Genomic DNA, 132,786 nt, shown 5'->3' with positions numbered 1-132,786 from the left:
AATACAAGTCCATGAGAATATGTAGAGAGCTAGGAATCAAATTTTAATTTTCCAAAAACAGTAACAATTTCTTGGGTTGCACAATTGCATTATTTTTTTTTTTTTAATTCAGATTTCACTTGTCCAAATAATGCAAACTGCTTCTCCTGTGGTTCTTGTGATAAAAAGGCATTGAAAAGCCACTTATTTTACAAAAAGATAAACAATCATAGATCTCAAATGACTTCCTAAACAATCTCTCAGTGTTGCAGTCTAATTTTGAATAAAAGGTGTATTTCGTTTTATACCACAGAAAGCTTGTGCACACAGCTGCGTTCTTCATCAGATATTCACTGATATTTTCATATGAAGACATCTGCTGAATGCTTGGCTATTTTTAGCTTGTTCACTCTGTTTTGATATGAATCTCACATCAAAACTCACAGATTTTTTTTTTCCTACTTCAGAAACCTGCATTTTTTTTTTTTTTTTTTTTTGTCAGTTTGTAGCATCTTGCTTTTCTGTGTAATCCCAAGCTTGGGTTACTGTTTCAGTATTTACTTTTTTCCTAATATTATTTTTTGTTCTTTGGTTTGCACCTTTGCTCAGCAGCGCAGTTCCCTGCTCTCCCCAGGTGTATCTCATCAGCTCATTAACTCACATGTCTGACATTGTAGCAATCAGCTGCAGCTTAAATAGTCTTCGTCAGTCTTGGTGTCAGACTCTCTGTTGTTGCTATAGGCCTGTGTTGTTGGTTCCCTGAGTTTATTTACCATTAAAATCAGCTCTCATCGGTACCGCTGGTCCTGTTCCCTGATTTATGTGGACATCACTGAAAATGAAAAGTGAAAGCTGCAGCAGCCAAAACTATCCTTTTTTTTGTTGTTGAAAATCCCTCACAGTACTTTGGATTAAATCTATACATGCTACTATCATATTTGCATTTAAGGCCTTTAATGTTAACAAACTTCTTAAGGTTTCTTTCTTCTTATTTTACCACAGGAACCTCGTGTTAAGTTTTGCAGCACAAAACATAGTCTCATCTAAAAATGGCTTGTGTTACATTACCTCTTTGTTTAGCATATGAGGCAATGGTCTGGAAAATGATGCAATATTCAAAGTTTAGTTTTTTTTTTCATCTTTTGAAGTAAAACAATAAATATAATAAAATATTATACTGACTAACTTCAGTTTCAGCAGTATGTGGGTAAACTGAAAGAAACTTCTGGCATGCTAAAGCATTGCTTTGTTGAAAAAGATAGATAACCAAGGCATGTGAGCGAAGTGATCACCTCAATAGAAGCACTGAGGCAAAGTGAAGACGAGGAAAGAGATCCGTGTCTTTTTCATCAGGACCCTGGTGAGGGGGCTTCAGATGACCAGAATTGCAAACACTCATGCAGACGCACACACTAGCACACATCCATCATGTCTCACAACTCAATAAAAGTGTCTACCCTATAAGCTATACTTTGTCACTTCCAAACACCTCCATAATTCATGGGCCAGTGACAGCACTATTGAACTGAGGACAAAGATGTCTGCCCTGTAGGCTACAGGCACACAGAGTCAAAAAGAGGGCAAAGAATAAAAAATAAAAAAATAAGGCTGGGGAGGATTTGCATGGACTTCAAACACAAAAACCAGAATGTATTTCTACTGAGAAAGCTTCTCAGTAGGTTGTGTTAGGCCTATTACTTACAGTGTGGTTTTGTGGTTGCATAAACCAAGACTTGTATATGGATTCCCTGTTTATTGTCAAAGTATGTCTAATATATTAAGGCTTGGCCTTCATGGGAGCACTGGAGATATGATGAAATCTCCATTGCATGCTGTCAGTAGCAAATCTTTTTACTCTGGTTCGTCAGTTCTGATGATCAACTGATATTCGGGTTTGATAGTAGACAAATCTGTGTACGTACTTCACAACCAGAGACGATTGTGGAGTGTCTGGTATTTTGCAACAAGATGTCAAAAATGCAATAATCTCCACCTTAGTCAAGATGAATGAAGAACACTATCCTCACTTACTCCTAATGCCAGAGATATTTTATCAATGAGACGGTGTTTCCATACAACCCTGGACATGTCATATCGAAATGTTGAAGCTGATCTTATTACCCATCACATAAAAATGTCACTTTGCTTATCTTTCCTAAGCAATATTCAAATATGTCGGGTTTATTTTGAATGCTTACATTATTTGAAGTTGTAACAGAAATTGAATTGTTTCAGAAAATCCCAAGAAACCACCTCAACAAAACTGACACTTAGCTATTTATGTATCCTTTCGTATCATGAATCCCTTCTTGCTGGATAACAGCCTACGGTACATTTTGCTTTGCAGGCAAATCTTTCAAGATCTTTCAGATTTAATGGTCCTTTGCTATCAAATCTCTCCACCAAAACTGATATCTGTGGTTCACTCTATAAGGACATCATATGGTAGAGGAGCTGGAAGAAGTGGCCTGGGAGAGGGAAGTCTGGGCCTCCCTTCTTAGGCTGCTACCCCCACGACCCGACCCTGGATAAGCAGAAGAAGATGGATGGATGGATGGATGGATGGATAGTTTCTTTTGATGTTGGAAGACAAAGCTGGCTGCTTTAGATTTCCCTTCAAACTTTTCACATCCTTCTTTCTACATAATTATTTCTGTCCCGACAAGATTCCTAGTTCCATATGCAATGAAGTATACAAAATATACAGTGGAGAAGATATTCATTGAGATTATGCATCTCTCCCCTCTTTATCCAAGCATTGGCAAGCACTTGAGTCTGCTTATCGTGTTGCAGTTTTTATTTCTGTCACCAATTGATGTACTTGTGTTTTATTTGTGACATCTAAGTGCTTGTTACATTCAGGAGCTCTAAGTTTGGGGATGACAGAGTGATGGTAAACACTGGTAGACAATCTCCTCATAGTTAAAGTCTTACCCGAATAATTGATTTCCCTCAAATAATGGGGAAAATTGATGACCTCTTGGAATATTTCATATGAAAGAAATTATGAGGTATTTGACACACAACACAAATGTAAGTTGGGTTTCAGAAATCGGGGAACCTCTTGAATTTCATTACTCTTGAGACTGCAGCTAATCAGCTGTTAAAAAAGCTAATTAGCTTTTACATAAGGACTCTTGCTCCCTGGAGTGAAGCATTGGTAATGAAAACCGGAAATATGGCATAATATGCCTTAACACGTCATTGCCCTGATAGCTTAATCTTGAGAGAGTACACATTTGAACATTTTTTACACTGTCAGCTGGTACACATGGACTGGCACATCCAGAAATACAGGGACTGTGTCTGAGCATGGATTCTCTTTCATTCAACCATGCAGGGAGTTATTTCCTTATAACAAGAAAAACTGAAATAAGCTCTTATGTGTTGGGGGTTACATTAGCGTGGCAGTGTAGCACGAACCAGGTATGACTAATTAGAACAGTTTAGGGCTCACTAACAACTATTGAAGAAACTAACAAATCAAAAATATATAATTTAAAATAAATTTGAGGTGTTCGGTTAAAGTAATAAAAATAAAACGAGGAGGGCAGCTACATTTCCATTGTCAGTTTACGCTACACTGAAAACAAATTCATTCATTTAAAGGTTTTACAAACATTTGTACCTGTCAGCGCTGAAGAAGGATGGGGTATTTCTGTGGGGCAGCTGTAGTGTAAATGTTCAGCTATGAGTTTGTAATTTTTACTTATAAGTTTTGTAATTAGGAAATTATATTAGAAAGTCATATTTTATTGAACTGGTGTTTGAAAATCCACAGTGGAAGCAATAAACGGAAGACATGTTATGGATTTGTTCCACATCTTGTGTGCAGTCTAATGGTGAGCTTGATGTCCTCTGAAATGATAGCTGTGTGTGTGTAGGTGTGTGTGTGTGTGTGTGTGTGTGTGTGTGTGTGTGTGTGTGTGTGTGTGTGTGTGTGTGTGTGTGTGTGTGTGTGTGTGTGTGTGTATGCTGCATCATGACTAATTGTTGTGCTTTTGCACTCCCTTCTTTCTGTCACTTATAGTTGCTTCTCTTTTTTTTTGTTTTTTTGTATCCTTGTCCTGCCCCACAGCGTGACTAAATACAATCTGTCTCACACATATTCACATGCACACTTTCACACACACGCAGCAGGACGTTGTGACTGTCCCGCAGACATATTTCAGCCAGAAGGCTGTCACTTCTGCTCCCAGGCCACATGTCATCAACCAACTGCTCCCATTCTAAAAATAATTTTTAAAAAAAAGACAGAGACAAATACATCTCTGTCCTGGTGTTGACATCACCCTCTTTCCCCTACAAAGTTAGATCCAGAAATACACAGCAGACTCTTTCCCATTTTTCATTGCACCGATGTTTATCTTGCCAGATTTTGAATGTAGAGCGGAAGAGCACGACAGGCGGGAATGCTTCGTTTATATGTGTGACACATATATGGCGTCTCAGTTTCATCGAGGTGAAAGTGAAATTTGCATCAAAAGACAAACTGATGCAAAAAGGTTGTTTCTCATATAGACTAATGAGGTCCTGTTCTGCCATTTACGTGACTGTGTTCAATAAATAACTGCTACAGATTAAGCCAACTCACTTCTGTACAACTGAACTGCCTTGTGAAACGATTTATACATACCGGTAGTAATCAAATCTATACACATAATGTACAGCAATTAATTACATATTTCTAGGTTTAAGTGCAAAAGGTTCCAGAACAGAAAATTAAAAAAATTGTCTTGTGGTGTAAACGTTTATTATGTTAATATACGTTATGACTTTGTTAGTCTGATGTCCATGTCATTCTGTGATGCTATGTCTTTGTCAGAAAGGAAATTGTTTGAGCCAACACACTGAATGCTTTCGCTGGAGAAATAGCCTTCAGTGGAGCAAAGATCCAAACAGTCACATTCTTTTCCATGCTGTTATTTGTTTTCTCCTTCTGCTATAAAATTGTGTTTTCTGCCTGCTTTTACTCTGACCTGTTCATGAGCGTTTGCTCTTGTGATTTTCACATCACGCACATTGAATTAATAAACCTGACTTAGTGATTTTCACCTAACAGTGCTTGGTAATGAAATCCATCCATCCATCCATCCATCCAGCTATCCAGCCATCCATCCATCCAGCTATCCAGCCATCCATCCATCTCTTTTGGCTTCCCTCATCCAGCTGTAATCCTTCCTGTAAGTAAACTACTCTTATTATTCATGCAACTTCCTTGCACTTGTTGCCTGCACCAGAGTCTAAGTCGTGCTGTCTATCATGACAGTTGTTTTTATTACTATATCAACTGGGCAATGCATTTTGCCCAAGAGAAAATGATCAGTTTTTGTATTTTGTTGGAAGAACTAAGAAAATCAGCTGAGGTTGACCTTTGTTTTATCATTATGCTCAGAAACAAACACCAACTCTACAATATCTGTGCTCTGCTTTGTCCGAATGAACAGTTTTTATAAACTGTGCGGAGCCATTATGACTGTGTTAGCTTGCTTTATATAAACAGCCATAATCTTTATAGGTAAATGGTTTCCACTGCCACAGGTCATTACTCAATTGAGCATCTGGCCTTTTTCAAAGAGCATAGTTTGTTTCCGGTAACAACAGCTGAGGATATTAACATATTTACTGTGATTGTTTTTTTTTTTTTTGCTACAGTGCAAATGCCAGGGTCTCATTGCAGCTCAAAGCAGGAAAATTACTCCGTCCAACAGTCATGTGAATGATTGCGGCCCACTAAGATCTACCCGCAGTTGCCACACAAAGGCAAACTTCAAACGCAGAAGCCTGGTCTTAGTCTTCGCCTTATCTTACAACGGAGTCAGTGCTCTGTATCACACTGTCAAGTTCACATCTACAAGGGCAGATGACTCATAGGCGTTTAATTCCTGAGATTGTCAGCCGCCCCTGCTCATGTTGCTCATGTATATTAAAGTATATATATATATATATATATATATATATATATATATATATATATATATATATATATATATATATATATATATATAAAATGTAACACATGGGCTTATTTCTATTATGTGCTCTTCATAATGGGAAAGATTAAATCAAGGCATTTAATTAAAGTGTTTATCTCCAAATGCCAGGAAATGTCAACAAGAAAGTATCTTCCAGCCTCTGCTTTCCGGTATCTAGATTCGGTTTGCACACAGCAGGATGAAAAACGTGCATTTACAGTCGGGAGGATATATAGGAAGGTGAAAGAAATAAACTCTCCAAAGTTTAGACAGCTCCAGCTGGGAGTGGCATTTTAGGGTCCACAGAGTCTCAATAAAAAGTGTTTATATCAAGGGGTTCGTTCACATCTTTGACAGGACTGATTTATTTTATCAAACTTTTACCAGGATACATACAGATGCTTCTGCTTGGACCGGTAAGTATGACTCCTTAGTCAGTAAGAGAAACAGACATCCTCAGTCATTACTCCGATTTCATGCAGCAAATTACATGATGATCAGTGTCAAAGGCAAACAATAAAATCATGCAGTTGTGTTTTCTTACAAAACCAAAAACAAAACGATACACATACACGGTCAAGCGTAATGTAGCCAAGCTTCCTGTGCAGCAAGGGTCGTTTGTTTCTTCCAAATCAGCTCTGAAACCTTCCATTCCCAAAGAAAAGCCACAGCAACACCAGAGTTAGTTAGTGTTAGAGGCTGCGACAGGAGCATTACTCTGTTACCATTGACCTGTCGGCCACGTCAGAACCATTTATCTCTGTGGCTCATGCATTAAGCTGGACAAATACATGGAGCAATTCATTCCTTATGTGTGTCTTCATCATATGGGAACTGCAAGGTTATACTCTCTGTTCATAGCAAAGCCTCAGTTTGGGTTGAAAATCATGTTGTTTTTCATATGTGAAAGTCAAACAATGGAACAGTCATAAATGTCAGAGTAACTTGAAAGGAAGCCAATCAAGATGAGCCTGTAATGAGGTAGTAAATGAGTCCGATCCACACTCTGGTTTGCACACAGACACAAGGCAGCTATGCGGAACTTTCTAGTTCCATCCATCAACTCACAAATACTTATACCTCTTTAAAATACCAACAGTTACTGTTACAACATAGACTGTGTACCGTTTGTGTTGGTTACAATTCCCCCTTTACTTTTATGTTTTCCCTTTTTCGGCTCCCAGCTTTATTTTTTTCTTTTCTCTTTGCCATTCTCGTTGCCTGCTCTCTTCCCTGGCTCCCATTTGCTCTTCTCTGATTTTGTTGATACTCAAGCTGACTCAAAGTCCTTCACATCTTCTTCCCTGGCCTTTTGCTGTGTTCCTCAGTCTTCATAATGCTGATTTTCATTAATGCTCACGAATACACATCTGAGGCCTTCAGGGAACAGATGTATTTATCCTGAGATTTAACAACATACACATAGACCCTTTTACTAATTAGATACCTTCTGAAGGCACCTGATTGCACTGGATTGTATTTTAGGGTGTCCGAGTAAGTGGTCTAAATATGCATAATGAACTTTTCACATTTCTACTTGTAAAACTCCAGAAAACCATATGTAATTTTCCATCTACTTCAGATTTATGCACCATTTTGTTTTGGTCTGTCTCCTAAAATCCCGAAATGATGCAGTAATGCTTGTGTTGTTAACATGACAAACGCAAAAAAGGGAACTGAAGCTTCCTTCCACACCCTCTCAATGCTCCTCCCTTTTCTCTAAACTAAAGTGACCTTCAGTGGCGAATCAACATGCCAGAAAAATCCAACGGCACGCAGAGTGACAGAGAGCGACCAGATAGAGGGGAAGAAGATGTGGCGAATGAACAGAAGGAGGAGTGCTAGGAGAGATGAGATGGAATGAAATTACATGAGAGCCACAAATGAAGAAACAAAAGCCGAACGGAATGAAGAATTGAGACAAAAGAAGAGTGGCGCAGTGTGATGAATCGAGGTGTGCTCTCATTAAACCTAGGTTCTTGTTGCACGCTTATGGACTCAGAAGCCCTGCTGATCCGTCTTCAGTTCAGATGCATTAGCTTGGATTCACTCAGATATCTGTGGGCGGCAACTTAATGGGACGTTTATGATAAAACGCATTTTGCAAACAAAGGCAGCTTGAGGAGGAGCAGGATCTCGTGCAGCTGGGATGCCAGAAATTAGATTAACTGCATCCATGTGTGTTTGACCTCTTTAACCTAGTTTAGCTTGATTCACTGCAATGGTGATGAACAGAAAAGAGGAGGAGGAGGAGAGAGACCCTGGAAAAAAAAAAGTGGAAAGTGTGTCCCTGCAGTGCTGCAGACTTCACTGCCTAAATGCTTTTTTTCTTCTCTGACTCATCGCATAGTCATGAAACACTAAAGCTGGTAAAGGGAGATTAATTAAAAGCCATCCTATGCATTCAGTATCAATCCTCGACTGTGAAACCCTGCGAAACACCCACAAAGATATAAAAAATCTCTTCCTCTGACTTACCGTTTCTATCTCAGCCTTTTATTCTCTATCTTGCTCTTCCGCTCTGTATAATCTCCGACTCATTAGCATTTCAAAATTCATATCCTTATGAGTCACGCATTGCAGGCATTCTGGTGAGTTTGTCATTAGTTGGTTATAAAACCGAGGCAACTCAGCCTCCCCATGCAAGTCCCAGTTGAAGGTTGTCGGAGGGCTCTTTGCACGCCACAGAATCACAGAAACTGACAGAGACGTGCTGCGGAGTGAACGTTGAAGGATGCGTGCAAGAAAATAAGAGGTTTGAAAAAAAAATGCATTAATCTTTAGGGAGAAACTGGGTCACTGCTGCAGGATTTGGCTGGAAATAAAGAAGTAAAAATAAAATAGATGACATATTTAGAGTGAAGAGCAGCAGTGTCAAAATGTCAAGAAGATTTTGCATCAACAGGTAATGAACTATGACTGAGCAAAACGCAGGCAGTTGAAGCTAAGCAAATGGAGTGGAGGAGAGATGGGGAGAGGAAATTTCACAGAATAATGCAGAAACTTGATGAAGCTAAATGGTTTTAGTGCTTCACCCCAGTCAAGCACATTTATTATGGATGCTACTCTGCAAGAATTATCCCAAACTGTATTTTCTTTCAATTATTTCATGTTATCATAGTGAATTATTTAGCAAATCAGGATGGGGGTATTTCAAAAAATAAAGAAAAGCTAGTGTTTATCTGACCAACCGCATTAGTACAGTCTTCAGTGATTACACCTCATCCTCCTCAACTCCTCTGCAAAACTGGTAAACACATTGAAGGTTTTCTCTCCTCCTTCTCTTTTCTCTCCTCTGCCTTAGGAAGAGGATTTAAAGTATTCCGGTGTCCAGGTGACAAGTTTCTCCAGGAAGCGGCAAGAGAGTCAAAGCTTCTGATCTGCCAGATCATTTGCAATGTGGAAAGAAAAGCTTGGCAGAGCGAAATAGCAGTCATGGAAGAATTTTTGATGCAAGACTTAACCAAGTGTGTTCACGTGTTCTCTGACCAATTTGCAAAATGTTTTTGGAAACAAAAAAATTCAAATAAAAACTGGGACCCCAGGCTTTCTAATGCATTGGGATCCCCCAGAAGGGGGTGGAATTTGCCTCTGGTGTAGAGCGAAGTCTGGATGCGTGGGTGGATGGATGAAGCGGAGGTGTGAGCGTGTTCTCCTCGCGGCTGTGTGGGCTCTTTCCAAACGGCTCTCCCAGTGTTCAAAGACGAGCATGTTAATCTGCCCTAAATACAGTACATCCTATTCTAAATTGTTAGTGGGAGTGCATGTCTCTCTGCTCTGTATAATGATGAATATAGACCAGAGAAAATGTTGCCTGGCTCTTCAGATAAGCTCCATCTTCTCATCCTTATTGTGTGCAGCTGTTTTGCTCTATATTGGTATTCTCCCTCTCGCAGATTTTGTCTGTTTTTGGTTGTTTGATGCACTAAAAGGTTTCAGATCACACAAACACGAGCCGAGACAATACAAGATTTCCTTTTAAATAATGTTTTCATTTATTAAGGAGGAAAAAACTGCATAAACTAACCCGGACCTGTGTGAAAAAAAAAATAAAAATAATTCTGCCTAATTGTCCCTTTCTTTGCCACAGCAACTGCTATCAAGCTGGCAAAGAGTCATCAGCACAGTTGAGGAATTCTGGCACACTTTTCTCACACAATTGGTTGAATTTAGCCACATTTGAAGGATTTTAAAAATAAACTGACAGTGGCACAGTGTCCTTCACAATTTTCTTGTAACAAGCAGAATTTATGATTAATTGAGTTGTCCGAGTCCTGAACTAGCAAAATAGCCCAGAACCATCAATCTGCCACCACCATGTTTGAATGTTTGGTTTATGTCAACTACAACAGGATGCCAGCCTAACAAAAAGTTGCACTTTTTTCTAACCACTCCACCAGAAATTACTTTTTTGGAAAGACTTTTGTAAAGATGTCCTTTTTTTTTCAGTGGTTTTCTGCTTTGAACTCTGTTAGAGAAGACATCTATACTCAATCTCCGTCTGGTTGTTAAGTTATGACAATTAGGCATAACTTGATTGTCTAATTAACTTAGACAATTAACTTAATTAACTGACTGAGGTCAGTGAGGCCTGTAGAGCATTAAATATTGTTTTAGGTTCTTCTGTAACCTACTGGATGAGCTTTTGAAGTGCTGATGGAGTAATGTTGGTATGCTGCTCACTTCTGGGTAGTATCAACTCAGTCTCATGTTTTCTGTATTTGTAGATAATGGCCCTCACTGTGGTTCACTTAAGACCCAAAGGCTTAGAAATGGTGCAAAACAAACTTGGTATTCCCAAAGGAAAATTTATGCTTTTAGAACTCATATTTTCCAAGTTTCTTCCTCATACATTTTATTTATTTGGGCTTTTCTTGGCACTTAGTGTCACTAAAAATAAAAACAGACACAATATCAAGACACAATAGCAATAAATACAAAAATAGAGTTTAAATAGGAGAGTGCAGTTGTGTAGTAGTCTGTCTTCAATGGATCTGAATGAGTCTCCAACTGAAGATATTCAGTTGTTTTACGACAGTCTTTCTTTCTATGATTTGTGAGCTTGTTGCTGAACTGAATCTTGCTTTTGGGTGACTATTCAAAAGTCAAGATAGAAGTCAGGGACTTTTTTGCTCATCTGTTCTTGAATGTCTTTAGATTTGTGGGGGATGCGTCGCTTTTCCAGACAGAAAAAAAAGCAGCGAGGGTCTATTTAAGTGATTTCCCAATTCTTCATGTCTGTGTGTAATCAGGCCTGGTTGTGGCTTTAGAAATCGTCTGGGAAAAGCTGTCCAAAAATTGTGTTAAACAAGGAGCTATTTTGTGATTTCACTAGGAGAGTTTTATAGCTTTTTCCATTGATACTTGAAATTATCTCTTCAAAACTGTATTTTCCCTTGACTACATCTGCCTGGTATTAAAATGTGCTTAATGATCTGAAACATTTAAATGTGACAAAAAATGCAGAAACAGAAGAAATCCATAAATGGGGGGGAAAGGCTGTTTCACAGCATTGTGTATGTTGTGTTGAGTAAATTCGTAGCTGTTTGCATATCTGTCTGATTCAAGCTGAAAACCCACAGAGCTCTCAAACAGCAAAAGCTAAAATGACATTAGTAGTGGATTAACTATGCATACAAAAACATTTCATCTCTTGCACCAGTTTGCCTCACACATTTTAAAACATCAGTGTGTAAAGCATTCTGGTGGCTCGCGCAGCTATAATCCAGCGCCGGCAGACTGCCTGGAAATTATGAATGCAACAGAACTTGAAAGGTTTATTTTTCTGCCACATTTAAATTTCCCCAAATCAGGTTCTTCTCAACTGCAGAATTTGAAACAGCACTATGAGACTCCGTCTACTGCGCTACAGAGCTAAAGGTAGTAAGATTCATGCTGGGAATTTTAGTTTTGGATTGCAGCAATTTCTTTAAGGTCATAATAATAACAGCAGGTTTTTGTACTGTGTTTCAAAAACCCCTAAAGTCAAGTTCAGGGCGGATTTACCTGTTGTCTTTAGAGAGTACAGAAAGCACACCCCCTTTGAGTTCTGCAGTTTTATAAATTCTGTATACATGCAAGATTTAGTTGTGAGTCACATCTTAAAACACACTACAAAGTTTTTCTTTCCCTCAATTGGTATACTCTTTTTTTAAATAAATGTCGACTTAGAGAGTTCTGTGGTTTAAATTAGAAGCTACACCTGGTCTGGCCTTTTGCTTACCAATGATAACTTCCTGGTGAAGGGCATCGACTGGCATATTGCTGCCAACGACTAAACATTCTCCCTCTTCTGCTTTTAACAATGTATTTTTCATTAAAATAGAAAGTTCTTCTATATCAGTACTGATGTTTCAGTTGTGGCAGATGCCCCGCCATACCGAGCCAGGTTCTGGTTCTGATGCAGGTCTCTATGTGTTAAAGGTGAGTTGTTCTTTTCCACTGTCGCTCCTTGCATGTCAAGTATGAGGGATTGCTGTAAAGTCAACGACATGCCACCAGTGATTGTCTACTGTCACTACTTGCCCATCCAGGAAGCGTGAATGACGCAAGTAAGACTGTATTCCTTGGACAGAATACTTTTTAAGTTAATTTGAGTAACAGACTGAGCTTAATTCACAGTTTCACTTGGATCAATTGGAATGCAAGTTTGTTGTGAAATGACAAAAATAAAAATAAAGAGAATTGAATTATTTCTACATTAAAACTTTTATTCTCAGAGGGTTTACTTTCCTTTCACGGTGCTGTACTTGAAATATGCCTGTTTGTACAGAGTTCAACAGTTATATTCTCCTAACAAAGCAATGACAGCGATGCTTTCCCAGGACAGATTAGAAGGTAACGTAATGGAGCAGAAAATTATTATTTTCTGCGCGTACTCTTATGTCTGCAATCAGCACATTTTCCCAGAGGCTTTATCAAAAATAATGAAAAAGGAGGAACTAGCTTTGAACTCACATCTTAAACTTGCAAATCTACCCCTGAGATTGCAAATTGACTAAAAATGTTCCCACAGATAATGTCCTTTTAGACATGATCTCCGTAATTTACCTCGTTTTTGGCGCTCGAAGCCCCTGAGATGCCCATGAAAGCTGAGGAGTGCTTCATGATTGTATGCTGAACATTATGCAGCATTTCTGCTTTCAAAAGCAGAAACATATTATTTCTGAGTTACACGGAGAGAAATATAACTTTATGCACTGTGCCACTAAGGCAAACTTTTCCGATTTTAAAAAAGCATCACTCTGTTCAGTGTTCCCGCTGCAGACATCCTGTGAATTTTCACATTTATGCATGTGCGTGCATGTAATGATAAGCAGAACATAATATTTTAAGGTCATTTTTTTCCACTTTATCTCAAGGTTGCGTCCTTCTCAACCACCTCTCTTAACTCGTCATTGGCAGTCTTGGCTGAATGCTAAAATTTTGCTTGTTTAAAATTATGCAATAGTGATGCCTGTGCTGCTTGATATCAAATATTGATGCTTTTAATGGAGACATTTTGGAGATATAGAACAAAAAGAATATATCCTGAACTCTGAGAAAGTGCAAATTCTCATGTTTTCTCTATAAAGAGTGTTCAATAACACATAAAGCAAACAGAAAAAGTATCAGGAATAAAAATTTGAATGATTTTCAATCAATTATACAATGGGAAAACTCAAAACAATTATTGCCTTAGCTGGCCTAAAATTGACAGATTATTTTTCTCAATAACCCCTAAAGCTAGTTGAGCTGATCAAATATGCATGCTTCTATTTTTGTGGAGAGCGAATATAAAAAAAAAAACAAAAAAAAAACATGAACACTGCTGTCTATATTGAGACATTGCAGATTTGTTGTGATATCAAAGACTGTTCTTAAAAATGACTTTCCCCAGTAAGAATTCATTGGAAATCTCCCTAGAAGTAAGAAATGAGGCATCAAAACAGTTTGAGGCCGTGAATAACACCCAGCAGAAAAATGAGGACTAGATTAATATCAGCAGTTTAACATCAACAGCCAGACATTCTCTAAATGTGTCCCTCAGAAACATGATGCCATTCGTTCTGGATTCAGACAGTGATCATTATGTGTGTGAATCCCACTGCTCCACTATGTCTCGTACAGTAAATGCAATAGTTCAAGAAATAGAACGACTCCAAGATTCTACAGACCAATATTCTTATTCTACTAACCCTAACCCTAGTAAAATAAAATTACACTTATTTTACACTTCTTAAACTTTGCTGTGTTTTACTGTGAACAGATCAAACCAAAGTAGTGAATATAGAGTCATTAATTTGACAATTGTTTTTATATTTCTATAGTCATTTTAACTTATTTTTTTCATTTTATTTAGATTATTGTTGCATTCCATTTCTCTCAATGAAACACGTAGAATAATGCCCTTATCACATTATCTTTGTTTTACCTGAAACTCTTATTTTTAAAGATTGAGACAATGAAATAGCATGTATAGAAAAGATTGAATAAAAAAAAAAACTGAAATAAAAAATGCCAAAACAACAGAAAATCTGCAGTGATTGCATTTTAGGACAAAAGCCCTGATACATAGATACATGTATGTTCAAACCAATCTTTTTGTGATGGGCCATTTTGCCTCCCACCTTTGTCGTACCTATGACAAAAGTGATGTCGCATACCTATGATGTCGCAGGTATTATACCTACATCATATGCTTTCCAACTCAAAGTAAAGAAGAACCCACTTGTTGTCGCCCTCCGTCTCCGTGCTGCCGCCAGCTCACCACCAGGGGGCCCCCTCAGTCCCCCTCCTGACGCTCCACCTTGCGGGGGTGGCCTGCACACACCTGCAGATCATCTGATCAGTTCCGGGACTATAAGAGGAGCCTCCAGCCGACACGTCTACGCCAGAGTGTTGACCCTTGTGGTAATCAAGAGCCATCCGAAAGTCTAGAATTATTATATGTGCCAGTTCTAACCTCTCGTCTCCTCGCCTCAGGTTCGATCGAGCCCTGGACCCTGACAGATCCGGACCCAGTCGAACCCGCTGAAAGGGATCTGGATCTCCTTACCCTGAAGGACCCCGCACCGCGACCCGCACCGAGTCGCTCTCCTCTCCCTCACTTTCCCTGAGCAGGAGCTCATTGGACCCCGAACCCAGCCCCGGCGTTCCCGACCTGTCTGCAGTTCCAAGCCTTTTCCGCTCACATCACCTTTTTCCGTCGCTGAATAAAATCCTTAAAGCTTCAGTTTTCTCCTGAGTGTCTGCTGCATGTGGGTACGGAATATTCCTAAAATCATGACACCACTAAAGTAGAGAAAACATCCTCAGCCTCCACCTGTCATTCCCAATCACGTGTCGTCTGGTTTCTTTGTTTATTCTATTACCAGCTGTCCCATTTAATGGCGTTATGGTCCAGAACACGTTGTACGGCCGCACATCGACCGCAGGCCATTTGCATTGATCCCCTCCTCAATGTCTAAACAGGTCAGAGTTATTTTAACAGACAAGCAGGGTCTCCACACAATGCCTCAGCTAGTTTAACAATGTGGCTGATTGGCTAATCCACCTATTGTTTGGTGTTTTATTTTTTTTAGAAAAGCTTTGACCAGATGTATTGAAGGCACATGGTATTTTTCTTCATTAGTGCTCTGACCCGGCCTATAGGGACAGGATGTTCACACCGCCACCTTCCTCAAACACCATCATCACTGAGCAGTGCCAACACATTTGATGAAACACATTTTATGAAGATCACAGTGAGCCATGGGCCAGAGAGGCTGAGGAGATGAAACACATGAGAGATGAGGAGCTGACCTTGTAAAAGGCATCATCATCACATCTCTTTTGTGTCCAATTTTTGTTGCTGACTTTGACATAATATTTCTACATTTTTGTCCAAGATGTTCAAAGGAATGTGCTTTTGATGAGAAGAGCTGAGAGGTTTGCTCTCAGTTTCCCTCATGAGGGTTTAATTCGGACTGGGGATGTGAGAAAACTCCATCCGGTGCTCAGAGAGGCTCCCGTCTCTCGCTTTCCCGTAATCGTGTCCAGATATGAACCTGCAGTGCAAGCAGACACACACAAACACACACCCACACACACACACACACACACACACACATGCACACGCACCGTGCACGCACATGGACAAAACCGTGTGTATAAAATGTGAAGAGCTTTTCCCCAGAAAACCCATCTGATATCTGTTATTACCATAATATTTGGTGCTCCACTGCACAGAGTAAAACTCTGGTGTACTTGGATAGAATAATAACTCATGTAGCAAGGCAAAGCATCATAAAAAGTCTAATATTTAGAGGAGATGACTCCCTTTGCTCTTACTCTGGAAATTTGATTATGCTGTGAAATTCTGATTTATACGTATTAGTCAAGAACAGATGCCTGAAGATGAGTGTTAGGAAAACCTGCTTCCACTTATAAATACAGCTTTCATTTTCCAGTGTGGCTCCAGAGAGTATCTGTGAGCGACAAACCAGTTCATGGTGTTTGTGCTCCTGGTTTCCTGCCTGACATCCATACAAAATCTGTGTCTAATGGAGATTTCTTTCACTGCCATATGTAATAAAACGTCATACAACATAACACCGGTTTCCTCCGCTTGTTTCCACAGAACAAACCAAAGGATAGCTTTGCTGTCTCTTTCTGTTTCCTGCAATTGCCTTTGCTCAAATGTGCAGAATCTGCCAGGTGCAAGGTGTTTGGAAAATCGGTTTCCTCAGATTATGAAACTGTGAGGGTGGATTTGCAATCCGTTCCCCCGAGTTTGGCTAATCCATGTGAACAGATTTGCAAACATTCAACATTGCCCAAAACCTGCGTGTTTCAAATTTGGTCATTTTAGTAACACTAACAGGAAAAATAAAACAAAGTTCAATGTATTTTGGGATGTACATACTACTACTACTACTAATAATAATAATAATAATAATACAAAACAGAACATAACAAACAAAACAAACTAAAACTGAAACTATATATGCATTCCATCCCCATTTCATACTTATGTAATACTTTGTGTTGATCTATTACATACAATTTCAAATAAAACATTATAAAGTTTGTGGTTGTAAGATCACAGTGAAAATGTTTAAATATGAATAGTTTTGCAAATCATTGAATCATTCAGAAATATTTAATTGTTTACAAAAATTATTCTTAAGTCATCTGATGTCAGGGCAGGTTTTCTCCACATCGTCCACCTTCTTCTTATGTACGTATTTGCCTTTATTTTTCCTCCACTAGTAATTGTGGGAGAATTATAACCCGCTAATTGACTCTAGGTTTATTCAGTTTTCTCATTGGGCTCTCAAAAATCTCATCCTTCTCACTTCTTGTCGCTTCAATTTATCATGACCTTCCCAAAGCTCTGTCTAGCCGGAACGTCTCATTATTGCACAATGGGGGGGGGGGCTGAGACACACTCACCCAGATGGTGAAATATGTACACACACAAATCTCAGATAATTAATGAAAGAATACCCACTGAAACACACGAGCCAATCTGATAGGATAAAAAGACAATGTGCGAATGCCGGGTCTGGCTTCTCCTTGTTACCGTACGCATATCGCACACATACACACCACCTGCAGAGGACGGGTGAGTGACAGGAAAACTCCAGAGAGAAAAGGGAAAAAAGGCCTCAAAAGTGAGAGAGCGTGAAGACTTTACAGATTTATGCAGACACACACTCAAAGGTGTACACGCAGACACACACCAAGACACAAAACCAGGAGAGAAACTATGGTTAAATAAACAGAAAATCTCAGGGCAAACAGTGGGGCTTACGTGGGCTTTCAGAATAGGGTGTTTGTTTGTGGTCATAAACCTCCAGCTGGGGCTTTATTAGGCTTAAAATCATCATCAGACTTTTTGCTCTTCTATTCTGCTTTGTTCTTTCTTTCAGTTTATACGTATAACCAACAAAGAACTGAATTTGAATTTGAATCTGTTTTAAAAACTAAAACCAGATTTTCAAAGTTTTAAGCTTCAACTCTGGACACATCATGAGCATCGTGATGAATTTTGCATGAGCAAAACCCAGACCAAAACAAACTCAGAGATCACTGACATTATTGGACTTTTCGTGTCTAGGGGTGTAAAGTTTTTCTTTGCTGTCTAAGAAAAATTTGAAGACCAGAGTGAAAATTTTCAGAGAGAATGCAGACAAAATACTGTAATAATGCATTTTGGACAAATGAGTCATAATTGTATTAATAGGAGACCAGAACAGTAGAGATGTTGGACATAAACCATAATAAAGAACCAACTATTTAATGAGGTGTCCTATTTTTTGTATGGCTGTATGTAACTAGAAATCAGAAAAAAAACATCAGATATGTAAAAACATTACTAACACCCAATAGCTGAGACTAAAATCCAAAGACGAGTGACGCAAACAACTTGACGGTGTCAAAATGCTGATTGGTTGATAGAAAAGGCAAACTTAGTCTGTTTACTTATGTTTTATCAAAATGTCAGGGGAAAAAATCTAGACCTAAAAAGAAACCATATTTTCCAGAAGCAGACGTAGTCGAATAACTTATCTGCATGCATGCTTGAGGCTGACACTGAGAGGTGAACTGTGTGAGTATGCAAATGTTCTTGACAACTACCTTCTCTGCTCTCATACATAAGCACCTCCAGACATTATCTTCACTTTGCACAGAGAGTTGCAAACATTTGCATACTCACACAGTTCACCTCATGTCAGTTCAAGCCTGCAGCCAATGCAAAAAAAAATAAATAAATATTCACCCGTTTTATTTTTGTAACTGGAAAATATGGTTTCTTTATTGAAGGGAAATCTAGATTTTTACCCCGGACTTTAGTGGGGGCAACCAATTTCTAGTGAGTCTATATGCATTAACAAGTCTTTGGAATTATAATATACATAGGGTAAATCATTGTCAAAGTTTTCTACTTTTACTTTGGGATATGTCTTGCATGATCCAAGTGAAAAATAAACAAAAATAATTTATAAGATGCAACAATCTAGTTGCATAGGTATCCATCTTTCCAATGAAATTTTTTAGAAGCATAGTTTGATTCTGTAGGTTTGTAGTTTGGATGCCAGCAACACTGTAAATACCACAGTGATCAACCAGGAAATGATTCTGTTTCTCGTCCAATGACAGTTGAAGATCGGCTCTGTCTCTCGGAAACTCAGCTTAAACGACTTCCGTTCTAATTTTTATTAACCTTGTTCGTCTTGAACCACAAATAATGTTTCAGACCTTTAGAATAAAAAAGGTGCTTCTGTTAAGTATTTGCCTGTGGTTGTTTTCAATTGGTATACCTCAATAGGCTCAACTTCAATGAAGGACACAAATATCTAGAGACTGTCATTTAAATGCATTGCAAAGACATGAAGTTTAAAAAAGAAAAAAAAAAAACAAAGATGTGAGAATATTAGAAGCAGCAGTCCTGAGGGTGTTTTATCAGTGTGTGTGTGTCCCAGTCAGAGGGAGAGCTCATGTTTACACAATGACAGATTGTCTCTCCAGCCTGCTGTGTGTTCATGCGGTGTCACTCATTTGTCTCCAGCACACTCCTCCTACCACCGCTCACACGCACACGCAAACACAAGCACTTTTAAGATCTCTAGACATCCTTGGTAGTGTTTGATTGTACCACTATAATCTAATGGCTTTATTGACCTGAAGCCCAAGGACTCCAAAGCTCTGTCCTCCCACAAAAAGGGCTGAGTAAATGAAAGTCTTTCTCCTTCTCCTCATCTCATCTTTAGCCTTCGCTTTCCTTCTTCTTCCCGTCTACGTACCACCCACCCCTTCCCTTTGTGGTTGTCTCTCTTCTTCGTCATCTTCTCAGTCTCGCTGCAATCTTGTGCTCCTCTCTGAAAGTCAGCAGGTGAGGTGATCATGTGAGACATAAAGAAACAAGAATGAAAAATAAAAACAGCTGGGGAAAAAATCCCACACAGCTGTATTGTCAGCTCAGGTAACTGTACTGTTTGCATGGACAGCATTTGGTCTAATAAACTAAATTTAAAAAAAAGTTCTTTGAATGGAGGTGTGGATTTGTGTCCTGTCAAATCATTTAAAGGTGTATCTCCTGTTTATTGTAATTGAACAACATTCATCAGTAACTGTTTGATACACAGAATGATGCAGGCAGATTGACAGCAATCTGTACACATGCAATTTAAGAATTTATATATTTCTTGTATACAAGTTAATTAATGTCAGTAATTTAATTTAAAATGATAATATGTATATAACTGATTAATTACTCACAGAGGACCTAACATAGCCATAAGATAACAGGCCTGTAATAAATTATTTCTCTTATGCATTCTGACTTTCATATAACTTTGAATTTTTGGTTTCCATTTGCTGTGGCCTGTAATCGACATACTTAATTGTATTCTGCAGCGTTTCATTACCGTCAGAAAGATATTGGTTACGATACTGTCCAGAAACGTTGACTACTATCTGACAGCTGATCTCTAATTATAACATTAAGATACACACAACTCTAACACTGTCTTGCATCTGTTTGCACTTTTAAGTGCAGAGGTGTTATATTACACCTCTGCACAGCACACAAAAAGTTTCTTCTTTAATTTATTTCTCTTTGTTTCTTGAAAGAAAACTCTGAGGTCTTCTCACTTGTCTAAGCATCACATTACAAAACCACCTAAGGGAAAATAGTTATCCGCTGTCCTTACGAACTGTTAATTAATCTCAGAATGGGGTTTAATCATTTAGGTCTCTTGTGTACATTCACTTGCCTGCACTCTTGCTCAAGTAATAAAACTGTAGTGGAGGTGTGATAAATCTCTGAGGTGTTTTAGGTCCCCTAACAGGTTCCTGTTTGTTTTTTTTTTGTTTTTTTGTGGGATTTTTTTTTGTTTGTTTGTTTGTTTTTTTTGGCTTAAACCAATGTTTTCCAGCAGCACAAATCTAATTTCTGTTATTGGGCTGCATTCAAGAGTCACATTGACAACTTAGCAGCGGAAAGGAGGAAAAATTTCTGATGCACACTTTGGAGGGCATGACAGTCAAGTGATTACAAATTGATTATCTGATTCTGGGTAGGATGTTGAGGAAAGAGATTAATTTAATACAATTTGGGATGACACTGTGGAAGAAATGTAAAGTTGAAAAACTAAACTGTCAATACTTTCCATATATATATATATATATATATATATATATATATATATATATATATATATATATATATATATATATGATTGCTCTTTTTAAACGCTTGACTTTAAATAACCAAATAAATTTGTCTTTACTGCTTTTTGAACCAAATCTCATATTATCATATTATGGCAGGTCTCACTGGAATAAATTGTTCAGATGTGAACTGAGTTTGAATCCTATGTGACTATTATTTCTCTTATAAACTCCCTTCAGGTAATATTAGTTTTTTTTTTAATCAGGAGTATATAAATTAACTCCATTAAAAATGATAAAATCAGGCAATATGACAGGAATTAAAGCTTTCAAATTTACTGAACATTTTTATTTAGCGTGTCTATCGTTTGTTTTATTTTCTGCAGTGCATTTGTCAAATTGCATCTGGTATAACATTCATATTTTCTTAATTTTCTTTGCTCTCTAGGAATTTTCATGAGTTTTTTTTTTTTTTTCAGTTACAACACACCGAGTTCTCCAATGAGCAACACTGCAGACTCTGTTTAGCACAGCTAATTTTGACTATAAAGTGGACCTTGACTTGTTAATGTTTCATTTAAAAGTTGTTTTCAGCATATTACTGACTAGGATTACACTCTGTTGGGATATATCATACAAGCTTGTTTCAGAATAGATGGATTGCCATCTGTGCACACACCCAGAGCGGTTTATGTAATGCGGTGCGTTTCAAGGACATATAGGGCAATAATTTTATTTTTATTTTTTTTACACATAATTTTTCATGACTGAAAAACAAGAAACAGAAAAGAGGATCCACCAACCACCTGAGAGCGGATGTGAGATTGTCATTCAGCAGGCGTCTGATGGCTGTCAGGCATTTCTCCTCTACTGCAGATATGACGCAAACACATTCTCCTCTTTTGCTTTTCTCCGCTGTGTCATCCTTCTCCCCCCTCTGTCCTTTCCTTTTTTCCTTCTTATATCCTCCTTGTTTACATCTCTTACTTTTCTCACATTGCTCTGCATGTTTCCAATTTATCCTTCCTCCCCCCCCCACCCTTTTTTTCAGCACTAGAGATTTTTACCCCCTCTTCCCTCCATCCTCTCAGTGGAGATGAGTGGGTGGAGTGAAGCATTGTGCCCTGGAGATTGTTGTGCCATCCGCTTTTCAGATGTTGTGGCCTTTTTGTGTGCCTATGTAACAAAAACAAGAAAAATTGACTTTCAAAGGGAAAATCTAGGATATTTCCCATTGTCATTGTCTTACAGAGATATTAATCTTATTTAAAAATTGGCAGCTTATTTTCTTTCTTCCAGCTTTCCCTTCTCTCTCTCTGTTTTTTTATTATTTTTTTATTTTTTTATTTTTTGCTTTGATCGTATTTATCATTTCGCTTCCAATTCGCAGGTTTCTGATGATATATCCCCCTCTGCTTTTTCTTTGTGTGGCAGCTGAGAGGGAAAAATGTGGGCATCCTCTCTCAGAATTTTAAAGTATCTTCTCACTTACTTTGCTTCACCCCGCCTGCCCCCTCTTTGGCCATTTTTAGAGAGAAAATCCCATCCTCTCCTACAGAACATCTGAGTGCCTGAGTTTATGCAAGTGTGTAGAAGTGTGTGCAGCAACACGCACACAAAAACACATACCCTCTCAAGGGTATGCGAGGAAAAAAGAAACTGACTAACTGCCCATTACTGCAGATTCCTGAAAACACTGACTGGCACCAGGTGATACTTTGATGTAATAAAACAGCATAGTTAACCAATAGTTTGTGGATTTGACATCTATTTATAAGTTATAGATTAAATTTGTATTATTTTTCTTTTTGTTTTTTTGTCTTCCTGAATTATTATTGACTTAGCCAATTAAGTTGCCATGAAACCAGTTACTGACGTCCTACTAGTGTTTGAAAAGTTCAGTAATTGTTACATTTAACATAGAATAGAAGAATGTCCTCATGACATAAGGATGTTTTCCATAGTTACTTTGCTGCTCATACTGGGCAGCTTCATGTGACGAAGTTCCAAACAAGCAGCTGCTGTAACTAAATCATCCAGGTTGTGCCAGAAATGAATATTTTTACAAATCAGAACCAGTGTAGAAGAGCAAACTACACTCGTGTCCAAGATCTTCATCTGCAAACTTCAAAGTTCCCATTACCAAGGAAAGATTAAAGACGCCCACTAACCAAACTTGAGTCACTGAACCACTCTAAAACGTAAAAAGAGTCCTATCTTTGACATTGTGTCCAAACATGATGTATATGATGCTGAATGCTCTTTCAAAAGCTTCACTTATGGACCCAAACCACATCTGGGTCCATTTACGTCATTACGGTCTTTGGTGCAGGCCCATTACCGACCCAACCTTTGACCTCTTGCGGTGTATTTTAAAGTGTATCTACATTTGTGTCCTTTCGTCCATCAATCTGTCCTGCCATCAGACAAGGTCCATGTTTCATGCAGCCCTGTGCTGTTAGCCTGCATGAGACACTGCTGCCTGGAAGATTAATGTCTGCCTTATTCTCAGCCTAACAGACTACTAATAGGGGAGTCTGCAGATAAAGATGGAGACATCTGTAGTCGAAAGCTCTTTTTGACAGATTCTTTCATATGTTTCATTGTGTTATTCTGAAGTAAGATGTCACATTTATGATTAAAATGCTAATATTTGCCTGTATGTTATCCCTGCATTGTACAAGTATCACCATTCGTTGTATTTGTTCCACACATCAAGTAAAGGTCATTTTCTTTTTTCCCCGCTGAGGAATCTGTTCAGTGCATCTGTTGAACACATCTGTTCAGCACACTGACCTCAGATCTGTGCAAAAAAGACCTTCAGTAAATTATGAGGAGAACATGTCAGGGGGATGGAGGTGAACATTTAAGTGTTGGTAGTTTGTATCTCTATATATACGTTGGAATTACTAAGTCAATGGGGAAAACAGTTTTCTGCTTTGAGGAAGTGAGTAAATGAGCATTATACCTTCTCAGAACCAAAGGGATAACTTTGAGGAGCTCATTTAAGTCCATTTCAATGCAGTCTTGTTTTCAATTAATCTAAATTATGGCCTATGACTTGGTTTGGAAATATCCTCAAGGTTTAATCCCAGGCTTAAAGCTTTTAATTATTACACATTTAGCACAAGATTACCTGATGCAACTTCATCCATTATTAAGCTGGTAACAATTTAGTAGTTCATAATACAACTCTTCACCTTTTCTTTTTGCACTCTCCACACCATTGGTTCATAATTGCTTCACCTAGTTAGGATGTGTAAAAGGCTGTCAAATGAATTAATTGGGTCACTGCAATTGTATAATCTGACATTGAGAAGTAAATGTTGCTACACTTAGTGGTGTCCACAGAAATCAATTTGAAATTAATGTAAAAAAAAGCATCTTCATAATTTCAACCGATCAGATTTTCTGCAGAAACTTGGAATTATAAATTTACGACCTCATGCTTCCTTGGAGTAAAACAACTTGTTCCTTGAGTTGCTCTTCAAGTTTAAAACAAATGGATCTGCAACAAAGAGTCGAGTTTACATGTGTGAGTTTATCTTGAAATAAATATTCAGAGTTTGCAGGAACTTCACCTAAAACCCCATCTTTTGGGCAGGATGAAATAGAAACCAAGCTTTTCTGCAACAAATCTGGATCTGGAACAAAACTATGAAAGAGTACGGGGGAAATCACATCATCACTGTCACGTATGATGCACAGTATTGTTTCTTTTTTAAGCTCCTTAGAAACATATTAAGGTGCATAAAGCAATAGACTGATGAAATACTGAACTTGTATACAAAACAAAGATTAAGTGCACTTTTACAACATAATAGGACATGTACCAATAAGTATGATGGCAGTGATTTGATAAACAGCAATATTTGCTGACCCAGGTTTTTCCATGTTCTCCTTCGGTTTAGAAATCTCCTTTGTTTATTTTGATTGTTCCCACGAATGAAGCTTTCCAAATTTACACTTCAATATCCCATACATTTTCATTATTACATAATGCTTCCCAGATAAAAGATTCAATTTAAGACATTTTTACATGTTGTTACTAGACTGAATAAAGAGTGGGGTGTGCTTCAATGTGTGCTCTCCGTATCATTTACATTAATCGTTTACTGCCTTGTGAGATAATGTCTTCACTTCCCTGTCTTTGTTATCACCTGTGCATGGGTAACTGGATATGAAATGACTTGGTTCTGTTTTCTGTTTCTAACCCAGAGAACCAGGAATGCTCAGTTGCCTCTCTCCATCTCCATAAGAAAACCTCAAACCCCAACATGACTGTTGTTGTTCTGTGCATAAAAAAAATAAACTGAAACAGACTTAACTCTAATATAAGCAATGACGCATCACAAGGCTAGTAATTACATAAAGAAAGGCTTACTCTCCACTTCCCTGTTTGTGATACAGTAAACCGTGGGTTAATTATATAGCCATAAGGATTTCATGCAGAAAGAAACCCAATTTAATGGCTAACTAAGAATTATTAAGCATAATTATGCCACAACAGATTATAATTAATGTTAATCCACAATCTGTCCAAAACACTTTAGCATCAGTTGTGCAGTTATTAATGACGATGCTTGCAATTGTCATTTTTAATCTCATTTCCTTCGCATGTTCTTTTTGAACGAGTTGACACTGCAGTCAGTTAAATGTAGAGAAGCTTTATATTCTTATATTCCTTTGGTGAAAAGTTGCTGTCTTCTTATGCCAATTATGTCAACGAGTGATTGCAACAAGCAGATACACACGCACACACAGGATGCAGCTCTCGTCCTCTGCTTGTTGAATATGCCTTGGTTGAGTTGTCATACATCAGGTTGTTGAGCCTTTTTGGATCCCTAGCTCTGATGCTGCCGCCTCAACATTCATTACTGGGGTAAGGTGTTTATGTTGATATATATTATTTTTATTTCTTTACAAAACAACAACTAAAACCTCCTTAATGGAATAGGTTCCATGGCTGAGCAGCTAAATACTTATATTTAATACTTTTATTGACTTTCTCAACATTTTAAATAAATACGTTTCACTGAATAAGCAAACATATTCAGGTAATTAATTCGATTATGTACAATGACAATCAAATAATGTTCTCCATGCATTTCCAATGCAAACATTTCCTTCACCCACATTGTTAATGGTGCCTATTTTTCCTCCCTGTGAAATCACTGATTCTTGCCTGTGGAAGTGCAAAATGAATCAATATTGAAGATATGAGGTTCTTTGGGTTGATACCCAGCAGACATAACTTCGCATCACTCCCACAATATCCAAAATGGTACCAACTACCAACTACCATCTTTCAGCATCTCTGAAAATTTGGGGCAACTTCAGTGAAACAAGGTGCCGTTACCTTCTGAACATTAAAAGACATATCTGCAGCGTCAAGGCAACATTTGTTTAAATTTCCAGGTGTACTGTACGTTCAAAATAACCACTTATATAGAAATAGTCTGTGTGTTGTCTTAATCGATTGTTTCTGAGCTTTTAGGTATTTTAAATCAGTTATACCAATAAAATTGTTGCTTGAGGAAAGATGTTTATGGCCCAGAGGAGCTATGCCAACCTCTGTCCTACCATCAGCTCTAAACCAGAAAATATTGGCTTGGTCTGAAAATTCATCTTTCATTTTATCCTCATTTGAACAGCTAGGTATGTGTGAGTCATTTATCTAGAGGAAATGGCAGCATGCTGTTTTATAGTAAGAAAAGAACATGGTGGGGTCAGCGTGAGGCTCTCGGCAATATTCCGCTAACCAAATTTAGGTTGTGCCACTTATTCACATCCTTATATGGGAATAAGCCATATTGTAAATTGATGGATAATCTGTTCAAATATCTTTCATGGGCATCAAACTAAGCCAAACCTTTGTCAATGCAGGCTATAATTATATGTGGATTTTCCCCCACATTTTCATAAAATAATAATCTGCAGATAGCATTTTTTTGTTTTTACTATATTTTATACTAGGCTTAAAATAAGACAAATGTAGACAAAATAGGAAATCTATCCAAGGAAATGTTATGTCCTCTGAAATGACGGAAACATGGGGACATACCAGTGTGCGTTTCACGTATGGATCTGAGAATGTCTCCAAAGTTCAGACTTTGCTTGAGGCTGGCAGTCTCATTCTGAGCACATTCAGGCTGACAGATTCTCGATGAGACGGTGCAAAGACATGGAGAGCGAGTGGCACAATGATATGTTTATTGAGAGGCTTTGGATAATAGAAAAAATAGGGGTGGCTGCTGCTGGAATGTTACAACCGTAGACAGGAAACATGGACATCGATTCCCTTAACTAAACAGACACTTACTCACGCATACAGGCGCACGTAACCAAACGGTCTCCATCCCATCGCTCTCGAGAGAAAAAACTTACGGCAATGCACGGGACAAGACGGTATCACAGTTACTACTAGTTCAGTTCTACATGAGAAAATTCACAGTCACATAAGAGGGAGTTCTTTTTTTTTTTCTTAGGCACAGAAAAAGCAATAAGATGTGCATCTCAACAACAGCAAAAATTATGAGAAAAGTAAAACACGTTTTTCTTAAAACCTCAAAGGGCCGAGATGAACTGAGTTTTTACCATGGTTCTGTGGTGGGAGCATTTTTTTTTTTTGTTGAGTCTCAAAAATGCAAGCCTGGACTTAGAACAAGTATAAGGTTTCCATGCTTTAAGTGAACAGGGAAAACAAACATATTTTCTTATACTTTAATTGTCCCAAAGTAAGGACTCAGTTCATCTGGCTCCCCTTTTATACTCAGCTCCTCATATACATATACACATTTAGGATTTTGCAAAACATGGGACTAGAACATTTAATATAAATGTAATCCCAGGTCAGTCAAAGGAATGGCTATTAAAGCGTTTTCAATCTACACACACCTCCTCTGGGCTCCTCCAGCACTTTAAATAATCAAATACAAGTTAACCACGTAGACGAAACCACTGACAACTACTTACTGGAGCCGTTTTAGCTCCTTTCCTAAATTTGCAGTTTAAGTTCGGACAGTTCACTTGCTTGTTCGTGCCTCTGTCAAACGCTCACTCTTTGGATAACCTTGTGCTCAGATGAAAGTCTGAAGCTCTCTTGGTCCCCTCTGTCTCACTTCTCCCTCATTTAAATACACCTAGTTAAGCAGCTGGACTGAGAAAAACTAGATAGCTCTTTGACAGGATGTAGCACACATTTGTAGCCTTGCACTCTATAGAAGAGCAGAGCTGAGTTGTAAGCTGGTGTTTTTTTCCATTTGTGTCACAGGAAGCAAGCACATTTGTTTCAGTGGGAATATGTGTGTTATTTACTCCAGTAGCCTAAGGGAGTCACAATCAAACAAGGAAGCATTGAGGCGAACAGTTTCCGAGTATTGTGTGACAACACTGAGAAATATTGCTGGCATTGAGTAGTCAGTCCTCACACAATTATGAACCTACAAAAAGAAAAAAAGAACAAACATCTAATGATTTGTTTGCTTCAGAATTGAATTACTAATGTAATTGAAGCAATGACACAAAACTGTTGTGACTGGTCAAGGTGGAGATAACTCATTTACTGGACTTCTGGTGCAATTGTATGTCCAAATCAAATTATTAATAAATCATATTTGGACTTGGAGAAATTGCAAAAGCGTCATAACTCAACATTTTGTTGTATTTACAAATAAACCTGACGAACATAGCAAAGCAAAGGGTCTGAAAGTCTGTTCAAGTGTTTTGCAACAGCCTGTTCTCTTAAACTTCTCACAAATATCAAAGCAGGACAAATGTTGTCTTTGATTAAAGTCAACCTTCAAAAATGACAAAACCGGACAGAGGTTACTGACTTAAAAAGGAGTGGTTTTCTGTCTAAATCTGAGAGAAAAAAAAATCATCTTTGTACAGTACTCACCACCAAACTGTTACCTATATAATGACCTTTTCAGACTGTACATTTATAACAATATAAAACCTGCATAAATGAAATGATGATGTGATAGCAACAGCTCAGTCTCATGCTATGCTATGCATGCGCTTGGTATGCACCAAGGAAGTGAAAAACACACCAAGACTGTGTTTTTTTTTTTGTTTGTTTGTTTTTTAACTAACGGAAATATTCTGTGACAAATGTATCTTTCTTGGAAGCAAGTAAAAAATATAACAGAGTTTTCTTTCAGCCAGCTGACCAGCAATTTATTTTCGTGTTTGAGGGAGTCCCTTTGTTCTATTAGTTGAGGGAAAACCCTGGTGCTCCATGATCTGAAACAATATATTTTTAAAAAATGACTGGATAGCAGGGCATACTAACAGTTATTATAATCACTGGACAAATTATACAGACCTCTCTGTGTCTCACAGTGAGGTCCTGATCTTCACAATTAAACATTTCTTTACTACCAATCTAAAACTGAACCCTCCCTTTTTATGACATCTTGTTTTGTAGAAAGCAGACAATTGCTGACAGACAAAGTTGCAGGAGGATACTACAGGTTTAAGTAAAAAATCTGGTAGACTTTTACAAAAACAACAGGCCAGTAAAATGAAGTCCTCCACCTACCTTTAGCTGTCCAAATAAATTAACAGGAAAAGGACAGAGCAGGTTATCTACGCTCTCATTTAGGGAGGAGTAACGGATTCGGTTTGACCTCACAGTTTTCTGGAGGAGACCTTGTGAGCTGCATCCCTAAAAGGATCCAGACATCTACTTAAGAAAAGGCAAAACCTTTAAATGTAGCTACTCTTAAAAAAAAGCATAACACTAAAAATCTCTTCATTAAACATCTTTGTACATGTAGACAGAGAAATTTCAAATTACTCATATATCGGGAACTTCTCTGCTTCTCTGCTGAATGTCTGTGCCAGTAGCTAAATTAGCTACCACAGTGATAGTATTGCTTTATATACAGCAAATAAAGATAAGAGGCTGACTTCTAAATGGCAAAGAATTTAGCCTAAGAATGTCAATTTGAGATAAACATTTGATCTTCAATGCTAAAATGCATTAATCACAGTGGAGAGGGCATTATGGCGCATCTTGTGTGAGGGTGTAGCCCTGCATGAGAGACAGCTGTGTTTGTTTGCTGGATAAGCCTTCGCCTGGATGTGCTGCTTCCAGTGTTTTCCGAGTGAGCGTCTGTATCAGCTCACCAGATAGAGTTTTATTCACATCGTGGAGATTTTTCCATCCCACAATGCACTGGGTGTGGCGCCAAATAAGAAAGTGGCATTAGCTGCAGCTGTGGGGAACCAATCACAGTTTGTGTGCTAGAAAAAAACAAAAAACAAAAAAGTAAAAAGTGCTTTCTCCTTTTCCCCTTCCTCCAAAACCGATTATTGTTTTGTTCCCCATCAACATTTATTGGGTCCAGAAGAGTTCATCTTAGACTTTTCTGTGCATACTGCGCACATATCCCCGATGTACAGATCAAAAAACAAAAACTAATGACCGATTTCTCCTTTTTTGTGTCTGAACTGATGGAGAAAAAGAAACACCTGGAAACCCTGGCTTTGCAATAAATTATTTTTCAGATGTTGAGTCATTCACAGACTGAGGGAAAATTGTTCCAAGTTCAAGTCTGTTTTTGTTAATGCGTACCTTTTCGTCATCACTTAACCCAAATATTTGGATAGTTGAAAAAAATTTGTTTTGCAACTCATAGATTTAGCAATTTTTAGATGGCCAATTATTGATATCCAAGAACAAATTTATTGATTACAGAAATCTGGTTAGTGATTCTGCTGAATGACACAAATGTATGTATGTCTGCATATATTGTTTGCTTAGAAAGAAATATAAATGAAACAACATAATATAAAGAGATATTCTATTCACTTTAGCCCTTCATAAGCAGGTCTGGAACAACAGCTTGCCAAACCCTACGCAACCAATCACAGTTCTATCTGTGCGACCAACACCTTCATGTGAGATTTGGAAAATAATTTTAAAAAGGGTCAGAAATAATGTAAGCCCAAGTTTAAGGTCTTTATGTGATGCTTTCAAATAGATTTAGTCCTCCTAGTCATCTTTAGAGTCCCATGTTACTGTAATCCCAGCAACTGGAGGCTGATTTCCCATAAACTCAATGGAAGCTGAGGGTCAAATGTAGGCGGGGTCGTCATCTCCCTTCGCCCGTTGGCCCAGTAGCCTCCGCCAGAATCCTCATCCAGGGCTGGTGACAAAGTGGCTGACAGTACAGTGGCAGCGCCCTCTGCAGGAGTCTATGGAAAATACATTTACATGCAAAATAGTTTGAGATTCCAAGAAGGTATTCTTACATACATATCTAAAGCAAAAGCATGGACAAAAAACAGGGCAGTAGAAAAAGCATGAACAGTATTTACTGTGCATGAAAGCAGAACGACTGCTGTCACTGCAGGTTAAGATAAGGAAGAAAAGTTTGGCTCAAACAAAGTGTGCGTTTGTTCCAGACGTTAAGTGTTGGATGCAGTGTTGTTGAAATTTTAAGAAAGATTTACTGTCACCATAAACACATTTTAAAATGCCTCCTAAGAGCATGAAAAGTTCTGTAAGCATCATGTGCAAGCCATATCGGATCACAGTATGTACAAAATTAAGTTTCATTTGTTCTTTTGTAGGACTGCATTTGTTCACATCGAGGGCTATGACCACCAACAATAGTTTCTGAGAAGAAATGTAAACCTAAGTACAAACATTATTTAGGTTACACGTAATAAAGTGGAATGGAGCAAGGAATAGGCATTACACATATAAAGGAAGTTGCAACATGGCATAGGAAGACGGACATTAAAGCAATTCTGCTGTCAGTCTATTGATCTATTGGTTTAGTGCTAATTGATGACCTACAAAAAAGGTTTCTTGTTACCATGGTATTGCACAAGCAGCTGGTGATGGGAAAAAGAAGAGAGCTCTCTCAAAACCTTCTTAGCCTGAGTTTTGCAAAACATACTGAGTGCATTGGCTGCATGTGTAAATCTCAGCTTCTGAATCGTCCAGTGTGCAAAGTAGGTGCCATAATGAAGAAGTGGTAAGAACTTTATTCTGCTATTAGTCAGCCACAACCAGGTGCTCCTGACAGGATTTTTAAATAGAGTTATCACTCACTTCACAAAGAGGAGCTACTGGAGTTGGGGTTTTTTGTTCCAATAAAACACAAGCAATGCACAAAATTAAACAATGTCTTTGTTAGGGGTTTGTTTTTCCTCCTTAAAAAAAACATAAATATATATTTTTAGAAAATGTGGAACATTTACCCTGAACAGGATCCGAGCAATTAGACTTTGTGCCAAATGTAGAGGTGTGCAGAGATGCTTATATAGAGCCGTATCCACCATGCCTGGATCCACGGCACATGAAACCACTGGAAAACCTTCTCTCTGCATCTCCTGGTGAAGGTGGGAACTGAACAGCACTTGGGCCAGTTTACTGCCACAGTAAGCAGCATGAGCTGAATAATGTTGGCTGAAGAAACAGAAAACACAACGGTACTTTAGACTTTAATAATGACACTAAATAGTGAGTCCAGCTGTGTGTTATTAAATGAAATCAGAAATCTGAATGATCAACAGTATTCTCTGATTAGTCAGTCTATGTTTTTAGCTTTCCATGTGAAAGCTTAGACTGATTTTATGGTAACTTTTGTGATATGCAGTTGTGATATCATTGACAGTTCACAAAGCAGGAACCCTAAAATAATCCCTTTTGTTCTTTCAAAAGACTTCAAAATTGACACGGTGCCTCCTTTGATCCCCAGCAATAAATCTGTCAGGTTTGATGCAGAGCAGAAAAAAAAAAAAAAAACTGATGAAAAACAAAATAAATGTCAGGCTACCATTTATTTATCAGAAGGATAAAAAGTTCCTCATATCCATGTTTGCAATAACCCCCCCCCCCAACAATTATTCCATATGATGATATCTTTGTATGCCAACGCCACATTAATGATGAAGCAAAACAGAGCGACAGCCTGTTTCTAAACAGATCTGTATCTCACATTCATTACAAGCGCAACACAAAACTACAAGAAAAGACCTGTTAGATCTTTCTTTATGTTACAGATGGTTATCTCTATCACAAGTGCTTTGCCTGGAAGACTTCAGAGCCACGAATGAAAGTTAAAGAACATCAGCTATAACCCATGGACATGCAAATGAGCAAAAAGATTGAAGAATCTAAGCTGCTAATACTTCCTGACAGCAGTGATAAGAGCTGAGACGATAATGAGACACGTGAAACAATTTTCTTCTCATCAATGCCAAAACAAACTGAAACAGCTAATGATAATGCAAACACCAAGACATCGAGTGTAACAACATCTGGTATGAAATTGTTTTCTGAATGAGGAAAAAATACCACAATCATTCCTTAAGCAAAAGATATAAAGTTTTCATGGTCCGTCAAGGCAGATAGACGATAATTGTTATCCAGGACTTGTAAATGTTGTACCATTCAATTAACATTTTCCCTTTTACGATGCTGTTGCTTCTAGAATAGCACTTAAAGCTGCAGTATATAACATTTATAGAATAATGTTTTTTACATATTTGTTGAAACTGTTACCACGACCTGCGTGTAATTCAATCTCGGTATAAATACAGATGTTCTGTGAAGGCATCAGAGGGAAAACAAACACAGTCCGTCACCCAGAATGCAACTCTCCCAATCTTACCGAGTTTGAGCAACTCAGCAAAGAAGAATGGGCACAAATTTAAATCTTTACATGTGTTAAACCCGTAGAGACACACCAAACTGCAATTCCAGAAAAAGGCTGAATAAAAGTGTTTCACTTTTAAGATTTTAGTTTATAAAAAAATCATGAAAAAATGTTCTTCCACTTCGAGATCCTGTACAAAGTTGTGAAGGTCTATCATCAAACCAAATTTTATCTGTAACTTGACAAAATGTGTAGAAATTTCATGAAAGTGGAAGAAGTGTGTACCCACCAGCTGTTTAAGTCATTCAGTCTGATTTCCCCGATGGAATGAGCTGACGACGAAACATTGACCACGCAGGAGACGTGACCGGACTTCCCCGAATCCTTCAGTGCATCCAGGAGGAGCCAGGTCAACAGAAAGTGGCCTAGGTAGTTCACACCAAAGTGCTGCTCAAACCCATCCTCAGTTCGGCCCTCAGGAACCAGCATCACACCGGCTTAAGATAAACAAAAGTCAACATATCTGTTGTTACTAGCTTCGTATGCGAAAAAACTCCCACATCATAATAAACACAGCTTTCAACTTTTTATTAGATTTGGAGGAACGCTTGGACCAAGGAGAATACTCCAGATTTTGCTTGGGGGAACAAATCTGACTGCACACTGCTGTGCTGGTGTTCAATCTAATGGTACAGATTCTTGTTTACTGCATTATAAAGGTTCCTCTCTCACCGTTCATTCAAAGTACGTTAAAAAAGAAAGCTTTGTTAGGACGACGGACCTTCAAAACGACTTGTAAACTTGTAAACCAACTTCCAGCTTTCTCACAAGGAACATCAACCTCAAGTTAATAGGATCTGATAGCGATTTTACAGCTAGAACTTGTCGTGTGTGAGGGCCTGGTGACCAAGCAGGGGTGTACCTCGTGTCTCAGCCATCGAAAATGAACGTGTTGTGAAAAATGTTTCTTGTTTAGGAGCAATCAAAATGACAAACGAGAAGGGACTGCTTGTGACATGTTGATTTAGTCGTTAGCTTTCTGTCCTCACTGCCACCTCTTGTTCCGATCAGAAATTCTTTATGCTATGAGCAATCTCACTTTCTGACCAACCTGACAGTGATTCAAAATGTCAACAGCGCAGACGTCGTGTTGCGCCCGGAAACGACAAGGGTGACAGACATTGGCAACCTTCCCAAAAACCGACTGCTTCCTCGGCATACCAGGAAAGGGCCTTTGGATGCAACAACCATTCAGAGCAAAACTCAAAGAAAGAGAATTGTGTGCTGCTCCCTTGCATATGCTGCACCAATGAACCCTATCTATCACGGGTAAACAACCGCTTAATTTAATATGAGGTCTGTGCGCCATCAGTCACCCAGAGTCTCACATCGTCTCGCCGTCCAATTTCATATGAAAAACTCTTGGGATAAACATGATTTAGAGAAATTGTTGAAATTTATTTCATAGACGCTTGTCTGCATGCCTAAACAGACCATTTTAGTCCTGGCATAGAGAAGCTACCAGCTGCAATCAGTGATTACTTACAGGAAGTTACAAGACCTTGGCAAGTTTGAAATGAGATAATGGGACTTTTAGCATCAATTAATCATTCATTTATGTCAGCGGATTTTCATTTCCAAAGCTATTTGTAATTTTGACCTAAAGACGATCACGGAAATCTCATTTTAAATTAAAACCTATCCACTTTGAGACTTTTTTTTAAAGCTCCTGTACTGCTCACGTTACTCCTAGAAAAGCCCAGCTCAGATTAACGTCTCGAAGTTTAGCGATGACCTTCATGACGAACAGAGGAAGATACAGAAAACACAACAAAACTGAATAATTCAGTAACTTAAACGTTAATATTACGGGTCATATCTGCCTCTAAAGTGGAGTTTAATGAAGAGGAAAGAGGTGCTTGAGTTCAATTTCTATGTATATATGTAAAATGTTTCTCCAAACGGTGCAACTGAGATTTAAATCCTCTGCACAGAATTTAAATTCTGACACTGGTGACAGCATTAAAACTACACTTCAGTGCTGAGGATTTAAAACTTGTGCTGAATACATAAAGTAATGCACTTGCATAGGTATTAATACTGCTTTAACTTTTTCCACACTTCGCCATGTTACAAGCACAAACCTCATTGAATTTTAATGAGATTTTACCTGTCCACAAACAAGCAGTGCAAGATTATGAAGTCGGGAGAAAATTAAATGTATTTCTTTTTTTTGGCTATTACAAATAAATAAAAATCTAAAAAGGACTGGGCCTGCATTTTCAGCTTTGCTGCAATCACAGCAGCGTAGCTTTTGAAATATAGCCAACAGCTTTAAGCCTCGGAGTGAAAGATTTAAATATCTTTGCAAAAAAGTTCAAGCTCTGTCAGATTAGATGGAGAGCATTCATGAGTATCAAGCTTTTGCATCAGACTCTCAGCTTTATTTTTGTCTAGATCATTCTAGCCCATGCATATGCTTTGAACTAATCCAATACATCGTAGTTCTGGCTGAATGTTTTCACAGTTGTTCTCCTTGGAGGAAAACATCCAGCTGTTTCTCCTCCAGAAAACTATCCACCGTGGTTCACCCTGACAGAGAGCATTTTCACATGTTTATCTCTTTCTTTCACTTCATACCCATGAAATACTATGTGAATAATCACATAAAATTTTGTGGCATAAAACCCACAAAATTCAATGTAATGTGACGTAATGTGAAAAAGGTCAAACAGGTATGAATATGTTTGCAAGGAACTTCATGTAAATGACGACTCTACAGATTAAGACTACATGTGTCTTACCTACCATTATTTACCAAAATATTAAGTGGCAGGTTCCTCTTCTTGAAGCTCACAGCAAATTGTTGGATTGACTGCAATGAAGCAAGGTCCAATTTCTCAAACTCCACTGGAATGGACAGAAACACACACACACATACACACACAAGCGATTGTAAATGGATTATTCCTGCAAGCACTTTTGCCAGTAAAACATCAAAGAGAGTATTAATCATCTCTTATAGTGGGCTCTCCCACTGCTATGTCTTAGTCCATCATTTCATATCTTAAATTACTAATTTTGTCAGAACCCATCAAAGCTTAAGACTTTGCTATCTGAGCTTTAGTGCATAAGATAGAGGTAGGAGAGTCCTACAAAGGAGCCAAGATGGCTCTGCGTTTTGGTGATGGTTTATCTTTGAACAGGGTTCCTGCACATTTGTCATGTCAAATTCATTTCTGAAACGGAAGATAGAAAAGTTAACCATGAATTTACTGCCAGTGCTGAGTTCATGTTTTAAGTTCTTAGATACCTCTGAAAACTACGGATAGGTACGGCGAGAGCAAGCAAGAAAGACAGCATGAAAGAAACGAAAGCAAGAAAGTATAGAAAATAAAGCAAATGAGAAAGAAGCAGGCAAAAACAAGTTCTTTCTTTGTTTGGACAGGAGGAAGGAAATTAATGAAGGAAAAGAATAAAGTATAGACTTAATGACTGTAGGAAATTATTTTCATAATTTTTAACACCTAAGGTGTTAAAAAATGAAATGACACCTCTGGATGCAATTTAAATGACTAAAAGTCATCAGTCACAGAAAGTTTCCTGCATAGTTACATTAAATGAATAATTGGTTTAACAATGTAACGTAACCTTAGGTTTGAAGTTTGTTTTTCCCCTCGGAGAATATTAAGCTGCAAAAGATTAAAGGAAACAGACATTTCTGCTTTTGCAAGAAAGCCAAAAAGGTTTCTACGTTCTGAAAGCTTGTCTTTTTGGAGAATTGGAGATTTAAAGTGGGTCACAAAACTACTACTGTTTTTCCAAAATCAAAAGAAGGAAAAAAAGCTGAAATAAAACATTACACCCCCGGAATAATGTAGGCAATAGTATCTTCAAATTTTATTGAGCTCTTGTTTCTGCTTTGTTCTTCATTTACTATTTCAATAAATGAAAACATTGATGGGCAACAGTGTTTTTCCTGCAACGGCTCTGTAGCAGCAAAATGCCCCTTCCGTTGCGGTCATGAATGCAGAGTCATTTCGAATCTCGAGCAGCAAATTGAAAACTCATCTCATGAAGAAATGGTTTAGATTCTCCCTCCACGATCCATCCACCTCTAGATTTATTACAGAGTTAAATTTCAAGCATTACAAGCAGAACAATAAGAACTACACTGTATCTTTTTGGTTCTCGTTTCTAGCTGATAGATTCACACAAACACTTAAAATGCATCATGAAAATATGTCATGTGCTGCCTCTTAAACTGCTTCATAATTTGCATGATAACATGACAGTGAAATCTAATATGTACCTCACAGTACATATTATAAAGAATATTGCCTGATTATAGTAAAAATGTTAAAGAGAGGAACTTACAGTTCATTAGGTTTGGTAAGTATACCTCAAACAACATAAATTCTTCAAAATATTCAAAGAGTAGGAGCAGTTTTATTATCAAGCCCGCTTTAAAGGCTTTAATCCAAACTTTTATGGATAAAAGCACTTCCTTTATTTCCCAAACCTGAATAAATAAAGGTCTTGTTCTAACCTTTTTATTTTATTTTATTTTATTATTTTTTTTGCTTTCTCTCAAACACAACACAAACAGATCAGGACTTTCTAAGAGAAGGCAATAATATATTATTCCACTGTATAACCCCTGTATGTCTGAAGAGGTTCAAATATAATGGACAAAGACAGAAAGAGGACTGAGAGGGAAACAGCGGAGAGGAGATTTGATGGGACTGATAATAAAAAAAAGGCTGCAGAGACGGTGAGAGTGCGGCTGTCCCTGATCAAGATCTGATAGCAGACTTATCTCCAGGCCTTGCCATTCACCTCTTTCTGACTGCACGTGTGAGACAGAGAGATTGAAAGGGCGCGCAGAGAACATAATGAAAAATGAGAGTGTTTGTATTCGAATGGCTGTGAGCATGTATTTGCTTCCTTTATGGGGATGCATTTGCCTCTCCAGAAAAACAGGGAAATTCCTATATCTCTGTGAATGCAGAATTAATCCTGTTTGAATTATATTCTCAGCACATCATGAACTTTAGGAAAAATACAATAGTTTTATAGTATAGTATATTATAGTATAGTATAGTATAAAGTGTAAACAAAGATGTATTTATTCCATGATCTGCCTTCATTCACACACTTCTGTCCACCTGTGGAAAGATACAATAGAGGCTGTCTATAATCTTTTCAGTCTATTGTAAAGAAATCTGTTGTTCAATTAAATCAAATCTACCATTGCTCAGTCGTCTTGTTTTGATAAGCGGCCATAGTTTACCATATTTCATTACATCTAGTCCAGAGATCAGAGATTTGAACAGGTTCATAACTATATGAAACAGCCAAGATTATCTTAACTGACAAATGACATGGTCAGACACTGAAACAGTGACACAGTGAAATAATGGGTGTACCTTTAAAATCAACAACCAATAGCAGTAAAAACTGACCCATCTTTATTTGACTGGTGACAGAGAAGCTGCCAGGGGAGCAAATAAATTTTATTTTAGCAAATAAAATTTTCCATAAGACATTCTTCAGGTAATTTTTGTTTAAGCTCAGAGATTTTTTTTTTACTTCCCCCAGAAAACAATTCCTAAATTTACACAAACAGTCAGCAGATATGTTGTCAAGCTAAACCGACCCGAGCTGAATAAACCAATCAGCGCATAGAAATCTGCACTGATTGGAATTTTGAGACCGATTCCGATCTCGAGTTCTTATAAACCGTTTCCCTGATACCAAAACAACTCAAATTCAACAATCAGAGCTTTAACAAGACATCTAATAAATGATTTACTATCATTTTAAAACAAAGACAAATTGACCACATCGATCTGCACACTTAGTATAGCAGAAACGGCATTCTCCATCTGTACATCCTGTAGAATGTAATAAATGCTCTGGGAAAGAGACTGAAAGCCCAAAAGGATAAAACTGAGTATGTTTACTGAACTCTGATAAGCCTTCCTGCTATCTGCTAAAAGTCTTGATCTCTTGTGATCCAAGAGCCTGAACAAAATGCAAATAGTGTCTCTTTAGAAAACCTTGCTTAGAACGGAAGAAGGTAACTTTTGAGTTTTCTTCTCGCTCTAACAGCTTCCAGCTCAGTTGCATTGTATGGCTTCATGAAAATCACTCAGTTTTTTTTTTTTTTCATTTGAAGTTCTGAAGATGAAAACATTGTTCATAGAACCTTCAGCTGCAAGATGAAATATACTATATTTCAGCATAACTTCCAAAATGTTCTGTACTCTGGGTGTATTTAACATCCAACATCGAATCAAAAATCTGATCTTTTTCAGTTTTTCTTGATCAGTGAACTCATCCAAACCAACAGCCTTGTTTGGAGATCAGCGTTTTCCAACCTTAGCTTAGACCTGTTCAACCATCATGTTTTCATGTCATCTCTGCAACAGAAATGGCTTTGGTTTGAATCCCAATCGGATGCTCTTTGTGTGACATACGGAAGAGAAAACAGTTCCAAGTTGAACCCCTTTTTTTTTTAATTTGGCACACAATATATGTACATAAATAGTTAATCAGAGCACAAAAGCAGTACCTAATCAAACAGAGAAAAATAAAGGCAACTAATAAACCTAACAATATTTTAGTCTCGGTTTAACAATTCAGATATAAAGAGAGAGAAAGAGATTTGATAGAGAAAAGTAGTATATGTCGCTTCAATTTTCAATACAACATTGCACAAATTATGTAGAGGAAGTACCATTCATTTAATCAAATAAAACAATGAATAAACATCCTTTAAAGTGATATCCAACAAAATGATGAACTTGAACGAACACGGAGATACAAAAACAATTAGGTAAGTGCTCATAAAGTCTGCCAGTGTGGAAACATATTTTTCATAATGTTGTAATCATGTTATTTTTTTTATCACTAAAGGCTAGTTTAGTCTGAAAAAATATAACCATTTCTCATCTGTGTTAATCCAGGTTTCCAGCAGTTTGAGAAACAAAAATTGTAAAATGTTACTAAATTTTTCAAGCCTGGTTTCTGGACCTTCCACCATATTTACGGTACTAAGGAAAGTTCTGCTGAACACCTATTTTTGTCATAGAAACCATAAACTACCACCACCATTTTGAAAATGAAGACATTAACACATGGTCAGAATAAGGTGATGATATAATTTGTACAAAGCAGAGTAGTTAGAATAAAGAAATGACAGGAGTGCATCTAGCTTCTCATAAATCCCCGTTTCCACCTGGCTTTAACATGCTAGCGTTCCAACTCAGACCACAGTAGTTGTGATTAAGCAGGATTACACCTAAATCTGATATTAAAATGCATTGCTGTTAAACACATTAAAATCCTCCCCTGGCTACCAAGAGACCAGAGACACTGCATTACTCACTAAAGGTGTCGGTAAATATCCCTGTGAGAACGGGATGATTTAGCTTTATCCTCTGACCTGATTTCGTGATTGATTTTTGGCCTTAAAATAACCCAGTTTGACCCGGACGAAGGCAATAAGATTTGTCATTTAATTACAAATCTGAAAACTACCACTTGATTCAGGAGTAAAAAATGCACAATGAATGAACCGGTACCTCCGAACAAGCTCTCGGAGACAGCAATATAAATAGATTCACTTTGAGCTGTCTGATAAAACAGTGGAATCCAAGAATATTAGCTCTGGGCAGCATGCCAGTGTCAGCTCCTCCACAGATGTTCTTTATTCAGCTGCTGTAAGGGAGAGGAGGCTGGCTGGTGTTCAGTCAACTCCAGTCTGTACCATTCATGTGATGCTGCAACCACCAGAGTAAAGACAGCTGCAAATTCAAACATGTATTTACTTTCTTAATAATAAAAACGTTTAAAAAAAAATAAAAAGACGTGTTTAACACTCAGGCATATATTTTCTCTTCCCCTTCCAGTATGTGTGATCTCAGAGCTCGACGAAAACAAAAAAAAGAGAGAAAAAAAATAAAGTCGACCACTTTGGAGTTAGGTGAAAGATGAAAGAAATTTAATGCGTGTTAACCACACACACTTACACAGCTTGCCTTGCTTCACGCTCTTAATTTAGGTCTATGGTTTGAGGCACATTGTGCTACTTTCAATGCACCGTGACTAAAGTTAGTGGACAGCCAGAACTGCCTGCAGCAAATATACAGAAACGGCCGGTGTGTTTATGTACATGTTCATAATTTAAGGTAAAATGCCCTAACTTCATGGACTAGCACTCAATTGTGGTCTGAAGTCATTATCATACACCCGCAGGATTGTTTTTAGGTTTTCTGGGGACAGAGGCTGTTTTTAAACCAGCCGATACACTGAAAACGGATGCCAGATGGAGCAAAGAGGTTGTACTTCTGCTTTGAAAAATACCTGAAAAAAATAAATATTTAAAGCATTATTTGATTTAATGTGCTTTGGAAAAGTATTAATATTCCTTGACTTTTTTTTTTATATGTATACAGTTTGTCGCTTTCACACCACAAACTTTAAGGTATTTTGCTGGGGTTTTATGTGATAGTCCAATAAAAATCAATCCTCCATGATTCAGCTCCCACGAACCATTACATTCAAGAACAGGGGTCACAAACCTTTTTGCAACTGAGAGCTACTTCATGGGTAACAAGTAACACAAAGGGTTAGCAGTGTGATACACAAAATTTACTTTTAATTACATAACTTATTAATTAATGGTTTATCTATCCTTGGAACAGCTCCAAAGGCAATTCATGTGGCCTTCAGGGGCAGCCTGGAGCCTGAAGGCACCATGTTAGTGAGCCCTGTTCTGGAACAATGTTTAAATGTTGTTACATTTACAAGTCTTTTGGTGTTTACTTCTGCACATTTGAGACATATATATATATTTATTTATTTTTTCCATTCTTCTTCACAAAACAACTCACGTCAGATCAAATGGAGACTGGGAATATCAAGTTTTAGTTTTTGACACAGATTCTCAATTGGAACTAGGTCTGGACTTTGACTGGGCTGTCCAAACAGATAGGCATGCCTGGATCTAAACCAAGATGTTGGTTCAGTAATAAGTGAAGAGGTTTCGTCTGATTTATCTTCAGACAGTGAGAAAAAAAGATGTGTGTGTCTTCTTATTTGGTGTATGTCGACTTCTAGTTTCATCTCCATTTCTAAGTTTGAGACTAAAAGATAAATGATGCGTGAACGAACTCGAACAAATAAAGACATTCAGCACTGAAGTGGATTTTCTTTCCACTGGTGACACCATGAAGTGATCAGATGAAACTACCTCTGAAACCCACATGTCTATTATAAACTGTCGCCAATTTCTCCCAACAGACAAATGTGCACAAACTGGGAAGGGTGCCAAAGGCCTTTTGGACAGAGATGTTTAAGGCTGCTGCTTCACATACTAATGAGAATCCATTACTGTCTCGCTCTACACGCCCAAACACACGCACATCAACACATTCGCATTCAGCGCACAAGCAGCTGGCTGTAGACACCCCCATGTCCCTTCTGTCTCAGTGTCTGCCAATTACAAAAGAAGTAATCAATTCTACCATGGCCGCATCCAGGGAAATCGACTTCAATGACACCGGCTACATGCCTGCTGTCTAAGTACCTGACACCCTCAGCCCTCTGCAGCCTTCCACCACAAGGCCGAAGCACACATGCCAAAGTCGTGCTTAATAAATAGCATTGCTCTATTGAGAACTACTCTACCTAAATAAACAAAATGAGAGGTATTCAACATTTTTTATAAAAAATGTGACTGTAATTTGCAAGGACAGGTGATGCAACGTAGTGGTAATCAGCAAATCCAGAAGTTTTTTAAACATGTTTCTAGCCTTAAATTTAAATCATAACTGTTATCAAAATAAGAAACGTGCAAACAAGAAAAATTTCAGTTTTGCTTTGTTGCGTCTTTGTGCTTTTCTAATCCAGTGGCATGTCTTTAGACAGGCTGATATTTTTTCAGCTACTTTTCATTTCATATGTTCCTTTTTTCAGATTGAAATTTCAGATGGAGAAAATAGTCAGTTAAAGCATTTTGTTGACCACCCATCGATCACTCAATTTAATAGGTCCCCCAAAATATTATTATTATTATTACAATAACATAAAATGAACTTTGAAAACTCCCCACATTGGAAATCATGACAAGAAAGGTAGTGAAACAACATGTTGACTGAAAAAACTGAAGTTGCTGCTTATGGAAGATCCAAACTCGCAAACAAAAACCAAAAAAATAGAAATGTACAATTTGCCAGTAAATAATAATTAAGGATGAACTAAAAATTGACTAAATTAACCTCTAGATTTCCAGGTCAAAACCTTGGAAATCTAGAGACAGGAAATCTATTTCAAAATTCTGATTGGCGCAGCTCCTAATTCAAAGAACCAAAAATCACACACATTTGAACTATTGCTTAATCTAACAGGTGCAAATAAACGTAAAGCCTGCCAGTGATGCGTATTCTGTACTGTTTTACAAAAAAATTACCAATAAATTCAAGCTAAGTATAGTTCGACTTGAAATTCAAGTCAAGCATAACTTCAATTGCGATGGAAATACAGTGTAGTTTAAACTCAAGGCCTCTTCAGCAGAGAAAGGAATAAGTTATGACATCCTTGTCATGACACTGCTGGAATTGATGGTGCTTTGAAGGTCAGCCGATTTAATTTCTCAACACCAGAAAACGAAAAAAAGAGAACCCTTTAAGCTCTAGTCGATGAAGTGATAAATTTCAGTTATCAATTGTCTCTTCTTATCTCCATCACCTCCTCTGCGGCTTCATTTCTTTTCCTGCCTCCTTTCTAGAAACGGTTTTCTTTTTTCTGCCGTGGCGCAGCACATCTTTCACTGGAAAAACATGTCTGTGTTCAAATTCATCAACATGGCAGCACAAATTTGAATGGTTGCCAGGTTCTGGGTTTACAGCTGTTGGTCAGCCTGGGTTTTGAATGTAAAGAACAGGAGCGAGAAAACGACTGATAGTGTAGCGTTTGTGTTGTTTGCACTCCTGCAGTATTTTTATGTCTTTGTTCATCATGGGCACTCCAAGTAGTTAAGAATAGATTAATTAAAGCTTCTGTTTATGTGCCGGCAGGTGTGCAAACAGGTATGTGTGTGTGCTTAGATTCTAAAAACAAAGCTGAGGCTGAGATTTTGCACAAAATGTTTCATTGCTAAATTGAGTCTGCTTTTCTAGAAGTATTTGCGTGAATGCTAACGTGTTTACAGTGCTACCTCTGGCCTCCTTGTCCTCTTCACAAATCCTTTTGATGGCAGCAAGACCCCTCTGCTCATCCCTTCCACCTAAAATAGAGATACACGGAGACACAGATGAATATTATGTCTGACAAGGCCTTCGAGGCGTTTTAAGAGAAATACATGCAGCTTTTCTGTTATGCAAGTCTTCTATTTCTTCATTTTACAAAACCATATTTCCAAGATGGGTCCTTCAAATTAAATGAAGACTGGATGAAAGCTCCCCGGTGTTAAGATCTACCTGTTAAAGATTTTATAAAAGTCTTTTTTTAACTTACTGAACTCTTGATACAGACTGCAACATTGATTTTAAAAAGTTAAGACATGTTAATAAAGACTTTTAAGGCAAAGTGTAATATCACTGTGAATTCCTTTACAATCTGGGCCCAATAAACAGCTCTTTTCATGTAAGTGGACCATTATTAGGATGGTTAGACAAAATTTAGCTAAAGCATGTCATCTCCTCATATTCCTTCAGTTGAAAGATGCCTCAGATAACACAGATTGACAAGCATAAAATAGTGCTTTTGCACCAGTTTAGCAGGTTCCAAGGAGCTATTAGTCAAACACCTGGCATTTCTTGGCATGGTGCACACTGTCCTTAAAAAGATGTGAATGGAGAACACAAGTGGGAAAAGCTTTAGAAAAACAGGATAAAATAACACTGTTCATATGCAAATTTCAGAATTGTACAACCCTAAAAAAATTGGATGAATCCAAAGCACTGGTTCTGAATGATGCATCTGGCTTTTGAAGTAATTCAGCCACTTTACAAGAAAGATGGATCAAACATGTTTTTAATAAAGGCGAGGTACTCACAAGAATCCTTAAAAAGGGTGAAATGACAAACTGGAAATTATAGGGTGCTTTTGCAAAATTAAAACAAACCTAAAATGTTTATGTAATATGTGCTTTTATGACAAGTGAAATGGTTAACTATTTTAGATTTGTCTTAATATGTATAAAATTTAGAAAGATTTAGATTGACAAACAAATGAACAATTCCATATTTTCTATGACATTTATGCAGAATTTATTTCACAGTGTAAAATAAAGTGTAAAATGTAACAAGGTACCCAAACCTCACCAAAATCCCCAAATCATGAGCCTGCAATAAAAAAATGTATCATTTGAAAAATATACAGTACTACTATTTTTTTATGTAGTTGATGAAAAATCTTGCATTTTAAATTTGAAACTAAAAATACATATTTCAATAATTTTGAAAGAACTTTATCAGCCTCTGACTGTAGCGTAATGAAAAACTGGCAGAATTAAAAGTAAAAGCACAAATATGTATATTTCTGTTTTTATCTTTAATTGTGTCAGTTTTGATCCTCTATGTAGCTTAACGTGAAATGGAAGTGGAATATTTTTGGATTAACTAAGAGATCTGACATGTACCTCTTAAATTCATCAAAAAAAAAAAAAAAAAACATCAAAGCAACCCAAAGTAAAATGATGCAGAGCCAAAGACAAAAAGGAGTGAGATGGGTGTCTCTTGCTGGACTACACAGAAGAAAAACGCAATTACTGCACAACTCATCTTAATTTTAGAACTAGAGACATTTGAAACAAAACTAAGTATGAAAAACGTCACGAGTTAGTCTGCCAAACAAATACAACACAAATCAATACAAATTTCAGGAAATGATCATTTAACAAAAAGTGACACCATAAAAATTTCTGCATATTTAATTTGATGTAAGAATTTGCCACATATTGACAAACAAACTCATGAACAAACACACACACTAACAGTTTCACTTAAACCTTTACAAGGCAACACACACATTCACATTTCCTCTCTGACACACTAATCTCGGATTATTACACTTGGCTTTTCAAGGGCACAGCATTATTTGCCCCGATGCACTGTGGTTCAGTCAAGGCTCACGCATGCGGCTTCTCTGCATGAAATGGCACAAGGGTCACACAAACACACAGGTAGCAGGCAGCAGAAGGTTGGAGTCTTTCAGTCCTTTATTTTTATTCCTTTTGACAATCACTTAAAAGGCACATTAATAAACAGATGTTACACTACAGAAAATCTACTGAGCCGATTCCAGACAAAGCTGCTCGATAAACTTCTGTGCAACCAATTTTGTTCAGAAGTTGCATAACAAACAAATCAGTCGACACAGAGACCAAAACAGAACATCTTTGAAGCACAATCACATTGTTTTGTGGATGAATGTTAACACTCAGCTCCCTGAACACACCGTTACAATGGTGTAAAATGGCAGTGGCAGCATCCTGCCACCGGAATGCTGTCCTTCAAGAGTTACCAAAAACAACGATGAAAAGAAATACAAGGAAATCCTATAAATTAGAACTTGCAAAAAAGTTTTAAGACTGAAGGGAAGTTCACTTTCCAGTAGTAATCAACAATTAAATGTTTATTTAAAATATTTGAAAACCATTTATAAATTTCTTACATTACAAAATTACATTATATCTTGATGTGTCCCGTCATATAAAATCCCTGTAGAGTATTTTGAAGTGTGTAGCTGTTCTGTGACAAAATGTGAAAATGTTTAAAGGGTATGAAGTTTATTGGAATCCACTATAGATAAGCTCTGCCATGGCAGAAAAAAAAACGGGTCATTAGAAAGATCATTTTTGTAAACACAACTAATGCATCTCACCTTGTTGCCATTAGAGTTAAGAAAAAAGTGCCAAAAATATCTGAGATGGATTTATGGTAAGTGCTCAGCATATTCTTTACCTAGTTGTCAGAATACAATATCTGTCAGGTTTTATTACTTAGCTGCAATGAAATGTTAATAAATGAGAGGTATGATCTCTGCTCCTTTTGCTGTTGATGATATATTTGCAATATTGACAGAGCTGCCCCGTTTCAGACAGAAACATTTACAAAGGGGAGTTTTAAAACAAATTGTGCAGACGGATTTATGAAGTTCTGACAAGTGCAATCTGCTCGCAGTGACATTATTATCCATCAAAAAAGATGTGAGTCTTACATTTGTGTATCAAATACCTGTGAGAGGCATTACAAGATAAGGAGAATTTATCAAGGACAGGAAAAGAAAGGAACATGTTTATAGGGATTATTTTTGCCTGATAGGAATGCAGGACATCTTTTATAAACTGAGTTCCTTAACCATGAAAAATAACTGCAATCACTCTTGTTTGTTTTATTTTTTTTCTGTTTGAAATCACCACACTATCACTTCTATGTCTGATTTTCTTTTCAGTTATCATCTGCAGGGTCATTGGTCTTTTGAATATTAAAACAAAATTGCCAGTGGGATGAATGCATATATTTACACTAAGAAATTTGGGTATTTTCCAGAATGGGTGGAAATCAAAATAGGGGTTTAAAGATGATGTTAATTTAAATTCATTTTTACTTATTTTTCTATTAATACACAGGGATTTAAGGAAAACACTACCAGACTTTTAAAATGTTTGTCAACAAAAAATAAGTAAGGAGCAAACAAATCATTTACTAACTTCATTTTTTTTCAAAAAGTAAATTAAGTAAACTGTGTATTGTTTCTGGATTAAACAGTATCTTTTTGAAATCCCACACTAATTCATTCATCAAAATAAATCAATATTTTATCTTATCCCCCAAGTTAAAGAGTACAAATATGATCAAGTGTTGTGTGGGTGTAACATGACAAAATGTGGAAAAGTTCAAGGAGATATTTTATTTTAGCGAGGCACTCTGCTAAAATAAAATAACTCTGCTCCATCATGAGGGAGCAGAGGTTCAAAACAAACTCACCTCCTCCTCACACAAGCACTATGCTAACACTCTACCTGAAATATGCATCCACTCCATTATCAGAGCGGGATCCACTTTACCATAAATATTCACACTTCATGAATTCAGTTGGTGGATTTGCAATGGAGATACGTGCGCCGTTATCAGATGTGGGATTAGTCTAAAAATCACAAGGGATTGTCTGAAGCCGGAATAGACACTTGACTGAGTTCTTGTGTGATTTATTTATTCATCCATAGCACACTCTTCTACGTGGCAAATCTCATTATAGTACAACTATAATTCTAGCAAACACTCTGGCTTTCTGCTGTACAGTCGAAGCATAATAGTGAATGCTGCTGATCTTGTTACAGTGATCTGTGACTAAGAAATGTTTGCAAAACAGCAACAATGCTACAAACCTCTGCAGTAAGCCTCATTATTTATTATTTGTTTTAGGAATCGAAACTAAATTCACTGTTTTTACCTATGGCACAAAAATAAAGATTTGCATCTTAACTGCAATCAGTATTTCTTTGTGGGAGTTTTTTTTTTTTGGCCAGTAAAAATGTTTAACTACAAATACAAATTTTGATTGCGTCCATATGTGGGCCTGTTAAGAGGCCAGTTTAACCACTTTGCACCACATTGCTAATTTAAATTTAGACACAAATTGCACCTAATGACACCTAAACTAGGTAATGCAGAATGAGAGATCACACAATACACCAAGCTGAATAGAAAACTATTTCTCTCAGACGCTCATATTTTCCTTGTGTGCAGCACAGCTTTTGAGAGTGGCTCCTGATTCCCCTTTTAGGAGCAATCTTGCTGTGAGTCATAAGTTGAACTGGCTCAGGTTGGGGAGACACCTGAGGACAGATAGGAACTACTAAAGTAGCCAAAAGACGAGCCAGCAGGTGGCAGATGAGTGAAAATCACCTTCGATTTTCACTTTCATGTAGACGCTCATGAAGCCATAGGAGTCCAGTGATTCACCTGTGGCTTGTTTGAGGTTTCTAGTTTTAATAGTATTTGTGATATTTGTTTGATTTTATTTGTGTGGTTCAGTGAGTTGAGCAGTCGTCATGCAATCACAAGATTGAAGGTTCGGTTCCAGCTTCTTCCTGTCACATGTCAATGTAACAGTGCTTTAAGTGGTAAGTTTGAGAGGTCTGTTGGGGGTCATGTGTCTAAAGAAAAAAAATAATATAGCAATATGACAATGGAAATGCTGGTAGAGCAATAGAAAACTAGCTATATTTCAGAATTTTCATTTTCTGCAGTATCTTTTTTTAAATACTATAACTCTTCTTAAAAAATATCTTATTATAAACATAATAAAAGCTACTAAAACTGTTAACTCCTTTACAACCAAATAAATTAACCTATACTCTGGGGATATACCTTTGTATATATGTGTTTGCATCTTCATCTGAGTGATGTGGTGCTTGATACTGTACCTATGATAACATGTGCTCCAAGTCTGGCCAAATGCCGGACCACCTCATAGCCGATTCCCCTGCTTCCTCCTGTCACTATGGCAACCTTGCCATCTTGTCTGGGCATCACTGGCAGAGTCAGAAGAGGACACATATATCAGAGAGAATATAATTTCATGTAAGAATTCCATATAACTAACCTATGCTGTTGACAGTCCACAAAAACCCATTTAGACTTCAAGTATAAAATAACTAAATTATGGTCTATATATATTCTAGCATTTAAAACATTAATTTAATTTATTCTATTGATGCATTGTCAACTCACAATAAACATTATCATAAGACAGCTCTACAGAGCAAATAAGGGACAGATATGCATTAATATAGAATAATTTTCAATCCAACTCCATGAACTCCAGATCAGTTAATCAGTGCCAATCTGTAAATGTAGCTTGGTACCCAGAGCAGGCAAAATTCTCTTTGCAATATCGGTGTGTAAAATATCGCAATCAGAGGAGAGCTTAGATGCAGATTTTTCTGATATCGTGGACGTCTGGCATAATATTGTAATAGGAATAATAGAGTTTTTTTTCCATAGAATAATCACATGACGTGCTGCTTTCGCACATTAAATATGAGCAAATTAAATTAACCAAAGGTAATTGTGGCCAAGCGCTTTCTTTGATGTACATGAGTTTATAGAGGATTTAAATTTATCTAAACCAAACTGCATTTAAAAAAAAATCACTATTTAATCACAAATCCCCCTGTAACAAACAAAAACGCTTCGAATCGCAAATTTTTATAATTAGTGTAATTAGTAGGTCATCCCGGAAAATTCGGCAACATAATCAACCCAAGAAAACAATTTAAAGCAGTGTTTTCAGCCTTTTGTATAACCTAGCTAGCATGGCTACTTTAGCACAACACGGTCATTTCCGTGACGAAATAAAGTTAACGGCTCACTCACTGAATTAGAATGAGCAGAGCAGCTGCTGTATGTACGTGCATCCTCCCGTAAACTAAGAGGACTCTACGTTACTGCTAGGAGTCTAAACAACGCCGAATAGCCAACAACTTGTCTAACATTTGGTCTAACAACTGAAATCGAAATGAACTAACCTGGAAGTTTTAAACGTTTGTTTAGTAGCTGCTCCAGCAGGACCTTAAACCCAAGCAGGTACAGCTTGATAGCAGGCACAAGACGAAACCGAAGGGCAGCCCACATCTTTGGCAGGGTGTGCAAAAGCAGCAGAAATCAGTCAATCTAGACAGGCAAAGCGATGCAAGCCTGTGGGACACATTCCAATACGACGTTTGTGCACCCTCGCCTCCTTGCAATTCTGTATGACACACACAATTTGAACCCTGGTTAACTTTGCCAATATTTTTCCATTGAAGAGTTGTCCCAAAAATATATTATGCCTTCAACTCTTCCACAACTTGGCCAGACACTTTGAAAACTGTGACATACAGAGGAGTCTGTTTGATGCGCCTTCTCTGAGGTTCCTGCATATTGCTTCTTTTAGCTCACTGACTACCTCATTAACTGCTGCCAGAGAGGTCACATACTTCTGAAGCAACAGCCATTTGACACTCCAGTCTGATCCATAATTTCCCCAGGCAGGCTTTAAGAGCGTGTGTCTAGAGCTGAAGAAGCCTCTGTCCGCAGCGCTGTTAGACTTTTGACTGACTGATGGTCTGGCAGTTAGCTTTTCCTCTCCTGGGATCATTTCAGTCTGTCACAACCGTCTGCTCTTACTGGAGACTGCCATGATAACCATTAAATAAAACCTTAAGTAAGAACAGAGCCCAGCAAAATAACTTTTTCAAGTTTTCAACATGTTACAGCTACAAAATTTAATATTAATGGGTTTTAAATTGATCAATCATAAAATGTCGTGCTTCACTAAAAATTAGGGGAAAAATTAGTATTTTTTCTTACAAATAAAAGTTTGAACAATGTAACATATGTATTGCTGCAATTTCCACTAGAATCCATTAGCTTTATGCATCTAATGATTCAAATGTTTGCCAATTATTTGTATTGTAAAATAACCAAAGCTCATACAGATTTGAGAGTTTAGGTAAAAAATCTGAAAAGTGTGGCATGGATGTGTATTTTGTGAATTCTTCCCTTCAAAGTAGCCCAACCTGAATCTGATTGAATGGAGAACATATTTGAACTGGAAAAATTCAACTCTTCACACATATTTAGGCATTTTGCCTAAAGCCATTATGTGTAAATCAATAAATGTTGAGTGTCTGAAAAAAATCTTATTATTTAACACTTCATTATTTTCTTTCTTTCACAATTAGTTGAATGCTTTCTCAGCTTTTTTTTGTCAGCACAATGCATTCACATACAACAGCATATAAATTTTATGTCCTTCAAGTAATTGGTGACTGTGCAACTATAATCTAATTTATTTAAAAGCCAAAGTGCCCACATTAGAGGTTTATTTCCATCCCTTAAAAGGACACCTGTTACTATAAATGGAGATCACAGTGTACTTTAAATTCCAAGTCAAAATCACCTGTGATAAATGTGCCAAGTGGAAATGAATTAATCATGCTCCCTGAAACAATATACTTACTGTTTCATAACAGAAGGAAACAACTTACTTTAAATTGTTCAAAACGCACTGCCATTACCTGTTATGAACAATGATGTAATTTTTTAATTTAAATGTATTAATTTATTTCACAACACGCTTTAGCATTTCTGTAAATGCGGCAGAACTACCCAATGGCTGTTTTTCTATCATAAATAAATGTGAATGAATGACATTTGCTTGTGTGCATTTTAAGAGCTCTTATTGTATTATTTATTCAGATTTTCAAGATTTATCTTGAAACATAGGACATTTCCTAATTACATTTACTTTTTATTTACAGTGAACCCCTGCCGATTTGCAGTTCAGTATTCATGGAGACACCTATTTGTGGATTTTTTTACAAAGCATAACCCCAAATGATTTTTGTAAAATTAATCTATTCGCTGATTTCTTTGCAGAGCATATTTGAAAAATTCAAAAGATAATTCAACTGGGAAGCTACTTTACATGCAATTGGTTGGCATTTGCAAAGCAGCCAATACAGGAGAGCCATTTATTTTCCTTGACACTGATTGGCTGTAGTGTACCTCTCCCAAGAGCAGAAATACGGAATACTGTATATATTAATTTCTATGGAAGTTCTAAAATGGGGTTCACTGTGTATTTAATGATATATTTGGTGCGTGACCTATTAAAATAGGCACGAGTAAACATTTTTAGAGGGGTGACTTAAATATATGCAGATTTTAGCTATTCACAGGCGATCCCCAACCCCTACAAATACTGGGTTTCTATTATATCTAATTCCGTCTATCAGATATAATGGAATCCACTTCTTTCTGGTTGGAGCTGAGTCATAAGAAAAGCATTATCAGTGCTGCAAGTTTAATTTCATCCATCCATTCATTCTCTGACAGTCTTAAAATCCCTGAACTGTCACCCCCAAGATGCTTACATGTTAGTTCATGGCTCAACGTGGACACCAGTGTCATCATGACACTTAATGGGTTAACTTAATTGAAAACCTTTGCAAATAAATACCACTTTTTGTATTACAGTGTACTATGTTGGTTTGTATTGTATTATATCTTTTTTTCCCTCCGTTTTCCATTCAGCTTGTTATCAATTAACCCTGACTAAATAGGATAATTGAAGGTCAGCTTAAAGTAATTTTGAGGGAACAATTGAATGGTTGTATAAAGAGTTGATGCATCTATATTACCAATAAACTAAAGAAGATTGTAGAGGTTTGGTAAAAAAAAATTCTCACAACGAAGATGGCAACATAAGAAGATGCATCACGACCAGGTTTTGAAGTCTTTTTTATTTATCACTTTTCTTTGTTAAGTAAGAGAAATGGAAAAGAGCAAGAAGTCATGATGTTATAAAACATCATTTGCAAGTATCCTCATTTGAAAAAATGTTTTCCTAAGTAATGACAGAATCTCTCAGCCCTTATTTGGAGGATGTGAGTCATTCCCCATACAGAAGCTTCCTACTGCTGTGAAATTCCTTTGATTTCTTGTCCTGCTTTCATTCAGTCCCCTCACTAGTGATGTTAAAGGCTGTTTTAACCATCCATGCCCAGCATTTATAATGTCTTCCCTATACAACGTTGACTATGGTTAATGATGTGAGCTAAGGATCATTACCTTAAAATGGAAGCCGTCCTTTTTTCACCTTTTGCATTTTAACAGTAATAACCCAGGATTTAAATCCCTTCTTCCTTGAAAATTACTTCTGCCAGTCTGCAAATCTACATCGAATATAAATGTTTTAGTTTCCTCTCTATTTTTTTCTTTAGACAGCAAATGAAGACAAATAATCTTTCAGATCAAGACTTAAATGTAACTATTTGGAGTAACAAAACACAAAAGATAAAGTCGTGGCTGCTTCAGTTCCTTCCACATATGCTTTGGCACTTTTTCATATCCTTCTCCTTTATCTCATTCTTGTCTTATTTTTACTTAAAAAAAAAAAAAAAAAAATATATATATATATATATATATATATATATATATATATATATATATATATATATATATATATATTTGAATATATATATATTCAAAGTCAAAGCAGTAATTTATCTGAAGATACAGTAGCATATTGAAATTTATTGAAAGATTGAAAGAAATACACATCAAGAATTTACATTATAGAAAATAGTTTGTTACAAAACAGTCTAACAGTTCCCATAAAATAACCTTTGCATTTTTGCAGTTTATATTACTTATAGTTTCATTTTATCTGAGTATAATTCACAAATATTCCATTATTTACCAATATTGTGTAAAAAAAATTAAAAAAAATAAAAATATTAAAAATTTATTGAAAAAATGGTAATGTCATGAGTTGTGGTAAGTGGTGGTGAGAACGAACGCTGACGACCCAGGTTGTGATGAAGAAGATGAATTTAATGATCAATGTAGCTCAAAACAGTCCGGATCAGGCAGCACGGCATAGACAATAGCACACAGCTGAATACCGGTAGCCTCAGGACTTTCCAGTTCAACTGAGAACTACTGACTAAGACGACAACTGACTAGGACAACAGATGGGCTTAAATACACAGGGAGGGTAATCAAGGAATGAGACACACCTGGGAAGCAATCAACGGGGAAGACGCAGAAACAGAGACTCAGGACAGAAACTGAACACAGAAAAAACCTTAAAATAAACAAACAGAAACACGGATCATGACAGGTAAACTCATTTGCAGACAAAATTGTTGTTTCATTAGAGTGCATATTAATATGAAAATGGATAACATTTGAGGCAATTATTGTGTGTTGTTTAGCAGTACAATTCTACCACTTTATAGTGGTTAACTATAAAATTAACTTTATTAACTTTAAAATTAACTAAACAAGTTAATGTGATAACAAGTGATGCTATTATAAATAGGACATGACACAGATGTCAGTTTCCCTTAGTTGCCCCTCCTCAAAATGGAAAAGACAAGAGAACATAGCGTTAAAGTAAGGAAGATGCGTGTTTGAGAACCCCAGTAAGTCTACAACTCATAATGTGAACAAAAATAAATCAATCAAAACCAAGATGACTCCCATGAGAAAACATGTAGAGGCAGACTGCAACCTGCCCCTGATTGGCTAAGGAGACAGCTAAATGATCACTGGAATTCAAAGCGGGTCAACCAAGCTCTCCCTCATTTAAATATAATTACAATCATTTCCACTAAAGACAGGCTTGGGGCTTTCACTGTATGAAGCAGCCTGTTTTTTTTTTTGTTTTTTTTTTGTTCCCCTGACAGGGAAATAATCAGTATTAAGTTGTGTCTTGCCTACAGTCCAATAGTTAAGTTCGGGGCAGAACGGCATCACTGACAAGCGGTTAGCCTCAGTTATTAAAGTCTGCTCTGGAAGGCAGACAAATAAGCAGCAACATAAAGAGAATGTACCATCATGAGTCTGCAGATGCGTGTACATTTAAATATGTGTGCAGTACTACTAAGGCGGGCTAAAAGGGTGTGTTTCTCTGTCTGGTCGTGTGCACATGCTAGTGTTTGTTCTGCAGCCTGAGAGGTTCAGGGGGTCAGCAAAGCGAACTGGCCTGCCATTGTTTAAAGGAAATCGCATCTCACGCATGACTGTAGGATGATTATTTAGGATGATGGGACATCAGGGAGCACACAGACACACACACACACACACACACACACACACACACACACACACACACACACACACAACAGGATGAAGACACATAGGAGACAAGCTGGGAACAGTACATGACAGGAGGGTGTGTGATGTAAATAACATGTGAACACCATCAAAATAGCTCCAACCGACAGCCACCCAGTCCTTTATGACAGCTACAGGCTGACTGCAAAGCACAACTTGTCTTACTTAGGAATCCAGGCTGACAACGGCTCAGTGGGATTTTTGGATCTGCACATGTGCTCTGACAGTTAAAATGTAATTTTTACTTCATGACTTGCATATCTGGGTAAGAAAAGAATATTTTTTCAAGAACTTTTTGCAGAAAATGACTTTTGACGTGTCCTTTTTAATACATTTGTTTATGTGTAAAAAAAAAAAAAAAAAAAGAAACACCAAGGGAGATGGGAGGTGACGTGTCATATCTGGAAGAAGGGAATTTGTTTGGGTGTGTCTTGGCCATTTGATCTTAGGAGTGCAACAGCCTGTGTGAATCAATGCCGCCTTTTCTGGCACTTTGAGCTGCATCTTGCGCAGCTTTCCTTCAGAAGCTTCCTTCACTTGAGAAGAAGAGAATCAAGGTTAGGCTTAAAAAGCTCAGGCTTTGGCAGACAAAGCTGCCGGCTACACGGCGTTTAGCCAATAATGATACTGTGCATGTGCATATGCAAGGAAGCCTGGTCCCCAGGGGTTTTCTTGCCTACAACCTAAAAGATGCAGTGACGTTTTTGTCTCCCAATCAACGGACTGCGTTGTGTGATGTCAGTAGCTCCACCCTAACGTACCATGCAGTTGTCTTATGGACCTATCAAACCTAAATATACAACCAGAAGTACAATGAAATGGTTTAGATCAAATAATAATGTCTTATAAACCTGTGGTACATTGCAAAATGCTAAAGAAAGCTTGAAGATTTTCTATTTGTTTAGTTTAATGAACTATTCAGAAAACTAACGCATTTGTGTGTAATGTCAGGGTCATAATCAAGACAATAATCTTTTGCACTTAGTAACAGAAAGAGAATGTTTTTTTTTTAAATTTAGACATGTATTATTTATGGTTACTGTTTATTTTATGATAAATTGAATATAGTACTCATGGTACTATACTCTCTTGAAGCTCTTTGGAAACAGTCCACCGTTATTTAAAATGTTTGAGGGGTTAAATCAACCCACAGCAGTTTTGGTTTCAATTCATGTCTTAGCTAAAACAGGAAAAGTCCATAAAGAAAAGTAGAAACAGAAAATCTTAGACGATTAAGACGTATGGGAGTCCCATAAGAGGAGATCCAGGGCGATATTTATGCTCCTTAGATGACTGAGAGTTCACCAGAACACCTGGGTGGAAAAGGCAGTGGACTCCTGGGGAGCAGATTTGGAAGGTTGTGTGTCATCTATAACTTTTCCAGAGGGAGAGAAGCCAAAGGCCAAGCTTGTAAACACTGAAAGTGAATCTGAAATTCTTGCATGTTGGAGACCCTTCAACATCGTGGTCAAATGCAACATGGGACCTGGGTCTAACATCATACAACACAGAGTTTATTTGCAGTAACAGTTCTATTATCTGGAGTAGTAACAAGAAGATGGCATCACCTTGAGCTTTTCAGAAATTTGAAAGCACTTGGAGGGGTTTGTGGCAAACAGCTAGTCAGACATAGATTGTTTTAGCTGACATTTGCAATAAAAAAAATTATTCAAAATGGAAATGTAACTTCAGTGGGAAACAGCATCATGTTAAGGGATATTGACAGTCCACAACTCCACAACAATGTTACATTTTGTACTATTTTCTCTCTTTTTTTTTTTTTTTTTACTGAATAATGTCTGTTTCCACGTGGAGCTATGTTAATTAAGCACTGAATCATTTGCGACTTGCCAGTGATTTTTGATTTTCCACCAGTTTTACCACAAATACCAAAAATATGTCCATATTTTTACAACACGTAAATAAACTATTACTGATAATAAAGTTGCAGACCCAAAGATAGTTATTTTAATTAACTCTGTACTTAACTGTTGCTAAATTCTTGGTTTCTTGCTCAGTATGAAAGATTGTTGCAAAATCTATTTGGTGCAGTAAACGTCCTTATATAAAGATTTTTTACAAATCTTCATTAAATTAACCTGATTTGATTGTGCTGTATGATAGTTTGTGTTGAACTGGACTGTGTATAACATATTCTCATGTATCTGTAATGGAATTAATTGGACTGATCAGTATGTGATTTGGAATTAATTGGATTTTATAAAATCAGGATATTGATTGTTAAAATGCATTGAGATATAATTTGTTGTAACATGAAGTTGAAAGCTTTTCAGATATTTGTTAGTAAATCATTAAGATCACATAAGCCTAATTTTAAAATAACAAGAAGGTTTGAACTGTTTCTTTATCTGTAACAAGTTATTCACAAAAAATAACAATCTAACATTGCCACTCTCCTGATTTTTTTCACTAACTGTTTAGTGCTATTGTTTTTTATATGTATGTTTCAAAATGTTGTTACCAGTATACAACTATCAAGATTAAATTCCTTCCACCTGCCTTCAGTGGATTTTAACTTGCCTTAAACTACATGTTTTTTTTCTTCAGGTTTCAGACTGAAAAAAAAAAAAACAACTGCTTCGGAAATGTCAGATGTATCCAAAACCTTTCAACAGTTTCCTGAAATACACCTGGGGCAAGGTGATGATCCAACTTCAAATATGTTCTCCTCTCATATATAGCTTAAAAATAAAAGAAAAGGCAGGAAGGACACAAATGAGGACAAAAAACTCAATATGGCAATTCTCATTTTAGGAAGATGGTATGGAATTTTCATATTGTCCTATAATTCTGTTTTGTATAATTTGTGTGCTAATTTTTGGACTATTGACTTAAAAACATCTTAGGTCTACTTCATCAGGCACATACCACTACATTTTTCCCCTAAATGTCATCAGGGACGGGGAGTGGATGTTTTTCTATTAGTAGATGTAGAATGAGGCGCAGTGGGAGGGATATTTGCTTGGACCAATTAAGTCTGTCATTAACTCCCAACAACACACTAAAACACACACACACACACACAAAGGAAAAGGTACACACACAATATTTAACACATTTAATTTAACACTCTGTTAGTCTCTGTTTGTGGGTGTGTGTGTGCCTCTTCCTGTATGAAACCTGTTGGCAGTGAAAGGGGACTGTGAGGAAGATCCTTCTTCTGCTTTCGTCCCTTCTGTTTCTCACTTTAGGATTAGTTGAACACTGGGAATTTATATGGTGGTGTGCGTGTGTATGTGCGTGTGCGCGTGCGGGTGTGTGTGTGAGTCTTCAGCTTCAAGGCCTTCATTTTTTTCAGTGTTTCACCCAGAATAACTGTTTCTGCTCAGTCATGCAGCTTCAAGCACTGACACATTTTAGCTTTATTATCATGTCAGAGTAATATTCAGTGCCTCCTCTGATTTGTGTGATGTGTGATATAAGTGACACGCTGTTGGCCAAACTTAAAACCCCTTCAAAACAGCATAAATTCACTTAAAAAAAATAACTCTTGTAATGGAGCCCAGAAACAATACTTAATGATGTTTAATTGGGACATTAATGTAATTGAGCATTTTTAGCAACAGAGAAAATCCCAGTTGCACTTAAAAAATGCAAACACCCTCATGCCCCCCATGACAGTCAACTTGGAGTTAAGTGCCTTGCCCAAGGGAACACCAACATGTGGCAGGAGGAAGATGGAATCGACCCAAAACCTTCAGATCACAAGACAACTACTCTGCTTGTTAGGCTGAAGCCCCACAAGCAGGGGGCTAAATTAAAATAAATGGAAAGGGTGTAATGCTTTTTGTTTAGAAAGTTTTCATAAATTAATATAAAATTGAATTGAAGGAGACAGAGTTTTTATGAGTATTTTTCACCATAATTTGTATAAATTAATAGCAAGACAAATGGAATGATATACAATACGTAGTTGATTTTTTTTCTAGGTACAAAAGGGAAAAAAGGAAGGGATGAAATGGTAAGGTGTAGACTTGGAACAAAGGTGGGAATTTAAGACGTGGAAAATTGACTTGCAGTCCTTTTATACAACTGAAGCTCTCTGCTTTATAGAGCTCCACAGACAGATCAAAAATTGGTATCTTAGAATGTCAACTTTAAAAAGGTAATCTAAAAATCCTATCAAAAAGGCTATTCACATGTGCTTAAGAACTACAAACACACCAGATTGCTTCTAGAAAGAGTACTGAAGCTTGCATAAGTCCATGGATGAATGCTTAAGCAACCACAGGGCATATTGTATTGGAGATAAAACTTTGTATTCATCTATGTTTTGTTAAGTGGTGACAAAATCAATACACGTGCTTAGCAAATATGAATTTTAGATGAAAATATCCATCTTGCTCTAGTTCCAAGTCCTGCAATGCTCCCTCTAACTTTCCCCATTGGGTTGTCTACCTGGCCAAAGGGGCTGTGGATATGATTCATGTCTAACTCAAAGTCTGCATCCCAGTCCCCTCTAATCCTTATTATGTGCAGTGTTTGGGCTGGAGGGAGTCCATTACGCTGACTGTATCACATCTTTGTCCAATGGGGGGCCCGCACAGAGACTCTGAGAGGAAGGAAGAGCAAAGACGGATGGAATGGTGGCTCCCGGGCATATTCCAGGGAATAGTGTGTGTGTGTGTATGGATGCATGAGCGTGCAGCGAAACTCGGACACAGCAGACATGTGTCACCTCAGTTCTCGCGCCATCAAGCTAAACTGACATAAACAGCCCCGGGCGGCCCTATCAGAGATGGACTTTACATAACGGCTGAGTCACTCACAATCTATTTTTATGGCTTTGAGGTGTGTGTGCAGTTGCGAGTGTTGAAGAGCTTTATCTTCTTGAGAGCATATTTAAGACCCTCAGTGTGAGGACAAAACATATGTGGTGCTGGGTCATCTTGACCCTGTTTCACTGCTTTCAGGGATGATATGAGCAGGGGTGAGACTCAGCGCTGGCAGGCGTGTAGGTCCAAACGAAGTCTGGGACCGTTGCTTGTCCATATGACAGATATGATAGTGGGAGAAAAAAGAGGCAAAGAGGTGATGAATAACAGCATGCCCCAACGCCAGTGACTACGTCCAAACAGAAGCTTTCTAGAAAAAGGAAATAGTGACACATAAAAGTCGATTATGCCTTTTTAGAAATACAACTTCTATCTTCTTGTGTGTCATTCTTTGACCTCGATTTGATTTTAAGTATTTGTACCTACAAATACTTAGTAGAAATTAATGGACAAAAGAAGAAAAACTTTCTGACGCATGGATATTTGTGATCCTCAATGCTGACACCGGGGGTTGTTTTGTGTCTTCATCAAAGTTGTAAATATTATCACATTTCTTAATCAGTGTGCATATGTTGTATGCTGATATTGATGGCGCAAAGGATGATTTTACTACAAAATTACAGTTATAGCAAACTGGTTTAACGTTTTTTTTTTTTTTTGCTATCATCAATTTTTCAGCTTATCAAAATGTTAATGGAAAAAATCCTTGTAATAGCTGGTTTTAAAATTGGGAATTGAAATATAAAATTAGATTTCTACAAAAATTTGAAAGGTATGGCCTTGAACCTCTACTCTGTAGGACCAACTTTCAATGCACATGTAGTTTCAAGATTTTCATCTCAAGTTCAACCAGACTGAAAAAAGAGCATCTCAGTGGACATCACTTTTCAAGTCTTGCCATAGATTTTCTTTCATATTTAAGCCTCAGCCACTTCAAGGCATGAATGTGATTTGATCTAAACAATCCAATCTAATCACTGGCTGTAAATTTAGTGTTGTGCCTCTGATGGAACATGATCCCCCGGCCCATCTTCAAATATTTTGCACCTTCTAAAAGGATTCCTTCGCATCACATTCCCTTCCATTCAAGCAATTTTCATGTTCTTGTTAAAGGAAAACATATCCTGAGCATGACTGTCACCACTCTACCTCATAGTGTGGATAGAGTGTTAAGGGTGAAGTACAGTAGTCGTTTTCCAACTCAGAGTTTTGCATCTAGGCCAATTTCTAGAAGAATAACAAAAAAGTCTCAGAGGTGCAAACTTTCACAAAAAACAAAACAATAAAAAGAAAGAACGAAAATAAAATGTCCACACCTGGTTATCTTTTGAATTCAAATTTCTTAAAAACAAGCAGCTTTGATGTTTGAAGGTTTCCAAAAATCTTTGAGTTTTCTTTCTCAAACGTTAAATGGTAAGTAGTGAGATAACCAAAAACAAATAAATTGAAAAGAGTAAGTACCAAAGAAAACTCAGAAAACTCTTCTGTTTTGCCACAGTTTGTGTTGTTATTTTGATACTTTTAAGAGTTTTGCTTTTTACATCAAAACCATTTTGGATGAAGGTTTACATCAAAACCTTCATCCAAATATCAAAGTTTTATAACAAACTGAACACCATCCAATCTTATTTCACTTCTGACCACTTTCTCAAGGTCTGTCAATAATCTCCAACCTGAGATGCTGTCACTTTCCTTCTTCTCTTTCTGGGTGCAAAATGTGGCATTTTTCTAGAGTGCCCTGAAATCACGTTAAATCCAGATTACAAACAAAAAGTTTGCAAAAATGAAATAATAGCAAAACTTTTAGATGTAGCTGGTAGGCACAGATCTCATTTTTTTTTGCTTCAGCAACAACAGCTGGCACCGTCACACACTCGTAGTCCCGTTAGCTCTTTCTCCAGTCAGTGGAGATCCAAAGAAAATCTACCTGGTCAACAACATTGCAGGAATGAATCCGAATTAAAACAAACATCTGCACAGCCGAGCGTTGACATCAATTAAACTGTTTTGTGATACTAAACTGGTCAATAAAATAGAAATGTCTCCATTTACAAGTTACAATGCATGAAAACGGGAAATAATATTGGAAAAATTCCCTTTTCCAATGAAAAAATCCTGCAGAGCTGGTCAACATTTTGGATAAGATCATCAAGATACAAATTAATGAAAAAAGAAAAGAACTATATGCAAAAGTGGCAAAGAAGAATCCGACTGCATCCAGGCCCTTGTAAAAGTATTCAGACTCATCACAAAATAGCACAAATATTTTAATATAACTTACTGAGATTTTTTGTAACAGACCTAGTCAAAGTGGTCCCTGCCAGTTTTATAAATCTAGAGGTTGAATTTTACTCAAACTCGTTGGAAAATGCTCAGTCTGATTGGATGAAGAGTCCTTGGGAACAGCAATTTTAAAGTCTTGTTACAGGTTCTCATTTGGATTTTCTTTTCCTTTATTTTGACGAGGTCATTCACCAAATGAAATCTAAATCATTTTATTGTATTTCTTGCATTCAATTCAATAGCCACGTTCTCTGTCTCTGAAGAAAAGCATGCCCCCAGCATGATGCCGTCACCACCAGTGGGGATGGTGTATTCAGGTGGATGTACAATACTGATGCTCTGTACATGTTCAATTTCACAAGTAAGCCACAAAATTTTAATTGTTCCAATATAAACAAAGTACCTTCTTTCATATAAGTACAAATGAATGCCACATTTTTAAAATTTTCATATACAAATTGTAAACACCACATATCATTATCCTTCTACTTTGAAGTTGCACACAACTTTATGCGGTTCAATGTTAAAAGTTTAAAGCGATTGTTGAATAGTTAACAGTGTCCAAATAGTTGACATGCCACATACGTATTTAATGATGAATACCATTTTCAATAAACTCGAGTGAATTTGATGCTGTAAAGGTACAAATCCGAGCACATTTACACACTTTCACACACACCCACGCACACACACACACACACACACACTCACAGCTGACTCCAATGCTGAGTCCCGCTGAGCCTTTCCTGCTCCACTTTTATCAGTAATTCTGGAGCATGTCAGTGTTTAACCCCCTCCCACGCTGTCACACATGCTGCCTTTCTTCCTTAACAAACTGGACAGCCATCCATGGTCACCCAAACAGAGGTTTTTTTTTCCCCACTCTCGTTCTTTAACGCACTAGGACAACTGTCCAGGACACCAGAATAGACAGCAACAGCTGCAGCAGCAGCAGTTGTCTCACACACCGCCCTGCTCCCTTATCATGTCATTACTGGATAGGCACACGGCAGTCACTTATGCAGCGTGCAAATCAGTGTGCATTGTGTGCGTGTGTGTGTTTTAAAGGGGCAAGTCCAGCTTGTTGCATTCCAACTCAAGTGTGGCAAAAATCATTCTGTGGTCCAGTCCAGCAGGATTCTCCTTGTCTCGGCAGGAGAGTCCTTCTAACATTTTAGGGAGACTGCGGGATTTCTTTCTCATGGCTGCATCCAGCTCAGAGTGGAAAGCACTTAAAGCTCCAAAATAAGACATTTTTTTGAAATGTTCAAGCCTCACCACCCCACACCCCCCACTCGAAACACACACACACACACACACACACACACACACCCCCACACACACACACACACACATAGCCGCCCCTTTGGGCACAGAAAGATGCCTGGCTGTTGCAATCCTCTCATGAGTTTGTGGTGTTAACATGAAAAAATGAAGTGGGTTAAGTACAGAGTGAGCTGCAGCCAGTCATTATCACTCAGTAATTACCAGTCAGAGATGTTTCACAGGGGACTGGGGCATCCTTTCCCCCCCATTTTCCCTTTAGTTCCATTAAGAGGAGCAGCGTGAATTTATGCCCCATAGATTCGGAGAAAGGTGAAAAGATCAACTCTGAATCCCTTCTCACGATGCTCAAATTAAAGAAAGAAAAGAAAACATGCCCTTGATTTGTCCTTGCAATCTCTACTTTAATTTGAGCGAAATTAGTTCGTTTTTCTAATCATGACTGAAGAAAATGAAAATTGGCATCCACGCCACTCGTATAATTTGGATTATGCAAAAGCTATCGTATTCAGGGGTAATACAGAGGAGAATCCCCTTTCAGTAACGCAGTGCGCTTGTTTGCGTGCACAGGTGCGGGTTTTGAAAGTGAATCAAGTGAGACTGAACACAGTGAGTCGAAACAAGCTCACGGACGTCAAGTGGGAATGAATTTGCGCTATGCGTAAAAAAAAAAAAAAAGAAAGCATTAGCGGAGCATTCGCGATAAGGGCGCAAAACATGGCACAAGGCAGATTAGGAAGAAGACGCACATGGAACCGGTGGAGATAATCCCGTTATCTCGTTGGACGTGCGATGCCAGCATGAAAGCATTCCTCAAAGACCAAGCTGAACTGAACACGAACTAATGCAGCGGGTATATATAAACGGAGGAGGGGGTGGTGGTGGTGGTGGTGCTGGGAACACGAGGTAAACACTGTTGTTCTTGACCTTAAGGGACGCGCACGTCTTTTACCGCAATGTCACTGGCGCTCTCCACCTTCTTCTCTGATTAAAAGCCCGCACACATATAACCTCCTCATGACATTGTGCCACCTTTGTTTTTTTCTTTCTTTTTTTTTCTTTCATTCTCCGCTATAACAGCGTGTTCCATTGCACAAGGCGTCCGTGATGGATGACTGCTGTCAAGTTAAACGGGGCGGGAATCAGGGGCTCTCCTCAGGTCTGTGGTACCGGGCGCACGCTGGTTTTCACCTTTTCACATTACGCGCGAAAGGAATGCGCGTGTGCACATAAACACAAACGTATATAGAAGTATCCCCAAATTGCGCACGACTTAAGTGCAAAAAAAAAAAAAGACAGGACAGCACTTACGGGAGGAGACAGGACTCTTTGGGCTCCTCTGTGCGCCCCATTGTTGATTTCCCGTTATTTCCCAGCTTTAACGGAATCCTCAAATTCCGTGGTCGCAGTCCACGTCCCTACAGATGTACCAGAGGATCACATACAGGATCAGCAGGATGGCGAAGATGAAGAGCGCAACTAGGATGGCTTTGGTCACCGGAGAAATGAGCGACTGCATGTCAGGAGCAGAGCCGGGCAGAGCGGCGTCCGTCCGGTCCTCAGTCTGCCGTCTCTCTCTCTCTCCCTCCTTCTGGTGGCAACTGTTGAGGACGGAGTCCGAGGGCTTCTTTTTGAACACACACGTGTAAGTGCGCCGCGCGCGTGCACACGCGCCGCGGGGTGAGAGAACCTGAATATAAATATATAAATGTAAACCCCCGGTGATCCAGGCGCGCAACGCGTGGGGGGCTTCCCTCGCTAGAGGTGGGTTAGTAGTGAGCTGTCTCTTCCTAGATACAATCTTTCAGGCGGCTTGTCGCACACAAAAAAATTTAAAAAAAAACGAGGCAAGGAGACTAAAGTAGAAACAGTCAGCTCACGGTTCAGTCAAAGAGAAATGTACATTTCACACACGTTTTATTAACGATGCGCTGGCAGAGACGTGTTAGCGCGTGCTGAATGAAAAAGTTGCGCACCGAGCTGCCTGCTGCACTTGACGGCAAACAGGTTGATTAGTATTCCTCACAGCGCCGTCGGTGCGTGTGTGTTTGTGTGTGAGAGAGCGATGGCTGGCGTGACAGGGTATCATCTTATCTCTCCCATCCCCATCTGCTTTTTTTTTTTTTTTTTTTAGCAAAGGTGTCAGCCGAAATAGAATTAGATGAACTTCAATGCTTATTAGAATAGAATAGTTTACACATGAGCGCTTTTTGTTCTTACTGATTTGTTACGCAATACGTTGTCAGGGAACTCTAATTCGCTATAATATGGATGAGGTGGCCTTGAATACTATGTGCTATGTCAAAGCAAAGTAATGCACAGACATATAGAATGGGGAAAAAATGTTTTCAGCAAACATTAAAACGTGTGGCATGCTTTTTTTATATATATATTTCACCTCCTTTATAAAATATAATCTTGTCAGATTCATACTTGTTAGACATTAGAGAACAAATGGCATCATGTATCATGTGCACTCCACAAATCTGGCCATAAAAAAGGGTGTATAAAAAAAAACTGTTTTGGAAAGAAATCCACAAGAAACCTAATTTGCAGCTTGGAACAATCCACAGTAAACATGTGGAAGAAGGTGCTGCTCTGAGACCAGAACTAAACCATTTAAGTTTACATGCAAAACCCAATGGGTTTCAAAATGCGAAGACTTTTAATCATGCTCCACCTTCACGCTTCCACATTAGCATGGTGGTGGCAGAATCACGTTGTTTTTGAGGATGTTTTTGTTTTTTTTCTTTTTAGGGAAAGTGAAACTGTCACAATTGATGGGTGGATCTAAAGATAAGGCAAGCCTGTAACCTGTTTGGGGCTTGAAACCATTTGAGAGTTGAGCAAAAAAAACATATATATGTAAAGAAACTGTAGTTCCATGCGAATAAGTTACTTACATAAACAGAACACTTTCAAACATTTTGGCATACTTTGCTCTGGTGCTTTTCTTTGATAAAAATATTCTGTCTTTTGTTTAGTTCATATTTCATACATGGGCGAAAAATAATGCTGCCAATAGAAACTTGAAATAACAATCCAGTGATCCCGTCTACATAATTAAAACATCGCGGTAGATCACGGCATAATGAGTGCACGAACCACTATCCTCCACTAGATGGCGACAAATAGCCATCATCCATGTCTTCATCAAACGGGATGGTGTGAAAGATTATTCCGTGTAGTCCTTTGGAGTTGTGCCCAACAGTGATGACAGTTAAACGGCTTTAACGCACAGAGGTGAGTATAAATATTACAGTACTAAGGGTTGGTATGTCGTATATGATCGTTTGGTATTTATTAATAAGCCTACTGTTTGTCTGTCGTAGTGGCGAGCTAGCAAATGCTAGCTTTGCTAGCAGGAAATATCGTATCAAGTGAAGGGGAGCTATGAAGAAGCCAATCTCTGCTGCTTAGTGTAGGGGAAGTATTTAACTAATGTGTCGCACACTGTCGGCTAAGAGTTGCATAAAACGCCAGATATGTGAGGGCGCAGTTAGTATTAGGACTGCTTTCAATGCTAGCGGCTATTTACTTAGCTTCAAACAGGCCAGAAAGATGCCAAGTCTTTCAAAGCAGAATGTCTTTTCCTGTTACATTATTCAGATTAAAAGTCGCACGACGGCGCGCTGTTAAACGGATTTTAACATTTCTATATGTGAATGTATGCGCAAATAAACATCTTTATTTTGATGTTTTAAGTGCTTTATAAACCAATTAGCACATTAAATATTTAAATATGCCATTTTTCTTTTTCTTTTTTTTTGGGAGGGGGGTGGTATTTGGAAATATGCAGCACGATATGCAATTTTTTTTTTGTATTTACAAGTGGTTTAAAAAATATTTCTAAATGAATGTCTTTTACATTTCCCCATACTTTTAAGTAACGAAATCTGAGTCTTTAAGTTGTAATATATTGTCCATGTATAATTTTTAGATTTATGTTTTATGGAAAGGTGCCATATGGTAGAACGATCTGAAAATTGGACTTGGCATGCAAAAAAAAATAAAAAATAAAAAAAAATTAGAATTTTAGAAGCTTTGGGGAGGGGGGGAAGGGGAGGGTCTGCAGAAAAAAGAAATAACCACAGCTCTCCTCGGAGGAAGTTGAAAAAGTGCTTCTATTTTGAAGAGGAGGTCGCCCTCTTCCTGTTGTTTCTGTAGCTGGTCGCACTAGTGCAATGTAGCAGATTTGATGAGCGCGGTGAGCTAGTTGGCTAACTGGGGTCTCAGGCCATTTAACCTGAGTGACACAGTGAGTGTGTTTACATTGACTGCAGTTGTTTTTTATTGTCGTGGCTGAAATTTTCTCCCGTGCCTGTGTCCATTCGCTGTAGTCCTGCAAAACCCCTGGTAACATTCACAAATGCTACGTTAGCTAAACCTTACGGAGCTGAATTCAAGCCGTTGCTAACGCTACTTGTTGTGTTTTTTTTTTTTTATGAGCCCTTGTGTTGAAATTTCAAGCTGCTCCACCAGTTCAGTAAGATGTAATAATGTAGGAATCTCATGCTATTTATATCGACTTTCAATTACTGTCATTGAACAGATATATTCTAGTTAAGCATGTTTGTTATCAGAATAGCTAAAAAATCTGTTTCTGCATATTAAGTTAATAAATTCTCATCTTTCAGAGTTGACTTTGTGTTTTCCAGTTGCTTTCATCGTAGGGTTTGTTTTTAAGATAAGATTAGAGAAGTAATGGCTGACCTAGTTACAAAAGTTCACACTTTCCTAGAAACAGACATTGTTGACATTAAGGTATCTGACTTTGTGCGATCATATGTATTCCAAGGTGGAGACAATTTTTGGAGCCTTTTTTATTACTGTATGTGGAATATTTACAGCATTCCACATACAGAACAATACTCTATGTGGAATACATAATTCCAGTATGAAGCAACAAACGTCATACCCGAGCAACTACCTGTTTGTATTTCTTATTTTCACTATTTATATGATCACTGTAGATTTAAATGTAACATAATGATAACAATATGACCATCAAAGCGATCAGTTTATACTTTGTGAAAGAATTGAAAACTAACATCTGAGCTGTGTCTTTTCTGTCTGGTGGCTTTCAAGTGTTTTCATTTTGGATTCATTATGTTTGACCTGATCTCGTTCTAACGGCTCATTTTACTGACTATAGGAGTACTCGATGTAAGATGAACTCTGAGGACAAGTTGGATGGGATGCTGCTGAAGTGCAGCGGCGGAGGAATAGATGGAGGCGGGAGAGTGTGTCTGGGCCCGGGAGGAGGACTGGTGGTGATGACCCTCGGGGAGCGATCGCTGGCAAACCAGCCTCTTTTGGCTGAGGATGACGATGACGACGACGATGATGAGGACTTGACTGGAAGTTCGCTGGTTACTCACGACCTGGTCCCTCCAGAACAGCTGATGATGCAGGAGGAGCTGACAAAGAACGGTGCAGAAGGACTAGAAGAGGAGGCAGGGGGCGAGGTTGGAGTGCATTTCCCCCTGAAACTCACCAATAAGCTGCCGTTTTCACTTCAGATGCCAGTGAGTAAATTTTTTTTTTTTAGTGGTTTACTTGGATCGACATGTATATGTAGATCTCGCTGTCTGTCGGAACCAGAAATTGGTCCCAGACGAGTTGAGTTTTTATGGAGGGGAGAGTGTTTAATATTTCTTATTGGGTGAATATTTCCTAAATTTTGTTTCGTTTCTTTGGCGGCACAAAGTCCATGATAGTTTATATATCCTGTTAACTAAATTGTACACAGAGTAAATAGTATTTTTGTTTGCAGATTCAGAATGTAAACCCTTTGACTCATGTTTCAAATCCATCTTTTAGATTCTTAAAACCAGATAACCCAAATGAAAATGTTAGTGTGGAAATCTGCTTTCAGAATTTCTTATCAAAACATTTTTAGAGACTTAAACTGTCTGTGCATTTTATGTTACAAGACACAAACTAAATCATTACATCGTTCCATGATTACGCATCTAGAACCGATTTTAAACCGGACAAGTCGAGTTGTGAGAAAGTTTATCCTTTAAGACACGTTCGTCAGACTTCAGCAGTTATAAATCTTTAAATCTTTCCATTTCTTTTGCTTTTAGAAGGATGCTATTTGTGTTTCACAGTGTAACCGTTGTGCAATTATCACTAAGTATTGAAAACATTGGGTTGTAATATTGAACAGAACTCCCTACTCCCTACTTTATTGCGCTTCATAAACTACCAGCCTTAACACAAGATTCTGTGTTTGCAAAAATAACTATAAATATTTGTCACTGATACACCATTCAAAGAAGTTTGGAATGACTATATGTAAGTTATATGGAGGAATTGTTGTAGTTTAATACTGAAAATCTGCAACAGGAGTCATTTTTTTCCTCACTTCTGCACTCTGTGGTTCAACAAGATGCCAGTTCAATGAAAATCCTCTGGTTACTCATTTCCACAAAATATGGAGTTATTTTTCTTATCTTTTCATTTCTGTATGAAATAATCTGAGGCCAATTTTGTGATGCCTTTTGTCTGCTATCTAACTGCATTCTGGACTCCTTCCCTTTGATTCCTCCCCCGCAGTGACGACTGAATAATATTTTCAAACTCTATCTAGTGCTCCTCCTGCGAAGTTGGCGTTTAGCAGTTTAGCAGATATCTCCCATGTTGATATGTTTGGTATGCGTAAGTTTGTTTTTGGAGCATGAGGTCAAAACCCTCTATTAGATGGCACGAAATAAAACGTTTCATTCATAACGCCAAAGAGAAGACGTGCAGCGGAGAAGGCCTTCTTCTCCGCTGCACTGAAGATAAACAAAGTATTAAAATATTCTGCAGAAGCTCATAAACCGATATGAACCTTTGACCAACTTGTGACAAGTCTTCAGCCACTCACAAAATATGCAAATGTCCTCCAAGGCCAGCTGCCATGTAATTTCTCTTCATGTGGACGGTGACTCCAGGTTGCCCTCTCGACTGCAGTGCCTGAGGCTTCCTCATGTTGAGGTGTCCTTTTCTTTGTTTTGTCCGTTTCCACCTGCCAGACCTGTATAAACCGCCAGCCTGCCTGGTAGCCCATAAAGTAGGTCATGTGCCATATTAAATGTCTTGACTATGTATGGTCCCGCTTTTCCAGCTGAGCATCAAGCAGGAGCTGAAGCTGTCTGACCCTGCAGTCCATATAAAGAAGGACAAAAAGGCAATTAAGGACATGACTGCGTACCCCAAGAAGAAAAAGAGGAAGCAGCGCTCCCCGGCAAAGGTACAAATGAGTTCCCCTCAACAAATGGCTTCAGTTTATTTAGCTTTTTATTGTTGAAAGTTTGAATGAAAATAAAACATCTCTTCTTTGATCTTTTTGCTATTGTAGATCCTCGGCATGAATGACGATGGATCTGTGGCTGTACCTAACCCAAAGTGTCACGTTTGTGTTCACTGCAACGCTGCATTCAGAACCAATTACCATTTGCAGAGACATGTCTTCATTCATACGGGTACAAATGACTTTTACTTAATATTTCTTTAAAGTTTCACATTGTTATCCAGCGCAGCCCTGACAGTGATGGTAGAGTTTTGCAACTTCTGGCGTAGCAGCAGCTGAAATGCGTCTTGTTTTGGGATGGTTTTAAAGTAACTGGGTAGCTTTTCAGATATATATATATTTTTTTTCATCTATTTACAATAATTATCACGCACCATGTTCTTTTGTGGATATTCACAAACCTATGGCTAGTCTTTACTACTTGCACTGGAACCTTTTTAATAACATAGTGCTGACAGCAGATCAGGCATGAGCTAAAGTTTCAGAAATAACAAGTAAGATTCTTGCCTCCTTTTTATGATAAGCGATCATTTAACAGTGCATGACATCCTGTCAACTCATTCTCAACTTGTAACACAAAAATTATAACTTCAAAATAGTTAGACTCATGGGGGCGCCACATGGCTCAGTGATCGATCTGCATGTCTTTTCCTTCTCTCTCTCTGCTTCTTCCTGTCCAGCTACTAATGAATAAAATGCTGCAAAACCGTTTGAAAGAGTCAAACTCCACCATTTTGCTCTGTCATTTTTAAAATGCCAAATCAATCCAGGAATAGGGTGGATAGTGTTTCACATGTAAGTTCAAACATACTTTGTTCCTGGTGTCACTATTTATATAATTTTTGTTCCTAAATGTGTAGGTGAGAAGCCATTTCAGTGCAGCCAGTGCGACATGCGTTTCATTCAGAAGTATCTACTGCAGAGACACGAGAAGATCCACACTGGTGAGCAACAGATTGTTAAAATAAACACTGATAAGGATTCTATCTTCCCTCAGTCGTCACCTTTTTTATGTTTTTCTTCAGGTGAGAAGCCTTTCCGTTGTGATGAGTGTGGGATGAGGTTTATCCAGAAGTACCACATGGAGAGACATAAGAGAACTCACAGTGGAGAGAAACCCTACCAGTGTGACTACTGTCACCAGGTACAGTCCTGCTGTGTGAATGAAAACTAACTAATTTTAAACAGATTGAGGTTGTACATTTATCTATAGAGGACTTCCAAAGCTGCAGTTCAGTATTTCCTACCTGGGTTCATAGGAGTCTTGATTATTTTTCAAACATGAGATGGATCTTAAAGATGCAAATCGGTTTTTTATATTGAATTGTATGCAAATAAAATCATTGATCATTGATTTTCCACATCAGAACTTGAGTTTTGTCCCCCAACTAATTGATTGTTGCAGAACTCTGACATGACTATTTATTTATTTATTATTTATTTAATTATGTATTTATTTTACTATTTATTTAATCATTAAAGACAACTGAGGGCATTTTGTTCATCTTTTGATCCATAGATCCTCTTAGGAAAGGATTTTTAACTCAACTTGTGGTTCGTAACTTTAGTCTGGTTCCATCATAAGGTTTTATCCTATTTTCTTTGTTTCCAAACTAAATAAAGGAATCACAAATAAGTGGTATTTTTAGAAGTCTGGATTTATTGTAGAATAATCTGATGAAATTTTAAAAAATCAGTTTGTTGTATTTAAATGTTTAAAACAGTACAGTTTGGTATATTTGTAAAAACAGTGTACTGCAACAGCAGGAAGTTTTTTGTTTTGTTTTGTTTTGTTTTAAGAAATCTTACTTAAAATTTCTTACTGTTTTCTGTCCACAGTACTTCTCCAGAACAGACCGGGTTTTAAAACACAGGCGAATGTGTCATGAAAACAGAGAGAGGAAAACAAACAAGACCGCTGGTAAAATCGGACCTTTGCATGATACAGATTCTTCAGGGTCTCCCTTCCTTTCCAAAGAGTTCTCTCTACCCAAGAAAAAGCGCCAAAAATGTGCAGAAAAGAGCTCAGGCTCTTGCATCACGGTCCTGACAGAAGGGCACACTTTTGCTGTCGAAGAAACAGAAGCGAAGGAAGGCCAGAGTCGGGAAAAAATCGAAACTCCATGTATATTTGCTGTATCATCCAAGGTCAAACATGAGTATGTGATTCCTGACTACTCAGTGGAACTTCCTGAGGAAACAGCCAGCCAACACGAAGATGACGACGTATCATCAGAGGACACAACCCCTCCAAAAATAGTCCTGAAGAAAGTCCCCAAGAGGAGCCTTAAACAGCCCAGAGAGCAAACCCCTCCCTGCTTGTCTTCCTCGCTGTCCTCCTATGAGGAAGCCGATAAGGTAGCGCAGTACACCTTTGAAATTGTGGACAAGCAGGGCCTTTTAGACGTCGAGAGCAACGCTGACCTGGAATCAGTCGAAACTCTTCAAGGAGGAACGACTAAACCGGCGACAAGTAGCACAAACTACGACGACGCCATGCAGTTTCTCAAAAAGAAGCGTTACCTTCACGCCGCAATGGCCAACAACAGCCGGGACTACGGGCTCAACACGAGCGCCATGTCCTCTCAACCGTCTGTTACGCAAACCGTGGTGTCAACCGTCATAGATGAAACTGTCCCCGCCACCATCCTGGAGCCCCAGCCCATCAACGCAGAGATAAAGGCAGCTCATGAGAAAAACGTTTTCCCTGATGAGGTTCTTCAAACTCTGCTGGAGCACTACTCTACCAAAGCTAATGGGCAATCAGACATTTCCTTCAGTGTCGCTGATACAGAAGTGACTTCGAGCATATCTATAAACTCCTCTGATGTTTCGGACAGTAGCCCCGTGGAGAGCATCGGATCCTCTGGTGCCCAGGCTCAGCCGCCTACAGAGAAGGTCAGCCTCCTGCAGGAATACTCCAAATTTCTCCAACAGGCTCTGGAGAGGACCAGTCAGAACGACAGCTACTTAACGAGCCAGAGCCTCAGCTTGGTCTCTGAAAACCCCACGTTAGCCGGACAACCTTTGTTCTCTAACGAGAAACAGTTCTCCTCACCCAGCAGGTTCAAATCAGGGATGAGCTCTCCGTTGAGGTCCACTTTGGAAAAGCCTCACTTCGCATTATTGGTCGGAGACTCCCAGCACTCGTTTTCATTTTCAGGTGACGAGACGACTCCGCCCTCGGCGGTGTCTCCAGCTGATGAGGACTTCCTGGAGCAGGTCTCGCCCTCGAAGAAGTCTGACTCTACGCAGGGGATACTGCAGACGTTCCAGATCAACTCCTTTGATCAGAACTTCAAGTCTCATTTCCAGGCGACGAGAGCCGCATCGTCCTCGCAGTTCACGGTCACCAACGGACAAGTAAGCGTCAGAGGACACGGTGCGGATTTCTCCGAGTTCCCTTTAGTTCGAGTCACTGAGACCAGGGTTCAATTGAACTCATCCCCTGATGTTTCAACCAGCGAATCTTTTGGCTGAAGGAAAAAACAGGGAAAGAATTTATTTGTTAATTTTAGCAGCACTTTATTTCATCTGTCTTGTTTTGCCAAAACTATTCACAACACAATCATGTTTTCTTAAAGCAGTTTGAAAAATAGTCATGTTTTGTTTGTACTCACACCTCTCATAAGATACTAATAATAATAACTCATGAAACCATACTACGGTATAAAAAGCATTTCTCTATTGGATTCAAAGCAGTTCTTGTTCTGGAATGTACACTAGGAGGTTAAGTGACCAAAGTGTAATTATTCTCATATCTGTGCCGCCAGAGAGTTTATGTTTAATGGGAGTGTCGGTTTGCCTTGCTTGAAAAATAATCAACTCACTCTTGCTGCTTAATGCAATATTTCCACTTTTTACACACCAATCAGCCATTAAATTATGACTTCCAGACGATAGACCCTTGATGCTCCATTGATTGTTGGGTGTTTTTCGTGGACTCTGCCCTGCATACCTCAGATCACTTGTCTTCTTCTGGTGGAGGAATATTTAGCAACACACTGGTGCATCTCAATATCGTTAAAATTATAGCTGAAAAGTTAATTGACCTCTGTAATTCAGTTCAAAAACTGAAACTCAAAAGTAAATTATTTGTGACTGAAGAATTTTAGGCGTTTCTATGTAATTTGAAAATCCCAAATTAGGTTTTTTCCCAAAAAAAAATAGTTTTACATAAAGCTAATCTAAAAGAAAAGGATCAGAAGTACATACACCTGATACATTGTTGGTTCCGCTTTTGTCCCCAGTTATGGTAAATGGACTGAACTTATATAGCGCTTTTTCCAATCATTTTTGACCACTCAAAGCACTTTACACTAGAGTCAAATTCACCCATTCATACACCGATACCCAGATCAGTTAAGTTCCTTGCCCAGGGGCACGTCGACATGTGGCAGGAGGAAGCTGGAATTGAACCTACAACCTTCCGATCAGAGGACAACTACTCTTCCCACAGAGCCACGGTCACCAGTTATACACCAATCCATCCATTATAATTTCTAGGGATACACTGAAATGAAAACTTGAGCTGATATCCAATATTTACATTGCTGCTATGATCAATAGCCAATCTTTTATTTATATATATCTATATTTCGCTAAACTTTCAACTCCTTGAAAAAAAATGACTCCACTCCTATATGACCAACTTCATCCAGAAACAATTGGCATTAATATGGTAATAGATATGGGTTATTAAATTTGCCCCATTTTTATTTATTGGACTGATGCCGATGTGGCAAGAATGGCTAATATTAACTGATACTGATGTTTCTGCTGATTTATCATGAATCCCTAATAATTTTGCCTGAATTACTGTTTAGATATGGCGGCACCAGTGGCCTTGCCTTACGATCTTCTTTCGACTGCACTTATCCCTGTTGCCTGTGAACATTTTTCTACTAATCTCTTTCTCTTCCACTCAACTTTCAGATGAACTGAATTACTTAAATAAATTAACTTCAAAATTATCTCCTACTTTACTGAGATGCGCCTGTGTTTTACTGTAACTAGATATATATGCTGTTACCCTTGTAAGCTCTTGGGGTACATAATATGGCTGATTGCTGTATAGCTGTAATAAATGTATGCCTCTTGTTTTCTTCCTTACCTACCTCCCTTTGGTGTTTGTCAAAAAAAAAAAATCTTTATTCTAGCTCTTGAAATAATCACAACGGCACAATCATTCTTTATGTTTAAGTCACTTTATTCTCACCTTGCATGGATGTGTGTAACTAATGGTACAGGACTGATTGTATGCTTGTGACCTATTTCATTTCCCGTTTAAAATTATGTCCAATTTGGTTGGTTTGACATCCAAATGTAAAATTCCGGTGAAATCTGAGGAGATTTTAAGTCGTATGAATTTTTCCAGACTGTGTAACAAATCTTGCTTAGAAAGTTTTTGTCTCACTTTAAAAAATGGTTTGGGCTTCACAGAGCTGCACCCATAAAAATGGTTGCAGGATAATTCTTATTTAGTTGGTATTAAATCACTTCAGGTTTGTGCTTGGTGTACGGTCTGTTTGCACATTCTTTCTACAAGGAATGTAGGATGTACAGTCACTGTCAACAGCTACCTTTTATGAGACCTAATGAAAACATTTGCCACATTTAGTTTATTTGATCAAATATATTATTCTCTATGTGTCACTTAAAAGATTATAGATATTGTTTAGCATTGTGTCGAAGTAAATGAGGGTTTTGGGATTTGGCAATTTTCTTTCACTATAGGTTATACAGCACAAGCATTAATGATTTGCTTGGCGTTATGTTTTCTTCTGTGCCTTTCTGTTCTTTTTTTAGCACTTCTTTTTACTCATTCCTGCAAACCTTTTTTTTTTCACTCAGCCTATGCTGTAAGGCTGCAAATTCCTCTTGCACAATATTCGTAAATACATAAGCTATCAATTTGTTTATTTTTACTGTAATTATGATGAACTTGGAGCTTTATTTAATTTTGCCTTTTATGTTTTGTTGCTTTTAAGTTTATGAAAGAAAACAGAATTTAATGTCTCAAACTATTGACAAAAAATTGCATTTTATTCACTGTTTTTGTAGGTTTTATTGGTTCCACAGGTTTAGCTAGAAATCAATCTTTCAGGTCTTATTGAAAACATGCAATTTACAAATGGGTGACTTATCATGAGCGCGATCCCTTATGTACTCAATCATGCTGTTAATTGTACATAAATGTGTTTTCTTGATCAGCTGTACGTGCTCCATCCACTTTGGGATGGTTTTAAAACTCCCTCTTGTTGCATTTTCACCGACAATCAGGGACAGATGGCGCCACGTTAGTCATTAAATTCTTTTGTTGTTGTTTTTCATTTCAGTTGATTTCCTCAAGAATGTGTAGAAAGTATCCTGCTGTAAATATGTTGTGTATATTTTATGTTCTTCAAAGTACTGTTTATTAAAAAGGAGAAAAGATGCAAGAGACACTTTTTGTCAGTGGAAGGCATTGTTAGTTTTCAAGCATTTCCTGGATACTGCAATGAGATGGACGCACTGCCAGAGCTGTAAACAGACGACTAGAATAACGATTCTACTGAACGGTTTGTAGTTGAGAGAGATTCTTCCTACAAGTTGTGATCAACGTCAGATATTTAACTTGAGCAGTTAAAGCAGTTTTAGGCTGGATTATGCTTAAGGCGGTTTCTAGTTCTTCACAAGTTGCCGGTTTAATTGTAAGCAATCTTCAAGAGCACAGTGCAGATGGGTTCAGCAACTTCAATCCTGTTCTGCTTTTGGAAAATTCCAGTACATGCCATTCATTTCCTCTATCATCAATGCTAAAGTTTAGGTTTCTTTCCCTTTTGTCTACCTATGTCTGTCTTCTGGCCATAAGTGTCCTTGTATAAGCTAGGAAAAAAAATGTGTTTTGTGTAAAAAGATCTGTATTATAGATTTTTTATAAATAATATTTTTGAAACATGTCATCTAAAGCACTGATGTGTAAATGACACACTCTTGCTACCATGCTTTAGCTCTCTACTAATTCCTGTTGAGACCTTTTCGATAACAAAATGGGAATCCAAACATTAGCATTTTTTTTTTTTACTTTTTTTTTTTTAATTGGACAAAGAAGCTTCCTGCTTCACTTTAGGGTTAATGAAACATTAGCTTAATTTGCATGGTTGTTGGGTTGGATGGAATTTTATTTTTTTCATATAATGTGCAGCTTTAATTGTAACTAATTAATCAGTCAAGTTAACCCCGTTTAATTAGAGCTTTGCTAAATATCATGATTTGTAGGCAAACAGATTAAATTGTTTTGATTGTTGTGTGTACTGTCCTTATGAATAAAATTATTCACATAATGTGACTTTGAAGAATTGTTTAATATTGCTGATGAAAAGGTTTGTTAAAATGCGTTCTCGCCAGGTACTGATCCATCCATTGTCTGTACTCGCTTGTGCATGGGAGGGTTTGTTTGTCTCATCAGGTGAAAGGTGGGATAAAGTGTGTGATCTAGCTTTTGTTTTTTTTTTTTTCTAGTGGAACTTTAAGCATAACAAATAAAAAATCCTCCTGGCTTTAAAATTATGAAGAAATTTTCTTTTATAAATGTATTAATTGGTAAGTTTCCTGTTTTAAATTGTAAAAAGTATGACTTGTAGGAACACAAACACAGCAACCCTTTTTGGATGGATGTGGACTTACGGACAATAAAAACTGCTTGCAGGCTTGTCTCATTCTTAACTTTAGAATCCCTCTCTGGTGGGTAAAAATTGTTTTTTAATTTAAGATTTGGTTGCTGGCTTGATTTATGCCACATACAAAAATTACTTCTCTGTAAACCCAAAGTCACTTTAGATATCAGCTGAAATAAATGAGAACAGTATTTTGTTTTGCTCTTTAGTTGTTTAATGTTTAACTTGAATAACCTACAAAAAAGTTGACATCACAAAGCAACTGATAAAAAATATTTTAGTATATGAAAGTAAGTAAGCACCGTTTTTTATTTTTTTTATAAAATTGGACTGATGCCGATGTCTTATTTTTATTCTATGGCTGCATGTAAACCTTTGAGCTACATGTGAGAATAATGCATTCTCAGTCGCCAAATAGTTTGCTTTTTAAGAAATGTATTTAGCACATTTATAAATCCAAGCTTAATTTTGCTGTCATACCTTTCTTTGAGAATACACGACTAACACCTTTAAAAAAAATGAAATGTTTGGGTTTTTCGAGCTTCAATCATTAATCAACCTTGTACATCTGGGCTTCTTGCCAAGACTAACACAGGATCCTAGAAGCTTCCAACACACCCTGGGAAGGTAAGCAGAGGCATGAAGATAGTTCACCTGCTGACGTTTCCACACGTCCCCACTCTGCTGGCTGGATTTATCGTTCAGGATTTTAATTGGGATCTTTTCCTTTTTTTTCCCGAGTAAACGAATGGAAATGTGAAAGGTAATAGCTATATTGAACACAATGAGGAATTTACAAGAGATTTTAAAATATATATTTTAAAAAAACCCTACAAAATTAGGTTAAAGTTTACGTCTAACACTCAAGCTAAACAAATACGAACCCGATTAGGGTTTTACTTTTCGCATTTGTCGTTGCTTATGCAATTATTTGAAATGTAAGCTTTTGTGGGAACATTGTCATTTTTACCTGTATCATAATGTTAAAGCTTCAATTTAAAGCTCAGTAAATTTTCGGAAGGCGAAACTACTGTAACAAAAAAAAAACAAAAAAACTGTTGGTCTTCGCTGAGTTTCAGGTAAAAACCGTGACTGTCGAATGTTGGCGCCGCGGCGTCAGAGCACACCCAGCTGTATCCGGGTGACCTCCTGCTGCACCTGTTGCTGTTTTACAGGGAAAGGCGGCGGTGCCGGTTGCCTCCTGTCAGCTTCCACGCAGACTGGCTTCAGATATGCATATGTTTGGATGAGACAAGAAAACAAGCGAAAAACACAAGGCCTACGTTTCATGTCAGTCAAGGACCTTTTCAGGTGGCAATGGAGACCCTGCCAGTGCGTTGGCATGTGCACACCTGGGGCCCGGAGGGCGATGGGACCAAGCTGCTGAAGGAGGGATCTGCTGACGCTAACACAAACACACATGTTCACGATCTGTTTCATGAAGACGCACAGGTATTATATTTTTTTATCAGCTCAATATTTTAAGAACAAGAATACCCATTGAACTTCATGATATAGTTATTATGGACTTCTTGACTGCTTTCGTTGGCAAACCTGTCTACCTACAGCCTCTTCTCAATAGGTTTGCAGTCATACTGGCTACAAATCCATGCCATACCTTTTTTACAAAATAAAATTTGACGTACATTGTCGCTACAGTTTTGTGTTGGTCTGTCACAGAGATCAGAACAAGATGCATTGAAGTTTTGTTGTTTTGACATTCAAAATTGTGAACAAGTTCAAGTGGTGTTAAAGTTTTGCTAGGCATTACAGTAAAATTTGCTGTTTGTAGTTTCACGGATGGATTTCAGTTAAAATCTGAAAACCAGAAGAGGGGGTCAGTTTTCAAATCAAATGCTTTGGGAGATAGACATCTCCAAACCGTCATAACTTAACTGTCTTCAATGTGCAGCGTTTCCACCAGCCTAGCCAGCCGTGGTGGAGGATCAAGCTGTTTGTGTGGGAGCCGGTGCTTTTTGGGACCTGGGATGGCGTTTTCACCACCTGCATGATCAATATCTTTGGGGTAGTTCTGTTTCTGCGCACCGGATACCTGGTGGTAAGTGTGCAACGGCTGCAGCATATCAAGATGAAACCCATATTTCTACAGCAGTTTTAAAAAAAAAAAAAAACAATGTTGACCGAAGGGAATTGTAAGGTAGTTGAAAGCAAGAAAAAAAGCGTCAGTCATTTGAAGAACAATTGCAATTGTTCAAGGCCAAAGTAAAGGGAATTGCAGTAATCCAACCTTGAGGTGATGAAAGCATCCCTGCATTTGTCCAGGTCTGGTTTTGATGAGGGAACAGCATTATATCATGATATAAGGCTCAAAAAAGTGAATTTTACATCATACTCACTTTTCCAACAGAGTAGGACCAAAAATAGACCCTTGGGGTACATCACAAAAAATGGGTACTAATGAAGAGAAGTATTCCTGAGTATATCCAGAGATGCACAAGACCTTTAGACCAACAAAACACTCCAAGCAAGAGAATGCTGTGTTCAACTGGATTTATTAGGACCTTGAGTGAACATTTTAACAGAAATGAATGAAACACCTTTTTAAAAAATCACATCAGTATGATGAGCTTTATCTATGAATATTTTGATTAAACTATCTCAGCATGTTTAAAAGCAGCTGGCTGGCAAAGAAGTGTTTTGTAACAATATTTGCCACTTGCCAAGAGATATTACAGTTGACAATGCAAATATTACTGTTTGCATTTATTTGGCGATTTGATGCAGCCGCAAAGACACTTACATGCTTGTTGATCTTGTCTGACAGCTCAGATGTAGTTTTCTAGCCAGAAGACGATGTTTCTCATTGAGAATGACATGCATCTTATCAGACAGAAATGATACGGATGTTTATGTGTCAAGGGGAAACTTTGTTGCTAAGCATGACTGACGGCTCAACACCTGCTCACCATGTCCTGCTTGCAGTTTTTCTATAAGAGCTGCAGAGATATAATATCTAGCTAAGGAATAGAGAAATACTGAATGGACTTTTTCTTTCATTCTAATGCCAGTTGCATTTCTGCTGACAAATTCCAACATGCAATTTGCAAACAATCAATTATTGCTAAATTCGATGTAACTTTGCAAACAAACATTGTTGAAAATTGAAAGGAAAAAAAAACCCATTGAATATAACATTTTCAACGTGCATGTCATTTAGTTCAAAATGACATGCATGCTATACAGTATGTTGTAATGTCTAACTACATCATCAGGGTAACACTGGCGTGCTGCTGGGGTTGCTCCTCGTCTCCATGGTGGTTTTGGTTGCCTTAGTGACAGTAATGTCAGGGATCGGAGTGGGCGAGCACTGTGGGGTTGGGAGCGGAGGAGTCTACTCCATGATCTCCAACGTGTTGGGAGGCCGAATCGGGGGTACAGTTGGCCTCCTCTACGTCTTTGGACAGGTGAGTTCAAACTGCACTCCCTCCTTTAATGCAACTCGAAGATTCTTCAGGGTGACTGCTCTCCTGCCGCCTTCTTCTCCGCAGTGTGTTGCCGGCGCCATGTACCTCACGGGCTTCTCCGAGTCCGTGGCAGAGCTTCTGGGTCTGCAGAGTCAGTGGGCGGTGCGCTGCATGTCGGCAGCTGTCCTCCTAGCGTTGCTTGGGATCAACCTGGCAGGTGTGAAGTGGATCGTCAGACTGCAGCTGCTGCTGCTGGCTGTGTTGGCAATCTCCACTCTGGACTTTGTTATTGGCACCTACACACACCTCGATCCAGGTACGGCTCAGTGGTTGTGACTGTTAAAAAAAAAAAAAAAAAAAGTGCTTCTTTTTAAAATGAAAGGGCAGCTGGCCAGAGGGGATGCAAAAATGCAGGAAAATCCTGGAGGAAATACTTAACTATGATGGCAAAAGTCTTAAAGGTTCATCTTCCAGCAGGATGATTACTAAACATTCAGCGAGAGATGCGATGAAATTCATTAGACCTAAGCACATTTATGTGTTTGAAGGGTTTATTCCTAGACCAGTTGTGAAGCAACTCAGAATCTCTTGTCAGAATCCATTCTGTGATTTTGCTTCTTTTTGCATACAAGTAAAATAAAAAATAGCATTTATTCTTTCCATTCCACTTTACAAATATGAATTTCTTTGAGTTTCTCTGTTACCCTCTGCTGCTGTAATATCTTTGACTTTCTGCTTGTTTCTTTTACTATGTGATTGAAGTAACTGATGAGAATCAACTCATCCACGTTGATGGCTGTAAATATATAAAACAAACAGAATACAAAGCCAAGAAACACTTTGTGTGAAATGTGCTGTTTTTCAGAACATTTCTAGATTAAACAAATTTCAATCTCATTCGGCTTTTAAAATTGTACACGCTGTAGGAACAGACGCATTCAATTAAATTGATGTCATCAATCGTAGACATCAATCTGGTGAATTGTTAGTGGTTGTTAAAACTTCAACTAATTTAAGTTAGCTTAAATTAAGTTAGTTAGTTTTTTATTTTTATTATTTGCCTTGTAGGAGCACACCCCCCAAATGATAGAAACATTTGTTTCATTCAGTTTTGCAACGCAAGTCTTGATTTTATGGCGTTTTCAGGCCAGTAGGTGGTGCTCCAATGTTATTTTTTGCAGTTGATCATGTCCCATTGAAATGTTTTTTTTTTATTCATTTATAAACTCTTTTGTCCCGCTTCTGTCAAGATCAACGTAAAGTTGTCTTATTTTATTTCTTTATTTTTTAGTTATGTTGAGACTCTGATGTTAGGAGTTTTCTTTGGTTGACTAGATTGTTTCCTTTTGTTGGCCTGCAGGAAGTCCTACCCTACATTTCCTGTTCTCAGTGGTTATCAACTTCCTTTGCAGTGGGAAGAGAAAACTGCTCCAAAATTCAAAACAGTAACTGAAGAACACTCCCCCTCCCACCTAAACATGAATTTATGACACTGCATAGTCAGTAGATGTCAGTCTGTGCAAAACTCCTTTTTATTATCCCATTAAACCTAAGTCTGCTATTGGTGACCTCTTGACCCTTTCGTTTGTTTTATAACACGATTAGCAGAGACCACATTGCAGCTGTGAAGAACCGTGGGAGAACCAGCCACTACTCCTACTCCAGGTTGTTCCAATTAAAAATGCTGCTTTGGTGTGCAGTGATGATGATTTCATTATTGGCAGAGGACCAACAGGTCCCCTAACAAAGTGAAACGGCCCAGATTAGTTTAAACTCAGTGAACGCTGGAGCACATCCTAGAGGAAGTGGGAGCCACCGGCGAAATGATGTGGTCATGGTTTGATAACATGTCCGCTTGGCAAGTTCTCCCGTTAAGGCAGTTACAGGAAAAAGAAAAAAAAACTTCATAGGCTCTCCTGCCACTATAACAGGAGTCAGGTTATGCAAACCAAATGTTGTGCTAAGCAAATATTTCACATTTTAATTAAATTAAAATGTGAAATATTTCCATTTAAGCTACATTTAAATTAAACTAAATGTAGCTTCTTAGTATTTTCAGCTTCTGACATGATATAAAGAACTTGGTGGTTTGCAAAAGTATTCCAACCCTTTAAGCATTTTGCCACACTTCACTATTTTATGGGCAGAATAAATTACAGACCAACACAAAGAAGCACATAATTGTGAAGTGGAAATAGAATAAAACATGGTTTCTAAAATGTTTTTAGAAACAACAACAAAAAAAAAATTTAAAAACTGTGACATGCATTTTGTATTTGATGCCATTTATTGCAGATAAATGGGACGGATCTTTTCTAGCGTCGCACATTTTGAACCTGAACTATTTCCCTGAAGCTCTTTGCAAATTGCTCAGCTCAGTTAGAGTATCTCACGAGTGTCTATGTTTAACAAAGTTTAATTCTTGCTACAGTTACAATGTTGGACTTAGATCAGGGCTCTGACAACAGCATTCTCTCACACATCAGTATGCTTGGATCTAACCATTTCACTGTAACTCTGGTTGCATATTTAAGGATTCAAGTCTTTTGCAGTCTCTTAATTTTTCCTTCAGATTTTCCCTGCTTCAAGCACTGCTGTTCTTGACTTGCCATACTGTGTGAATCTTTGCTCAGTTTTTTTTTTTTTTTTGCAGTTTTTGTCATCACGTCTGCACAATTTTCCTGTCATATTGCTGCCACCGCCTAGTTTCCCCAGTGGTCATAATTTGGTCAAGGTGGCATGTCAGGTTTGGTTCTATGTATTAACTGGTTTACTTCTCAGGGAATTTAGTTGTATTAGAAGGAGGCTTAAAAGAAAAACATGCCACATTCTTTAATTTTAGTGATTTATTGGCAAGAAAGTTTAAAACCATGAATAAGTTTTCTTTTCCTTTACAAAGATGTGCTAAATAGGAACAAATACTAAACTGTTGGCTGTCTCAGTTGGATCTAGAGTATTGATTGAATGTATTTTCAAGCTAGGAAAATGTTTGACTCTTTATATTTTCACTATCTGATAGAAACCAAATTTAATGCTGTTGTTTATTACACTGCATCAATACTTTGTCATTTGCAAAGTCAGACCAAACAGGTGGAGTTGAATATGCAACCTCTCTGAACTGTGTGGGCTTATAATTATTTTGTCATACACAAGATTGTGGGGGAATCCATTTCCCTCTTCAAGTGCAGTAAATTACTAGAATTTAGTCAATAAAGCTGCCAGTGTATTGTCTCTGTGACCAATCTTCTCAACCACAAACTCCTCTGACTGTGATCCAGAGATGAATTACAGCTCAGCACGCCTCACCCTGTCCCAGTTGAAGCCTTTTCTCCCTACAGAGCAGGAAGCCGTAATGGGCTCCTTGGGTCTGGGGTTTAGGGTGTTAACCAGACTCACCCACATTTTTGGAAGATGAGAAACGGAGATGGACAGCACAGAGATCTAAAGGGTCTTCTCACTCCAGGGACCACCACATTTATTTTTTATTTTTTTCCCCCCCATTATTGTTTTGTGGTCCAAACTGTAATATATAGTTTTCAGTCGCCCCTCTGGGATCTGCTCCACCTTGGTAAAATCACAGCCTACTGTGTGCTCAGCGCAGTCCATACTTGTTAGGGTGGGAGAGTAGGAGGTCAGTTCAGCAGAGGGAGAGGCCTCGGATGCTCATGTAATCCGACTACGCATTCCAGTGTGCATCAGAGGAATGCTGCGCTCGGTGAAGAACCCCACACATATGCTTGTTACAGAAAAAGTGGAACTTATCAGATTTGACATCAAAATATGGCTGATAACTTAAAATATAAAAAAACAAAGGCGCTGTCTCTTTTTACCCATCTGCTATCTATGTCAAGTTTTTTTTTAGGCAGTATATAACTCAGGTTTATCTAAAAAAAAAAAAAATCAATATTGTGAAAAAGTATCTGTTCTTTTTTTCAGAAAGTGATTTGTAACAGATGAAGTGAAAGATATCAAGCTTTCCTTTCTTGCAATTTTGATGATCATGAATAATGGACAATAAAAACCCTAAATTAAGTCTTGAAGAAAATGTTAACATTTGGAAAGGATAAATATTAGAAAGTCATGATGTCATAGCTTGATTGACCTGCTTTGATGCTGCAGTTCCTGCAAAAGGAAGCCCAACCTAGTAATGAATGCTTGGAAATGGACACACTTTTCGGAAGACTGACATTTCTGTCTTAAATATCCTTTTTTTTATTGATTTGAAGTAACATTTTAATTTCCCAAGTCTCTGAATTTTGAGTTGTCATTTTCTGCAAGCTGTTGCGATTCTTAATTTTCCTACGATATCCTTTAAAGTTAAATAAAACGAAGCAAGTTTTCCAACAGACACCTCGCCTGGCACTGTGCATGAGCTTTCCAAGTTTTAGGTGATAGAATTTGAACATGTGAACACCCTTTCAAACAGAGTTCAGTAGTCAGAGCAGGCGCCGTCAGACTCTCTTGGATGTTGAGGTAGGATGTTGTAATATGGGTGGGGAGCTCTTGTTGTGGACACAGACACAGTGGATTTGTTAGGTCCTGATTGTTTAGACATGGTGATCTCAGTGGGGCACAGAGTGAGCAAGAGTTTAAATACATCTCATCGGGATCACGAGTCCCTAAAACAAAGGTATTTCCTAAAGAAAAAAGGAGAAAAAGCACGCTCACTCCCTCTCTCGCTAACTTTTATTCTTTTTCCAAAACTTGGAAGCTGCTAAGCTTCTGAAAAGGGTGGCGACTTCCTTTAGGATAAACATGTCATTAATCTGAGAGAACACATTCTTTCCCATCGCAAGATAACCAAAGGGGGGGAAATGTCCGGTGTTGTAATGCAGGCAGGTTCTCCAGGCTGTTGGGTTTTTAGCGGGCCCCCACCAGCGCAGAATGACCTTCAGTCACTCCTTTGACAGACCAGTCCAGACTGAACTGACCCACTCTGCCTGGAAAGGGCTGCACTACCTGCTGTTGCCATTTGTTTTGACCACTCCTGATCCATTCACTCACATTAGACCAAATGGCGTCTGTGTTTTATGGAACTATGCAGACTGTGCAGTTGCGAAGCAAAATCTTTGAAGTCATCTATTCGATATGATGAACCTTTCTTTTTGCAACATCGAATACGATATTCATCAAAGAGATGGTAACGTTTATATGTTTACATATACTGTATTTGTTTAATGAAGGAAAGTAAATAGAGCAGCAAGTATGGTTTGTCTATTTTAGTCCTAATCCTAATTTAGGATACGTAACATGAGATGCATACATTTCCCAAGTTAAACACTTTTCCTCATCAATTTACCATTTTGTGAAGGAGTTGGCTTTCCTAAATATGTCTTAGTCTTTTTGTCACCTTTTCAATGTTTCAAAGATAATCTTAGTAAGCACGTTTTAAATAATTTGTTGTTTTAAGGTAAAAAGGCTGTCCAAACCCATCCAACCCTATGTGGAAATCGTCCCTAAACCTATTAATTGGCATCAAGCATTGGCAATAATTGGTAATAGGTTTCATATAAAGCTGTGGGGAAACTTTGGCCCACTCTTCTTTGTAGAATGATTTTAATTCAGTCAAAGTGGGATGATTTAGTCAAGCCTTGTTTTTACTAGTGTGACTAAACTCAGACTTTTGAAAAAATAAATAAATAAATGTGTGTAGTCGTCACAGATATTCTTTAACATGTTTGGGGATTCATTTTTTGACACAGGTTTGGTTGGGTAGTTTTGGTCCCCCAGATAAATCATTTATAATGTTGCATAAGTCTGTATATTCAAAATTTTGTTAATGAGCATGATTTCTAAGGGCACATTGTAGAAATAAAAAAACACATAAAAATACTTTAAAGACTCTGTTGTGGAATATGAAAGTCACTTGAAATTGATTTCCAAAAAGCATACGTTTCATTATAGGCCAGATCTGAGAAACATTTTTGCAGTCTTTTCAGATCTTCCTTTGGGTCTTGGTTACTCATTTATTCCCAAACTGACTTCCAAACTAATAGGTTAGGCTTTGGGGGAAATGTGACTAAAATGTGTTTGTATATTTGCTCCCTCTTGTCTGTAACCAAAACAGCCTTTCCACTGGGGTTCACTAGACCCCTGAAGATGTGCTGTGGTATCTGGCACCAATCTGTAAGCAGCAGATCCTTTGAGTCCTGTAAGCTGCAGGGTGGGCCTCTATGAAATCTGACATATTTCTGCAGCATAACCCACAGACTCTCTATTGGACTTCAATCTTGAGACACCTCAAACTCATTATTGTTCTCCTCCCACCACTCAAGATACATTTTTTTTATCCTGATGAAGTATGCACATGGTTCTCGGTCTTAAATACATTTGAAAACCAGGGAATGCTTTCAAGCATATTTTATTTCTTTCAGAGCATGGCTTCGTGGGTTACTCAGCCAAGCTTCTCAGTAGTAACATCATACCAGATTATAGCCCTGGAGAAAACTTCTTCACAGTATTTGGGGTCTTCTTCCCTGCTGCTACAGGTGCGTGCTCTCCCACCCTTCCTGCCTCCTGTTAGATAACAAGATTCATTTATCACACAAAGTATGTCAACAACTCCACTCCCTGTTTGTTTGTTTTTTAGCTACACACTCCATGACTCTAACATTTTGCATGTTTTTTTTTGGTGACCGTTTGTGTGTGTTCATGCTTAGGGGTCATGGCAGGATTCAACATGAGCTCAGACCTGCAGCGGCCAGAGCACAACATCCCCGTGGGAACCCTAGCAGCTGTTTTTACTTCGTACGGCAGCAGCTGAGTTCACCCTCCCGAAAAAATAAGACACACAAAAACACAGTAGATTTATACTTTAGCTGTCCAGGTGAATCCACACAAGTTAGAATATCGCTTAAACATGATATAGCTCATGTTGATGACACACAGAGTGATATATTTCAGGTGTTTGTGTTCATTTTGATGATTGGGATTTAAAGCTTATGGGAATCCAAAATTACATGAGATGAGCAAATGTTTTAATGCAGAAATGTTTTGACTTGGCTACGTTTTGTGTTTTAAGAGATGCCACGCAGCTAAAACCTCCAAGCCATGAACTTCAGCTGATGAGTTCTTTGTGTAAAATAATTTCTGGACCACAGACAAAGTCCTAATTTCAGAAGAAAGTAGATTTTGCATTTATTTTGTAAAGCCTGTCAGAACCTGGCGGAAGAGTGGAATTCAAGTTGATTGAAATTTTGCGTGAAGCTTCAAAATCAGTGATGTTCTGGGCAGCCGTCTCATCTGCTGGTGTTGGTCCGCTGTGCTTTATCAGGTGAAAGGTCAGAGCAGCTGTCTACCAGGAAATGTTTGTGCTTCATGCTTCCCTATGCTGACAATCTTAGGGAAATCGTCATGGAGATGACGATTTCACTTTTCCAGCAGGACCTGATACCTCCCATCACTGTTATAAGCTGTTATTATTCAATGTCACATGCTGTTTTTATTTTTAATTATGTAAAGCACTTTGAAATGCCTTGCTGCTGAAATGTGCTATACAAGTAAAATTTGATTGATTGATTGATTGATTATAAGTACCAGTATCTGCTTGTCCAATAATGGTGGTCTCACTTTGCTTAATTAGCCAGTAAACCTGCCTGAGCCAAACTCCACAGAGAATCCATATAGTGCTATCTAGAGGAGGATGAGAAACATTTTAGATTATCTGAAGGTCCATATTAAAGCATCATGGGCTTCCTTAGCTCCTCAGGAGTATTCTACCTTGTTACTACATCCAAAATGAACTGAAAGTAATACTTGAAAATGATTGTGTGTGTGTAATGAAGCTGTGAGAGGCACATCTTAAGTTGAATTAATAAAATAAATGTGTTTTTCAATGATGTTCTAATTTATAAAGACATGCTTGCACATCTAACGGGATGATGGCAATTGTTGTCCTCAAGGGAAATTTACAAAACCACAGATGTTACTTTCCCTGCCTGCTGTGGTGTTTTTGCGAAAGGTCAAATCTTTCCTGTTTCAGTGGAGAGAACAAGCAAGCCTACATTCCTGGCACGAACCTATCAGATATATAGTGACATTATTCTGTCTGACTTTTTGTATTAATAGGGAGAGGAGCTGTTGTTTATAATTTGGTGTGGTGTACTGTCTGTGACCTGCAGGTGGTTCCTGTATCTGGTCTTTGTCTTCCTCCTGGGGGCCATTTGCACCAGAGAAGCTCTCCGCTATGACTTCTTGATAGCAGAGAAGGTAAACTCCTCTCTGTTTCCATCCAGCCATGTAACACAGGCCTCCCAGCTGAGGAGGCATGGTTAGGGGGTTTCCCACCATGGCTCACTTTGTTGATATGCTGTGGTTGGTTCAGCCTCCTCCGGTGTGTACTTTAGAAATGCTTCGAGTTTTTTGAAAAACTTATTCCAATTCTATGATGGGGAAAATATTCATATTTGACCATTTTCTGTATTGCCGGTGATTTTTTTTTTTTTTGTTTGTTTGTTTTTGACTGGTATCTCTCAACTGGAGGCGTCAAAGAACCCATGGAAGTTGTGACACCCAGCTAACTCACAAACTAGCACAGCATTCTCTGAATTTCATTCCATTTGTGTAATTTATTCTCAGTGTAAATAAAACTGTTCAGCCTCCTTGAAGGCTCACAATTAACTTGCAGCTAAATCTGCAGCAGTAGTTTGGTCGACAAATCATTGATTCAGGGAGGTTATGTAAATTCACATCACACTTTGTATATTGTTATTGGTGAAGCCGTTTCAAAACCATTAATCATTTTCCTCACATTTTTACTGTCCAGTGGTATTTTGTGGTGGTCTGTCACTCAAAATTCCCAGAAAATACATAGAATTTTGTGCATGACAGCATGTGAACATTTTTATTGTAAAATATGACTGTCTGGGAACACGTATGTAAACTTCTCAGTTGGAAAAAAAAATTATTTTACTTGAATCAAGCGCAGAAGTCCTTGACTTCTCCATCAGTGATTAGTGCTCATTGTTTTTGCAAAGGGCCGACTGCAGCGGAACTGACTTGGGCGTAGCTTTCATGAGATCTCAACCCCACCTCATCCTTTTCACCCTGTGTTTGTTTTCCGTCTTCCTCCAGGTCTCCTTGGTGGGTTTCCTCTTTCTGCTGGGACTTTACATCTCCTCCCTGGCTTCCTGCATGGGTGGCTTGTATGGAGCACCCAGGATCCTCCAGTGCATCGCCGAAGAGAGGGTCATCCCCTCGCTGACCTTCCTAGCAAGAGGGGTGGGTGGTTAGAAGGTTGAGGGAATGACCTTCAATCAGCATGACAAAGCCTGAGATTATTTTATTATCGCTGTGTGCTGTTGGAGCTTTTACTTCAGTCTACAATTGATGTTTAAGTGTATGTAAAAGATTTAAGGTTTATCCAAAGGTAAAAAAAGACCCACACACACATGGGCTCATTCTGTTAGGATGTCTCGCCTCTCATTCAACATGCTTCTTCAGTTCTCCAAATCTAATTTTCATCTTGATTAAAGCTCCAGTTCAGTCTGAAGACAAGCACCCTTTCAGTATATCTCATGATAAACAAGAAACGGTGCCTAATCTTGTTTTCTTTGTTAAAGAAAGATGCATTGTGCAGTCATTCTGCCACAGAAAGTAAGGATTTAAAGGAAAGTAGATCCATTTCCAAGATCTCAAATTTCAACATGTAGCCATAGCTTATTTATTTAACACCAAAAAGCCCAAAATGTCTTATTACTTCTCAGAGTGTTCATGTACACATTGCCTTCACCCCGACTGGAAGTAAATTATGAACTTCGTTGCAAAATTCATTAAGAGCTGTGAACTCAACTTGGAAGGTAGCGGGCCATTGCGAAAAAGAACTATACAGACAGTGACAATGAAAATGACTATGATGGGTTGATTTCTAGTTGCAGTCGTCCACTGAATAAATAAAAGCATGAAATCACTAAAGTTCAAGTCGTGTGCAGGAAGTTAATATCATTGCAGCTTCACATATATTGAAATGAATCTGTCAACATGCAGATTGACTGTGTCACCTGCAGCGAATGGCATATTGTAACCCGTTAAGTGTGTAGTCTGCATGCATAGGGGGTGTGGTGCTCAGACTCGGCAGGAAACTGTTTCTGAGCTGCCTAATTATAGTTTGGGCTCCATACAGTAGAAATGAGTGAACTGACCTCAGCAGAGCAGCGTTACAACATGCTGCTGCTGCTGCACACTTGGTGGACAGTCACGTTGACGACGTGACCTCTTTGACCCCAGGCTTCCCTGTATGGCAGCAATGCTCGACCTCTCTCAGCAGGCTGGAATTAGGCCTGAGACATCTTGGCCCAAATCAAAGCCTCAGAACAAACGCAGGAAGGGCGACGGGCAGGGCCCTGCTCTGCTGTGTGCTCTGGAGGCCCGCCAGGCGCATAGCAGTCCTCCTGTAACTGTGCAACAAGACGAAGTTGAAGAGGTTGCCGTTTGGTGACAGATTGAGACCTGCAGAAGGAGGCAGCTCTGTGGCATTTTCTTTGAAAGTTAAAGTGGAAGTAAGACCCATATTTAGATAGCCATCAATAAATTGGTTATTTTTATGTTTATTTAAATGTGTTTGGGGCATATTAATGGAACTGCTTCACTTTGATTACAAAGCTGTCATGTTGGCCAAGGAAAAAGGCAAAACCAAGTAATTTGAGATTAAAGCCATGTATTGCTTCTTTAGCAAAAGTGCATAGAGTAAACAATAATTGATTGTAACTATGAAGTTTTAAGTCAGTTATAAATTTGCCATTATAAGCTTGAAAGGAGGAAAAAAAAACATCAGAGGATTATTTAAAACCTAAAACATAAAATGAATGTCATTATGTATGAATTCATGTCGTATAGAAGCCACATTCCATTAGAAGTAAACTTGTATTGCCTTTATCAATTTTCTTTTAGTCATTATTTGTTTTGCATTTATAAATGTCACCTTTTCTTGCTTTAGAAAATCAAGAATGGCTCACAAAATCTTAAACATTGTAGACTTGTTTTCTTCAACTTAAAACCCAGATATATAAAAACGGCAACAAAACATGTATGGCTATTGACATTAAAATGATAGAAAGCAAGTATCTTCAGATGCCACTTGATGTATACTGAAATGCTTGTGTGTCTGTATCAGTTGGCTTGTTCACCAATAGACAGCTTTAGTTTGCTTTGTTTTTTGCTAACCAGCTCATAAGAGAATCTGTTTTATTCTCCAAGCTCTATAGTCCAGGGTAGAAAAGTTAAGCAGTAGCTTTATTAAAACTACTACTTACACACCCACGTGACCCAATCTAGATTTTGGAATGATTGGGTGTCGAGTATAGCATTGCTAACCATGCTGTGTAATTTTTGTCCTGTTGGCAGAAAGGCCCAAATCGGACCCCCGTGGCGGCCATTTGTCTAACCAGCATGCTGACCTTGGCATTCATTTTCATTGGTCGGGTCAATGTGCTAGCACCAATTGTCACCATCAACTTCATGCTCACCTACAGCTTCGTTGACTACTCCTACTTTTGTGTGGCCATGACCTTCCAGCTTCAAACGAAACAGAAGAGACGGATCATTTCAGGAAGGAGAAGCAGGCACAGGTCGACCAAGCAAAGCTCCAGGTCTCTGATTGAATCCCCTCCCCCCAACTATGGGAGCGGAGGTGAAAGTCCACAGGGAAAAGGGACTCTGTTGGAGTTCAATAGGGATATGGACCAGATATTCCCACCTGTCTCCAAACTTGATCCTGAACCAGAGAAGATGACTCCGAGGCAGGATCTGTGCAGCGGATCTCAGAGTAGGAATGCTGCCACCAAGCAGAGACTGATGCACAGCTTTGGTCTGGATCTGAACAGCAACATGTTCTCAAATGAAAACGGAGGGGAGCAGAGCTCAGCTCCACTCGAGGAGGAGAACAAAGGGCAAAGTGGAGATGAGGAGTTCAGGGCTGGAGAGCAACCTGAAATCAAATATCACACTAGGACAGGTGACGCACAGCAAGATTCACCTGCAGAGACCCATCTTTACAATGCAGGTGCGTAATTCACTGAGACCAAGTGTTAACACAGAAGTGACCTTGTCCTGCTTGTACTGACCTTTAATCTTTCAGGTAATGAAGAAAAACCAGAGCAGCAACACTTTGAAATTCAACCCATGCGCGATGCCTTCTACACAAAGTTATGTAACCACTGGATTGCCCTCATTGGGGTAAAACGCATCAACACATGCAGCTAATTACAGTTTTCCTGTTCTCATAATCTGTTTTCAAATGACTTTACAATTGATGATTAATCTGAACATTTTCTTTTGCAGGCAATGAGTTCCATATTGATTATGTTTATCATTCAGTGGGCTTATGCTTTAGCCAACATCCTGGTTGCATTGCTGCTCTTCTTCTACATTGGGAAAACAAGTCCTGGTTTACCTACAGGTAATGTCTGTAAGCTCATTTATCTGTGGAAGCGCTTCATATTTGTGTGTGACTTTGTGACGCTAGTCTGTATGTATGTGGCATGACTGGTTAAGACATGGAACCAGCCTGAACAAAATTAATATTTTTATTTCAGTGGTAATCTTGTATAGAAATCTATCGAGACTTCAGTCTTTAATTTGAGAGCACTTTTTTGTTGAACGGGGAAACTGAAGGTCATATTTTAGAAGTTCCTATAAACTCTGTATAAATTAAAATATGTCTTGATTACATTTAATTCAAAGAATACAGAAAGATATTTTTTAACCATATGATTCCTTTTTCCATATCGAACAAATGTACATCATTTAGACTTGCCCTGAGTCCTTTTGTTTCCTTTAATGTATATATTTTACTTATGAGTATAAAAAGGTCAGTTATTGATATGTTGCTTAAAATTAAAACATTTTGTAATGTTCAAATCTCATATATTTAACTTGAGGGAAAACTGGATGCATTTAAAATGGCTCCTCCATGTTCAGTTAATATTTATCTATAGTAACAGCCTCTGCTTTTAGGCTTCCCTTGCAGTCTCTCCCTACAGCAGCTTTGCAGCTGTTGTGGCTTAGGATTCCTCCAAAAGCTGTATCTGTGCAGTGCAACACGTGTTGGCTAACTGACTCCACACATTTTCAAGCTCCGGTGTCAAGATTTGTCTCACAGGTGGATGATGAAAAATCTGCTCGTCTCGGAGATGTGACTGCAGTTTTCTGAAACACTTTGAAGTTCAGTAAAATCTTATAACTGCGGTCCAAAAAGTTATTTCCCTCAAGGCAAAGTTGAACCATTCCTACTTTGATTTATTTGCAGGTATTGCAGCTCAGTTCAGCTTTTTCAGGTGGCTGAAGTCAATTCTTGGCAACCTGTGCAGGTATTGTATGGTTTTACTGTTGACTTTCAAATGTTTATTTCAAATGATTATTTGAAGAAAAAGAGAGAGAGGGGAACTCTCATGGAAGGACAAAATTTGGGAGGTCAAAACAGACTGGGAGAAGAATATCTGTGAGTGAGTTCAAAGTATCCAGATGGGTGAAGAGGGATGTCCAGAACTGACTTCTTTGTTGCAATGAGAGGGCAGCTCATTGCTGCCTAACGGACTGAAAGAAGTAACCACAAACTACTATTTAAAGTTACCCATATTTACAGTCAGAGCATTAATTAAAAAATGTTAAAACTACCAGAGCTGTGACAAACAAGGGTTGACAGAGACCCAAGTTTATTTTCCAGCTCCCTCAGGGAGAAGGATGGTAAAAATCTCAAAACCTCACTGTGGGAGGACCACAGCAAAGACTGAGGTCTCGGGCTTAGCGTGTCTCTAAATAACAGCTTATTTTGTGGCTTTTTAAACATCTGTACAGAGAGTGTAAGAGGGAGCAGTATTTCAGAGAATGTTAATTCACACTTAAGATGTCAGTGAATTTAGTTATTCCTTTCTTCAAAACATTTTTCAAGTTTTAAATTCTCACTTTCCTATCTTCCAGGAAGAGAGGATCTCCCCGGGATGAGATGGTGGTGACGCCGTCTCTCTCCGGAATCGGCCTCCAAACCAAGCAACTGACTGAGGACAATACTGACTTTTCCTCTCGCCACCGCTTTCACCAATCTTGGTTCATCGAAGCCGACGCAATGGTGCAACCACCGTACCAGTGACACACTTGAACTCTGACTTAGTTCTATGTCATGACTGAAAACCTCAAACCACAAAGTGTGCCTCGTGCTGCTGCATTTTGCATGTTTCCTATGTAGCAAAGACTTTAAGTGCCTCAGGTCATTTTTGATTAGTGTTGAAAGAACAGCTCAGCTTTTCTTAGAATTGCACAAAAGGTGAAGGAGTAAAATATATCTAGGTGCTCAAAGTCACATTTATTCATTTGTTTTCAAATTAAGTTTACATAGAAATTTATTTTTGTTCAAAATTGTGTTGTTTGATATGCCCAACATAATGTTTTGTGACGTTACAATAAATGTGTATGATTTACACTCATATTCAGATCATTCACAGCAAGATGCATTTTATTTTGAAAAGCCATGTTTTTTCACTCAAAGAGCACAAAAATCGTATTATATTCAACCTGCTTCTTCACAAAAATCAAGTTTGAAACAAAAATATCTTGGGGCACATTGATTATTTTGTAAAGTTTAGACAAAAAACAAAATACAAATACCAACCACAAGCTTCTGCTTAGATATTATGAACACACACACATGAACATATTATGCTTTATGATGATATTCCACTTGTTTGCTCAGGTTGCATGATGCAGTTGAGGTAGATCTTGATCTGCAGTGCTGGCAGAGGTATATTATGCCACCTCTTCCTTCTTCCTGTCATATTTAGTCTCAACAGCAGCCACATGATGATCTGTGAGCACGATAATACCTTATTACATGTCATCTTGAGAGTAAATATTTGGTTCCTGTTGTTTTGAGATTTTTGGCTGCTTGTTGTCCCAGCTTGCTTTGACGGTAGCGTTGCTGCAGCTGAGGCGCCATCTGTACCCGATGCGTCGGTTTGCACACCTTTAAACCACAGGATGTTTTGGCTCAGTGTTGTCAGATGAGATAACTGCTGTTTTTTATACTTTAAAAGATGTTATTTGGAAGTCTTTTTACGCCACCTATGTTTTTGACCATTTACCCAGTAAGACCTGATATAATGTCAGAAATGCGTCAGCATTACGTTTGTGACCACTTGGAAATGTTTGTCATTCTTGTTTTGGTCTTTATCAGTCTGCTCTTGATCAGAATCGAGAACAGATTCTTGAGAATCTGAATTTGTTACATTTTGTCGCGTTACAACCACACAATTCAATGTGTTTTATTAGGACCAACACAAAGTTAAGAGGAAAGAAAATGATAGAACCTTTTATTAGTTTTGCAAATCAAAATTTCAACAGGGTTTGCATTCAGCAGCTCTGAGGCAGTACTTTGTAGAACCACCTTTTGCTACAATTACAGCTTTTGGGGGCATGTCTCTACCAGATTTGCTCATTTTGGGATCTAAAAAGTAGCTCAAACTTGGTCAGACTGGATATACAGTCTTTCCGAAGGCTGTCAGTTGAATTTACATATGAACTTTGTAATATTCTAACACGTTAATATGCTTTGTTATAGGCGGCAATATTGCAGATCTGGTTGTTTGTTAGAGGCGGACTGTTCCAACACATAATGGTGTAATTCAAATATTGAAACCGAGATTGTATGTTTAGGCCTGTGTCCAGCAAGAGTATTTATAAATCAAATAAAATAGAAATTTTTTACACCAAGTAAATCCCAGAAATTAGTTCTTTTTAATGAATACTTTTTTTAGTTTAGCCTTATTACCCATAAAATGATCATGGAGCTTGGGGGTAAATAAGCAGTGCTTTGTGCTTTCAAATGAGTAGGCACCCTCAAATGGCTGTCATGGGTAGTTCAAAGATTTTTCAGACATGCATGAAAGAATTAAAACACTCCAGGTTTGAGGGGATAACATTATATCATGATATAAAGCTAAAAAAAAGTTGAATTTACATAACATCCCTCAACACATTTCGATCTTGGCCCTAAGCCTTCAGATCCAACTTATCTGGTTTTGTGCTAAAAGCGGATGCCAAGGCTGCTATGTCAGTAAGATGTTCACCGCTTGTTCACTTCAGATATCATGAACTCATGATGCTTTCATTTTTTCCCCCACATTTTGTCTTCAATATAACTATTCAAACACTGTTAAACTCTAAAGTGTAAACCTAAAGCGCTCACTTTCATCACTTATTAGGAATCATTCGAGGGTATTACTTCTGACACCTGCAGGCAGCTCAGTAATCAGACTTGAATCTGTTGGTGTGTATGTGGAGGAGGAGGAGGAGGAGCCCGGGCTCCTCCGCCGAGATAACAGGCTGCAGCTTCGGCTCTGTTATCTTCCGCTCCCCGCCAGCAGAACTACGGATCTCCTCCGGACCTCCAGCAGGAGTCACACGTTTCCCATCTAAACTTTCTCCAACAACAGGAGCGCTCGTCCCATGGTGTCCCCGGTGGAGGACTCCCGGACATCCACTCGTTTTGGCGGAATCGATTTGCGGCCGCTACTTCGGGGGTCTTTCAAAAAAAAAAAAAAGTCATGGAAACGTGGTTTTTGAATCAGGTCCTCCTCTGCTCTCTGTCGGTGCTGGGTCTGCCGGGGCCCCTCTGGGCAGGGACCCCCGGCTACAACAGCACGAGTTCGGTAACGGACGGGTTGTATTATTCAGCGGGCACAGATGAACCCAGCAACACCGAAAACGGTGGAACTTCAACTTCATATTCCAGCGAGAGTTTATCACCATCACAGAGGGACCTCCTGCTCACACACACGGCTGGAACCGACGCTGCTACCGCGGGGCACCTCGGTAAGATCACAGAACGAGAGTCCGGCAGATAATAGAAAGTTTTTTATGCAAAAGTGTTAAACCATATCTCCTAATGTAGCTTTTAATTTATGATGCAAAAGTGATCAACAGCTTCAGGACACAGCATGGGAGCGTGTTGCTTCCAGACTGAACCACTCTAAACACGTGATAAATGGTAGTTATCCTGTTGTAGCAATGAGGTCGTTTCAGAGCTAAATAAATAAAAACAGAGCCAATACATTTTCTTGTCCTCACGCTGTTTTTGAAAGAGTGTTTTTAAATTCCGAATGAAATTAAATTTAAAGCTGTTTTTTTTATGTAGAAAACAGAACTAAAACCGTAAATGATGAATAATGAGCGAATAATGATAGCATTTGTCTAAGCTGGATCCGGTTCTATTTGTGTTGTCCACAAAGAAACAAAACAAAAACTGACTAAGTGGTCCTCAAATTGCTCCTATTTATTTTTTTTACGTCTCTCATTAAATAAAACTTTTAGAAGTCATATCAAAAATGAAGTCGCCATTTTTTGTCGTATAGATTGTAAATCTAATGGTAAATAATAGGTAAATTAGCCACAGTTTTAATAAGAAATTTAACAAAAAAAATGTGGTTAGAATTTAGCTAAAGATGTTCGTTCAGTCACCTGTTGGTGTCCAACAGAATGGTGTGCCTGATATGTCTGTGTGTAGATTGTTAAATAAATGAAAAGGGTTTAAGTTTTTTACATTCTTTAATCAATGTAGCAGCAAATCTGAAGTCAAACTTGCTATCAAGCTGAGGGTCTTCACCCTCATTTAATTAGTTAAGTGGCCATTTACTTGTTAAGCCTACATAACTTGGGTTTGGTACCAATATGAGCTGAAAGGTCACTCTGAGGAGTATCACGTTACCCCAAAACTGCATGTAACATATATTACATGAATGCTATTATGTTTTGCCAATGCACTCAGAAGTAAAATGTATGCAAACTGTTGAACCCTATTATTAGTTAAATGCAGGAAATTTGTTTTGCATTTAACTAATAAAGTATCTGTTTATGCAAGTAGTCCCTTTCAGCTACTATAAGTGAACTTGATGAAGTTCTTCCAATACAAAGAAAATGCAGACAGAGCTGAAACTCAATTATGACATCATGAATATGCCGAGCAGCATCCTCAGATGACTCCACTCTGGGCAGCATACTCTAATTCCCTGTAGTTTATGTACTCTGTCAATTGGCAGAGACAAGACTCGCACAAGAACATATTCCTGAAGAGTTTTTGCTTTTATACATGCAGAAGATGTAGTCATATGATAATTTAAAAATATTAGGGCTGTTGTAAACGAATATTTTAGTAATCGAGTAATCTATCGATTATTCTTACGATTAATCGAGTAATCGGATAAAAAAAAATTATAAAATGAAATATTGGTAAATCTGGCATAATACCGGTGTTACTATCAGATATCAGTATCAGTCCAATTTTTCACATTTGAGCATCCCTAACAGTTGCTTTTTTGTAGTTTAGAAAACTAACCTGTAACAATAATAGCTCACTTTCTAAGTTAACCAGAAGAAAAGTTATAGAAAAATCTGAAATTATATTGAATTTAATAACAAAGAGGCCGGCTCATAAATATGCTTATAAAAATGTCTACAATCCAGCTTTTAGTTTATGTATTCATCTTCAGTGAGTTTAATAGATTAATTAAACTCACCTTGCCACCTAACCTGTCACGCTTTGGGTTTGAAAATACGGGAAATGCCGCCTGGAGTGGGAGGAGAGGGCGAATGAACGAACATGGGGTGGAGGGGAGGAAATAGACCAGCGGACTGACGAACCGTTAGACCGGGGGACGAACACGGGGGGAAGCAATACGGGATATTTACGACACCTTCACTGGTCACACTCAGAAACTCATCTACCAGCCATGTACGATGCGCTCCGCCACCCGTTTCTTCAGACCGGGATATGAAATTTATTGTGCGGTTCGTCGGTAAAGCTACATTTACACGGTAAGCATCAGCTACTCAGCCGCCCGCCCTGTTCAGTCTATCCGCTCACCTCAGCGCTCTTCCCGCCGTTCGCTTTCAACCAGCAGCCCCGGAGGAGAAATGCTGCCGTACTCCAGGCATTCCCCAGTCATTTTAAGGATGCTTATTGGTTCCCCAAAAACGATAAAAAGTCGGGCATTATCATCAATCAATAAAATCCCCACGGGCCAATCTTGAAGATTGGACTTTATGCCGCTGAGACTTAGCTTTTTTCAACAACTCAGAGGCGGAAGTGAGAGCTCCGCGCAACGCAAATGAAGTCCCGGCCGGAACATGGTGCGCTAACTAATAAAACATAAATTAACGAAGCTTCGAGGCAGGTAAATTTTCCTCGAGGAATTTTAGTAATCGAGGTACTCGAATCATTCGAGGAATCGTTTCAGCCCTAAAAAATATATTTATTTATTTTGCTTTTGAGGGAATTGGGGACAAATTTCCTGCACACAAACCATTGGGCATTTTATTCTATCATCTAGCTCACAGTTATTTTTCAGACTAATAAAACAAATATGGGATACTGTCTCAGATCCTTCTACTTTCTACAAAACTTTCTACTACTATATTTAATGCAAGATAGATTATTATGCCTTAATTCAATCTTGGAAAGCCAGTTATCAAGGTTTTGTTAACTTTTGGTGAATTGATTCAAAAACATTTTAGTTAAATGAAGGCACACTTCAAACACTCTGCTTCCTGTGTGACACCATTGGAAAATCAAAAGAAATTGGCCATGATGTCAGGAGAAATTTCTGAACCTCCATGACTGAAGATAGCAGTTTTATCTGTTCAAGACCTTATGTGCAAGAAAAGAACTAAAGAAGGTGTTTAAAGAGTGTAGCTGAGTGAAAGTCCTCTCAACGAGAAAGGCCTGTGTGGAGGCCTGGTTCAAGTAGAACTGAAGTGTTTGGACATAATCACCATTGTGAAATTTGGAGGAAACAAGATCCCATCTGTGAAATATGGGGTTGGTGACATTATAGTGTCATTTTGTACAAGAGGTATTGTTGCACATTCAAAATGGATGCTACCACAAGAATATACAGTTTGTGGATCAATATCAAAGCAACATCTCAAGATATCAGCCAGATAGTTAAAGTTTGAGCACAAATGGATAGTAACCCAAATCATAACAGCAACAAACCTTTTTTTTTATTTATTTATTTTTCTTTTGACTAGGACCTTGTTTCTTTGGAAAGTTAGTTTTTTTGCTTTTTTTTTTTTTTTTCTGAGTAGAGCTCAAAAGACATGTGAGTGACACAGTCTACAACCTCAGTCAATTTTTGTCAGGAGCAATTGACCAAACATCCAGCAAATTATTGTTTGCAGCATGTGCAAGGGTACACAAAATAGTTGATCCAAGTCTTTAGTAGTAAGATGTCTATAAACTTCTGACTTTGAGTAAAGTTTAAAAAATAAAATCACCAAAAATGTATTTTTCTCATTATTCTCTAAATAAAAATAAGTTTGGCAAACCTAAAATAAAATAGGTCAATTTTAGTCTCATTTAAGATTAGACATTGTCAAAATCTATATTAAATATTGCAGGAATTCCTAATATAGTCCAGCTTGGTATTAAAATGATCTCCCTGATTGTGCAGCAAAAATAGTGCTGAAATCCGGATGCCTTTCTTATTTAATGTTGTAGTTTTATTTTGGGTAATATTTCTTAATAGGCTAAACGCATTGATGTCTTTTTACGGCAATTTTTATTATTATTTATGCTCTTTGAGGCCGGGTAATCAGGATGATGTGTTTCTAGTTTTATTTGGCCTGTGTGGGTTTGGCGAGATATTTCAGACATTCCCACCAACACCCTCTTTGATTCATGCAGTCACACTCGGTCCAAGTGGGAGCCGTCCCAAAACGTTTCATAACACTGAAGCCCTCACTCTGAGCTGCGCTTGAAAGCATGGATGCTGCAAGGAAGGAGAAGACTACAATGACTAACACAGAGCCTCAAGGTCATGGTCATATTGCAGCTGACCATCAACATTTGCAGCTTTCTGGTCACAGCAACAAAATGTATGCACAATTTAGATTCACTTGTTTATTCACAGCACTTTTAATAATTTGTCACTAAGGAAGACGGACATGTTGAACCAGAGAGAACGGTTTCGGAAGCATGTCAGATGTGAAGACACAACACTGACAACTGTGTTAACAGCGAAGAGATAAACAGCAGAGTGATCTGGGAGTGTCCATCACTTTCTGCCAGCACCACGGTCCAGTCTTAGTTTTGTTTCCCAGAATGGATCCAGAGAGAGACAAAAAAAAAATGAATTATTGAGAGTGACACTTGCGGAGGAACTAGGAGGGAAAAACAGTCTGATGACCCCTTTTCTCATCCCCGTAGCTTCCCACCAGACAGGCAGTTCTGCTGCTGAATCCACCTTTTATATAAGTTTTGTATGGGAGCCGTTTGTGGCACCATCGCTAACCCCTTTTCTCAGTCCTGCAGGGAGACCAGATAAAAGGCTGTCAGACCACACAAGACCAGAGAGATAAGCAGAGAAAGAAGTCTCACTCACGCCAGGCCACTAACTGTGGTTAGTTGTTACCCCAAGGAGTAATTATATTGGAAAAGCCTGTATTAGATTAATCTTTTTTTGCAGTAGCACAATCTCATACTCAAGAATTTGATGCAGTTTTCTTAAGTGACCCTTTCCAGCCATTTCGTCTTCCTTGGTTTGGTTCAGTTTATTTATATAGCACAAATGTGCAACAAATATTATCTCAAAGTGAGTTTAGGCAAGTAGTCATTTTCACACAGCCAATTTATGGGAGGTAAATCCTAAAACAAATAAAAATGTGTTTATTTCATAGGGATTGTTGGGGTATACCACTAATCATAGTAAAAATAAAGGCTGGAATATGATGCAGCAATAAAAGATTCATTTATTTTGAGGGTTGCTACATGTCTTTAACACGGGTGCCAATAATTGTGGAGCATTTGGCGGACAATGGAAAGTAGTTGGTAAACGTCAGAACAGATAAATAAAATGCTAATTGACATGTAGGTCATATGAGTTGTTAAGGTTCCACATTTACTGTATTATTTCAGCTGGAAAAAATTACATCTCTAACCAAAATGTAATTTACAGCTCATCTTGTGTTCTGAACAAAGTAATGAATTAACTGAATGTCAACCCCATAATGCTCTGCGGGTAATACTAAGAGTCATGTAATTTAAATACAACATGGAACAATGTTTCTAGGTGGGGACCTTTGCTGCATACCATTCCTCTTCATGCCGCCCTTGATTCTCAACTGTCAACTTCAAAATGCCACAAAAATGTCCCCAAATCGGCAATGGCGTCCTTGTTGTCACATTCTTTTCGTTTCTGGTTGTGTTCGGGGAGTTTATATGTGACCAATCCATTTTTAACCAGCCTAAAAGAGACCTTTGAACAATGAAAACACTCCCAGATCCATGCTTTGCCGGTTTCTGCCAATCGCCCTGTGCTCACTCAGCTTTAGGAAGGAAATGGCAGATTCCCAGCAGAGACAGTCACTTCCATATTTAGGACTTCAAGCCATTGTTAGGAGTAGACAAACCGGCTGCCAGTTGTTCTCCACCCAAAATTTACTGCCCATACAAAACGCTTTGTTCACCCAGACAGCATCTTCTCGCTGTCTGCTCCTTCCACAGGTCCCAGGCTTCCTGGTGAGCGCCCTCTATTGGGCACTATTAAATGGTTGCAAAACCAAAATTTCAAGGATTTGACTAAATCATGACAGCATTTCTATGAATTTGTTTTAGTGAATTCAGGTTTCTTTGAAAAATCTGGAGTGTAATGTATTTTAGAAGTTTGACTAATAATGTTAAAAAAAAAAAAGAAAGATGTATTAGGAAAAATTAATTACTCAGATTATCAAACCTGGTGCAGCTTAGTCTTTACAAGTTTATGTCTTATTGTTTCAGAAAGCACACAATGACAAAATTAATCTTTGGCTTTTTCTTTTTTTTTTTTTTCTGTATTTGCAGACACAGAGCAGACAGAAGCCTTCACAGAAACAAGCAGCAGGTTTCCTGAGGCCACAAATCTGTCCACAAAGCCACTTACCACCTCCTTTATAACTACCACTGAGTTCAGTAGTATCAGCAGCAGCGACAGTAGTAGTAGTAGTACTAGTAGTGGTAGCAGCAGCAGCAGCAGTAGTAGTAGTAGTACTAGTAGTGGTAGTAGCAGCAGCAGTAATAATAGTAGTAACATCAGCAGCAGTAGTACTAGTAGCAGTAGCATTGCCAGTAGTAGCAGTGGCTTTACTAACACAAACCAGATGCCAGTAATCTCCCACTCTGTGTCCATGGAGGACCAACCCTGGCTGTCTCCTGAGGATGAAACCATGTCCCAGGACAGTCCGGATACAACGCTCCGTTTGGGGGACGCTACGTCTTCGGTGTCACAGACCGGCACACTCACCGGCAGAACCTACACAACAACTGTAAGCCGTGCCGGGGAAAGAACCCTGCTCTCTGTTACCTCCTCTAACAACAGCACCTCATCGGCATTTACGGAGGACTCGAGCTCCCGTCAGCCTCCGTCCACCTGGGGTGTCCCTCCCAGGCCTGTGGAAACCGAGAGTTATACTCAAAGCGCCCCGTCTGCAAGGACTGATGGGAGAGAAACTACAGACCAGAGAGTGACTGGGAGTTTTTCTGAAACTAATGGTCCAGCAGTGGCCAGCGGAACCCCGGGTTTAACCGGACAACCTAACGCCACAAAGCATCAGCTTTCTTTAACATCTCAGGAGATATCTAACTCAACTCCACATCTCAGGGTGACAGAGCCCAGCACTGATCAGTCAGACGCACCTGTTTCCTCCACCCCTCCTTTCACTTCACACTCAGAGGGTCCAATAAATGCCTCTGGGACGGATCAGGATTCTGGCAGCAGTGCTGGATTGTCCACAGAGATGACCACTGGAGCCCAGAGCCCCAACACTCAGAACCAGGAAGGCACAGAAGGCCTTTCACCCCAAACCAGTGAGGATAGCATGGGTTCAGGTTTGACATCAGTGCCCTCAACAATCAGCAGTTCATCTGAAGTGGATGAGACTCAGACAAACGTGCCAAGGACGGTTACCGGGGTCTTCCTCACTCCTACACCAGTCACTGCCACCGAGAGGTAAAAATAAAAATAAAAAATTACCAGTTGGTTCTCACAGAAGCTAATCAATTTCAGTTAGCATTTCCGCCCCCTGCTGGTGGTAGAAAAACAGTAGTGGATAATAGTAAAGTGGAAGGAAAGGATGCATGGTGAACACATTATTTCAGATGAAAAAAAAAAATTAAAAGTTTTCATTTGTATTCAGGCCTCTCAGTTACCTTCAAAAAAATAATCTAATATGTAAACCGGTCACCTTCAAAAATAATCTAATATGTAAAAGGAGTCCGATTGTGTCAAATTTAATCTCTGTATAAATAAAGCTGGTCTTTGAAGGCCTCAGAGGTTTCTTAGAGCACATCAGTGAAGAAAAGATTAAGTGCTATAAGTATTTTTTTAGCAAGATACTGCACATATTTAAAATTTTGTTAATTCAGAAACAAAACCACTTTTGAGATTTAATCAACATTTTCTTCATTTTAACAGACCACAGACAACAGAAGAAAACACCTTTAAGTCAACTGCTTTTACCACCAACAGCATGGACTCCACTGTTCCTTCCCTACCAGCAACATCAGCAGCAGTGCTGAGCAGCAGCTCTAGTAGCTATACTACAGAATCCATTACAGAGACCACCGTCCCGTCCACTTCACCTTCCTCCACAGCCCCCACCCTGACCCTGCAGACCTCTGCGGCACTCCCGGCAGTCCAAACGCAGAGGCCTTCAACTAAGATGGTCATTCCTACAAAAGCTACAACCACGCAGGCAGAAACAAGCACCGGGACCCAAAGACTCACCACAACGCAAAGTCAGTACAGCAAAACCACCGACAGTCACAGCACTCCTGCCAGGACTACAGAGGCTGTACACACCACCAAGAAACAGACGGACGGAGGGGCAACAGAGCTGGAAGTGACGACGGTGCCAACCGCGTTTCAAACTGCCAGACTGCCACAAAGTGAGTTACTGACCTAATTTACGCTCACACTTTGATGTTATTAGGTTCACTGATGTGACCTTTGCACAGCATGTTCTTATCCTCCCTGACTGAAAGAAAAATCAGGTCTTGTATGTCATAGAGGGTAACGTTAAAAGTACAAATGTTTCACACATATATATATATGACAGCTGAACAGCTTAGATTTTTTTGTAATTGTAGAAAACTGATTATAGGTTAAATATTCCTATTCCTATTAAATAATCATCATGCATTTGAGTTTGATAGATGACAAATATTGTAAATGCACGACAAAATGACTAAAACATTTTAAAAAAATGTTTTTTCATAAACTGAAGCTAAGTTGTTAAATTTTCTGATTAATTGTCGATTTTAACTCTTAAGGTTAAAGTGATCAATTTTTCATAAATTCAGGTTCATCTTTGTAGGTTTTTAGCGACGTCCTGTGGTGAAAGCACGTATTGCAGCCAGTTTGCCTTACATCCTAACTGAAACAGCAGACCTATTACATCTGAAAAGAAAAATTAGAAAGCTGCTACATTTCATTTATTATAAATACATTTTAGAAGAAACATCCTAAAAATAGGACTGGCATCCTTTGTGCACATAGAGAGTTATGCTGTACTATGCCTTACAGCATAAAAAAAGATTTGATGTAAAAGGAAAGAAAAGAAGAGAAACGAAAAGAAAAGAATGTTTTGATGCCAATATGCTTTCTGACCTCCCTGACTGCCAGGAAATCCCTGCCTGTCGAACCCTTGCATGAACGGAGGGATGTGTGTGAGCTATAAGGGACCAGAGTTCATCTGTCAGTGTCAGAAGGCCTGGACAGGACCCACCTGCGACCAAGGTGATGTCATGTTTACACGATCACAACAAATTTGCAGAGTACGAAGAACATGACTGATATTTACAGGTCAAAAAGAGTTCCTCTTATATTGTATTTTTTTTTTTTTGCACCTACTGTGTTCAGATATGGATGAGTGTAAGCAGAACCCCTGCCCGACTGGCTCCAAGTGCTTAAACTCAAACGGCTCCTTCAACTGTGAATGTCCACTCGGCTATCATCTTGAGGATGGACGGACGTGCACCAGAGGTGATCCTGAAACACAAATCAGTCCACTTTATGGTTTTGTTGACGTTGTTCCAGCTTCCTCACTGCAGGCTTTTCTTTTTTCCTTCTATAGTAAAGACATTTCTGGGAACTTTCAGTTTTAACAGACATGATCATTTCAAAAACCTGGCCATGTATGAGAGAGAGATCATACAGCTGGTAAGTCTCGCTCTACAATGCAAAAATAATGTGACAAAATATAAAATACTGAGGTAAATACAATATACAAGGCTATACATAGTTTTGCAAGACACTTTAACGTGGATCATCACTGCTTATATAGTTAATACTTAATGTATCTCATTCAGCTCAACGTGTCACTGTCGGTCCTCCGAGGTTATAGTCGCTCAACACTAAGGAGCAAGTAAGTCTGCAGCACACTTCAACTTTTACATACATATTCTATTGATGATGCTTATTTTAAAATACTTGAATTTGCTAAAAAAAAAAAAGAAAAAGTAAAACAAATAAAACAGTGCAATTGTTCCCCATAGAGAGCAGGGCGGGGTTCGTATCTTGGCTGTCAACATGTTTTCCATCTCCACTGATGTGACGACAACTGAAGTGTACAACAGCATCCAGATGTCTCTGAGCAACTGCAGCTCGTCGTTGACCCACTGCAGAATGGTCCTGCAGCATCAGCTCTCCTACCACAGTGAGTTGATTAGCATGAACATCACCATCATCAAGATCAGTAAGCTTTACTTTCTTCTTTCTTTCTGGGATGTCTTGGAAGGTTTACTTTGGGCAGTTGATTTATTTATACATATATATATATAAAAAAAAAATTCCCCTCTCACCCTCCGTGGGTGGTCTCTTTCATCCTCTGAGCTCGGGTCCTCTACCAGAGGCCTGGGAGCTTGAGGGTTCTGCGCAGTATCTTGGCTGTGCCTAGAACTGCACATTTCTGGACTGAGATGTCTGATGTTGTTCCTGGGATCTGTTTGAGCCACTGCTCCAGTTTGGGGGTGACTGCCCCGAGGGCCCCGATGACCACAGGCACCACTGTGGTCTTCACCTTCCAGGCCTTCTCCAGTTCCTCTCTGAGGCCCTGGTATTTCTCCAGTTTCTCATGCTCCTTTTTCCTGATGTTGTGGTCACTTGGTATTGCTACATCCACCACAACGGCTTTCCTCTGTTCTTTATCCACCACCACAATGTCCGGTTGGTTCGACATTACCATCTTGTCTGTCTGGATCTGGAAGTCCCACAGGATCTTAGCTCGGTCATTCTCCACCACCTTTGGGGGTGTCCCCCATTTTGACCTCGGGGCTTCCAGTCCATATTCTGCACAGATGTTCCTGTACACTATGCCCGCCACTTGGTTATGTCGTTCCATGTACGCTTTCCCTGCCAGCATCTTGCACCCTGCTGTTATGTGCTGGACTGTCTCAGAGGCCTCCTTGCACAACCTACACCTTGGGTCTTGTCTGGTGTGGTAGATCTGAGCTTCTATTGCTCTGGTGTTTAGGGCCTGTTCCTGGGCGGCCAGGATGAGGGCCTCCGTGCTGTCCTTGAGTCCAGCTTTCTCCAGCCATTGGTAGGATTTCCTGATATCAGCCACTTCAGTTATTTGTCGGTGGTACATCCCATGTAGGGGCTTGTCTTCCCATGATGGTTCCTCCAGCACCTCGTCCTCTGTTCCCCATTGCCTGAGACATTCGCTGAGTATATCGTCCGTTGGGGCTTTGTCCTTGATGTATTTATGGATCTTAGATGTTTCATCCTGGATAGTGGCTCTCACACTCACTAGTCCTCTGCCTCCTTCCTTACGGCTCGTGTACAGTCTCAGGGTGCTGGATTTGGGGTGGAACCCTCCATGCATGGTTAGTAGCTTCCGAGTCTTAACATCCGTGGCCTTCATCTCTTCCATTGGCCAGCTAATTATTCCGGCAGGGTATCTGATTACTGGTAAGGCATAGCTGTTTATTGCACGGATCTTGTTCTTGCCATTGAGCTGGCTTCTCAGGACTTGCCTTATTCGTTGGAGGTATTTGGCTGTGGCTCCTTTCCTTGTGACCTCATCGAGGTTGCCATTTGCTTGTGGTATTCCCAGGTACTTGTAGCTGTGCTCTATGTCTGCTATCGTTCCCTCTGGGAGTGAGACCCCTTCTGTGCGGACGACCTTCCCTCTCTTTGTAACCATCCGGCCACACTTCTCTAGTCCGAATGACATCCCAATGTCAGTGCTGTAGATCCTGGTGGTGTGGATCAGTGAGTCGATGTCTCGCTCGCTCTTGGCGTACAGCTTGATGTCATCCATGTAGAGGAGGTGACTGATTGTGGCCCCATTCTTAAGTCGGTATCCGTAGCCAGTCTTGTTGATGATTTGGCTGAGGGGGTTCAGGCCTATGCAGAACAGCAGTGGGGACAGAGCATCTCCTTGGTATATGCCACATTTGATGGACACTTGTGCAAGCGGTTTGCAGTTGGCTTCAAGGGTGGTTTTCCACAGCCCCATCGAGTTTGCAATGAAGGCTCTTAGAGTCCTATTGATGTTGTACATCTCTAAGCATTCAATGATCCAGGTGTGTGGCATTGAGTCATAGGCTTTCTTGTAATCAATCCAAGCGGTGCACAGGTTGGTGTGTCGGGTTTTGCAGTCTCGGGCGACTGTGTGGTCTACAAGGAGTTGGTGTTTGGCTCCTCTACTATTTATGCCGATGCCCTTCTGTGCCGTGCTCATGTATTTATCCATGTGTCCGCTTATCTTAGCCGCTATGATGCCTGACATGAGCTTCCATGTTGTAGAGAGACAGGTTATCGGCCGATAGTTGGATGGGACTGAACCCTTTGAGGGATCCTTCTGGATCAGGATTGTGCGCCCTTCAGTTAACCATTCAGGGTGAGTCCCATTCTGTAGCAGCTGGTTCAGTTGAGCTGCCAGTCGCTCATGGAGGGCAGTGAGTTTCTTTAGCCAGTAGGCATGGATCATGTCAGGCCCTGGTGCTGTCCAGTTTTTCATACCCGAGACTCTTTCTTGGACATCTGCCACAGTGATGGTTACCGGGGCTTGTTCAGGGAGGTTGCTGTGGTCCTCTCGTAGAGAGGTTAGCCACTGTGCCTTGCTGTTGTGGGACGCCTCCCTTTCCCATATGCCTTTCCAGTATTGTTCAGTCTCCAGCCTTGGTGGGTCTGCTCTGTTGTTAGTACCCTGCCATTGAGAGTACACTTTAGCTGGTTGGGTGGAGAAGAGCCGGTTGATCCTCCTGGCTTCATTCTCTCTTGTGTATCTCTTTAGGCGGCTGGCCAAGGCTTGGAGCCTTTGTTTGGCAGTTTCGAGTGCTTCAGGTATGGGCATCTGGCTGTACTTCTTGGGTACTGATCTTTTCATTGCACCCCTTAGGAGCTCTGACAGCTGGCTCACTTCCCTCCTTGTTATCTTGATCTTAGCCTCTAACCGTCTTTTCCATGATGGATATTGGGTCTCATGGTTGCTCTTATAGCCGAGCATTTCAAGGATGTATATCAGCTCATTGGTTTCTGTTATGGTGTTGGTAGGGATTGTTCTCAATGCTGCATTCACATCTTCAATGAGACTTTCTGATGGTACTTCACTCAGCCGTTGTAATTGGCGTCGGGGTTGCCTGGTATTCATTCGGGCCACGATTCTCTCTCTCAGGTCAGTTGCTGTCTCGTTCAGCTTTGATAGTTCGTTCATTACTGGGGCTGCATACCCAGTCTCGGGGTGGGGAGTAGTTAACTCCCCCCTGACCTTACCTTTGGGCTCCTCCCTTATGCCGTAGCATTTGTGTTGTACCTCGTCAATCTCAAGTTGTGATAGCAGTTGCCGTTTGCGGATGTTGGAGCACTGAGCTACTAGTTGTTTGGCAGTCATTGTAGACTGTGGGTGTCGAAGTAACCATTCCACCCTCAGTCTTTGCATGTAACCCCTCTGACTAGGGTTACTTGAGTAGTAGCATTCCAACAGATCCATGTTTTCGTCTCTCGCCCATTTCCGTCTTGTTCCAGTAGCCCATTTTTCATCAAGGTGCTCTGGTTCCCCAGCACCTGACGCAGACCTTGTTTGGCCGGGCGACGTCTGAGCCGGCATGTCATGCTTATCAGTGTCTCTCATTGTATGAGGTAGGCTATATAGCTCCAAGGGTCTTGCCTAGGGACCCACACTGCATAGCTCAATTGCACTGTTGTAACTTGCCCCAACCTGGATTCGAACCCCGGTCTCCCAGGTGGTAGACTGGTGTCTTACCCACTGAGCTATACAGTCAGCTATATATATATATATATATATATATATATATATATATATATATATATATATATATATATATATATATATATATATATATATATATATATATATATATATATATATATATATATATATATATATATATATATATATATATATATATATATATATATATATATATATACACTGCTCAAAAAAATAAAGGGAACACTCAAATAACACATCCTAGATCTGAATGAATGAAATATTCTCATTGAATACTTTGTTCTGTACAAAGTTGAATGTGCTGACAACAAAATCACACAAAAATCATCAATGGAATCATCAATACATATACATATAAATAGCCGCCAGGGGGCAGAGTTTATCCAAAAACATTTACCAGTCTCAACAGATAGCATTCAGGCCACTGTCTTGGTGGAGAATCACAGATTATCTGAATTAGAAAAACATCACTTCCAACATTCTCCGTTACAGATATAAACGACTTAGACATAAACTTTTAATTTAATATCGACAATGACTCTTGATTGTGTTCCAGTGGAGAGCTTATGTGAAGCTCAGAAGACCCAGTGTGATGCCGAGCGCTCAACCTGCACTGACAGCAGTGGCACGGCTTACTGCCAGTGTCTCCAGGGATATTACAAACACAACCCAGAAGACTTGTCCTGCCTAGGTAAGCTCTCTTCCTCATTATAGAATAATGACAGATAAATAAATTGCTCACTTGAAGAAGAGGAACAACAGAATATTTAATTTGATTTGTTTAAATGATTAAAAATAATGCCAATTTTGTCTTATTTCAGAATGCAGGGATGGATACAAGCTGGAAAATGGCACATGTGTCGCGTGAGTCAAACTTTGTTTATTTGTGCTGTCAAACCAGTAAAATGTAACGTTTAAAGTTCTAAAGTAGTTTTTGTTAACTTTAATTTTTTTGCTTTTCAGGTGCACTTTTGGATTTGGGGGCTTCAATTGTGCCAATTGTAAGTAGATCTACCTGACCAATAATGTTCAGTCTATTTCTAACAAATTCATGTGCTATTGGTATTATTTTTTGATAATTGCAATCTCTTTCTTATTTTAACGCTACAGTTTATAAGCTGATTGCAGTTGTGGTGGCACCTGCAGGAGGCGCTCTCCTCCTCATCCTCATCATTGCTCTAATTGTCACTTGCTGCAAGTAAGATGGCTCTCCTTGTCAGAGAATCTAAAAAAAAAATATATATATATATATATATATATATATATATATATATATATATATATATATATATATAAGTATATTTTTATATAAATCTAAATATAATTTAATTAGTTTTATCTGGCTAATGTTTGTGTTTTCTGTAAGTTTCACTTTTAAAAATGTCAACCTTTCAGGAAAGACAAAAATGACATCAATAAAATCATCTTCAAGAGTGGAGACATGCAGATGTCGCCGTATGCAGACTTCCCCAAAAATAACCGGATATCCATGGAGTGGGGCAGAGAGACCATTGAGATGCAGGAAAATGGCAGCACAAAAAATTTGCTGCAGATGACTGACATTTACTATTCTGTAAGTAGATTTTTTTTGTGTGTTCATTTTACAATATTAAAACCTTTCCTGGGGCCAACAAGGTTTCAAGGTTCAAGAAGAAGTATGGGAATGTAGTCTAAGCTGAGAAGAACATGTACTATACCTTAGAAAAAAATCTAACATTTCAGGAAAACAGGGAGAAATGTTCAAATGAGTAAAACTCCAGTTTCTGAGTCAGCTACGACACAGAGAGTCGCACATCATTATCACACAGACTGATTAGCACACAAAAAAAATCCTGAAGAAGAGGTCAACATTATCGATAGGCAATTTTTTCACCCCATCTCTTAGTTGTTTTGTTTGTTTTTTTGTTTTTTTTGAGGCACATTCACTTCTTTGGTACAGCTGATAATTTCAACAAGATCAAATATTTAAAGTATTTTCTGCATTGTTTCCCCACAGCCTGCTTTGCGTAATTCCGACCTGGAGAGAAATGGCCTGTATCCGTTCACGGGTCTGCCGGGCTCGCGCCACTCATGCATTTACCCCGCCCAGTTGAACCCTTCTTTCATAAGCGATGATTCTCGGAGAAGAGACTACTTCTGAATGTCTTGCTCTGGACCCACACACATCCGCTGACTCCTACTGTACTGCATCATGATTTTTTTATCGTCGCCACGGGAAGGTTTATGAGTAACGTCGTCTGGCTGTCTGAAATCAGAGTTCAACACAGAAACCAGTGAGCTTCTGTGTGTGGTGCATTTTAAACACGACTATTTTGCTATTTAAATCCTATTCCCTGTGACCATTTCAGTGTTTTTGCATGTTTTGAATCATTTAGCTCAACTTCTACAGGCCTCTGTAAATGGAGCGATTCATCCATTGTTTTAATGCAAAGGTGAATGGTCCATTACAGTTTGTGTTTTGTCTGCCTCTCGTGTTCAGTTATTGCTGCACTGCACTGATACACAGTGAAACCTAAAACCATTCTCCTTTATAAGATTTTAAAAAGGTGAAACAGACATCAGCAAAATGGTCCAAAAACATCTAAAAATACCAATGATGCAGCACCTGAAATACAAGTCCACAACACTGCTGTAATAAGAAATCTGTTTTTATAAGTCTTGAAAAAAATATGGAGCTTAACAAATAACTAAAAAAATGTCCAAAGGTTGGATCTACACTGACTGAATAATGATTTTGTAACCTGATGCTAGCTGTTATTTATTCCAAGTGTGCCCAAGTTGTCCACATGTAGCACAATGGTTATCTCAATCATACATACTGACTGACTTCAAAGGGATAAACCTGTGGCTTTACGTGTGTGAATGTGTTTGCGTGTGCGCACAGAAATGAGGGTAATGTGTGTGTGCGTGTTTGTGTGCGTGTGTGGGTTGGTGGGTGCAAAATAATAATTACCAGAAAATATTATAACTCTCCATAAGTGTTTGAATGTAAAGATGTATCATAATTTGCTGTTGCTGATATGGATTATTATTTTTTATGAGTGTTTTCCTGCTGGTTTTGTGTGTTTATATGGTGTGTTGATTCTGGCGTTTTAGTCGGAAGTGTTTATTTAAATAAAAAAATACCAAAATGATGTTTTTTTTTTGCCTGCAATTTATTCCTGATTTTAATTAATTAAAACACTTGAAAAACAATTTTCTCAATTCACATATATTTGATACATGAGACAACGGAGCCTGGGGATGTTATAGGAGCAGAATAATTATTAACTAGAAAATTCCTGCAGAAATTTTAAGGGGCCTGCCAACTGTGCCCATCACTTTAAATCCAGCGTTTCAAATTTGACATGAAAAATAGATATATGCAGGTCTGACATAAATATCTCACCAGTACAACACAGTAACTGTACATATTGTTAGGTATATCATGACAATATGAGTTACCATTGAAAAGCAGGATGTGAACCCAAGGTCAGTAAACTTTAAATCGAGACCGACGACTATAAGCTTCGCACATGGTGTTCTCACTCATGGTCCAAAATAAAAAACATGAAGAAAGTTGTTAATAGTTAATTTCTAAAAACAATTTAAATTTTCATAGTAAAGATTTTAATTTACACTCAAAAATTCAGACAAGTAATAATTTTATGTAAGCAAAACATGAATAGTCACAGGAAATATTTATTCTTCCCACAATGCATTGTGAGATCTGATTCAGCGCTGTGGGAATACTCACTGCCTCTGTGTAGGACCCGTTGCTATGGTAATTAATGATCTGCACCTGTTCTGGCTCTCTCGTCAGATAGTCAGTTTTCTATACTTGTGAGACAACCAGCGTCGGTCTCCAGGAGCCTGACAAAAAACCATAAGCCCTAGGAAAATTTTGAAAACATTTTACATGAGCAGGCATGTGTATCTATGTCATGACCAACTTTGAGATCAATAGGCCTCTATTGGTGCCTGTGAGGGGGAGTTAAACAGAGTTTTGGAGTCAGACCTCCACTGTCCTGTGTGTGTGTTTCAGAGAGAAATCTTAGTGATGCTGCGAGTTCCTCAAATTAAAGTTTTTTTGTTTTTTTTTTAATTTTGTCGTCATTTTATCTCAGAATCCCACTAAAAGTAATAGCTCCAATGCCGGGATCGAGCCGCTCGTTTTGATACCACTTTTGTGGGTGGGCACGCAGCGGTACGAGCCGCATTAACGGTAACGGAAGAAAAATATGGAATAACTAGAAAATTCCGCAGAAATTTTGAGGGGCATGCCAAAGTGTGCCCGTCGCTTTTTAATCAAGCCTTCTGATGCAAAAAATTAGCATTAATGCTAAAGAAAGCTGCAATGTAGTCAATAACCTGTGGTGAGTCAGAAACATGTTGACTAAACTGTACCTGTACCATTCAGTATGTTGAAATTAATGCATAAGCCAAAATGCTAATATTAGCATGAAGACTAATATTCATGTAGGATGTGTGGCATCACTAGCATGTTTTCTGTCATTGATTTACTCCATTCAGTATACTGAACATCGCTAATAAGTAAGAAAATTATCTAATAGCTACCTTTAGGGAAAAGGCTAATGCTAATGCTAGTGCACTGCCTTGCTGCGCAAGGCAGTGCACTAGTGGGGGCAGTAAAATGCTAAACTTGTGCTAATGTTAATGAACTGCCTTGCTGCGCAAGGCAGTTCACTATCCTGAGGAAAAAAAATGCGAAAAAAGCTTAATATTATTGCAACGCCTACGGCGTTGCACTAGCATGAGAGGAATATGCAGACTTTTATTTTGAAACTTTCAGTAGGCTTCATTTTAACCACCACACCAATTCAATGTGTAAAAGTAGTTTGTTTAAACATTTCACATAAAGCCCAAAGCTGATGTGAAAAATATCAAGGCTTTTATTTTGAAATTTTCATTAAGCTTCATTTTAATTGACCACAGCAATAAAATGTGTAACAGTGGTTGGGTTAATCCAACTATATAATGCCCAAAACAGCAAGTAGTTCTAAATGCCAGTTCAGCCCTAATCTGTGGTATCTGAAAGTTCCGCCATGTTGTAGTTCTGACCTTCAGTCATTGTAGTTCTAAAGAGCAGCTCAACTATCATGTTAGTGAGACACACAGGGAGAGAGAATTCTAACTGTTTGAAGCAGTTAGTTTTTCTGATCAAAGCGGCTTACTGTTCAGCATCCATAAGAGCAATCCGAAAACTTTTTGAAGCATATAAGAGGGCAATTTCTTGTCTCCGATGGAAACACGATTTAAATCTGTAGTTGTCTCTGCACTAACCTGAGAGAAAAACATAATAAAGGCCCAAGAGGAATATTCAGGCTTTTATTTTGAAATTTTCAGTAAGCTTCATTTTAAATGGCCACACTAATCCAATATCTAACAGTGGTTGGGTTAAACCAGTTTATATATAATGCCCAGAACATTCTGCCCTGTCTGTAGTTATAACATTCTGCTCACCTTCTTTCTGTAATAAGTCAGAGTTCCACCATTATGTACTTCTTAACTGCCAGCTCAGCCCTCCTTTGTAATGATTGAGGGTTCCACCATGTTGACCTTCCGACCTTCTGCTCAGGCCTCTGTAGTAAAGTGTTCCATCGTGTTTAGAACTACAAAGATGGTGTTTTTGTAGTCCTAAGGAGCAGTTTGGCTTTTGTCTGTGTTCTGTTGCTATAGTGATCAAGCCTCCCCCTGTGTTTCTCCAGACAGGGGGAGAAACAATTCTATCTGTTTGAGCCAGCCAGTTTCACTCCAAAAAGCTGTTCGAACAACTCCTTTCCATTCGGGAACCGTGATACGTATTCGAAAACCGTTTGAAGCGTATGAGAGGGCTATTTGTCGTCTCATTTAGTACCGCGATTCATATCTGTAGCTCATTCACAGTAATTGCAGTGATGAGAGAAAAATGGTGTGCGCTGAGCTCAGAACTTTTTGCAGAAATGTATGTAAAAAGAGCAATTACATGATGTAAAAATTGTCAAGGCTTTTATTTTGAAAAATTTCAATAAGCTTCATTTGAAATTGCCACACTAATTTCATGTGTAATAGTGATCAGGTTAAATCAGTTATATAATGCTCAAAGCACAAGTTGTTTATAATACCAGCCAACTCCTCCTCTGTAATAATTGAGTGTTCCGCCATGTTGTAGTTCTGACATGCTGGTCAGGCCTCTATTTTAACTGAGTCTTGGCCATAGATAGAACTACAGTTATGGCAGTTATGGCTGCTGGTTTGTAGTCCAAACCAGCAGCCTTTCTCTGGATTCTGTTGCTCTAGCGATTGGCCCTCAGCCAACTGCTGTGTGTGTGAGACAGAAAGCTGGGGAAGGATTTCAATCTTTAAGACAACCATGAAATGCTAATGTTAATGAACTGCCTTGCTGCGCAAGGCAGTTCACTATCCTGAGAAAAAAAACATAAAAAAAAGATTTTCATTTTTGCATCGCCTACGGCGATGCACTTTTGTCAGTGCAATTTTCAGAGTTTTATTTTGAAACTTTCAGTAAACTTAATTTTCATAACCACACTAATCCAATGTGTAACAGTGGTTTGGTTAATCCACCTGTATAATGCCCAAAACAGGAAGTAGTTCTAACTGCCAGCTCAGGCCTCCTCTGTAATAATTGAGTGTTCCGCCATGTTGTAGTTCTGACCTTCTGCTCTGCCCTCTGCATTAAAGTGTTCCGCCATATTTAGAACTACAGAGTCTTTGTAGTCCAAACCCCAGCAGTTCTCCCTCTCTGCATTCTGTTGCTATAGTGATGAAAGTGCCCTGTGTGTGTCAGACTTATCTATCTTTATGAGACACCCAGTCAGTTTTAATGGAAAAAGCAGTCCGAACGACTGCTTCCCGTTCGGGTTCCGTAAGTCCGATCCAAAAACCGTTTGAAGCATATGAGAGGGCTATTTCTCATCTCATCTATTACCGCGATTCATATCTGTAGCTCAATCACAGTAATTGCAGTGATGAGAGAAAAATGGTGTGCGCTGAGCTCAGAGATTTTTCAGAAATGTATGTAAAACACTGGAGAGGAGCGTCAGTTATCCTGTCCCAAAACTTTGCTCTGAAGCACCTGGACCGAAAACCATAAGCCCTAGGGAAATTTTGAAAACATTTTACCGGAGCAGGCATTCGTATCAATGTCATGACCGACTTTCATACCAATAGAGCAATTTTTGCACCCATGAGAGCGATTTCAAAATTATTTTGGGGTCAAAATTCCACTCTTTTTCTCACTCTAAAAAGCGGCAGTTGGTTTCAGTTACACTCTAAGGTTTTGGCAGTTGGAAATTTCGCTCGTTTTTCGCTTTTTACGTCGCCGTCGTAACTCCGATCCCCAATAAAAGTAATAGCTCCAATGCCGGGATCGAGACACACGTTTTGATACCACTTTTGTGGGTGGGCACGCAGCGGTACGAGCCGCATTAACGGTAATGGAAGAAGTTGTTATAATAACTAGAAAAAAATTCCGCAGAAATTTTAAGGGGCATGCCAAAGTGTGCCCGTCAGTTTTTAATCAAGCGTTCTGATGCAAAAAATTAGCATTAATGCTAAAGAAAGCTGCAATGTAGTCAATAACCTGTGGTGAGTCAGAAACATGTTGACTAAACTGTACCTGTACCATTCAGTATGTTGAAATTAATGCATAAGCCAAAATGCTAATATTAGCGTGAAGACTAATATTCATGTAGGATGTGTGGCATCATTAGCATGTTTTCTGTCATTGATTTACTCCATTCAGTATACTGAACATCGCTAATAAGTAAGAAAATTATCTAATAGCTACCTTTAGGGAAAAGGCTAATGCTAATGCTAATGCACTGCCTTGCTGCGCAAGGCAGTGCACTAGTGGGGGCAGTAAAATGCTAAACTTGTGCTAATGTTAATGAACTGCCTTGCTGCGCAAGGCAGTTCACTATCCTGAGGAAAAAAATGCGAAAAAAGCTTAATATTATTGCAACGCCTACGGCGTTGCACTAGCATGAGAGGAATATGCAGACTTTTATTTTGAAACTTCCAGTAGGCTTCATTTTAACCACCACACCAATTCAATGTGTAAAAGTAGTTTGTTTAAACCATTCACATAAAGCCCAAACCTGATGTGAAAAATATCAAGGCTTTTATTTTGAAATTTTCATTAAGCTTCATTTTAATTGACCACAGCAATAAAATGTGTAACAGTGGTTGGGTTAATCCAACTATATAATGCCCAAAGTAAAGTGTTCCATCGTGTTTAGAACTACAAAGATGGCGTTTTTGTAGTCCTAAGCAGCAGCTCTGCTTTTCTGTGTTCTGTTGCTATAGTGACCAAGCCTCTTTGTCAGCTGGGAGAGAGACACACAGGGGGAGAAACAATTCTATCTGTTTGAGCCAGCCAGTTTCACTCCAAAAAGCTGTCCGAACAACTCCTTTCCATTCGGGAACCGTGATACGTATTCGAAAATCGTTTGAAGCATATGAGAGGGCTATTTGTCGTCTCATTTAGTACCGCGATTCATATCTGTAGCTCATTCACAGTAATCGCAGTGATGAGAGAAAAATGGTGTGCGCTGAGCTCAGAACTTTTTGCAGAAATGTATGTAAAAAGAGCAATTACATGATGTAAAAATTGTCAAGACTTATATTTTGAAAATTTTCAATAAGCTTCAATAAAGCTTCATTTGAAATTGCCACACTAATTTCATGTGTAATAGTGATCAGGTTAAATCAGTTATATAATGCTCAAAGCACAAGTACTTTATAATACCAGCCAACTCCTCCTCTGTAATAATTGAGTGTTCCGCCATGTTGTAGTTCTGACATGCTGCTCAGGCCTCTGTTTTAACTGAGTCTTGGCCATAGATAGAACTACAGTTATGGCAGTTATGGCTGCTGGTTTGTAGTCCAAACCAGCAGCCTTTCTCTGGATTATGTTGCTATAGCGATTGGCCCTCAGCCAACTGCTGTGTGTGTGAGACAGAAAGCTGGGGAAGGATTTCAATTAACATTAATGCTAATGTTAATGAACTGCCTTGCTGCGCAAGGCAGTTCACTATCCTGAGACAAAAAAACATAAAAAAGCTTAATATTCGTCGTGAGTGGACATTGCAGAGTTTTATTTTGAAACTTTCAGTAAACTTAATTTCCATAACCACACTAATCCAATGTGTAACAGTGGTTTGGTTAATCCACCTGTATAATGCCCAAAACAGGAAGTAGTTCTAACTGCCAGCTCAGCCCTCCTCTGTAATAATTGAGTGTTCCGCCATGTTGTAGTTCTGACCTTCTGCTCTGCCCTCTGTATTAAAGTGTTCCGCCATATTTAGAACTACAGAGTCTTTGTAGTCCAAACCCCAGCAGTTCTCCCTCTCTGCATTCTGTTGCTATAGTGATGAAAGTGCCCTGTGTGTGTCAGACTTATCTATCTTTATGAGACACCCAGTCAGTTTTAATGGAAAAAGCAGTCCGAACGACTGCTTCCCGTTCGGGTTCCGTAAGTCCGATCCAAAAACCGTTTGAAGCATATGAGAGGGCTATTTCTCATCTCATCTATTACCGCGATTCATATCTGTAGCTCAATCACAGTAATTGCAGTGATGAGAGAAAAATGGTGTGCGTTGAGCTCAGAAATTTTTGAGAAAAGTCTGAAAATGAATGGTGGAGTGCCTGAAGGTACCCTGTCACTTGATTTTGCTCTGAAGCACCTTGACAGAAAACCGTCAGCCCTAGAAAAATTTTGAAGACATTTTACCGGAGCAGGCATTCGTATCAATGTCATGACTGACTTTCATACCGATAGACCAATTTTTGCACTCATGAGAGCGATTTCAAAATTATTTTGGGGTCAAAAATCCACTCTTTTTCTCACTCTAAAAAAGCGGCAGTTGGTGTCAGTTACACTCTAAGATTCATCGAAGATTGGCAGTTGGAAATTTTGCTCGTTTTTCGCTTTTTATGTCGCCATCGTAACTCCGATCCCCAATAAAAATAATAGCTCACATCTCGGCACCGAGCCGCACGTTTTGATACCACTTTTGTGGGTGGGCACGCAGCGGTACGAGCCGCATTAACGGTGACGGAAGAATAATAAATAATATTAAAGAGACATTCTATTAGGTGAAGAACAATAGGTGCCTGCCATGCAATGCATGGAGGCAGTGACTGACCTGCTTCGCAGGTCAGTCACTGCTCTCCTTATGCATTGCTAATGGCATGCCCCAATAATAATATCCAGGCGTTCTATTGGGTGTAGAACAATAGGTGCCTGCCATGCAATGCATGGAGGCAGTGACTGACCTGCTTCGCAGGTCAGTCACTGCTCTCCTTATGCATTGCTAATGGCATGCCCCAACTAGAAAAATAGCTGTTCCTAGCGAAACAGCCGTGAGAATGCATATTTGCAGAATGACTGCAGCAGAAATGCAAGAAAAATTTGAGAACAAAGAATAAGAAGTAGGAAAAAAGCATAAGAAAGCTACAGTCATATATTGTAAAAATCCTTTGCCCAGTAGTGGAACTTAGCAAAGGTGTTGCAGAATTCAGCTGAAGACGCAGAAGTTTGTGTGCAACCTGAATTATTTGAAAAAGTCAAAAAGTGAAACAGAGCATAAAAAAGACCATAGTTAGCTAAATTATGGTCTGTATATATATATATAGATAGATAGGTAGATAGATAGATATAAAATCAGTGATGTGCTGTCAGATGAGGCAGGAGAGCCAGAGCCACACCTGTCATCATGGAAAAATAATATATAACAATAACATCATTTATAAAGATTTTTTCACCCTGTGGTTTGTCCTATAAAGTCCCTATTTATCATTTGACTAAAATATGATGATGTTTTTTCTTCATAATCGCTGAATTTTCCCATTAAAATGCTTGGAAGCGAAGCCGGTGAGGCAGCACCGAGCTGAGCCTCACTTGTGATTGCGCAACCTCTCGCTAAGAGCACCGGTTGCCATTCTATGAGAGCATGCTCCTCCTGTCTGTACGTCGCCAATAAAATGGTTAAAAACATGTATGAACTTATTTTCCATAATTTAGCTTATGTATTTAATGTAATGTGTTTTTATTGTCACCAACTAAGTGTGTAACGTGATTTGTGTGATGAGGAGCGATCATAAACGGCAAAGAACAGATGAGTGAGGCAGGCAGTTCTCATGCCTCATCGCTGGGGGGTGCTCATGAACCCAGACATTGTGACTGCACAACTGCAGAGTAAGAGATGGTAACAGCGAGCCGAACAGCGAGCTAGCCACACAGTAGTTGTGCTGATACAGAGAGTGAGAAAGACGTGGTTTTCAGTGGTACTTTACGGTTTCTCCCTTTTCTTTTAAGCACAGCACGAAATTAATAATATCTACATGTCTAAGTTTGATTGAGATCACGGAATCATGAATGGAATGTAAAGGAAAAGCCTTTTTGCCCTCCAGCATTGTAGCATGCGAGAAATTTCCTTATGTAAACAATAACATGCAGGGGGTCTAGATTTGTAAATCCGATTATAAATAAGTCGGTGCCTCACCAGGTATGAACCTCACCGCAAGTCACTAATATCTATCTATCTATCTATCTATCTATCTATCTATCTATCTATCTATCTATCTATCTATCTATCTATCTATCTATCTATCTATCTAGATAGATAGATATCGCTGTTCTTGACATTACAAATTTGATGAGAGAACATCAAATTTTTTGTATAACTTAGTTTTTTTATTTGTAATGTCAAGAACAGCGATTTTTTTATGGCTATAGATAGATAGATAGATAGATAGATAGATAGATAGATAGATAGATAGATAGATAGATAGATAGATAGATAGATAATCAGTGATGTGCTGTGAGGCAGCAGCGAGCTGAGCCTCACCTGTGATTGCACAACCTCTCGCTAACTGCACCGGTTGCCATGCTCCTTCTGTCTGTACGTTGCCAATAAAATGGTTAAAACATTTAATTCATGAACTGATTTTCCATAATTTAGCTTATGTATTTAATGTACTGTGTTTTTATTGTCACCAACTGAGTGTGTAACGTGATTTGTGTGATGAGGAGCGATCATAAACGACGGAGAACAGATGCGGAGTGAGGCAGGCAGTTCTCGAGTCTCATCGCCGGGGGCGCTCATGAACCCAGACAGTGTGACTGCACAACTGCAGAGTAAGAGACGGTAACAGCGAGTTGGCAATACAGTAGCTGCTCTTATACAGAGAGCGAGAAAGACGTGGTTTGAGTTGTACTCTCACGGTTTCCCCGTGAGAATCTATCTACAATCTATCTATCAAATTAGTACAGATCCAGAAATATTTGAAGGAGTGAAACTTAGTAAAGGTTTTGCAGATTTCAGCTGAAGAAGCAGAAGTTTTTGTGCAACATGAATTATTTGAAAAGTCAAAAAGTGAAACAGCGTAATAATATCATAATTAGCACAAGAGGAAATTCGTGCAAAACCATAAATAGTTTAAACAGTTGAACAGTGAAACAGCAATAAGCTTACATTAAGGGAAGCAGAAAAACCAGAAATATTTGAATTAGTAAAACAGCAAAACCAAAAGCAAAAAGGATCAGAAGAAGCAGAACATTTTCATATATTAATTGCTAAAATTGAATAAAAATTGCAGAAGAAATTAGAAGATAGTAAAAACCAGTAGAACCAGAAGGCAAAACAGAAAAGCAGACTTGCAGAATGCGTAGAAAGAGATAAAAACAGTGGAAGATGAAGGCATCTTCATCTTGAAAAGGTGAAAGGTAGTAAAACCAGTGGAAGGCAGTAGAAACCAGTAGAACCAGAAAGCAAAATAGAAATGTAGACTTGAAGAATGCATAGAAACAGATTAAAACAGAGCACAAGACAAAAATACATTGAAAGAATAGGAGAAAGTGTGACATGGTTGTACTCCAGAAGAGTTTGACAGAAAACAGTAAGACCTAGAGCAATAATACTAATAATTCCATAAAGTAGACACACGTAGCTACATTTTAATGCATAAATTATTTCTCTACAGTGAAATATGTATGAACAGCATCATTTTGTTTGTCAAAAAGCAGAAAAAGTTCAAAAACGGCAGTGTACACTCTAGCAACTGACGTCAGTTAGTGAATTCCACCATAGGAATGAATGGGGCAATAAATTTGCACAAAAGGGCAATTATTTCAAAAAGTGCAATAGTGAAGTTTACCAAAAGTCATAGCTCCATTCTCCTGAAGAAGCTGAACATTTTGATATATGAATTAGTGAAATTAGTGAAAGATAGTGGAAGTAGTTAAACTTTGAAAAAGGTACGGAAGACAGAATAATAACTAGAAAAATAGCTGTTCCTAGCGAAACAGCCGTGAGAATGCATATTTGCAGAATGACTGCAGCAGAAATGCAAGAAAAAGTAGAGAAAAGCGTAAGAAGTAGGAAAAAGCAGAAAAATTTGAAATAGTTGAAATAGTTGAACAGAGAAACGTAGCAAAGACCAAAAATTAGATGAAACAGAAATCAGGACAAAACCACAAATACTTGAAACAGATGAACAGTGAAACATAGCAACATAGGAAAATAGCAGAAGCAGTAATTATTACAAAGGCAGAAATATTTGAAGAATTGAAACATAGCAGCACAAAAAACATAAAGGAGCAGAAGAGGCTGAACAGTTTGATATATGAATTGCTAAAATTGATTAAAGATTGCAGAAGACCTTAAACAATATTACAACCAGTGGAAGTTGAAGGCATAGAGAAAAGTTGAAAAGCTAAAAGATAGTAAAAACCAGTAGAAGTTGAAGGCATACACAAAAGTTGAAAAGCTAAGATACGTGATTTGTGTGATGAGGAGCGATCATAAACGACGGAGAACAGATGCGGAGTGAGGCAGGCAGTTCTCGTGTCTCATCGCTGGGGGCGCTCATGAACCCAGACAGTGTGACTGCACAACTGCAGAGTAAGAGACGGTAACAGCGAGTTGGCAATACAGTAGCTGCTCTGATACAGAGAGCGAGAAAGACGTGGTTTGAGTTGTACTCTCACGGTTTCCCCGTGAGAATCTATCTACAATCTACAATCTATCTATCAAATTAGTACAGATCCAGAAATATTTGACGGACTGAAACTTAGTAAAGGTTTTGTAGATTTCAGCTGAAGAAGCAGAAGTTTTTTGTGCAACATGAATTATTTGAAAAGTCAAATAGTGAAACAGCGTAAATATATCATAATTAGCACAAGAGGAAATTAGTGCAAAACCATAAATAGTTGAAACAGTTGAACAGTGAAACAGCAATAAGCTTACATTAAGGGAAGCAGAAAAACCAGAAATATTTGAATTAGTAAAACAGCAAAACCAAAAGCAAAAAGGATCAGAAGAAGCAGAACATTTTCATATATTAATTGCTAATATTGAATAAAAATTGCAGAAGAAATTAGAAGATAGTGAAAACCAGTAGGACCAGAAGGCAAAACAGAAAAGCAGACTTGCAGAATGCATAGAAAGAGATAAAAACAGTGGAAGATGAAGGCATCTTCATCTTGAAAAGGTGAAAGGTAGTAAAACCAGTGGAAGGCAGTAGAAACCAGTAGAACCAGAAGGCAAAACAGACAAGTACACTTGCAGAATGCATAGAAACAGATTAAAACAGGGCACAAGACAAAAATACATTGAAAGAATAGGAGAAAGTGTGACATGGTTGTACTCCAGAGAAATTTGACAGAAAACAGTAAGACCTGTAGCAATAATAGTAATAATTCCATAAAGTAGACACACGTAGCTACATTTTAATGCATAAATTATTTCTCTACAGTGAAATATGTATGAACAGCATCATTTTGTTGTCAAAAAGCAGAAAAAGTTCAAAAACGGCAGTTACTAGAGTGTACACTCTAGCAACTGACGTCAGTTAGTGAATTCCACCATAGGAATGAATGGGGCAATAAATTTGCACAAAAGGGCAATTATTTCAAAAAGTGCAATAGTGAAGTTTACCAAAAGTCATAGCTCAATTCTCCTGAAGAAGCTGAACGTTTTGATATATAAATTAGTGAAATTAGTAAAAGATAGTGGAAGTAGTTAAACTTTGAAAAAGGTACGGAAGACAGAATAATAATAATAATAATAATAATAAAGAAAAACAGAAATGCTATAAGTGAGAATGCATTGAATGCATTCTCACTGATAACTAGAAAAATAGCTGTTCCTAGCGAAACAGCCGTGAGAATGCATATTTGCAGAATGACTGCAGCAGAAATGCAAGAAAAATTTGAGAAAAGCAGAAGAGGCTGAACAGTTTGATATATGAATTGCTAAAATTGATTAAAGATTGCAGAACACCTTAAAAGTGAAACAGAGCTTAAATAGTACAGAACAAAATTAGTGCAAAACCAGAAATAGTTGAAACTATTGAACAGTGAAACAGCAAAAAGCTGAAATTAGCAGAAGCAGAAAAACCAGAAATATTTGTAAGAGTAAAAGAGATCAAAAGCAATAAGGATCAGAAGAAGCACAATATAAGCATGAGAAAGGTACAGTCATATTGTAAAAATCCTTTGCCCAGTAGTGGAACTTAGCAAAGGTGTTGCAGAATTCAGCTGAAGACACAGAAGTTTGTGTGCAACCTGAATTATTTGAAAAAGTCAAAAAGTGAAACAGAGCATAAAAAAGACCATAGTTAGCTAAATTATGGTCTGTATATATATATAGATATATTGAGATATAGATAGATAGATAGATAGATAGATATATAGAGATATAGATAGATAGATAGATATATAGAGATATAGATAGATATATAGAGATATAGATAGATATAGATAGATATATAGAGATATAGATAGATATATAGAGATATAGATAGATATATATAGAGATATAGATAGATAGATAGATAGGTAGGTAGGTAGGTAGGTAGGTAGGTAGATAGATAGATAGATAGATAGATAGATAGATAGATAGATAGATAGATAGATAGATAGATAGATAGATAGATAGATAGATAGATAGATAGATAGATATAAAATCAGTGATGTGCTGTCAGATGAGGCAGGAGAGCCAGAGCCGCACCCGTCATCATGGAAAAATAATACATAACAATAAAATCATTTATAAAGATTTTTTCACCCTGTTGTTTTGTCCTATAAAGTCCCTATTTATCATTTGACTGAAGTATGATGATGTTTTTTCTTCAAAATCGCTGAATTTTCCCATTAAAATGCTTGGAAGCGAAGCCGGTGAGGCAGCACCGAGCTGAGCCTCACCTGTGATTGCATAACCTCTCGCTAACTTCACCGGTTGCCATGCTCCTTCTGTCTGTACGTTGGCAATGAAATGGTTAAAACATTTAATTTATGAACTGATTTTCCATAATTTAGCTTATGTTTTTAATGTACTGTGTTTTTATTGTCACCAACTGAGTGTGTAACGTGATTTGTGTGATGAGGAGCGATCATAAACGACGGAGAACAGATGCGGAGTGAGGCAGGCAGTTCTCGTGTCTCATCGCTGGGGGCGCTCATGAACCCAGACAGTGTGACTGCACAACTGCAGAGTAAGAGACGGTAACAGCGAGTTAGCAATACAGTAGCTGCTCTGATACAGAGAGCGAGAAAGACGTGGTTTGAGTTGTACTTTAACGGTTTCTCCCTTTGCTTTTAAGCACAGCACGAAATTAATAATATCTACATGTCTAAGTTTGATTGAGATCACGGAATCATGAATGGCATGTAAAGGAAAAGCCTTTTTGCCCTCCAGCATTGTAGTATGCGAGAAATTTCCTTATGTAAACAATAACATGCAGGGGGTCTAGATTTGTAAATCCGATTATAAATAAGTAGGTGCCTCACCAGGTATGAACCTCACCGAAAGTCACTAATCCATCTATCTATCTATCTAGATAGATAGAAATCGCTGTTCTTGACATTACAAATTTGATGAGAGAACATCAAATTTTTTGTATAACTTAGTTTTTTTATTTGTAATGTCAAGAACAGCGATTTTTTATGGCGATAGATAGATAGATAGATAGATAGATAGATAGATAGATAGATAGATAGATAGATAGATAGATAGATAGATAGATAGATAGATAGATAGATAGATAGATAGATAGATAGATAGATAGAATCAGTGATGTGCTGTGAGGCAGGAGAGGCAGAGCATTAAAAACATTTAATGTATGAACCTATTTTCCATGATTTAGCTTATGTATTTAATGTACTGTGTTTTTATTTTCACCAACTGCGTGTGTCAATATGTTTCGTGTGCTGAGGAGCGATCATAAATGGCATATTATTTGAGACGGCAAACGCCATACAGATTAGAGGTGAGGCAGGCAGTTCTCATGCCTCATCGCTGGGGGCGCTCATGAACCCAGACATTGTGACTCCACAAGTGCAGAGTAAGAGATGGTAACAGCGAGCCGTCCAGCGAGTTAGCAATACAGTAGCTGCGCTGATACAGAGTGAGAAAGACGTGGTTTTGAGTTGCACTTTAACGGTTTCTCCCTTTGCTTTTAAGCACAGCACGAAATTAATAATATCTACATGTCTAAGTTTGATTGAGATCACGGAATCATGAATGGCATGTAAAGGAATAGCCTTTTTGCCCTCCAGCATTGTAGCATGCGAGAAATTTCCTTATGTAAACAATAACATGCAGGGGATCTAGATTTGTAAATCCGATTATAATTAAGTCGGTGCCTCACCAGGTATGAACCTCACCGCAAGTCACTAATCTATCTATCTATCTATCTATCTATCTATCTATCTATCTATCTATCTATCTATCTATCTATCTATCTATCTATCTATCTATCTATCTATCTATCTATCTATCTATCTATCTATCTATCTATCTATCTATCTATCTATCTATCTATCTATCTATCTATTTATGCTCTATGCTAGATAGATAGATGCTATCTATCTATGCTATATAGATAGCATAGATATTTGAAGGAGTAAAACACAGCAAAACCAAAAGCAAAAAGGATCAGAAGAAGCAGAACATTTTCATATATTAATTGCTAAAATTGATTAAAAATTGCAGAAGACCTTAGAAGATAGTAAAAACCAGTAGAACCAGAAGGCAAAACAGAAAAGCAGACTTGCAGAATGCATAGAAAGAGATAAAAACAGTGGAAGATGAAGGCATAGAGAAAAGTTGAAAAGGTGAAAGGTAGTAAAACCAGTGGAACCAGAAAGCAAAACAGAAAAGTCGACTTGCAGAATGCATAAAAACAGATAAAAACAGAGCACAAGACAAAAATACATTGAAAGAATAGGAGAAAGTGTGACATAGTTATACTCCAGAAGAGTTTGACAGAAAACAGTAAGACCTGTAGCAATAATAGTAATAATTCCATAAAGTAGACACACGTAGCTACATTTTAATGCATAAATTATTTCTCTACAGTGAAATATGTATGAACAGCATCATTTTGTTTGTCAAAAAGCAGAAAAAAGTTCAAAAACAGCAGTTACTAGAGTGTACACTCTAGCAACTGACGTCAGTTAGTGAATTCCACCATAGGAATGAATGGGGCAATAAATTTGCACAAAAGGGCAATTATTTCAAAAAGTGCAATAGTGAAGTTTACCAAAAGTCATAGCTCAATTCTCCTGAAGAAGCTGAACATTTTGATATATGAATTAGTACAATTAGTGAAAGATAGTGGAAGTAGTTAAACGAGGAAAAAGGTACGGAAGACAGAATAATAATAATAATAATAATAATAATAATAATAATAAAGAAAAACAGAAAAACAAGAAGTGAGAATGCATTGAATGCATTCTCACTGATAATAAAGAAAAACAGAAACACTAGTAGTGAGAATGCATTGAATGCATTCTCACTGATAATATCCAGGCGTTCTATTGGGTGTAGAACAATAGGTGCCTGCCATGCAATGCATGGAGGCAGTGACTGACCTGCTTCGCAGGTCAGTCACTGCTCTCCTTATGCATTGCTAATGGCATGCCCCAATAATAAAGAGATCCTTCTATTGGGTGTAGAACAATAGGTGCCTGCCATGCAATGCATGGAGGCAGTGACTGACCTGCTTCGCAGGTCAGTCACTGCTCTCCCTATGCATTGCTTATGGCAGGCCCCAATGACAAGAGAAAAGTATTTTCATTTAAAGTGGGAGACATTAGTATTAAGTTCTTTTTTTTTACATAAAACATCTACATTTGTCTATACATGACATACAGAGAAGTGAAACATCAAGGATGAGAACAATGATGCGTATATAGTGATGAACACATTCAAGACGACCTTTTTCACAGGTAATTTCAAACTGATGAGAATAATTTTCATAATCCGTTTGCATAATATGTAAATATCTTCAAATTGTTCCATTGCACATCTGATGTCATTGTCTAGTCGGTAAGAGCGGGTCTCTTCACAGAGAAGACAGGAAAACCTACACATAAAAATAGAAGAAACACATCACCAAAGAGAAGAACTACCTAA

General features: G+C 38.5%; 4 protein-coding genes across 5 annotated transcripts; 3 read left to right on the top strand and 1 right to left on the bottom strand.

Moving 5' to 3' along the window:
• Window positions 1-27,288: 27,288 nt before the first annotated feature.
• Window positions 27,289-51,835, bottom strand: LOC106918871 (polyprenol dehydrogenase). Its single transcript, XM_014988912.2, has 7 exons — window positions 51,258-51,835; window positions 50,154-50,261; window positions 44,937-45,005; window positions 36,521-36,622; window positions 34,002-34,209; window positions 32,313-32,520; window positions 27,289-31,298 (listed from the first exon to the last, which is right to left on the bottom strand). The coding sequence occupies exons 1-7, from the start codon at window positions 51,361-51,363 to the stop codon at window positions 31,119-31,121; spliced, it is 981 nt and encodes a 326-aa protein (XP_014844398.1). The 5' UTR covers window positions 51,364-51,835; the 3' UTR covers window positions 27,289-31,118.
• A 15,527-nt stretch (window positions 51,836-67,362) lies between these two features.
• znf148 (zinc finger protein 148) lies at window positions 67,363-79,393 on the top strand. 2 transcript variants are annotated; one of them, XM_014988896.2, is made up of 7 exons: window positions 67,363-68,003; window positions 69,916-70,288; window positions 71,878-72,003; window positions 72,112-72,235; window positions 72,924-73,007; window positions 73,089-73,207; window positions 73,903-79,393. In XM_014988896.2, exons 2-7 carry the CDS (start codon window positions 69,932-69,934, stop codon window positions 75,541-75,543), a joined length of 2,451 nt encoding a protein of 816 aa, XP_014844382.2. In that variant the 5' UTR covers window positions 67,363-68,003; window positions 69,916-69,931; the 3' UTR covers window positions 75,544-79,393. The 2 variants fall into 2 exon arrangements, with proteins under 2 accessions (XP_014844382.2, XP_014844390.2); XM_014988904.2 differs by lacking the exon at window positions 67,363-68,003 and adding an exon at window positions 68,036-69,018.
• A 362-nt stretch (window positions 79,394-79,755) lies between these two features.
• slc12a8 (solute carrier family 12 member 8) lies at window positions 79,756-97,574 on the top strand. Its single transcript, XM_014988888.2, has 14 exons — window positions 79,756-80,484; window positions 80,897-81,173; window positions 81,634-81,780; window positions 82,955-83,146; window positions 83,231-83,462; window positions 89,521-89,634; window positions 89,806-89,893; window positions 91,267-91,354; window positions 92,219-92,365; window positions 94,487-95,144; window positions 95,220-95,317; window positions 95,423-95,540; window positions 96,390-96,450; window positions 97,061-97,574. The coding sequence occupies exons 2-14, from the start codon at window positions 81,039-81,041 to the stop codon at window positions 97,227-97,229; spliced, it is 2,247 nt and encodes a 748-aa protein (XP_014844374.2). The 5' UTR covers window positions 79,756-80,484; window positions 80,897-81,038; the 3' UTR covers window positions 97,230-97,574.
• Window positions 97,575-99,358: 1,784 nt separating this feature from the next.
• On the top strand, window positions 99,359-116,496 carry heg1 (heart development protein with EGF-like domains 1). Its single transcript, XM_014988830.2, has 14 exons — window positions 99,359-99,946; window positions 105,969-107,112; window positions 107,578-108,050; window positions 108,787-108,900; window positions 109,024-109,146; window positions 109,238-109,323; window positions 109,473-109,528; window positions 109,659-109,819; window positions 113,919-114,053; window positions 114,184-114,226; window positions 114,326-114,363; window positions 114,473-114,560; window positions 114,758-114,935; window positions 115,359-116,496. Exons 1-14 carry the CDS (start codon window positions 99,679-99,681, stop codon window positions 115,500-115,502), a joined length of 3,051 nt encoding a protein of 1,016 aa, XP_014844316.2. The 5' UTR covers window positions 99,359-99,678; the 3' UTR covers window positions 115,503-116,496.
• Window positions 116,497-132,786: the final 16,290 nt, after the last annotated feature.

The sequence above is a fragment of the Poecilia mexicana genome, unplaced genomic scaffold (assembly GCF_051168715.1).
Source record: "Poecilia mexicana isolate PSO_F unplaced genomic scaffold, ASM5116871v1 scaffold_2, whole genome shotgun sequence".
NCBI lineage: Eukaryota > Metazoa > Chordata > Actinopteri > Cyprinodontiformes > Poeciliidae > Poecilia > Poecilia mexicana.
Note: the sequence above shows the minus strand (reverse complement) of the source record. Positions and strands in the feature narration are given on the sequence as shown.

Coding starts and splice junctions, on each gene's coding strand:
- znf148 (XM_014988896.2), top strand. CDS start 69,932: ATGAACTCTGAGGACAAGTTGGATGGGATGCTGCTGAAGTGCAGCGGC. Junction 72,236..72,923: donor ACATGTCTTCATTCATACGG/GTACAAATGACT, acceptor CTAAATGTGTAG/GTGAGAAGCCATTTCAGTGC. Junction 73,008..73,088: donor ACACGAGAAGATCCACACTG/GTGAGCAACAGA, acceptor GTTTTTCTTCAG/GTGAGAAGCCTTTCCGTTGT.
- slc12a8 (XM_014988888.2), top strand. CDS start 81,039: ATGGAGACCCTGCCAGTGCGTTGGCATGTGCACACCTGGGGCCCGGAG. Junction 81,174..81,633: donor TGTTTCATGAAGACGCACAG/GTATTATATTTT, acceptor TTCAATGTGCAG/CGTTTCCACCAGCCTAGCCA. Junction 83,147..83,230: donor TCCTCTACGTCTTTGGACAG/GTGAGTTCAAAC, acceptor TCTTCTCCGCAG/TGTGTTGCCGGCGCCATGTA.
- LOC106918871 (XM_014988912.2), bottom strand. CDS start 51,363: ATGTGGGCTGCCCTTCGGTTTCGTCTTGTGCCTGCTATCAAGCTGTAC. Junction 36,623..44,936: donor AGAGGACAAGGAGGCCAGAG/GTAGCACTGTAA, acceptor TGTCCATTCCAG/TGGAGTTTGAGAAATTGGAC. Junction 31,299..32,312: donor TTGCTCGGATCCTGTTCAGG/GTAAATGTTCCA, acceptor TATTTTCCATAG/ACTCCTGCAGAGGGCGCTGC.
- heg1 (XM_014988830.2), top strand. CDS start 99,679: ATGGAAACGTGGTTTTTGAATCAGGTCCTCCTCTGCTCTCTGTCGGTG. Junction 99,947..105,968: donor TGCTACCGCGGGGCACCTCG/GTAAGATCACAG, acceptor CTGTATTTGCAG/ACACAGAGCAGACAGAAGCC. Junction 114,561..114,757: donor CTAATTGTCACTTGCTGCAA/GTAAGATGGCTC, acceptor TCAACCTTTCAG/GAAAGACAAAAATGACATCA.